Here is a 144,179-nt window from a genome sequence, read left to right as displayed (position 1 = left end):
CTTTTGTTTATCAACCCCAATTCCTATAAATTTTTCATTAATTATCTTAATTGGGTATTTTAACTGTTTATTCCAATTAATAAACCTTTGTTTGTTTATTAGTGACGCCGTTGAACATGTGTCCAAACCACCTCTTATGTTTTGTCCCAACACAAAAGCATCCACCAATGCTGCAGTCAAAGTTCCACAGGAATTGGCATTTTCTTTTTCTATTTTATTTTTATTATCACTAACTTTAGTTTCAGAATACGCAAATCTTCTTTCCCCTATCTCTCGTTGTTGCGAATCATGACAAAATCTATTTTCATTTCTTTTAAATAGGTGATTTTTACTTTTATAGCTGTTCCCTCCATAACCGCCACTGAAACCAAAGTCTCTGCGCTGTTGGTCACGCGTATTACTATCTGTCACTTTCGCATTAACTGATATTGCTTTTGGGACCACTTCGTGTTGTTCTAATTGTACTCCCTTACGTCCATGACTTCTACCTCCCCCATGGGATCGAATCCCGGACCCCTTCATAAGAGTCAACACTTCATCATTACTTTCACTTTTTTGTTTCTCGGACCACCCCAACCTTGACCGATTACCTGCAAAGCGTCTTTCATTATTATTTAAATTAAAGGGTAATTGTTTATTGGGGGCACTAACACCACTATGAATGCTCCGGATTTGATCTTCCGACCCCGACATCTGAGTAGTTCCCTCTAACCGGTCACTAAGATCTGCAAAGCGTCCGTCCGAGTTTAAGTTCATATTCACTTTCACTAACTGCTTATTCACTAGATATTGTTTATGAGCCCTACAGTTAGCAACACGATGCTGTCCGCCACAAAAATAGCACTCAATTTTGTTTTTCTGGGTTTTACTTGTATCGGAGTTTCTCACCAGTGCATTATACGATTCTAAGTTCCGCTGATGTTTCTCATACTCAATAATGTCTCCCATAAGATCTTCCATAGACACTGGGTATCGGTACTTATAAATATCAAACCTAATTTGTGGCTGCATCCCATCCATTATTAAACTAATTAATTCACTAGAGTTATTCTCATTCACAGTACCATAACATATTTCATATGCATCGCATATATTGTTTACAAAATCTAGTAAATTTTCTCTAGGCTTCTGTATTACTCTTACATACCGATTTAAGAGTTCTCGCTTTCCTAAAGGTGTAACTAATTTAATAAACAAATAATTAGAAATAAACCTCCAGTCATGTGACCTTTCATACAAAGCAAGCAACTCTTGATTCAACCTCCCTTGCGCTTTACTTAACGCAGCAACTAAAACTGACTCTACTGGAAAAATTTTTTGTTTCATAATTTTATGTACTGCTAATAGAAATTGAAATAAATTAAGATCATTTGTTCCATCGGTACTAGGTATTGATTGAATTTTCTCATTAAATAAGTTACCTGTAATATTACTATTTAATTTATCTGCCCTAATATTGAAAGGCATAAAACTATTTATTAAGGGATTTCTTCCAGTATTTAAATTTGTAGCTTCATATGAATTACCAACTACAAAAGGATTCTTACTTTCATTTTCTTCGTATTCATTGCTCTCATCGGTAACCACAAGGTCAATAAACGAGTTGGTAACAAGACTTCCACCACTCTCACTTTCTACATACAAAAGCTGTTGTGAGCTATCACGCGACATACCAATTGCAGCTAGCTTGCTTGTTTTGTCACTAGCGTTTGAACATAAATCACGTGTTTCACTGTTTTCATCAACAGACAACGAATGCCTTGACCTTGACTCACTTTCAGTTTCTAAATACGAAAGATCCCATCGCCGCTTAGCATTAGGAGGAATGACTACCCCTGCATTTCCATTTTCAAAGCCATTTAATACCAACTGCGACTGATTTCTTTCCCCCATATTTTCCGAGAAAATTACAAGGCTAAAGAAAATTATTATTCTTAAACCAAAATAATGTCTGTATGAACTATCTTTCTTTAGGATAAGCGAATGACTCTTTACATTCATTGACCTTAAATTTCAGATTTGCTATTTCCTCAATAAATATATACAGGGTGTTCACAAAAGTTTTACAAAAATGACACAACCTACTAATATTCTTTCCACCTAATTCAGCATTTGAAAATACTAACCCCTCTATTTTAACTCCCAATTTTCTTCCTATAGAAGAATTTAGCATTCGGAACGAAATGTTTGTAACGTGCCTCGATGGACGCCGTTCTGGGCCGCTGGATATTAAATCCAGGACAACTATATAAAGTATTTGAGGGGTTAGAGTTGTTAGACCTATTTTCTCTATCATAAGAAATTAACTGGTGTATATTCAAATATATGGCTAAAGATTATGAATCTGAATAACTTTAACATTAATTTCAAATACATTAATAATACACTTGCGAACTGCACTAGAAATATACCGTTTTATAGGTAATTCAATATCAGGTTCTTTTGAACGGAAAATCAGTAAATTATCTTTTCTTATTTTATTTAAAAAAAAAACAAATAAATGAACTATCAAAAATGTATCGAAAATACAGATTAAGTATTGAAACAATTGAAGAAAATATAAACAGTTATGAAATATCTATAAGTACTTTCTCCGTTCATACAAGCTAACACGTGTTCAAGTATGTCAATTGGTTACATTAACTGACAATACTTGATTATAGAGATGATGAACTGATGACTTTGAAATGGAATCCAGGAATTTAATGATGTATATGGGCAATAAATAAATGCAAGAGCAAATTCAACACAGCGCAGAATAAAAGATTAAAAAGTGTTTAATATTTCTTAGTACAATAATTAATTTAACCTTTGATAAAAGTATGTATTATTTCCAATAAAATAATGAATTGTGTCTTTTAAGAGATTTCTACTTTGGAATGCATAATATATATATTTTGATTGGTCAGGTTTGCAACGCATATTATTAATGTTCTTGTTCCGTCTGTCCACTCTATTACGTCAATATTTATAAGATAGTATAATGAATTATTTGGTTTTATACAAAAGTAAAAAGAAAAGTGGTGGTACTTATTATTTGTGTATAGATAATAAATGTATTCAAAAGTATGTTATTCAATTCTGTAGTAAAGTTGAATACTTAGCTCAATATACATGCATAATACAATATTTTAGAAGTGTATAATAAAGTAATATTGAGTAAGTTGAATGAATTTCGTAATCAAATTGGAAGAACAGTCAAAATATGCTGAACAAAGTCGGTGCTTAACTATTACAACTATTCAACAGGTAATAAATGAACTATTAAAATGTGTAATTAAAATATTTCTTATTCCATAGAAGTAATTAAAATAATGTAAAAAATAGTTTATTCTTAAAAGTTACGTTACGTTTTTCTGGGTTTGCGTTTAAGCAAATTTGAAAACGGGAATGCTATTAATGTAGTCATGATGTTGAAGTGAGTGACAATATATCTCAGCGGCTGTGGATAAGAACTGAAGTTTAGTACTTAAATTAGAATATACTATAACAAACCAGTATAATATTTCAAATTAAGTGTAATATAACAATCATTTATGGAAAGCTGTATCAGATTGATTTTAACAAAATCAAAGATTTTGATAAATCTCACTATATATTAATATTAAACAGCAGGAAATATAAAATAAAAATTAAACAATATTCAAAAAATACTTCGACAAAGATAATTTTTAATGAAGCAAATAATGTTAGAAGATATATTTTTAGAAAAGTTAAACGTTATATTCTTGCAGCCTATACATTTACACTGATTCCGTGAAGCATATGTGCACTCAAAGTATTATCATTGATGTTTTACATCACTGCTATCTTCATACACCTTACTCGATATATTGCTTGGGAAATTACCCTTTTTTTATCCTCTCAGCTTAAATTAGTTAAGTTTCATTGTTATAATTCTTTGTCTCAGTAGGAGAATGAGAATCGCATAACAGAATGTTGTCTATGTGTACAAAATTTGAAATTGTAAATATGGATTTAACAGGTATGTGAATACTTATGTTACTTTTGTGATTAGGTTTTCTGAAAAAGAAGGTTATATGATACTATTGTGCCATATATATATAAATATGACTTCGACTGACTTCTGTTTGGAGTACCATTGCTTGGAAATATTAGAACTGGGCACATCGAAATTATACTGGTTCAATAACATATATATTTAAATTTAATCGGAATACGATAATTCTTCAAAAGTTCAAGTGTATTAATATCCGAGTTGGTGAAAAGTGTTAAAGTTCTATTGAAGTTAATCAAGTGTTATATAATATTATAATTTATATAAATCTGTAATTGGAGTCTAATTGTGTGATTATTTGGTGGAATTCAGAGGCAATATTGTGAAATACTCCTCCTGGCTGGTATTTAACAAGGCATAATAGTGAAATTGTCTAATGGTGAGTGTTATACTTTTTTCAATTTAAATACAAGTAATTTATTCAATTTATCACATTGTGAGATATATTTAATTATTCTAAATACTTATTGAATTTAAGGAGGAATTTAAAATCTATTAGTTATTCACGATTTAATGTGTATTATAGTATTAATCAAGTATTGTCAGTTAATGTATCCAATTGACATACTTGAACACGTGTTGGCTTGTATGAACGGAGAATGTACTTATAGATATTTCATAACTGTTAATATTTTCTTCAAATGTTTCGATATTTAATCTGTATTTTCGATACATTTTTGATAGTTCATTTATTTGTTTTTTTTTAAATAAAATAAGAAAAGATAATTTACTGATTTTCCGTTCAAAAGAACCTGATATTGAATTACCTATAAAACGGTATATTTCTAGTGCAGTTCGCAAGTGTATTATTAATGTATTTGAATTTAATGTTAAAGTTATTCAGATTCATAATCTTTAGCCATATATTTGAATATACACCAGTTAATTTCTTTTGATAGAGAAAATAGGTCTAACAACTCTAACCCCTCAAATAATTTATATAGTTGTCCTGGATCTAATATCCAGCGGCCCAGAACGGCGTCCATCGAGGCACGTTACAAACATAGACTAATAGATTTTAAATTCCTCCTTAAATTCAATAAGTATTTAGAATAATTAAATATATCTCACAATGTGATAAATTGAATAAATTACTTGTATTTAAATTGAAAAAAGTATAACACTCACCATTAGACAATTTCACTATTATGCCTTGTTAAATACCAGCCAGGAGGAGTATTTCACAATATTGCCTCTGAATTCCACCAAATAATCACACAATTAGACTCCAATTACAGATTTATATAAATTATAATATTATATAACACTTGATTAACTTCAATAGAACTTTAACACTTTTCACCAACTCGGATATTAATACACTTGAACTTTTGAAGAATTATCGTATTCCGATTAAATTTAAATATATATGTTATTGAACCAGTATAATTTCGATGTGCCCAGTTCTACATTTCGTTCCGAATGGCCGCTTAGGTAATCCGCAGCTCATTCGAAACGCAGTAGTTCTATAGTTTTCCTCTAGAGGCGCTGCATATACCGAGTGTTCGGAAGTTTAACATAACCTCTAGGATAACATGATTTCTATCTCTTTCTTTCTTTTTTTTTTCAGAATTTAGTGTGATAAAACTTATCACACGCAACATTGTGGAGGCGTTAAAATATTAAATAATACTTTTGATAAAGTGGATACTTTCAAATATTTAGGATCAATATTAACAGACTAAAATCATATTCACGAAGAAATTAAATGTCGACTAAAAGCAGGGAATTCGTGTTACTATTCGGTTCAAAATCTCTTGTCTTCGCGAATTCTGTCGAGGAATTTGAAGCTTAAAATATATAAAACGATAATCATGCCTGTTGTTCTGTATGGTTGCGAAACATGGTCGCTTACTCTGAAGGAAGAACATAGACTGAAAGTATTTGAGAACAGGATCCTGAGAAGAATATTCGGACCCAAGAGGAACGAGAATGGGGAATGGCGGAAGCTTCATAACGAGGAACTACATAGTTTATACGGTTTACCCAACATTGTTAGGGTCGTCAAGTCTAGGAGGCTTAGGTGGGCAGGTCATGTAGCTAGAATGGAAGAAAGCAGAAACGCTTTTAAAGTCTTGACTGGTAGACCCATAGGAAAACGACCATTAGGAAGACCTAGGCGCAGATGGGAGGATAATATTAAGATGGATCTCGCAGAGATAGGAATACAAAGTAGAAACTGGATGCAATTGGCTAAGGATAGAAGTCAGTGGAGAGCTTTTGTGAACGCGGTACTGAACCTCCGGGTTCCATAGGCCATAGAGTTAGTTAGTTAGTTCTATTTAATATGTAGTTTTCTTATCAAAGCGTATTCTTCCAAATCGTTAAAATAAAAAGTAAAAAAGAACACAATACAAGAAAAATTATGATACAGCAGGAGCGTCATTTCGGGAGGATAGGGGGCAGTCGTCGTTCCGTCCTGAGTTTGAGAAACATACGTTTCGTAAGAAATTGTATATTAAATTTTTATTTATATAAAAATGAATGTGTGTGTATGTTTCATCATAACTCTGTAACACCTGGAGAAATTTTAACCAAACTTGGTGCACATATATTATTTGCAGTCTGGAAAAGAGTATTCTCGTTGTAAACTCCTCAGTATACGTAGGGGAGACATAAAAATGATCGAAAACGGCCGTTACTAGTATCAAATCGATGGTTTTCGGGGTCCGTGAGCTGATTGGTGACAATTTACATGCCACTAAACTCCAAGTTCAGCCACCAGTGAAGATAGTAAGCTCTAGTAGGGGAAGTAGGAGAAGTGACGTATAAAAAGAGAGGGAGGGAAACAAAAATGATATTGAAGGCATTTATAAAGAGGGAACAAACTTGTTAGGACACTGTTTCAGAATAAATTGTATTTTAAGGGACGTGACTGAAGATATAGCGGCAGGAAAGTGAGAGAAGGGAAAGAAAATATTAGGATAATTAGAAAGAGAAAATGAAATGGTAAATTTATCTTTTAAGAGAAAATTACAGTCTGAGGGACGTGATAGAAGATATAGTGGAAGACAAGTTTGGAAGGAAGCGTGAAATGTTGCAGATATTTAAAAAAAAGTAAAGAAAAATGGTGAGAACATTGTTTGAGAAAATATTGTATACGCGATAGAAGGAATGAAGCAAGGAAAAGGGGGGATAAGGAATTATTCAATTGATAAATAGTATTAAGGTGGTCAACTCAATATACAAACAGTTTTATGAAGATCACAAATTCTACAGGGTGTTTCAAAACAACACCGACAACGTTTGGGAGTTAATTCCTGACACGAAGATATAACAAAAAGTATAGATCAACCTGGGTGCATAATGCTTCCTTTCGGAGCTATAGGCTGCCGAAAACATGAAAAAATGTTCCAAAAGCATGCCATCTACAGTAGTCGCGTAAAGACTTCAAGTAGGAACTAGTATACCAAATATCAATGTTTCAAAATCCTGCGGTACGGTACTTCCGCAACAATTTTTATAAAGGTAATTGGTGAGTACTTCAAATTATATGCCCGTAGCCAAACTTCCTCAACAAAAAATGTTTTCTGAGTACCTTAGGATTCTGAAACGTATTTTTGGATAATGTACATACTAATTCCTAAGTGAAGTTTTGACCCGATTACGGTAGGTCCCATAGTTTTGGAACTATGGACCTTTGAAGTTCATTTCTTCATGTTTTCGGCAGCCTATAGCTCCGAAAGGAAGCATTTGTACACCAAGGTTCGTCTATAGTTTTGTATCATCTTGGTGTCAGGAATCATTTCCCAAACGTGGTCGGTATTGTTTTCAAACACCCTGTATATTAGCAGTAAGTGAGCCACAACTGACAGTAAACATTTAAATGACAACCATTACGAAGACCCTCACGCTGAAGGTTTTTATTTTTCTAGAAAATTTTACTTGTAACATTCATAATGAGTAATATTATCCAGTATTGACTTTTAAGCTTCTTTGTCATACAGACATAAATATAAAATTAATATACACTTAATTTTTAGGATGTGATTTCAACATGGATTTAAAAGTTTGGATTAGTGTGATAAAATCTGTGTAGCTCGAAAACTTGTGAGAATTCTTGGCTCAGAAGGACCTGAACAAGAAGAATTTCATCATATAATTTGGGAAGTGTATCCTGAAAATGTATGTAAGAAGTTTAAAAACGAAAAGTTATCGGGGTACTGAAATCTGCATTCGTTCGAAAACGGAATGATAATAAATTTAAAGTTATACATTTTGGGAAATTCAAGAAAGAATTCTAACAATATGGAACATTATTATACTTGTGTTGAAAGTTTGAATCAAATACTAATTGCATACAACGACAACTATCACACATATGTAAAAATAGTTCTTTTAATATTTGGTTCAGTGTCAAATATTATTAATATCATTGTACTTACACAAAGAAACATGCGAAATTCCGCAAGTGTCATCCTCACTGCCTTAGCGATTGTTGACCTTCTATTACTAACAGTTATGATATCCTATGAGGCACATTTTGAATCATATTATTACATAGAGGATAAGGCATTTGCTTGGATTGTTTATGCGATTGTTTCGCTGAATTCACTGTGGTTATTTAACACAATTGTAGCTTGGTTGACTGTTTTTATTGGTATCTGGCACAATCTTGTGGTCTTCTATCATTTACATAGCCACGTGTGGTGTATAATGAAAACAGCCTCTATCGGTGTAATAACTATATATATATATACATGTCATGTATCGTAATGACTATACTTTGTATGATGTTGTTAGCTGTGGGTAGGGAATCAGAAAAGCATACATTTTATGACCCCGATTATCTTTATTATTTCTTAAGCAAAAGAGAATTCGATTACAATGAACAACTCACATTTACGTGTGATATTATAGTAACATTTAATAAAATAGTCCCTGTTGTACTTGTGACTATTCTTTGTTTTTTGCTCATTATTGCCTTCAGAAAAGCCAAACAAAGACGTCAAAATCTAATTCAGCAAACAATGAGGAAAAGTTCAGCCATGAACGATGATGAAAAATCTTCTTAACTTCAATCTTGACGTTGATTGTTATGGTATATTTTGTGACGCATTTAGGTATTGGTATCATATTTCTTGCGTTTTTGAGGGAATCTCAAGCTCTGAACTGTTTTCAGATCGGCTTTGTTGTAAATTTGCTTATGTATCTACACAGTGCTTCGAATGTTATTCTCTATAACTTTACTAGTCAAGAATATAGAAGAACACTAAGTAATAACTTTCGCCTAAACAAAATGACTGAATTTGTGACAAATGTATTAGAAAGTGCGACAGATTCTATGAGAAAATCAATTTACCTTTGACCATCTATGATGATTCAATTTCCAGATAAGCTAAATGAAGTAACCTGAGATGAAATTGCGGAAGGGAAATTATCTTTCTTCTGAACATTTTATTTTTTAGCTTCTACTTTAGAACTTAGATTCTTCTAAGAAAAACACTATTTCGTTTAGTTATGATTATCTCTTAAAAGCCCAAGATGACTAATGTACACTGAATGCTCACTGAATTGCGATCATCCCTGCACACGAGAAGGCATGTTGAAATGATCATCCCGACTGGTAGTTTTGACGAGAAAGAACACACCCTACAATGCAACACTTCTGCGCAGACGAAGACGGCATTTTCCACGACAACAATGCACGGTGTCACCAAACCAGTACTCTACTTGCTTCGCTTAAGGAACATTACATGGAGTTGCAGCGTATTAACCCTGCTGTAGTCGCGCCCATTTTATGACATGAGTAGTCGCTGCGGACTGACATTCCGCAGGCATATTAAAGTTTTTAATTGCATACTAAATAAACGATATTACAAAAATCGCAAAGAATATTAACTATTTTATTGAAAAAATATTCACTTTCACGAAAACACTTTTTATAAAACTATTATTATTTCATCACTTCATTTAGTGATTGTATTTATTGCTAGCGTATTTCTGTTTATTTAATTTTCTTGTAGTAAATCGTTGCTTTAGAATGAGTTACAAAACATGTTTTAAGTGATAAAATTTAATTAAAATCACAATTGTTTAGCATTATTGTAACTCAGAGCTTATACAATATAAAAGAGATAGTATGCATATTGTTGTATTATAGTGTCATTCGCAAAAATAAAAAAAAAATCATTTTGCGTCAACACTGATTTTTTTTATGAAGGCCTTTCAATACAAACTACGCATGATCTAGATACAATTACATTCTGTAATATTTTCCCAATCACTTAGTTTTCCCACGAGGAGAAATCGAAATCTGGATAGAGACATAGTGAGTCTGAAAATTTCTACGCCCGTACCATCCGTTCGCCACAGGTCATCAGCGTTAAGCCTACTACATTTCAAAACGCCTGCTAAATATATCAGGCCAATGAGGGCCTGAATTTCAGCAACATCTGTTTCTTTTGCATCTCGGTCACTCGTATAGTTTTGTCTTACAAGTGCAACTCTTTTGTTTGTATTTTCTACAATAGCGTTCATTATTTCTTCCGGAAAAAATATTTCCAAATTTGGAGTGATTCTTTCAAATCCTTCGTGGCTTGTTTTACACCAGGTAAATGCGTCACTATCTTCACTGATCTTGTTCCTACGTTTCTCGGGCGTACGTGCACACTCCACTTTGTCTTCTGATCTTTCCTCAGATAAAATGGACTAACTTGCTTGTTATGTGGCACTCCTCTTCATCAGATATTTCCTGTTCAGTGTCCGTGTCCATGATTTCAGTAGTCAAATTGTCGTCTTCTCTCTCATCTTCATCATCTTTATACACGGTATCATTTCCATCGACTGAGCACTCATCCAACAAACGCTGGATAGGCTTTTTCTCCTCGTCATATTCATATTTATTTCTCACTGAGCTTTCCCACATCTTTCTGGTCACCACTATATTTAGCTAACATTAATGGTCGCTGCGGACTCACGCTCCGCATTAGCTAATATCTCCAACACTAGTGCACGCTTCGAAGTGCAACTCTGTACTGATAAGCAGAAGCCGATTGTTAGGAGGTATGAAAAACAGGAAGGGGGAGGGGTGATTTGCGCGGGAGAAAAATTCAACCATTGTTGACTGCGGACTGAGAGTCCGCAAGCGACCACTGCAGGGTTAATTGCCCCCTCCCCCTCACTCACCACATCTTAATCCTATAGAACATTTATGGGATGTTGTGGAACGAGCTCTTTGCACCATGACTCCTGCATCTGTGAATTCATTGTGAGATGCCCTCAGGAATATATGGTGTGGAAACATGTCAGCAACTACTATAATTCATGTCTAGGCCGTCCCCTGAGCAAACGGTGGACCAACAAAATATTAGGTATGTCGTCACAATTCAGTGAGTACTCAGTGTACTTCGATAGATCGAAACGTTGAGTAAAACTCAAAAACTCAATACGTATTAAATATAAGTCAATGAAATTTGATGCAGGAATAGATTACCATCTTCTCTTTGAACTGAAGTGAACATTTTATTAGAAAGCTTTTAACAAACTGTATAGGAACCAGTTGAATGTTAGTTGAGATTACATGGTTATGCAACATTCCATTTTTTTGATCTCAAAGAAGGTTTTTGAACTCTTAGGGTAGTGTTAGAGTAGGAATGAAATTTTTCTCTTCAGCAAAAGAAAATATATATGTATCTCCCAAAAGTTTTTTTTTTAATTTAAAAAACTATTAGATAAAGAATAGTTTAAATTTGTAGTTGCCTTACTGCTACATTACATCCAATATTATTGAACATATGACAGGGATTTCATCTTTTCTTATTGTCGACAAGTGGTTCTAGGCGCTTGATAATTACCACCAGTCTACTTTCATAACAGTTAATGAATTTCTCCATTTAGCAGTGCTTAACTCAACATTTCTATCCCTTATGGGCAAGTGACGGAGTAGTAGAAAGAAAGAAGAGAATGAATGGTTGATGAAACTCAAACAAATGTTTCAGAAAAATAATCAAGTATGAGAGTGACGGTGGTGGATTACAATTGGATTTCTGTTTCTAAATGGCAAAATAGAAGTTGCTTAAAATGTACAGTGTCTGCTTTTACGTCTTTGTATAATATGTTGAGTAATATATATTGTTATATTATTTTATTGTAAGTGCGCCTGAAGAATGTGGTAATGTTTTTTGCTTTTAATTCCATAAATGGATCTTTACATACATACAAAACTAAACCTAACCTATGTACGATTGTAAAATATATTTGTCTGTAATGTAACACATAGAAGAAAAGCTGAATGTAGATTTATCTTTAATCCTTTCCCCTCGAATTTGTTTTGACACAGCAAGCTGTACTGCTCGGATTTATTTTGAGATAATTTCAGTGATTTCTGCTTACTACCATTTCAATACAAATAAACAACCACATTATAGACAACACATTTGTTTTATTTAAAAATACATCAGAAATTAAGCATAAACTGTCCTTTTACATATGTTACCTATATTTGCGCTGTGTGTGATATTTTTCGAAACATTCACTTGGATGCAATCCAGGTTTTTTTTTTACTTTGTGGTGGACAAACACCGTGTGCGTGGGTTTTCTCGGGGTTCTCCCGTTTCCTCCCACTTTCTTCATTCCACCATTTCATTCATTACTCATCATCACCGTCTCCTTTAGCCTAACCGGCATAACCGTGGGACGTAAAACTTAAAGATTTCATTTCATTTCATTTCATTTCAATCCAGGTTTTCTGGAGCACGTATTACAAAAATACACAGTCTCTCTCCTCCTACCTTTTACTTTTCTATCACTGAACACTGCACAGTCTTTGGAATTGCTCTATGGATTGGAATATATAAAATGTGGTGCACCATTCAGTCTTTCTTCCGTATCTGTAGACGACGGCCTCCCTCGCTTGCGTTGTGTATTTCGGACATAGCCTACCAGCTGAGTGATCAACTTTTTTCTGTAGTCAATATCGGTAACTCTTGGATGTTGATTCATTTGTCTCTGCGTGTTGAATAATAAGAAACTATTCACAATTGCTACCTCTAATAGCCAGAAAAATAACTTTCTCCACCATTTCACCGATTTACGCATAAAACTGGCAGCAGTTGTCGACTAAGGAAAGAAGTTGAATAGACGGCCAAAAGATGGCAGAAGTTGTAGACTAAATCATACAAGCGGAGCTCTGTCGACATGCGAGTAATTAAAGTGTCAAAATTAGTGCGGGGTAGTTCCGACATACGAGCGGAAAGGAAAATTTCGAATGTCGGGGCTCTCGCCGCATTCGAGGGGAAAGGGTTAAACTTCCACAAGAAGAACATAGTATAGATATCATGTTACTACGACTCTCATCTGATACTAACAGCAAGGACAGTTTGTACTCAAAGAGAATATTTTGCAATGAAAGATCATATTCAGTTTTAGGGATATAATGTGTACAGCATATATCATAAGAATTCCATTCATTGCTTCCTTTCAGCGAGCTAACTAGTTACTGAACTTAACGTAATATATTGAGAACATGTGTAGTGAACTATGGCATCTGGTTTTATATACAACTTATGAAGTGTGTAAGCATAGTGTTTGAAGTTAATTGCAAATTATATTGTTTTTACTCAAGTCGGTTTCTTTGATAATAATTTAATTATGTAAGTTTTATAATTTATAATTTATAATTTTATAATTTATAATTATAAGTGATAATTTATAATTTTCAAAATCAATCGAACAAAACTGCAATACACACATAAAACTTAATCTTTTGGACTGTTAGATTTATGTAAATGTTGGATTAAATCAGATATTATTATTATTATTATTATTATTATTATTATTATTATTATTATTATTATTATTATTATTATTATTATTATTATTATTATTATTACTAGAAATGACCCCTGATATACGCATATGAATTATACAAATACACATGTGAGGTATGCTCAGAAAACACCGAACTTTCTAAATAGCGGGCCAACTGCCGTAATTTTTCGTGTACAGGCACCCCATTTGGATAATTATAAAATATATATTATTATTTGGAAGTAATCCATATGTTAGTGCTTGGATAGAATTTTCTGAATTTTCCAACAACCCGAAATCCGGTAGGACACTCAGAGCAACCTTCGTCCCGATGAGATACCCATATCCTGCAAAAATCCGGTATTATCCAGTTGTTTTTCCAATTTTTTATTCGTTTTGTAATTCCGCCGCACGAAATTTCTGCGTATTGATTGGAAACTAGATGCAACCCCAAAAGTTTGGCGCGTTTCTACAATGTATTTGTTCGAGAGCAGTAATGCAGTCAACATCACGCTTCACCGCTGTATAAAATTTCACCAATTTTGCCGGAAAAGCTACCATACCAAGGTAATATTAGTTTAAATTATGATATAAACAACATAGAAACTTATGGAGTCCTGAACTATTGGAATTTTACCTGAGAAACGGACAGGAAGATATAAAATATGGAATCTCGTACCGTGATCGCCATCTTTGAAATCAAAGGCACCCCAGAACAAGTTTGAAGTGCCAGTGGATTGGTTTTTACGGTTTTGTGAGCTTTCGAAACTAGAATTAGGAAATTCGAAAATGTTCAAAATTTTCCCATTTTTCTGTTCACTGCAAAGTTAGATCCGATAATCTGTTCTTGACAGTTTTTCGTGTGTGTGTAGTATATTCATAAATTAGGTAAAACATGGAGGTATACGTGGTTCATGCTTTAGTTAAGTCAATTTCTAAAATGTCCGAGTAAATTTCAGTAGGGACTCCTATCTACTCTTATTTGATATATCTTCCTAAAAACTCAATATGGGTTGAACAACGACGTGAAGATTCCTTTCAGAGGGAAATCTTCCTTAACTTTTCTCTCCCTTTTGATCAAATTCAGTATATTATAATTTAGAAATGGATTAGTTTCAGGTACAAGGACCATCTAGTCCTAGCTACCGCCCCCTTTTCACGTTAGAGCTGATCAAAGATGTGTTAATTTTTGAAAGTATATCCATGTTTATTGTAGATGTGTAGATTTTCACTTTGTGTAATAATAATATATATTTATATGCGTAGTTATAGATTGTGAGTAGATGTAATGTATGTATGTGTGAATGCTTGGTAGTTTATCTAATGACAATGTATTGCTGAATTTTCAGTTATTCATCTCTTCTGGAATTAACCTAATGAGCAATCCGTATATAAATTAGATCCGTCGTGATTCTGTATATTTATTTTGTAATGTAGAATGTATAGTTCATCTTCAAAAGTATACAGCGCATTTTTCAGGAGTGCAAATATTATTTCTCACTTGACAGCACCATCTAGCGTGAGGAAGCAATTGCATGTTGCGAGTCATTTGTCAATGGCAATAATTTAGTGAATTGAGGAAGTTGAAATTGGTAGTTTTTTTATTTTTTAAATATTTCTAAAATCCCCATGATTTCGGTAACTAACTAAATTTTAAAAAAAATCTTTATCAAGTGTACACACCAGAAGTGTCATCCGGTCCTGATGTCAAACAACTGAATGCAAATAATAATAAAAACTTTACGTATCGCCTTAACTATAATCGGTTATTAAGAACACTACTCCCGGAATCGGAGGCCAGGAATTGTTGATATTTCCAAGGATCTTATAAAATAGAGGATCTGCCCTTACAACAAAATCTTGAAGCCATACGTCACAGTTTCGCCACCCCTACTCTGCCCATTGCGCCCAATAGGATCGCAATGTTTTGAGCCAACAATCATGGCGGAAACGAAAGTAACCAATCAGATGATGGTAGAAACGAGAGTAGCCAATCAGACATGCCAATGCTCGGTTGCTTTTTGGCTTCACCGATTTAATAGGATGAAGATATATATTGGCAGATCCTCTATTTATAACATCCTTGGATATTTCATAGCTTTAAACCATTTTTTCCTTTTCTTCTGCGAATACTCTACTGATTGATTTTCGGAATAAATACATTTGTAAATGAGTACAGTATTGAAATATGAATCGTTTCGTCCAGCAATGTGCATATCAGAATAGAAATTAGTATAATTGTAGATGTGGGTGATTGTAAACGAACAAGTAAGCTACTCGTGTATATGTACCGCGTTAAAAGTAGGTAATTTTAGTTCGCGAAGCTGATAAAGGAGTATCGTTCACAGAATAATATTTAGGTACAAGTGTAAATCAGTAAATAACACTAAATTTTAGTTTGAGTATACATTTTAACAAGTTGCAAAGTGTAAACATACAGTGTCGTTTGTATTGGGAGAAGTAAATTTTGGATCGAATGAATCTTTTCGTGTAGTGCTCAGTGCTTGGGAAATTTTTATTTAAGTTTATAACACCTACTCCAATATCCTTATTGGATATACGAATATGGGTTATAACAAGTAGCTTTTAGTACATGAGTACTTGTTTATAGTGTTATATATTGTTATATAGTGTTTATAGTGTTATGTGTTATAGATTTGAATGTATAGAATATAGCTGCTATAGGCTGTTTTGGGCATTTTAAGAATTGGGTATCTTGAGGATATACCTCTATGAAATGAAATATAAATAAATGAATATAAATAAGTAATTATAGATGAGGGTACAGTAAGCGTCGTCGAATGATAGGACACCTCAAAGTATATGTTAGCCCGGTTGTTTCCCTTTTTGCCACTGGTTACGGTCGTGATTTAAACATAGTTGTATGAATGTTGATGCATGATAGTTATTGCGTCAAGTAGTAACCCCGGCATCGAGAGTTCGTACGGAAGCGAATGTTGCATACCTAGTTGGCTATATTTACAGCTTGTAACTAGTCAATGCAATCGTAATTATTTAAACTGAGATGAAAGCATCGAGAGTAGAATAAATTGTTCGAATAGTGAAAGGAATACTGTTGCTGGGAACGATTAGTATTTCATATCCTTTTATAATTTTTCTCAATTTACGCATATTAATGAGTTAAGTAATCTTGATATGCGAATGTTTGTATGCACTGAGAATTGGACTGACGTTGTGGGAAATGTTTGCTTATTAAATATTTCCGTATATCTTAAGAGAAATTACATAATATTATATCTATTGAATCGTTGTGTAGTTAAAGTAGATGTGTGACCTTAACATTTGACTCGCACTCGCACTCGTTCGTTGTTTTACTTTTTGAACAATATTGTTTGTATATAGTTACGTTAGTCACTGTTTGCTTAGGTGACAGGACAGATGAAGGCGAATAATATATTATGTTTACTACGGTAAATTTTTTATTTTCTTTTCCGTACCAGGATGCCGATGTCCCTTGTCCAAAATTCTTCATTTTCCTTCATTTTTATTTTCCTTCCTTACTCCATCCATAAGTTTTTTAGATTTCACAGAACAACTTTCTGAGTGTAATGTACGAGTGAAGTGGTGTGTTTAGGGGTGTACGAGTGTGTATACAATTAAATTTAGCGAATTCAACATAATTCTAGGTATTAGGATTATTTTCTATAACTGGAGTGTGGAGTGATTCTAAGTATTGTGTTTTAATGTGTTCCAAGAAAGTGAAAACAACAACTAATGACAATGAACATGTTTCGGGAAGCTGCAAAAGCAAGTATTTCTTTAAATGTTGTAACATATGCTTGTATTTATTGTCTTTCATTTTCTAAGAGGAATAACATGCCTTTAATAGCATGTGTGGAATTAAAAAATATAAGTTGTTCATTAATCCACAGTTTCAACATAACTTCTACAAAACAAGCCTCATCGTTCATTACTATGGTTAATATTATCCTTTCTATTTATCCGTTTTGCAAATTTATTATTAAATAATCTGATCACACAATTTTTCAGAGAGAATTTTAAGATGTTCATGAGCATAGAATCAAATCTCTTTTTACACTTTCGTTATTTAAGAGTGCAAAGAGCTAGTACATACTTGCGCTGCTCTTGTCAATTTTCTTAATAAAATATGAAATACGATATACGGTATTTTAACTGAAAAAGATAGTATCCTATTAGTTATACAACATTTCGTCAAACAAAGTGTTAGAAACAACCAAGGAAACTAAGATTGATATACAAATATTCAGATCATATCTTGTTCCCCACTTTTAACGTCCAATCGCAACCACTGGGTAAACATGTGTCTTGCAATAAACAGTTCAAACTCAATTCTCAAGTAATAGAACGGGAATATAAAGACCTTTTGGACCTGTTTAAGTTTCTGTACTATATTTCGATGATTATCCCATATTTCTTCGTCTCTACCTCTTCTTTCCTCCCTCGTTTATCTTCTGTTTTCACCATAGACCATTCGATGAACCTTGCCTGTAACATTTTCTTCTTGTCCTTTACTATCTCCGACATAACATATTTCCATCAGAAGACCTTCCTAATGCTCTTTCTTCCTTCTATTCTTCTTTTTCCTCTACTTCGTCTGCTTCCTTCATCTTCCCCTTGAATTCTCTATCTCTCACTCTCTCAGTCTTTCTGTATTTCAATAAAACTGAAGGGAAGTCGTGACTGCAAGTTGTCGTATGCGCGATTAATAAGTTCAGTTCGTTTTCACCTTCAGAAGTCCGATATTGAATAATCATTAAAGAAATACGTATAAATATTAAATTTAGCAATTAACTTATTTCGTTTTATATAATTAACCTACCCAGAGATTGAGTATGCTTTCAGTTTTAAATTGGCGACTCCTTCTTCTTGTCAGTCACTTTCGTCTTTCAAACACCCAACTCTGTTAATTCATCCTAACCTAAACAAAAGCCGTGAGAGTAAAATAAAAATGTTAATTTATAACCTATTCTCAAACAAACATATTATAGGAGAGAGGGCACGAAGGGGATTTGGTACTCTCAATAAGTAAGGATATTAGCATATTTAAGATATTTGTTGGGTGCGTGCTAGGCTCTTACGATTTCAGTTTGGAAGTAATTTGTATCTCATTATCTTTTGCATCTAAATATTAAATACACCGTTTTGTTGCCAACCTTGATTTCCCTCTCACTGGGGAAAATTGATCGCTACACTCGCATAAACACGCCATTCTATGAACGATGGAGGATGATTCGAGATAGAAAAATTGAAATGGGAAAGATGAAACAGAAAAATTTCGCTATAACCGTATCCTCACAAGTAAACCTTACGTTTGGGTGAATCGAGTTGCTGACTGAGACACATATGAAAAAGTAGTACTAATTGTGGTCAGTATTTCAGTGAAGTTATAGGTGCGAAGCTCCAGGGGTTTAGAAGATACAGCTACCAGAACATCACATGGAAGTACAGAATAGTCTTCATACAGTTGGAGATAAGAGCTCTATAAGACCTCTTGTAGCGACAAAAGGTGAATAACAAATATATGGGTACATATTAGGACTAGGGGGAAGTCATATAGTAAGGGTATACCTGACGGCGGAAATCTTGAAATCCGCCATTTTGAATTAAGGTTAAGTTTTTAAAATAGGAATAGGGTCATGTGATACATGATTTAAGGCGCAAATTTAATCAGTAGAACAATGGTGACGTCAATTTTGATTTACGCGCAATTGGTAAAAAGTTACAGGGAAATTAAATATTGTTGCAGCATATATATTAGTCCTTTACCCCACCTTGTAAATTTTGTGTTAATGATAATAATTAAATAAAAAGCAGGTGGATAAATATTAGGTCTATGTTAAGAGTTGCCTTGCTGGCGGCCATGTTCAAATCCGCCATTTTGAATCAGACAAAGGTTTTAAACAAAACGCAGAACAGTGACACCTTATTAATAGCAAATTTTACCATGACTCCAACGGTATAACCATTTTTGCTTTATCATTAACCAGCACAAAATTAAATGGATCGCTCCTTACGACTATTGCTTTGACGGAATTGTTAACGACAAATGTGTCAAGTGTAACTCGATTGCCTTTGTCAGGTGTGCTCACTGTGAGCAGAGCATTTGCACAAGTCATGCACTCTTTTCTGAACTACATATTGATTGTACTAATTGAGGACTTTTCTGGAAGAAAGACCCAAGTTCAATTATGACTCAATTCCACTTTGGTCATTTTTCCTTCAATTGGCAACTTGTTTATGCGATAACAAATGCTGGTTAATGATAAAGCAAAAATGGTTACACCGTTAGATTTTCGGTAAAATTTGCTATTAATAAGGTGTCAATGGTATGCGTTTTGTTTAAAACTTTTGTCTAATTCAAAATGGCGGATTTGAACATGGCCACCAGCAAGGCAACTCTTAACATAGACCTAATATTTATCCACCTGCTTTTTATTTAATTATTATCATTAACACAAAATTTACAAGGTGGGGTAAAGGACTAATATATATGCTGCAACAATATTTAATTTCCCTGTAACTTTTCACCAATTGCGCGTAAATCAAAATTAACGTCACCATTGTTCTTCTGATTAAATTTGCGCCTTAAATCATGTATCACATGACCCTATTCCTATTTTAAAAACTTAACCTTAATTCAAAATGGCGGATTTCAAGATGGCCGCCGTCAGGTATACCCTCACTATATGACTTCCCCCTAGTCCTAATATGTACCCATATATTTGTTATTCACCTTTTGTCGTTACCAGAGGTTTTACAGAGCTTTTACCTCCAACTGTATGACAACTATTCTGTACTTCCATGTGGTGTTCTGGTAGCTGTATCTTCTAAACCCGTGGAGCTTCGCACCTATAACTTCACTGAAATACTGACCACAATTAGTACTACTTTTTCATATGTGTCTCAGTCAGCAACTCGATTCACCCAAACGTAAGGTTTACTTGTCAGTTCACAAGGAACAACACATTGAGTGATGCCGTCGTCGGGTTAGTGAAAAAGCAAGCATGAAGGAGTTCGAGGAACAGTGAAATTTTGTGTAAAACGGGAAAACTTTCACGAACACATTCCAAATGCTTAACCAAACTTTTTTTTGAAAGTATTCTTTATTACTGACTATTATCACACATGTAAATAAAAGTTCGCAAGGTATTTAGTTTTTAAGGAGACAGAAATATATATTAAATTAGAAACATACCAATCTCTAATTAAACAATTGAAAATTCTGTTCCTTGTCAGCAGAAGAAAAGTCATTCTGCCTCCTAAAAAGTTTTAAACGGTCGCAGTTACTTAAACTTCTGAAATTTAAGGTTTTCAACTTCAGAAGACGTCCAAAGCCTGGCTTATTTCATTGTAGAACATAAGAAACCAATAAACCAATATAATGAAAAGCTCACCTATTTGAAGCATGCGTGACCTTTACAACAAACTTTGTGCGGTTGATCCATATATTGATATATTCAAAATGTCCTTCACTGATTTTTTTTAAAAAGAAGTAGTAAATTCTTTAGGTGCCAGAATCAATGATTAACAAAACATGAAAATTATTACTTGTATGTATATCTTCCTCTTACAGTTTACCTGTTTTCGTGAATACTGTAAATGGGTATTTTTACCTGTAGTATTCATCTCTCTATAAATAATAAATAAGTATGTTTAGTCTCATTGTATGTTAAGCACAGTATATATGTAAGAATTGAGCCAGAGTTCAATTATTGATTATCCTTCCTGAATCCGTCTATCAATTATTATCTCTATGATTTATTTCCTCCAAGAAACAATGATATGCTACTATACACTCATGTTAGAAGCAACTACTCTTCCCGAATAGACAGATTTTATGTAGCTGAATCTCTTAAATCTAAACTTTTTGCATTTTATGTTACTGTTGGTTCGAGTGATCATGTGTATTATTAAGGAAACTAAGGTTCAATATTTAAAAAAAAAAATGTTCTCGGCGGTAGAGATTATTATATGAATGAACAATTATTAACAGATCAAAAATTTATTTTGTTTCAAGCAAATAAGACCATATTAGAAACAGTAAGAAAAACAATATGTAAATATTCTAACCATATATTGTAAAATGAAACTGACTCGATTTCGTAAATGGTTTTCTAGCAAACATTATGAAGACCATCTCAAGTTGTATAAATGTCATTATGGATGTTTATTAGAGGCTAAAAGGAACGCAATTTCTGAAAGAAACCTGGTGCCTCTCTTAAAAAAAAAAAAAAAAAAAAAAAAAAAAAAACTATGAAAGTAAACTATTAGAATTTCATCTCGTTGAAGTCCAATGTATTAAAAATTGAAGTAAATCTCCCATGCTTGGTGTTAACGAACTCGCGTTTTGCCAGAAAAATGATTTATCGGCTCCAGTTATTAAAATAAATTTACTCCAACTGGTGTCTTCAGTGACAATACTTACGAATTCAAAAGTATTTCATGACCGTTGTCATATCTTTTTGGCACAACAAGAGAACACAATATCGGTAGCCTGTTCTTTGTTGTTTCTTTTTCGTAGTTGAAAGTGATTAGTTGTTTTATCGAAGTTTGTTAACAATGTTTGTAATCTTGATGAATTTATTTGTGATTCGTCGTCACGTACTGACTTTATCATTGACTCATTACAATTTACCGAATTTTGTTTGTTGTAATCATACTGGATTTGTTACTCATATGAGTTATTACTATTTTTCTTAATACTTCGGTGATTCAATCTTGCTAATTTGTCAGTCGTTCACGCAGTGAACTTGTCAGTGGTTCGTTTTAGCCATACTGAATTTATCACTAATTCAATGTATCCTTACCGAAATTTTCAGTGATTTTTATGTAATTTTGTTTAGTTTAATAGTGATGTTTTTAACGATACTCAGTTTTGTCTCTGATCATCGCAACATTACTGATTTTGTCACTAGTCCATCGACTGTTTTTATCGAATTTCTCAGCGATTTGTTGTAATTTTGCTGAATTTGTCAGTGATTCATTGTATCGTTGCTGTATTTGTCATTAATCGAAGTAGTTTTGCTGAAAATGATATGATGTTTTCACGGCATGCCTTGTAGCAGCTTTCTTTGTTCAAAAACGAAAAAATAAGGAACTAAATATAATTCTTTCCTCTTGAATTTGAATAGCAATCTTAAAATACACTTTGTATTGGCTAGAAAATAATACCTCTATAAGAAAAGACAGATAAAATAAAAAAGCTTGAAATTTCATTATTTAATTTTTAAATTGTTAGTTACAATAATTCAATCATATTCAAAATTTAATATTAGACTTATAGAAAAGAAAACGTTATATAACATTAAAATAATGTGGAAAACATTACATTAATTAAGTAATGCATATATTTATATACACAAACATACTATTAAAATTTATCAAACAAAATCATCTGTTAGTTTATTTTATGCTCTTAGGTGATGTCTTCACAGAGCTAACTTGCAAATTATAAACTTCACAAACAGAAGAAAATTTAAAATGTTAAGCATTATTAACAACATAAATAAAATAAAAGATGCAAAGACGCAAATCCTACCTTGTACATCTTATCTTAAATTTAACTGTTTACATACATGTAAGGCGCATATGCAGATGTTTGAGGTTGTTCCCCGGCTCCATCTGGGTAGGCAGTAGGGTAATAGTACTGATCTGCATTGAAGGCTGTGTTTGTATACATAGCATCACAGATTTTACATCCACGGTAAAAACCAGCTACCTTAGACGCCAGAATCACACTCAAAATCTGGAATTAATTTCATCAAGTTGATATTATAATAGTACGTAACTAAACCTTTAACAAGGAATACACTATTTATAACAATTACAAGACGCATACCAAAATTATGGACTTTTGCTATAATTATAAAGTTACTATGGGTATCTCAGTATAATTACATCTGAATTAACTTTAGACTTTAAAGCTTAAGTGTGCAAAATGTAAAGCTTCTAATTTCGTTTTAAATATATTCACCTGTGAAAAAGCTATTTTAGATACTGACATTAATTGACGAATTTCATCGTAGAGGTGCCTAGAATAGATAAATTTTGTCTACACATTGTGAAAAAGTTAGCTATATATATCGCCAGTTGATGGATGTTTATGGATACACTACCCTTGCTTACTATACCTAGGTACTATCCGGAAGTACATGCGTGGATTTAAGAAGAAAATTACTTAACTGGAAATCCGCCAATGTCCGGTAGTTCAAGTTTTGTAATCTATTATATAAAAGAGAACGCACAAATCCTTTGTTAGCTCATCACGCTAATACGGCTGAACCAATTTCTTTCATTTTTGGGGGGTTATTAGGATTTGGACCCTAGATGGTTTTTATCATATCACTTTAATTTTTAATTACCAGTGTCTTGAGATAATTGACCATTCAAGTGTCCATAACGTACAAATCCTTTGTTAGTTCATCATAGGTATAAAAATAAACGTATTTATATGCAACCCGCATGACCGTGTCACTCGGCGGGTTAACATAAATGACAGGCGCTATAATGTTAACATTTACTGCAATTTGAAAGCGAAAAAGTAAAAATTATCTAAGTAACAAAGTTTATTGCGTTCCGGGGTGACCGCAGCGAAGCGGGGCGGGTTAACATAAATGACAGGCGATATAATGTTAACATTTACTGCAATCTTCTATGGTTTTTATCATATCACTTGAAAGCGAAAAAGTAAAAATTATCTAAGTAACAAAGTTTATTGCGTTCCGGGGTGACCGCAGCGAAGCGGGGTGAACGCTGCTAGTCTTATATATAAAAGAGAACGTACAAATCCTTTGTTAGCTCATCACGCTAATACGGCTGAACCAATTACTTTCATTTTTGGGGGGTTATTAAGATTTGGACCCTAGATGGTTTTTATCATATCACTTTAATTTTCAATTACCAGTGTCTTGAGATAATTGACCATTCAAGTGTCCATAACGTACAAATCCTTTGTTAGCTCATCATAGCTAAATCTAACCGTATTTATATGCAACCCACATGACCGTGTCACTCGGCGGGTTAACATAAATGACAGGCGATATAATGTTAACATTTACTCCAATCTTCTATGGTTTTTATCATATCACTTGAAAGCGAAAAAGTAAAAATTATCTAAGTAACAAAGTTTATTGCGTTCCGGGGTGACCCCAGCGAAGCGGGGTGAACGCTGCTAGTTATTTCATAAAGCATTGCTTCTGTTGAGGCTCTAGTCACGGAGAAGAGAAGGTTAATCGTTGAGAGTATATGTAACCTTACAGGATTCTCTAACTGCGTCGTGGAAGAATTTTGACGAACTACTTGCTGGATGAAGAGAGGATGGTTTTCCGGATAAGAAAAAAGCTTTATATACGATAAAAACATTGAAATTGCTTCTCATGCATTCTGTTCTTAAAACCTACCACCAATAATCTCTGTATGCTTTGAAAACCGAAGAATTCATTGCGAGGCCAGAAACAGTCATTTTTCAGTGTCTAAGGCATACACTTCTCAGGTGTTTTTGATAGTACGATATGAACATTGCAATGGTATGTAGAAATGAACGGAACTTGTGTTGAAAACTGACAGAAATATATAACTTGAGAATTGAAAACTGAGGGAGTTATGAGAAAACGGCACATAATTTTAGCATCGAATTCGTATATGCAGTTATTACACATAACCAGTTTGAACTAGTTTCCATGAAACTAGGCTAGACTTGAGAACTGCCAATAGCAGTATGGATAGATTATTTTGTATGAATCATAGAGCCAAACTCTTCTAGAGCCGAGTGACATGGTTGATTGTTCCAATTCATTAGACAAACATGTATGTCGTGGTTTCGAATACAGCTTAGAGCATTATTGACCTGAATTTTCTTTTCACCATTAATTTCATTATCATTCATTTCTAAGCCTTTAAGCTTGGATGACAGAACAGCAATCCGTAAAACTCGAAGCTAATATAAATTAATAAATTCAGATAAGAATACGATGCCTCCCACAGAGCATAATGTAGCTAATGGTTTGGATCCCACTTAGGCAGTAATTCTTTTCTTTTGTAATCTTGGTGTTGCATAGCACTAAACGTCGCAAAATCTAGTCATTGTTTAGAATAAAATAGACTGGGCTAAGCAGTGGTGCTATACAGCCGGTTCGCACTGGTTCACTAGAACCGGTTGTTAAAATATTTCGAGTTCGTAGAACCATTTGTTATACCCAGACATAACAGTACATTTTACCCAGTTATACCCAGGAACAGTAAATTTTAGTTTAACTACTTTTGTTTTTAGAAACTCTTACAGTTACAGGGTGAAACATATAATCTCTTAAATCCGTTTATTTATTAATCTCAAATCGTCAGATGTGAAGATTGAGAACTGGGTTCACATGAGTGTAGAGGTAAGGCCAATTAATATTTGAAACGCATACATACCATTATCAACAATTGTTGATCCATTACTGGATTAAGGTCTTTCCAATACTTTTTGACAATCATTTGTCTCCGATAATTTGTTTCGCAGTGCTACCTAATTTCGTCACACCACTTTGATCCTGTGTAGGTTCCAGATTAGGATCCTGTGTAGGTCTTTATTTGTCAGTTGTAGCAAAACAATGATTTTGTCTATCTTGTATGGTTTGTTTCCTACGAGAGTTATATTTATCTACCTATCTATCTGCTATCTCTCTCTTATATACAGTATATTAGGATGATCCTTAAATAAGTTAAAAAAATTGTTTCCCCAATATTCTTTGGGGCATACTACCATTTCGAACTATTATATAAAAAAAGAGTTATTGTAACTTTTTTGATTTTAAAACTGATTTGTAGAGGTCGCTACCAACTTGTAAAGTTTTCATTTAAAAACTTGGAACGAATTAATAATAAAATTTAGTTACATTGCTACTATATAATAAGAATTTTAAAAAACTGTTAATAAAACACTTTGTCAGTTTTTACTTCATCTTAAGACTTCAAAGTTGATTTCTTCGAGTCCGGATACTTGCTTCTAAACTGTTTAACTAACAAAGATAAATATTGTTTTTGTTCTTTATCGTTTGTATGAAGTTTGCTGTATTCTTCTATCAGAGCAATCTCACGTTCAGTTAAGTCATTAATTACTTTAAGTGAACTAGCTATTGACTTGCCTTTCTTGTAGGACTCGTTGTCTTTCCAGGCAGTTACATCTGTGGTAGATCAAGAATTTTGAAAAAAACCTCTTGGTGTGACTGGATACAAACTTTTGCAAGTACTTTGTAAGAATGAACATCAGGATCAATTTGGGCACGTTTCAATGGTTTGCCATTGTCTTCATTTTTAAAAGCATCCAACATTTTCCTTTTAGTTTCCTCAGGAACATTGTCATCAAAAAAAAGCAAGCTCAAGAAGCTCTTCTTATAGGTACCACAAGTGTCGGAGAAACTATTTCCTCATGGACACCCTCATATTCCTTTAAATTTCTCAAAAGTTGGAAGTCATTTCTGCTGGCAGTACAAGCACATGGCGCTTGAAACCAGCTGTTAACGTAAACTTTCACAACAAATGAGCAAGTGTTACGAATTCCTGTTTCTTCTTGTTTGGAAAGTTTGAACTGATCTTTAAATAAGTACATATATCTTTAGCGAGTAAATTGCCTTTGCCATTCATCGGGCTCGATGCACTACTCCTGAAGCTCTAAAATGTATACCTCTTTCTGGAACTTCTCCAAGGGGTGAGCTCTAAACATTCTTTGTAATCTTGTGCTTGACACTCCAGGTTTCTTTTCTATAGAAAACTCAATTATATTTGATGCACTGTTGATAACATTTTTATGAAGTAAACCGTCAGATTTGGAATTACTGTAATCAATCGAGTTCCACAAACGCTTAAACAGCAAGATGTCAGGCCCTGTTGAAGCTCCAATTGACTTACTAACAACTTCCCCAAGCATAAATTTAATTTCAAGGATAAGATATCGGCAAGCCAAATAAAGTATTTCTTTTTTCATATTTTGCTCCAGAAGGACACATGCTCCACTACGTAATCCAGCATTTGCTGATGTTCTATCAAAACATACATTTCGCTTGATCTGTAACTCTCCAGGACTCCAATATTTCATTAACAGCATAAGCTATTGCTTCCCCTGTTCCAGATTGAAGTTTTGGAACAGCTAGTAACTGCTCAATGCCGTTTTCTGAAACAATAATTGCTAATCTATCAACTGTTTCACTACCTGAAATATCTTCTAAGAGTTTTCCGTCCTAGTGAATGATCAAACGCACACCAGCTGAAAATTCACTCTTTAAGTCTTGAGCTCTCTTTTCTCTGCTTTTGATTCTAAGGCGGCGAATACAAGATTTGTTCACATTATATTCGGAAGGGTAGCATCCCACACTTTTTAGTGTACTAATCAAAACAATAGCTGCTTTTCTGTCACTTAACTTTGTTGCATCAAGGCTTGCAGCTACGTTACTGTCTAAAATATTATTTCTACCTCTTCTCTTTGGACGTGGATCACAAGATGAAACCACTTCTTTATGTATCGAACTACTTTCACTTCCGGTTGAACTGTTTTGTTCACATGCATCCGGAGGAATTGATGTCCATTCAAAAAGTTATCTTTTATTTCTTTCTTCACGCTCTTTCATACCAACATTTCCCATTTTACCGGGTCGTCCTTCTTGTCTCTGAGCGATCAGAAAATCTTTATCTTCTTCTATTTACATCATATTAAGAGCAGAATTACAGAGCAAAAGTATACTGAAACACAGTATTAACGGTTACGTTCAAATTATTGCAGGCTGTAAAGTATTACAAAACTGAACGGACCCGCACGTATTTTGCATCTGTGCGTACTTACGTTTTTGCGCCCTGGAATTATTGAAATAACAAAATATTCGGTAATAGGTGCGGTTTTGATGTTTAGACCATTCCTTTTCAGCCCACCCCGGTAGGCATGAGACCTGTGCGGTCCATGGGTGACTACTGATTGGTTGAGAATAAAGTAATGGGCAATGTACTGTCCTATTTTAGTAATTTCATTGATTATCATTCATTAAAAAAAAAAAAAAAAAAAAACTCGACTATGTTGAAATTTCAAAACATGGTAGTGACCGCTTAAACATTTCTTTTTAAATCTGTAAATTTTATGTAAGTCTTTTTCTAAATACTAGATCAAAATAAGAAGGTGCCCAGGTAAATTTTAAAAGTTAGTTTTTAAGAACCGCCCAGTTGTTAAAATTTTAGAATACCACTACTGGAATTATGTTGACGAAACGCACACACGCAGCGTGACATGCGTATAATAGTAGGTCGAGTAGGATACAATTTATGCCTCATTCTTAGTCATGAAATGCTATATGAAAATAAAAAAGCTTCTAACACGAAGAAACATGAAAGTCTGAGGATCCCTCGTGGCTAAGAGGTTAGTATACGCGCTTTTGGCGTGGAAGATTCGGGTTTGATTCCCGGCGCGATCTCGTGTGATTCCGTGTTAAGCTGTAGATAAGTGTCTCATATAGTCCCGCTCCTGAAAGAGACTCTAAAATCAAATTAAATCAATCAATTAATGAATAAAAGTTTGAAGCGGAAAGAGTCTGATATAATTTCAGAAATCATGTACGAGATGAAATGAAGTTCCAAGTTTAACATCCCACGATTATGCCCCAAAAAAATGAAAAAATGGAATCTTTAAGTTTTACTTCCCACGGTTATGCCGGTTAGGCTAAAGGAGACGGTGATGATGAGAGATGAGTGAAATGGTGGAATGAAGAAAGTGGGAGGAAACGGGAGAACCCCGAGAAAACCCACGAGCGCGGTGTTTGTCCACCACAAAGTTCACTTGGTGGGAGCTGGGATCGAACCCGGGACCTCAAGCACCAGAGGTGAACGCTCTACCACTGAGCCACCGCGCCCCCCCGATTATGCACTGAGACGGAGATGGTGATGATGATAATGAATGGAATGGTGGAAGGAAGAAAGTGGGAGAAAACGAAAGAAACCCAGAGAAAATCCACGCACATGATGTTTATCTACCTCATTGCACGAGAGCTGGGATCCGACCGGGTACCCCATAAACCAAAACAACTTTTTTTTTTTTTTTTTTTTTTTTTTTTTTTTTTTTTTTTAGAAGAACAATCATTGGAAACCAACAGCAGGCTACTAGTCAAAAGTCAAATTGTTAGTCACTATCTGTCTCTTGGAGCATTCATCGAAGGAAGGAAAGAACGTATAAAGGAAACAACAACGGAAGTAATAAGTTTATGGCAAAAGAGATTAAATTTCTGATAATTCATCAATTGAAGTCTTTAAGTGAAACAAAATAAAGCGCTGAACGCTTACGGTAAATGAGTAAAATGAATAAAATATGATCCATTAAATGAAAGTTTTGACACCACGAATAAGAATAGTGAAGGCAATGCAGTGAGGACAGAAGGTGATATCATGTTCAGATCAAAAGCAAAGGATTGGTTGGGTATAGCACTGAAAAAGCTGCGATTTGCAATCCATCCAAAAGAAGAAATGTCGCTTTAAAGCGTACTGCAACCATAGCAACGTTAACAAGAACGTCAATACCCGAACCATTAGAGACTGAACGTCTAAAAGTTCAAAAATTCAGAAAACTCACAAGGACGGCAACCAGATTCGTAACATGTTTAAAGTTATCAAGCAGCAAAACAGAAACCATTTGTCGACAGTTGTCTCAAAACGTTGTGACCCCTTCACAATATACTATTTAAAGCTCTACTATTGAAGAAGCTGTTAAAGAGGAAATGAAGCAGGCCCGTATCCAGGGGGGTCTAGGGGGCTGGCCCCCTCGAAATTTTTGCGAGCCCCCCTAAAATGTTCACGGTAGGCTTGCAAATGAACTATAATATGGTGATGAACTATAATATTTTTGGATCGGGCCCCCCTACCTTCAGCCGGGCCCCCCTACATTTTTGGGCTAACTACCGGCCTGAAATGAAGTGAGTTTGTTTCACGTTGTAAAATTACGTTAAAATTCCAAACTATGAGCAGTCAGTCTTAAAGATGGTTTAGTAGATCTGTAACTTTCAGTTGTTATACAGGAACAACTTTAGAGACAGATTTTTGTTCCTGATACGCTGAAGCATTACGCTGTTTTTTGCAATTACCGTTTTTGCTATATTAAGATTATTATTGAAACCGGAAATAATAGTAGATTTCTACAACTTCCGGTTTCAATAGAAAAGTGCAGTCAGAGATGGAATATACTAAAATATTTTTCGGTAGAGTCAATAAATAGTCCAGGATAAGCCCTGTAACTATTTATTATTAAAAAAAATTTACAAAGTTTCTTTGTAATATTAATAAAAGCGTTACCAAATTCATTTAAATCCTTAGCACTCAGCAGTGGTTTTGAAACTTTAACATTTAGTTAGGTTTATATGAGAACCCTTCACTCATGGCAGCCTCCAGGGTGTGTTTGTTAATAACCTTCAGATGGGCACGTGGGGTCTTTTGAGATCCCACACGTTTTTTTTAAAAATAAATATCTCGTGTTTGATACGCTGCTCGTTTATGGGTCTTTGGGACATCTGATTTTAGACTATTTTGTAACTTATTATCGTGGTTGGTCTAAATTTTCATTTTTTTGTTTATTTTTGTTTGAAAGGAAATATTAACATGGATGGGCACCTGGGGTCTTTTGGGACCCCTTGAATTAAACACTATTTCCGTGTCCAACTTAACTATTGCTACCGTTTACTTTATAGCAGCAATATTGTTTTACATTTAACACGTTAGCTGCCATGTGGAGTGATCTAAGAAAATGTTATTGTAGGTCCGATCGGACCCATAATTTTAAATTCGTCGAATTGACGTTAGAGTACTTGTATTGTAAAATCCTGTCTCTACTGTTAATGTACTGTAGTGTTTCTATTACACATAATATATGAGAAATTTACACTGTAGGTTTTGGACTTTGATATTGATTATTGATGTCTCACTCGCTGTTGGTTGAACGTTGGTTGATGTCTCACTCGCTGTCCAGGACGCGGCTTCACCGAGGGGCGTCCTTAATTACAACTTTTTTGTTTCTGTTTCTGTTTCTTCATCTTCCAACAAGAGGCTGCGACAGTTGCGTCTCATTTTGAACAGCATATCTTTCTGTCTTCCATATGACAGAGAAATACATAGGAGGCAAGGACTTCAAGGAAACTTGTCAAGATCACGCTTGGTTGCGGTTGGTCTTGGTCTCTCAAGCTTTACTCTGAAGACGAGAACAATGTTGTCAGTTCTCGAAACTTTGGACGACATAGAATTCACCTGGCTGATTACCCGAGATATTCACCAGGAAACCTTCAGTTTTTATCTTCTTTCTTTTCAAAACGTTATCCACCTTTTAAAAGCTGATATTTCGCGGCGAACTTCTTCTAGAATGCTAATTATTTTTGACACGATGATGCCTCATAACTCATGATTCGATTACGTTTTCACGATATTAGTTTTCTCAATAGGATACCCCAGAGGAAGAGAACGTCTCCTATCAACGTCATTCCGATGCTAACAAATGACGTAAAAACTTAACGACCATGGATTCTTCTTCATTGTAACTTTGGAAACATTCCACAGTATTAATAGAAAAAAGCTGACAAAAGCACCAAATATAGGTAACCGGTAATACTTAGGTAACCGTTTCGGAAAATGAAATATTACCTTCATCTCCAAGATAATGTGTCCGATGAAGGCGACGTTATATTGCCGAAATTGTTACACTTACTGATATACAGGGTGGTCCATAATTATGTATATTTGTAATTCTGGGCAAAAAGGAAACACTGTGTAGCCTGAGAGTGAAGGTAATTGGTCACTGGACTCAGAACCGTCAGTATATGTCAGACAAAATGGCAGAACGGTTGCCTCTGGCACAACGGGTGGGTTTGTATTCTGTGGAGTAGCCAGTTCGATCTCCCGATTTAAAACAACAGGATTTTTTTTTCTTATAGGGTGTTCTCAAAGACAAAGTGTATCAGCATCACATACGCAATTTGCCCGAACTACGGGAAACTATGACAGAAGAATTACACAGGATACCAGTACGTTTCTGTCACGCTGCTTGTAACAACGTTACTCATCGTTTCCATTTGGGTGCTGTATTAGTGGACCATGCCATGGAGAACAGATATTTAAATTCTTGTGAGGAAAAGTATGAGAGTAATTTGTGTATGTTCAATTTTATATTTAAGTTCTGTTGCTAGTTTCTTTACCGCAGTCTTTGAAATGTCACGTGCATAATTATGAACCACCCTGTATATTTGATGTTTTGGTCAGTTTTCTTTTATTACAAAAATGGGTTCATTTTGTTTATTTGAATTGCATAGCAACCAGTCTTCCTTTTTATATATATAAAAAACAACGAAACTGCATCAACAACGAAAATTTTATCAACGGAAATTCTAAAATTAAAATACGCACCTCCTTTGCGGCCGTATAGGATAGTGGGGAAAAGCGTTAAAAATTTTTCTCTAAACCTGTTATTTCCATGCGGAATATGGGCATGGCAGCTTGTACGAGTAATGGTAAAATCGAATTCTCGTTTCGAGAAGTTACTTTTACCAAAAACTATTTTTTCATTTTTTTTAAATATTAATCGATTTATATACTGAAATAAGAGTTTATAAAATATATATTTTTTAGTCTAATGTTCCAAGATTATGTACCGAGGGTAAAGAAACGGTAGTGATGAGAAATGAATGAAATGTTGGAATAATGAAAGTCGGAGGAAAAGGGAGAACCCCGAGAAAACCCACAAACAATGTTTGTCCTCGACAAAGTTCATTTGGCACGAGCTACGATCGAACCAGGGTCACCACAACCCAGATGAGAGCATTCTACCATTGAACTGGTTTACAAAATAGTCACAATCTTAACTGCAGACATTGCAAACGATGTGCTGTTCAGATTCCTTTGAGGGGCGTACAGCCTCTTAGTGGTAGAGCGATTACCTCTTGTGCGTAGGGCCACAGGTTCGATCTCCGGCCAAGTAAATTTGTGGTGGATAGCATCGTGTTCGTGGGTTTTCTCGAGGTACTCCCATTTCCTCCTATATTCTCATTCCACCAAGTTTTCCATCATCATTCACTTGCCTTAATCATCCTTCTCCCTTAGCCTAAAAGGCAGATACTCTAATCATGGGACGTTAAACTGAGAGATTTCATTTCAGATTCCTTTAATTTTGAAAGCATTTTTTTTATTGAATATGGTATTCTTTATTGAGTGGTTGTCCACATTGCATGCAACTCAGGCACGTAGCCAATAAGGGGGGTCCGAACCCTCCCCCCTTCGAGACCAGAAATGAAAAAATTAAAGAAGGAGGAAACAAAACGAAATAAGAAAAAGAAGGATCAGCGTTAAAAATAATTTAAAGAAAAAACTACAGGAAGGTTTTGATTTCTCTTTCTTATGAGAAAATTTGTATTAGTTACAATACATGGTGGCGAGGTGAGCGAGATATCCTAGAAGAGTCAGGGAATTTGAAATTTCTAGAAAAGTTGCAGAATTCTCAGAATTTCTGCTACTAGTCATGGAGATTTCAAGCTTCCGAAAGCATAGTACCGTTGTGTAACAGCGTGGACATTTTGTATCATAATTTTTCGTCATCGCATCCTTGCAGTGTCAAACATGTTATTTCAAAAATAATTTTCTACTGCTCCTTTAACCTGTCATTTGGAACAGACAGTAGTTGATGGAATAAAAAAAAAAAAAAAAATGGAAAGAAAGTTCTGTTAGCATTTGGTTCAACAGAGAAAGGAATACAGTTATTGTAAAATATTTTACAAGACATTATTGAGTATATACTAGTGAATATGTACTTTTTATAATAGTTGAGGTCAAAATGAAAGGAAAATTGTTATATTTGAATAAAAAGAGAAAGGATGTGAACATTGTAATATCTTCTTCAATACTTTTTTTTTTTTTTTTAATTTTACTCGAGATTTCTTCATAGTTTGTTATTAAAATACTTGCTAACATATCCTCATTTTATTGTCCTAACAAACTAATATATGTTGATAGTAAAGTAGTTTAGCTTGATCAAGCTCCTGAGTCTTCAGAATTTCATATCACTTCCCCCCTCCCGTTACGAAATCCTGGCTAAACGAACCAATACATGTTCCAGTAAAATAGTTTAGAGTGATCGAGGCCCTGGTATGATGAGCACAGTGTTTCATGTCACGGACCCACCCCTTCACGAAATTCTGATTACGTGCCTGATGCAACTTGACATGAAAAATTACACAGTGTAAACGAAAATACTTCATAATTACTCGAAAAATAATATGGAGTTTTCTTACATTGCTGATTCACGTTGATTTTTAGTACTGTATTTATTTTCTCATACCAGATTAGAGTTGTTAAAAAAAAAAAAAATACCAAGTGACTCGGCAACCATGAATATGATTACATCACGAAGTAATCAGAGAATTTTCAGGATGTCATCTTACTTTTCGAAAAATGACAGCAAGTCTACAAGAAAAAGACAGATAAAAAACGTACGGAATTAGATAAGAGAAACAAAAATGTGATACCTTGTATCCTACTTTCATCACAAACTAAATACGCATCAGGACTCTGTAGATTTTTTCTAATATACACAAACACATACACATATATTTATATATACATAGATCAGAAAGGGTTGGTTGTGGAAGTTAATGCTTAAACTCACAAACATACAAGCCAACACAAATAGAGAAAACAGTATCTTGAACACATCTATAGAATCCTTCTTTCGACGTCAAGAAAATGATATGGCTGTGGCATTTGTTCCTCGGAAGAAAATCTTGAATTTCTTGCTGTTGCTGTTATTTGGGATGGTGTTGACGTTAAAAAAAAAGTAAAACAGAATAAAAACTAAAGAAAAAGGCAAGGAAAGAAGATATTTGCTGAAGCGATCTTCTTGTATAAGTTGATCTGTAGTCGAAATTTTTCAGAAAAAGAGAAGAGATGATACGTTGGGTTATGTAGGTCGACCTCGTCTGACAAGATTCTCGTTTCTTTTTCGTTCACTATTTTTCATGGCCCAAAAGCTCAGAAGCGCTTTTACGTAACAGAAGCAAATACTACACAAACACAATACACAAATCCTTGGGTCTTATCGGATCCAAACGTAACAGTGTGGTGGAAACTTCATTGCATACTTAAGATAGAATACACACAGTCGTAACCTTACAGCGAGAAACATATGACTTTCTTTCTGTTTTGGACTGCACGAGGAAAGCTCGGATCGTTTCACTTTGTGTGCATTGCTTTCCATTTGTAACTAAAAAGTGGCTGTATTCAAAATCACCTATTTTGTACAATAATAGTGACTATCTATGACTTGCCTTTAGGGAAAACATATCAGTAGGGCAACCCAAAAGGATGAAAAGCATAAAACGCATAACAGCAATTTACACATATAGTTGGTAACTTCAACATGGTTGTGGTTGTCTAAGGGTTCAGAAGAAACTAATTTTAAAAGCATAATAAACCACAATTTCGGAAAATAAAGCATAAACCATAATTTAAAATTTATAGCACAATTCTTGGAAAATTCTGTTTAACTGCAAGTTTAACGTACTGTATTAATAATTTTTAAAACCAACATTTACAGTGCAAAACCTTTGAGAACATAATGCAACAATGAAAAGCTTATTTGTATTTCTATAAACTTTTCGGTGTAATCCTTTAAAGTGGGGAAAAGAAAAAAAAGGAAAAGAAGAAGAAAACTTTCTGGCAACAATGAATAAACAATAGTTTTATTCTAAGTGTAACTGTGCGGTTATGTATGATGATTCGAAATGTACAAAAAGTGCACAAGAACTCCACATGTGTACCTCTTGAGCAGTTTTGGTGACAACTTTTACTTTCCCTTTCTGCATATATGCACCTCTAAGGCGCACACAAGTGATAAAAAAAAAACTGACTTGGGTAAAGCACATCTCTTTACAAGTGCATTAAGTAGAAAGTTCATTAAATATGAAAGAAAATGGTTGCATAAAATATTAATAAATAGATGAAGGTATTTGGAATATTTAATATATAGTAAATATTATACATTATACATGACTTATGTTAAAAATCGTGAACAAAATAACAATAAAGCATTGAAATTAATAATAAAGCAGAGCAAACAAAATTGAAATTAACAATAAAGCATAATAAGGCATAATTTGGAAAAATATAAAGCATAATTAAGCAAAAAATAAAGCATAATGTGGGTTGCTCTAGATTTCAGTGATCGGTAATGATGTTCTGATAGTTCTTAGCCTACCACAAACTAGATTATTTTTATTATTGTCGCTTTGAATAAAATATATATTCTAAGATGAAAGTGGATTCAAAATGTATGCCGAAAATCTCAACGGCTTCTCAAGTTACAGGGATGAAACTTTGTATGTAAACTCCTCAAGCTCAGTGGTAGAGAGTTCATCTATGGTGTGTGTGGTCCTTGGTTCCATCCCAGCTCGCACCAAGTGGATTTTGTTGTGTACGTGGGTTTCTTCAGGTTTCTCTGGTTTCCTCCCACTTTATTAATTCTACATTGCATTCATTTCTGAACATCACCGTCTCCTTTAGCGTATCCGGCATAACCGTGGAACGTAAAAACTTAAAAGACTCTAATTTTTAACTCCTCAATAAAAACTAACGTAAACGTATTAACCTTTTCAGAAGATTTCACTTTTAAGGGGATTGTCAGGAGTAACTTCTACACTTATTTTTGGGGGCCGCGGTGGCTCAGTGGTAGAGCGTTCGCCTCTGGTGCTTGGGGTCCCGGGTTTGATCCCAGCCCCCACCAAGTGAACTTTCTGGTGGACAAACACCGTGTGCGTGGGTTTGTTCTTGGTTCTCCCGTTTCCTCCCACTTTCTTCTTTCATTACTCATCATCATCGTCTTCTTTAGCCTAACCGGCATATTCGTGGGACGTAAAACTCAAAGATTTCATTTCAATACACTTATTTTTCTGCACATCCAAATAGTCGTTATCTGTCTTATCATCACGGGAAAAACGGTTGAACCGTTTAAAATTTATTTTGTACATAGCGTTTTCTTCGAGCCCGGATTTAAAATGCCAGTTTCATTAAAATTTTCTCCTAAAGGGGTAAATGTGATTAGAAAAAGCAAGCCAAAAATACAGTATTTCACGAGAATCTTATGTTAAGGAGATGGTATTTGGTATTTGAACTCCTTACTAAAAGTATGTGGTCACGTGTGCCAACGTATTCGAAAATTCCGCTTCCAAGGCAGAAGAATTTGTTTATATTTTTCCTATACATACTCAAATATAGAATACATTAGTTGTCTGATAATCACGGGAAAACTACTGAAACGCTTGAAGTGTGTTTTAGAGAATGGTTAACACCGTCCCCGAGCTGGGTTTTGTTCGTGTCGCTATTATGTAAATGGGGAGGGGAAGGAGCAGTTTCTAAAATAAAAAAGTCCTATAGCACGGCCAACAAAAGATGGTCTCTGACGTTTCTTACCACATGCGGTGGGACATTGCAGCACCTGCTTTGACACCAGTGTTACCAACCACGATCACTCTGTCTTATACCATTAATTAAATTGCCATTACAGTTGCACCGAAAAAAACGTTGACACGAGAGTAGAGGCAATGTCACTGCGAGCTGTCAGAGACGTTCTCTTACTGGACGCACTATAGTTTTTATTCATGAAATTGGCAAAAGAAAAAAGATCAACCGTTAAAAAGTAATTTATGAACATAGTTAGGACTTGCATCGACCTGGAGATTCTCAACATCATTTTGAAATTCATATCCAAAGAGGTGGGGGTAAATATATTTAAATTTTCCGCAAAAGAAATCAACAGCTGCAGTTTTAAATGCATTTTTTTAATACAGTTATATTTTTTGGAACTTGGGTCGAGTTGAATTTTATTCATTTTACTTTGGTCCAAATATGTATCGTAAGTGTAGGAAAGAGGTTCAAATATAAGTATTTTCCGTAATATTATTCTTCCCATACGAAGAACGGGCATTTCAGCTAGTTCGTAGAATGTATTCGGGAGTTCTTTTCTACCGTACTATTCTAATATTATAAACATTTACTATTACAATAATAATAATAATAATAATAATAATAATAATAATAATAATAATAATAATAATAATAATAATAATAATAATAATAACTAAAAAGTTGGTATCAGAGTATTTTAACAAAATTTTTCCCAACAATTTAATTTGGTTGGAAACTCTGAAAATCACGACAAAAGGGAATGAAATTTGAGAAAATCACTATAAAAGATGATAAAAATCCGCGAAAAAACAGTATAACATTAGCATAAAACAATATAAAATCACCATAAAAGGGTATAAAATGCGCGAAAAATAGAGTATAATGCTATGAAATATCCGAAAAAATAGGATAAAATTGAAATGAAATCTGTAAGTTTTACCTCTCATGGCTATGGCAAACGAGACGGTGATGATGAGAAATGAATGAAATGGTGGAATGAAGAAAGTGGGAAAAAACGGGATAACCCCGAATAAAAGCACGAGCACGGTATTTGTCCACCACAAAGTCCACACGACGCGAGCTGGAATAGAACCAGGGACCCCAAGCACCGGAGGTGAACGCTCTACCACTGAGCCACCGCGCTCCCAGGATAAAATTGAATAATAGACGTAAAAATCCTTATCAAAGATATAAAATGGGAAAATTAATACACACTGTGTTAGTGTATTCCCTTCTCTACACGAATGCCTTCTACCCAGTGCTCGCAGTTTCATGGAAATTTCCCTAATCTAGGGAAATTTTGTAGGTACATTTAGCAGAAAGGGAAAAAAGTAATTTTTCGATAAACCGTGAAAATCGAGGGAAATTCTCACGCTGAGGCTACTGATTGACGAATATAAATGCTTAAATTTTTGTTTGTTCTTCAGAAAATAAACCAATACAATACCAATAGCTTCTGTGTGTATGTTCAAAGTATCATAATATCCATCCATTATTGACTGAGTAGTTTTGTGTGTATTTTTTGTAAAAAAAAAATGATAAAAGAACAAACAGTTGAACCAAAAGGCAAATGAATAAAACAAATGTGCTTGGCATTTCCTTTAACATATCTAAAATATCTTTTCCCGTGTGTGAAATGAACTTTGTGGTGGACAAACACCGTGTGCGTGGGTTTCCTCGGGGTTCTCCCGTTTCTTCCCACTTTCTTCATTCCACCATTTCATTAATTACTCATCATCACCGTCTCCTGTAGCCTAACCGGCATAACTGTGGGACGTAAAACCTTAAATATTTCATTTCATTTCTTTTATTTTCACATAACTTCTGTCAAGAATTGGATACTCAACAAACTAGGGAAAATTTGGTATGAAAAGGGAACATTTTGGATCAGTCGAGGGAAATTTTCTTAAGGAAAACTACGAACTCTGCTTACAGAATGACAAATTAATTAATAAATTAGAAGTAAGAAAATAATATTTCAAAGCCAATTGCCAATATCATATATTTTGTTAACAATATTTAAAGATGAATTTTCTAAATTTACAGGTTTCCAATTCAGAAATTTTCCTTTTTGAAAATAGTTATGTGATATACTTTATTATTTTTTTTTTTTTAAATAAAACTTCCGAAGAAAATCTTACGTTCCCATAAATATAATAATTCGAAATGAAAGAAGCCAATTTCTTTATGGTTTCCTTTTGCACGTGACCTCAAAAAGAATTTCGTCGTAATGAAGTCTTATAAATATGAAAAGAAAGTAAAGAAAAGATTCAACTTCTTGTAGCAAAGAAACGTAATCTTCTTTGCAACCCAACAATCAATAAATACAAGAATTTTTATTTTATATGAAACAATTAATTAAAACTCATAATATTCTCAGAAGTTAACATTAGCAAATTAATATTTTTTTATATAAATAAAGAGTATTTCTGTGAATCCTATAGAAGTTCTCCTTGTGTTAATTAAAAAGTAAAAATAACACTAAATTTTGATCAGATTGAGTAATGAAATGAAATGAAATCTTTAAGTTTTACGTCCCACGATTATGCCGGTTAGGCTAAAGGAGACGGTGATGATGAGAGATGATGAAATGATGGAATGAAGAAAGTGGGGGAAACGGGAGAACCTTGAGAAAACCCACGAGCACGGTGTTTGTCCACCACAAAGTCAGCACGGCGCTTGCTGGGATCGAACTAGAGACCCCAAGCACCGGAAGTGAAAGCTCTATCACTGAGCCACCGCGCCCCTGATTAGATTGAGTAGCAATAACTTTTGCTTAGAAAGTAAAAATGGAAGTCAATATTTTAATTTTATCGAAATCTTTACGTTTATTTCATGCACGTGGATTTCTTATTTTGTTTTTTCCCCTATCCAGTTGTTAAATTATCCAGATAAGTCACAAAAGAATAATGTCAACACACACAAATTATGTTGTTTCCTCCATTATAGCCTACATATAAGCATTAAAATTTCAGCAAAAGAAAAATTGGGACACGCGGAGATACGTAGGAACAAAACATGTTTCGCGTAGCAATGCACCAAACTAGCAGTGAAAACAGACAAAAATGCGCTGGCTACAAAATCCGAACGAAATAACTATACAAAATTTCGTAAACATCAGGCGGAAAACTTCCAAAACTTTTAGAACAAAGAAACGCAATTTTTTGAAAGCTAAAACTAAGGAACCTGAAGATAACAATAAACACAAAAACATTCGGGACATGTATAAGGGGATCAACGAATTTAAGAAAGGCTATCAACGTGGCGCTCATATATTAAAGAAAGCCGACGAAACTGTTCTTACTGATACAGATAGCATCCTAAATAGATAGAAAGATTTCTTTAACGATTTGCTTAACACGCAACCATAATCTATTGTTCATGGAGAATGGGAAATGTACACAAGAGAACCGTATATTCCAGACCTAACCGAATACAAGTAGAAAACACTACAAAGAAATTAAAGAAACACAAATCTCCGGGTGTAGACGAAATTCCGGATGAACTAATTTTAAGATTGTAGAACAAGTCACACAAACTCATTCTTCCTATCTGGAACAAAGAGGAATAGCCACAAAAGTACAAAGAATCAATCATTGTTCCAATTCACAAGAAAGGTGACCAAAAGGATTGTAATAATTATCGAGACATTTCTCTTATGTCAAGATCCTATAAAATCCTCTCAAACATCCTATTAGCAAGATTAATTCCACAAGTAGATGAAATTATTGGAGATTGTCAGTGTGAATTTAGACGAAATCGATCAACTATCGACCAGATATTTACCATTCGAGAAATACTAGAAAAGAAGTGGGAATACAATACCCCGGTACATGAACTATTTATTGACTTTAGAAAGGCTTTCGATTCAGTTAGGAGAGAAATATTGTACAACATTTTTACAGAATTTGGAATACCAAAAAAGTGGTTAAATTGATTAAGATATGTTTAAATGAGTCCCAAAGTAAATTCCGAATAGGAAAATTCTTCTGCACGAGCTTTCACGTCAAGAATGGCCTGAAACAAGGAGATGCGTTGTCGCCATTAATATTTAACTTTGTCCTGAAGTACGCTATAAGGAAAATCAAATATTGGAACCAGGGTTTAGAGCTGAATGGTGTTTACCTGGTTATGGCGTATGCTGATGATGTAAATTTAATAGAAGATGGTTGGTAACTTGTAGAGTTTTGGCAGTTATTGATCGGGGGAATCGAATATACCAAGCGAAGGAATTTCATTTGTATGGCATGATGTCGTATTTTCCGAATTAACATTGACACCGAAATTGGTAGTATTTATAGATTCTTATCGTCTCTTGTTTAATACATGGATTAGAATGGAGATGGAATGTATTCATGGGACTCTTAATTAATTACAGAAAACAGTTTATTACCTTCTATTACCGTTTTTATTCTATAGCAATAAATTAGTGATTGATTTCTGTTATTCCCGATTTGAATAAAGAATTAACAGAGCAGATGGTAGCTATTCTTAGAACTGTAAATCGATTCCTAGAGAAAAAACACCCTTTTCGCTATCTCTTATCAGTTTTGGCTCAATATAGTTCAACATTGAAATCGGAAGTAGTAGTTGACTTCCATCACTTCCGGCTTTAGTGAAAAATTAAGGATGCAAATGTATTCTTGGGGCAAACGGTTGAACCTATTGGTATGAAGTTTTAAACATAGCTAGTATCTAGCACAATATTATTACTTTCATTAGAATACGTACAGTAAGGAGGATTGTAAGGTTCAAAATTTATGTCAAAAACGACACTTCGCTCATTTTTCATACACGTCATAAAATATTTTTCCGTTGTTTGTTGTTTCCAAAGAACATGAGTTCAGAATGCTAGCGAAACAGTAAAAAAAAAAAAAAAAAAAAAAAAAAAAAAAAAAAAAAAAACAGAAAGGAAACTCAGGCACGCTATGTCCAACGACAGACTTAGAACATAAAAGCATAAGAGGTACTCACACGGAATCAGTTAGACAACGAGAAAACGAGTGAAACATATTCAGTACTTGGGTCGAGTTGTGTCAAACGATAGACATAGAACAGCATAGAAACAGGAAATTACTTGTAAGTGTTTAGACAATGAGCGAATATTGGGTCGAACTGTGTTACCACTATTCCATTAGGATTTAAATACGCGTATATATCTTTCAAATATTCCATATTGAACTATTTCTGCTGTGCGAAGATTGGATGATCAGTTAGTCTTAAATAATTCCTTACTCTGTTGACGCTAAACACGATCATTTTGTCCCGGGTCCCTTCCGAAGTTTGAGCCCAAAATACCTACCTAGATTGCAGGTGGCCAAAACCAGTTTTTATGAAAACCAAGAAACCGATGTTTCTGTTTTTGACCAAAATCAGTTTCGATTTTCATAAAAAAAAAAAAAAAAAATGAAAAAGGTTCATTTTTTCACTCAAAACTGTTTTCTCGAAGAGATTCGGATTTTGACTGAAACTAGTCGTTTGCTGTAGCCACTATCTCTTCTTGTAGTGCACATTTCCAAACAATTAACGAAAAGTAGAAAGCTTTTGATAGGAAATCGAACCGACTTTAAAACAAAATCGGTTTTCATACGAAACACAAACCGGTTTTTGTATAAAAAGGAAACAGAAAACACCTTTTGATAGAAAACAGAAACCGGTTTTAGATAGAAAATATGTAGAAACATGAGTTTAAGTAGAGAAAGAAATCAGATTTTAGATAGAAACAGAAACCATGTTCTGGATAGGAAACAAAAACCGGATTTTGAATATAAAACAGAAACGAGGTTTGGATAGGAAACAGAAACTAGTTTTGGATAGGAAAGAGAAACTGGTTTTCGAAGGATCTCAGAACTGGTTTACGAAAATTAGTTTTTTTTTTAATTTGATAGTTTTTGTAAAAATCGAAAACCGAAAAACTGATATTCGTTCCCACCAGTAGCCACAAGTTCCCCAGTGTAGGTACCTCGCACAAGTATTTGTGAGGCTGATGTTAGAACTCACACCGATCTTTTCTCTGTTTCTCACATTTACTGTAAGCTAGGTAGTTCAGTAGTTTATCCCTCTCTTACAGCAACTAAATATATTTATTCTGTACTTCGTAAACACTTTACTCAGGTGGGAATGTGTTGCATTTCGAATATTCGCACGCAACTGCACCTAAGAGAATTAGCACATCATTAGATTAGTGTAATAATAAACAACATAGTGACGCTAGATAATAAGATATTCCTCTTTCGAAGCAGAGAATCTTGGGAAATTATTCTAATCCATTAACTGAAAATTTAAGCAAAAACAATAATTAGAACCCATTTCTAATTAGATTATAACTTCAAAGTGCATGGAATTCTCCCTGTTTTTTCCCCTGTGTTCCCTTGTCATACGTCATACGCAGTAGATGAGGAAAGGTTACCTCCCACATGATTTGTAACCACGAACTATATGTATGTAAACAGATGCATTAATCTATTGTTCTGACGTCATACTTACGTTGTTACTAGGTTGAAGCAGTCTTTTCTTTGGTATTAGAAAGTATTAGAATGTCTATTAATAGTAACACAATATACAAAGTAAATATAGAGTACAGTGGAAGAAACAAGGTTAAGATAACACGAATTTATTATCCTAGCTGCTTTATGCTACTTGTTATTGCTGCGTTCAGAAAGAAGTAAAATTTTTCAGTATGCAAGATACGATAGAGTGTGCTATGAAAACTTACTACCAGCTGTATTTCTGATATATACGAGCAGGCAAGTAGCCAAGGGGGAGGGGGGGTCCGGACCCCCTCTTCGAGATCAGAAATGAAAAAAAAACAACAGGAAAGGATGAAACAAAATGAAATGAGAAAAAGAAGGCTCAGCGTTAAAAAATAAACCACAGGAAGCTTTTGGTTACTCTTTCTTATGAGGAAATTTGTATTACTTGCAATACATGGTTGCGAGGTGAGCGATATATCCTGAAAGAGTCAGGGAATTTGAAATTTCTAGAAAAGTTGCGGAATTCTCAGAGTTTCTGCTACTAGTCAGGGAGATTTCAAGCTTCCGAAAGCATAGTGCCGTTGTGTAACAGCGTGAACATTTTTTATCATAATTTTTCGTCATCGCAGCCTTGCAATATCAAACATGTTATTTCAAAAACAATTTTCTACTACTTCTTTAACCTGTCATTTGAAACACAGTAGTTGACGAAATAATAAAAACAAAAATTTAAGTGGAAAGAAAGTTCTGTTAGCATCTGATTCAACAGAGAAAGAAACACAGATATTGTAAAAAACATATTTTACAAGACATTATTGAGTATATACTTTTTATAATAGTGAATATGTATGTCATAATGAAAGGAAAATTGTTATATTTGAATAAACAGAGGAAGGATGTAAATATTGTATAATCCTTTTCAATACTTTTTTTTTAAATTTTATTCGAGATTTCTTCATAGTTTATTAAAATACTTACCAAGATATCTTCACAAACCAATATAGGTTATTAGTAAAGTAGTTTAGATTGATCGAGCTCCTGGGCCTTCAGAATTTCATGTCACGCCCCTCCCTGTTACGAAATCCTGGCTAAAGGAACCAATATATGTTCCAGTAAAATTGTTTAGAATGATCGAGCCCCTGGTGTAATGACCACAGTATTTAATGTCACTGATCCCCCCCCCCTTCACGAAATCCTGGCTACGTGCCTGTATACGAGGTGTGTTCATAAAGACATCTATATGTGTTCAGCTATAACATTTTTATTGCTCATTGTACAAAATTTTAAACACTGTTCTCCTCAAGGTAGTCTTCTCTACTAGCAATATACCGCTTTCAACGTTCCATCCATTTTTGGAAAGCCTTCTGTAACACACTTTTTGGGGTGGTACGAAAATCTCTTGTCACATTGTCAGGAATTTCCTCTATAATTTGGAAACAACATCCTTTCAAAGTGATTTTAAGTTTGAGAAACAGAAAATGTCTGCTAGGGCTAGGTCCGGAGATTAGGGTGAATGGGACACAACGGCTTTACCAAATAATTGCGCATGAGGAGTGAAGCGTGAATAAGGGAACTGGTACGGTGACACCATCTAAACGGTTTTCCCACAATTCAGGCCTTTTCCTGCTCACAGCACTCTTCAACCGAGCTAAAATGTCCTGATACAACTGTTTGTAATTATCTGATTTCGGGATATAAATTCATGATGGTCAATGACTTTCCCATTAAAAAAAAAAAACACAACGAATATCACCTTGATCTTTGACCGACTAATGCGTGCTGTTTATGGACGATACCCGGAATGAATGGAAAAGCAATTGAATGTTTCTGTAAATGTTTCACCAAGCTTGTAACAACATATCAGACACGCACGTTATTCTTCAAGCTCCTCCACTGTCACTTTATTATTAATCCAACCAACTGGTTGTGCAAGTGCTAACTTCAGCGGCTGTAGCTCACCAACTAGTGGTCATAGCGAAACGCAGCAAATAACAATTTGTTATCTAAATCTGCCGCTCCCTCTACCAGTTGGCGTGCTATTTCAGAAGTTCGGTTTCTTTTTGAACACACCTCGTATTGATTTTCTTCTTCTTTTTTCTTAGAGTTTAACGTCCCAAGGTTATGCACCTAGGTTAAGAGAGATGGTGATGATAAAATGGACGATAATGATGAAATGATGTAATTGGGGTGAGACGGGAGAACTTCGAGAAATACAACGCTTACGGTGTTTGTCCATCACATAATTAATTTGGCGAGAGTTGGGATGGAACTAGAAACCCCATTCACCAGAGGTAAAACACTCTACCGTTGAGCATCAACAGTCAACTGAATATTGATGTGATATTGTTAGTCTACTTCGCTACTGGCGATATATTGTACTACCATGAGCAAAATAAATGACGCGTCTCTTTATTTTGAAGTTTTTTGAAAATATCTCCGTTTTCTTTATATGTTCGAAATTTCGGAAAGTTTCCCCAGCAGGAAACGTTAATAAAAAGCCCGTTTTAAATATTTGTGTTAGATATTAGTTTAAAATAAATAAATTAGAAGCGAAAAACATTAAATCGACTGAAATTACGGGAATTACCAACTCTGCTAAAGTGGGAAATTTTCAAGAACGCGAGGGAATTCTGTAGTTCAACACGAAGCAGCGACATCTATGTCATTGAGAGAAATGTGGATTAATTCTACAAACGAAAGTTTTAACGAAACATTTCTAATATGTCTTATTACGTGCATTATCTGCAAACTCCAAATATATGAATCTATACTAAGTATTAACGTATAGATAGAGCATATAGTGGAAATTGCCTATGGAAAACGACGAATTGGTAGCACGATCGTAATGAAAAATCATCTTTACCGTATAACATGTTCAATTTGCGTAAGAAAACAAATAGCTCAGTTAGTTAAAGCAACGAGTCTGTATGCCGAAGGTAGCTGGTTCGAATCCCCACAGAGGTGCAACTGTCATTTTTATTACTGTGGTTATTTTATTTATTTTTTATGTGGGAAAGAATCAAATTGTAACATATGTGTAAAACTCATGACGATACCAAAAAAAAAAAAAAAAGAAAAAATGTGCATTAGTGTCCCTAAGTTTTGTTTGTAAACAGTTACGTAATTATTTTCCCTGTGCTCACTGCTCACAATATGCTCGCTGGTGCATAATGAATGTTTCCCAGTAAAAGCTAATTCTAATTTGGAGATTTTTATAAAGTTTCACAACGTTTATCATTAAATAGTCTTCTATCTACTTGTTTGGACACTTTGATACCAGATTTCCCTATTAAATGTTTAATTTTCAGTAGATGTTTCATTACGGAAAAGTTTTACAGTGTATTTGTCTTGAATTGAAATTGTTTTGAATTTACCCCACGAGGTAAGTAGCCCGGAGGAGGAGAACTGAAGTAGCTGATATTCTACGTAAAAGCAACCAATTTTAGATTGATGACGCTTCTTACCTTCAGCACATAATCTTTACGTTAGAGAGTCAGAGAGAAAAATCCTTTTTTTTCCCCTCCCCTTTGACCACTCATCTTAAAGCTCTACATGTAATGATTCGTGTCACATAATTTCGTCTCTCCAAAGATATTCATATAATAATAATAATAATAATAATAATAATAATAATAATAATAATAATAATAATAATAATAATAATAATTATTATTATTATTATTATTATTATTATTATTATTATTATTATTATTATTATTATTATTATTATTATTATTATTATTATTATTGGCGTAAATGGCGCCCCCACAACCCTGTGGCGTGGGGACCGCACAAGCTGCAAAGTCAAAAAATATATAGAAAGTACGCAGGGACGGACCAGGCCAAATTGTCACCTGGGCAAAGTGACTTTATGGCGCCCTCCCCCCTAGTATTAGCTTATATTTTACATTTATCCTAGCGTTTTTAATAGTTTAAACCCATTTTTTCAGAAAGACATTCATTACCTAGGAAAACTTCACAAAAAATATGGCCTGCTATAAACAATACGAACAACGCCCCCCCCCTCCAGCTTGGTCTAGTGGCTAGCATGCCTGCCTTCTGTGGTCCCGGGTCCAATTCCCGGTGGGTTACTGTTGAACGATAAACGTGGTTCGGATTTCACTATAATCAGTATCCACATCTCCTTTGGCCATTAAGGCATAACTGTGGAACGCTAAACTCAAGCAAAGAAACAAACAATACTTACTTCCCCTCCACTCTTTATTCTACATGCCATCTCTCAATTTGTCGATACAGTCCCCTTAGTGCTATGAAACTCTTCTTCCATGGTGAAATGGAAAAAGATTATGTAATTGCCGCTACTTTACAAGAATATAAACCAAAAAAGTCAGTAGGAAACACATTATAAAATTTACTTTTTGAGGCTCGTTTTGGCGTCCCTCTGACTCTTGCCCCGCCCAAGGTCCGGCCATGAAAGTATGGACGCATAACTAAGGGCTGCGGACGTGAGGTTAACCTTCATGTTATGCGACTGGTGTTTGAAATGTTCCGTAACTGATGGGTTAGTAAAATAATTTCGACAGTTAAAGTTTAGCTAAGACAAAGTTACCTAACCAAATACATTTGATATCGCGATGTTACAATTTGATTTTTCCTCACATAAAAAAAGAGAAAAACAATAGTAAAAAAAACTCTTACTCGTATTAGGCTCCAACTAACAACCTAATTCGTACAGACTAGTTGCTCTGACCAACTGAGTTTCGATTTCTTACGCGAAAGAAGTCTGTTATATTACGAGGCATGCTTTTCATTATGATCGTGCTGTTAATTTATTCTTTCGATAGGTAATTTCCACTCTTTGCTTTACCTATATAAATAAATGTATGGATTCATATATTAAGTGTCTTTGGATAATGTGTGAAATAATTTCGCGACATATATACTTGCTTAAATGTATTGTATGCTATGATTTGCCCTGATTGTCTGTTGATATGGTGGTTGGAAAACACACGTCAAAACTATTCGAAGTAATACCAACACAGCTTAAGAACAGGGACTGAACTGAATCATCACTCGATTGACCTTGAGGGCAAAAAACACCAAAGGGTAGCTATAACGAAAGTTCAGCATGCATTTCTGTGGAGCTCTGTTCAGTATCACGGTTCTCTGGCAAACACGTTTGTTCTTAGGAGTATATATTACAAACCTAACCTTTCGATACAGCGCAATTGCAGAGAACCAAAGTAAAGGAATTCTTGCCCTTGTTAAGTTGGGGTACCACCATGTGCAATAAAAAATATCGCGTCTCCTTGAAGTGATACTTTATCGAAAATAACTCGTTTTCCTTTATATATTCGAAGTTTCTGAGGGTTTCAAAATGAGGAAACATTACTGAAAAACAAGGACGCATTTAGGGGTGGGTTTAGGGGGTCCAGACCCCCTCTGAAATCCCAACTTTTCTGTAAATTTAACCTAATTTTGGGGGTTATTTTTTTAAAAAAATATTATAATTTATCCTAATATTGAAGTCGGACCCCCAGATAACTTTGGACCCCTCCCGAAATAAATTCCTGCATACGTGCTTGCTGACAAAGATATTTTCAATATATTCGTTAAATAATAAAGTAAAATAACTAAATTAGGAGCAAAAAGCTTCAACACGGTCCAACTTTTGTCCACTGCCAATATTGTTAGAAGGTATATTAATAGCAAAAACTTATAGTCAATGCTTAACCTTGGAACTTCATCCCGAACACAAGCATATTTTCGAAACACACTAAGGCCTAGCCAGAAAGCATTGTAAGCGAGTTACGTTTGGCAACATCGCACGGAAACAAATGAATGCTGAATTGCATTGTAACCCGTTTCTACTACTACTATTTTTATTACTAACTTCGCTATGGATCTGTGGAACTGTATAGTACAACTTATTTTAACGAAAATAAAAAAAAATAATTGTTAAATCACTTTTTGAATATTATTTTAAATCTTTTTTTTAAACGAAAGAAGTGTTATAAACTTTTTTTAAAAATAATAAAAATAATCGTCCCTAGTCAGGATTTGAACCCACGCCAAAACCAATCTTCCTTACTAGCATGCTGCGCTAGCTCACTCAGCTACGAGAGCCGACAGCGTTTATCGTTTATTTTGTGCTATATTCACGTCATGACTCGTGATGTCACCAACAGGATCACGATATAGACGTCATTATTTTTCCTACATTGCAGAGTCCCCCGAGAATTGATCATTGTCTACTCGGACTGGAATTGTCATTTGGAACAAACACTTGAATATGAAGCCAAAAGTTCCTTTAAAATAGACGAAAACTTCGAAAGTTTTAAGAATTTTAATATTTTTGCCTTTTCCCATAAGGGGGTCATAGCCTCTACACCGAAAAGCCCCCCAAGATTTGATCATTGACCACTCGGACTGAAATTCTCATTTGAAACCAAAACTTTAATATGAAGTAAAAAATTAAACTTTTACATCAATTTGAAGTGACTGGATTCCGGTTAACCGCACCATTATGTTCAGTTTAGTTAAGTGGTAATTTGTGACAGCTTCATATCAACAAAAGAATCCTTCACTTCACCGCTTCCCCCCCACTCAGGAATCCGTGCTGGATCAGCCACTAGAATCAATAGACACTTTTCCTATTCTTTTTGTCACCCTTGGTTGTGTAGGAGCTCCCTCGAACAAATAAAGAAGCGGTAATATTACAATCAAGGGGAGCTATGTATTAGGTATCTCTTTAGTTACTTACCCCTAACCGCACAGGGTTATCTTCAGTAGAATTAAAAATGCTACGTGATATTCCAATCATGAACGGGGAGAGGGTGATATAAATATATTTTCTTATTCATTTTGTCTGCCCTGCTTATCAGAAATTACGTAACGTTGTCCCTGTTTGTCAGTAACGTTGTCCTTGTCTGTTGGGAGGAAATGAGAGGGGCAAAAAACCGTCGTGCCGCCTCCCACATGGTTGCTCAAATTATTACAAAAGAAAGCATTTTAAACTAAGATGTCTAAGGTTACTACATTAGGTAAGTATGGTATCATGGGCGGCATTAGGGGGGGCAAAGGGGGCATTTGTCCCCCCACTTTTTTGAAGTAACCCATTAATGTATATAGTTTCATTTGGAAATGTAATGTTTTTGTATGTATTACGGTCTCATAGAAAAAATGGTGCCATATAATATTTGTCATTGCGTGAGTATATATTGGTTGTTTTCCCGTGAAGTTAAGAAAGCAACAGGAATTGCGTTTTAATTGCCACGGAAAACATCCCCAAAATTAACCTATTGAAGCACAATAATTCCAGCATACTTTCAATTCAGTGGTATAGAAGCAAAACCTGATAAATCCATTATTCAATTTTGTCAGGAAACGAAGAAGTGACGCCCTTATGCTTCAGAATTGTTGAACATTTTTTTGTTTAGTGATCAATAATACAAATGAGTGAAATCAACAACTAAACAAAAAAGTTGTTAAGAAATTCTGAAAACATGAGGGTGTAACTTTTTCTTCGTTCCCAGCCAAAATTCAAAAACGAATTTAGAAGATTTGCTTCTATACAACCTTCTAACAACGGCTCGATATGTTAGTCAGCCGCTTTGAAACTAATTGAGAGAACATTTGCAAAAAAAAAAAAAAAAAAAAAAAAAAAAAAAAAAAAAAGTATTTCACAAGGAATTCTTTAATTGCACAAAAATTGACAGTTCCTAAAATGTCTTTTCTTCTTTCTAAAGTAAGGAATATTGATTAAAAAGAGCGTAATAAGAAACAACTTCTACCTTTTCCAATGTTTTGTAGTGTAATATACGAGTGAAGTGGTGTGTTTAGGGGTGTACGAGTTTATACAGAATTAGATTTAGTAAATTCAACATAATTCTAGGTTTTAGAATTATTTTGTATAACTGGAGTGTGAAATGATTCTAAGTGTGGTTGTGTTTTGATGAGTTAAAACTGCACCTAATAGCAACAAACATGTTTCGAGAAGCTGCACAAGCAAATACATGTATTGCTTTAAATGTCGTAGCAAATGTTTGTTGTATTTACTGGCTTTCATTTTCCAAGAGTAATAACATTCATTTAAAAGCATATGTGGAATTAAAAATTAAGTTGTTCATTAATCCCCAGTTTCAATATTACTTCTACATAGCATACCTCATTATTCATTACTATGATTAATATTATCCTTTCTATTCATTTGTTTTGTAAATTTGTTATTAAATAATCTGATTACACAATTTTCTAGACAGAATGTTAAGAGAAAGAAATGAAATGAAAGTTTTGAGTTTTATGTCCCACGCTTATGCCGGCTAGGCTAAAGGAGACGGTGAAGATGATAAATACTGTAAATGAAATGGTGGAATGAAGAAAGTGGGAGGAAACGGGAGAACCCGAGAAAACCTACGCACAAGGTGTTTGTCCGCCACAAGATCCACTTGGCGGGAGCAGGGTTTGGACCAGGAACCCCATGCACCAGAGGTGAACGATCTACCACTGAGCCACCGCGACCCCCAGAATTTTAAGATGTTCATGAGCAAGTAATCAAATCTCTTCTTACACCTTTGTTGTTTAAGAATACAAAGGGCTAGTGCCTACTTCTGTTGCTCTTGTCAATTTATTTAATAAAATATAAAAATACGATATACGGTATTTTAACTGAAAAAGATAGTATCCTATTAGTTATACAACCTTTCGTCAAACAAAGTGTTGGAAACAACCAGGGAAACTAACAGTGATATACAAATATTCAGATCATGTCTTGCCCCCCCCCACTTTTAACGTCCAATCGCCGCCACTGTATGGCATATTCAGGATTATTATTATTATTATTATTATTATTATTATTATTATTATTATTATTATTATTATTATTATTATTATTATTATTATTATTATTATTATTATTATTATTATATGAATGTCTTTGGAGCACCGAAATTGTGTAAGACGAACCATGGTATGTAGAGGTGGTTTAAGATGGGTGGTCATAGGAGAGGAAAAAACAGGATTTTTCTCTCTGACTCTCTAATGTAAAGAGTATGTGCTGAAGGTAAGAAGCGTCATCATTCTATAATAGGTTGCTTTTACGTAGAATATCAGCTACTTCAGTTCTCCTCCTTCGGGCTACTTACCTCATGGGGTAAATTCAAAACAATTTCAATTTAAAACAAATACATTGTAAAACTTTTCCGTAATGAAACATCTAGGGAAAATTAAACATTTAATAGGGAAATCTGTTATCAAAATGTCCAAACAAGTAGATAGAAGATTATTTAATGATAAACATTGTGAAACTTTATAAAAATCTCCAAATTAGAATTAACGTTTACTGGAAAGCATTCGTTATACACCAGCGAGCATATTGTGAGCAGTGAGCACAGGGAAAATAATTACGAAACTGTTTGCAAACAAAAATTAGAGACACTAATGCAAGTGCGACAACATTTTTTCTTTTTTGGTATTGTCATGAGTTTTACACATATGTTACAATTTGATTCTTTCCAACATAAAAAATAAATAAAATAACCACAGTAATAGAAATGACAGTTGCACCTCTGTGGGGGTTCGAACCAGCTACCTTCGGCATACAGACTCGTTGCTTTAACTAACTGAGCTATTTGTTTTCTTACGCAAACTGAACATGTTATACGGTAAAGATGATTTTTCATTACGATCGTGCTACCAATTCGTCCTTTTCCATAGGTAATTTCAACTATTTGCTCTATCTAAACGCTAATACTTGGCATAGATTCATATATTTGAAGTTTGCAGATAATGCATGTAATAAGACATATTAGAAATGTTTCGTTGAAAGTTTCGTTTGTAGATTTAATCCACATTTCTCTCAATGACATAGATGTCGTTGCTTCGTGTTGAACTGTAGAATTCCCTCGAGTTCTTGAAAATTTCCCACTTTAGCAGAGTTGGTAATTCTCGTAATTTCCGTCGATTTAATGTTTTTTGCTTCTAATTTATTTATTTTAAGCTAATATCTAACACAAATATTTAAAACGGGCTTGTTATTAACGTTTCCTGCTGGGGAAACCTTCCGAAATTTCGAACATATAAAGAAAACGGAGATATTTTCAAAAAACTTCAAAATAAAGAGACGCGTCATTTATTTTGCTCATGGTAGTACGTACATGGTAGAGCTCGGTTTCTTAACCTCGTGGTCGCGAGAGGAATATATGAGGCTCACAACAGAAAGTGTAACAGAGAAATGTAATTCAACGGTTATTTTCGATTTCTTATAATGATAAGGAAAGTTTTTATTTCCACACTTACTGTCAAATACAACAAAAAATATTAAACAAATAAGGACATGTTTAAAAAAACAATTGGAGTAAAAAAAAAAGGAAGGAAACTGGACTGGCAAAAAGCTGGAGATTGAATTACAAGAGAAATAGAAAGACAACAAAATCTCCATATTCGACTGTCCCCATCGCGTGATAACCAACTTTATGTGCTCGATATAAACAACAACAGAAGTAGACGACACCTCGTTACTATGGCATCAACACGTGACTCTAAGAGAAGCAGCAGTGACATCATCTATAAAGAAGAAAAAAAGACGTTGCAGCACCTTCGACGGCATCAGTTGGCATTTGACTAGCGAAACTCACCTTCTTTATTCCAGCTGCTACGGGAAAGATATTTTCCTTTATTCTCTTCTCCAGTTACTACGGGCAGGGATATTCCTTTATTCTCTTCTTCAGATGCTACGGGCAGAAGATATTCCTTTATCCTCTTCTCCAGCTGCTACGGGCAGGAGATATTCCTTTATCCTCTTCTGAAGCTGCTATGGGCAGGAGATATTCTTTTATCTTCTCCACCTGCTATAGGCAGGAGATATTCTTTTATCCTCTTCTCCAGCTGCTATGGGCATGAGATATTCCTTTATGCTCTTCTTCAGCTGCTACGGGCAGGAGATATTCCTTTATCCTCTTCTGCAGCTGATATGGGCATTAGATATTCCTTTATCCTCTTCTGAAGCTGCTATGGGCACGATATGTTTCTTTATCCTCTTCTTCAGCTGCTACGGGCAGGATATATTCTTTTATCATCTTCCCCAGCTGCTATGGGCATGAGATATTCCTTTATACCCTTCTGCAGCTGCTATGGGCAGGAGATGTACCTTTATCCTCTTCTCATCTGCTACGGGCAGGAGAAAATCCTTACCTTTGTATCCAAACTGAGTCCATTTCTAGCCTGCTGTAGGCTTGAATATCCTACACAGTCTACCTCTTCTCCAGCTGCTACGGGCAGCAGAACTTTTCTACCCTCTCTCAGCTGCTATGGGCAGGAGAGATCTCAAGCACCGTATTAAAGAACATGAGATCATCTTATATACCATATGTTTAAGAGAGCGTTATGTTTTCTCAATTAATGTTGAAACCAAAAACGGCAGAAAATTTCTACCATTTCCAGTTTTCATAGGAAGCTTAAGGTTGAAGATGATATATATATTTGGGACTTTACAGGAAATCGTTCCTCGCTATCTATTATCGCTTTTGCTTTATATTAATCAACGTTAAAACCAGAAATGGATTACTTTTTTAGAACATCCGGTAGATGCATGACATCCATTCCTAAATTTTGACCTTCAAATCTTGTCCGAAATTGATGGTGATCCATCAGGTGGTTCTTGAGATGTTTTGTCACCCGGACGGATAGACGGACACAGAGACAAAATAAATATATAAAGGAGTTTTTGCTAACTTCATAATAAATTGTTCCGATTTCTATACACAATAGCGTGTGATTTGTTTGAGTTAGGATGAAACTGTTGTTTTGGGTTTAAATAAGTCGAAGATAAGGGGAGAAATTCACCCCATATTGAAATATTTAAGTGCATCCAAATAGCACTGTAAACTTATAATAGCATTATTCAAACCTTTAAAGGCGAAGTCTGTAGGCTTGCACAAGTTTGCATTTACACAGCTGCAGACCTCACCAAGACAAGAGCAAACTTGCTAGTTTTTCGATTGCAAACTTCCCGAAGACTTGCTATAAATTCGTAATTTAAGGCTAACCTTAAAATGTGTTCAAATTGACATACCTGTCCAGAATGACTTAAGATTTGCCATTTCCACAAAGACAATCTCTAAGATTAAGTCTGCCGTGTCGTGACAAAACGCTGTAACTTTGGCGGAGCAGTTTTGCGAAAAAGAGCCGTAAAGTTTTCATCTGAAAATGTGATCTGTATCGTGTAGAACCAATGTATCTTGACTTTGGAAACACGTGGTTACATGTAATGTTACGTAAATGCATGTTGTGTGATTAAATTTGGTGCAAATCGATTAGTTGACCATTATTGCCTAGTTACACTGGTTCTACACGATACAGATCACATTTTCGGATGAAAACTTTACTGCTCATTTTCGCAAAACTGCTCCGCCAAAGTTACAGCGTTCTGTCACGACACGGCAGAAGTATAACATGCACGTGTTTAGGCGCAGCTTTCACTTTTACATCAGTTCTAACTAGGAATATGCAGGTTTATACGTCGAGGCTATCTGGACATGAAGCATGACCTAAAATTTATACTTGGCAAAGCTAGACACATAGGGAAATCTTTAAGGTTAAGTCTATCAACGGAAATTAATGGTAAACTGACACTTAGTATAGAGGTGTTTGTTTACTGGGTATTATTTCCTAAACATTACATAAAGCATAAGAGTAATAATATTACCTGAAGAAAAATACTGGGAATGAAAACCAGTCCACAAATATACAAGTAGCAGTCCAAAAATTCCATTAAAGACGGATAACAGCCACGTTGAACCAAAGTTCTGCTAAAACTGAAATTTGTCTCGCAAAGATTATCCATCGTTTTGCAACAGGATTTCGGTACAGTTACGCCACTGCTTCCGATATCAATCCAATCCTTTGGTCCGTCGATTCCACAGCATTTCCTCTGCAATAGAATAACAAAGTTCACTTAACGTCTGAAAGTACACCTGTCATCATTGTCATTCCTAGTTAACTCGATGGGGCGTGCCGCAGTGTGAAACGGAAATGCTTCTTTAAGAGTCTTCATCCCGGCGAAATTAAAATACCGCTAATTTTACAGTAATTATGTCATATCTTCAAATAGATAAAAGATAATCGAAATGTGGAACAAGAGCGCCCTAGACAATATCATTTTACACGAGAAACCGCTATCACGACTCACTTATCTGCTTTCGATTTCGAGCCATTTTGAAAATCGGCATTTATTTTCGCGTTTCTAAACAGCTGAAAATATAAAGCCACTAGGTGACTTATGATAACAGTACCTCACGCAAAATAATATTGTCTAGGGCGCTCTTGTTTCACATTTCAATTATCTTTTATCTATTTGAAGATATCACATAAATACTGTAAAATTAGCGGTATTTTAATTTCGCCGGGATGAAGAGACTTAACAAATTACCACGTAACGATGAGCCTATATATAAATACATTTTTAAGATACCAAGATAAATGTACAGATAAACTTGCGAGGGCGCTGCTGTTGCAACACGGGGACAGGTCATAATATTCATAAAACCTAAACTACATATATAAGCAAGTGATTTTCGTTCCACATTTTAAAGCTACTGAAGATTTTCAAACTATGTAACTTCACTAATGAAAAGGAAATAATAAATTTATAACTTCTACTTGTAATAGAGATATAAAGTAAGAGGCCAAGTTATTCCTGGGACGCTAAAATAGAACTATCACAAAGTTATTTTCGTTATTTCTTACCGTTGTCGCTGGAAATGGTAAATTTATACTACTTTCGGTCAGAATAAAGCATTAAAGTTGAAGATGGAACGTAATAGAGAAATGAAGTCGGAGGTGGAACGTAATAGAGAAATAAAGTTGGAGGTGGAACGTAATAGAGAAATAAAGTTGGAGGTGGAACGTGATAGAGAAATGAAGTCGGAGGTGGAACGTGATAGAGGAATAAAGTTGGAGGTGGAACGTAATAGAGAAATGAAGCCGGAGGTGGAACGTAATAGAGGAATAAAGCTGGAGGTGGAACGTAATAAAGAAATAAAGTTGGAGGTGGAACGTAATAGAGAAATGAAGTCGGAGGTGGAACGTAATAGAGAAATAAAGTTGGAGGTGGAACGTAATAGAGAAATGAAGTCGGAGGTGGAACGTAATAGAGAAATAAAGTTGGAGGTGGAACGTAATAGAGAAATGAAGTCGGAGGTGGAACGTAATAGAGAAATAAAGTTGGAGGTGGAACGTAAGAGAAATGAAGTCGGAGGTGGAACGTGATAGAGGAATAAAGTTGGAGGTGGAACGTAATAGGGAAATGAAGCCGGAGGTGGAACGTAATAGAGGAATAAAGCTGGAGGTGGAACGTAATAAAGAAATAAGGTTGGAGGTGGAACGTAATAGAGAAATGAAGTCGGAGGTGGAACGTAATAGAGAAATAAAGTTGGAGGTGGAACGTAATAGAGAAATGAAGTCGGAGATGGAACGTAATAGAGAAATAAAGTTGGAGGTGGAACGTAAGAGAAATGAAGCCGGAGGTGGAACGTAATAGAGAAATAAAGTTGGAGGTGGAACGTAATAGGGAAATAAAGTAGAAGGTGGAATGTAATAGAGAATATAGTCGGAAGTGGAACATAATGGAGAAATAAAGTTGTGGTGGAACGTAATAGAGCAGCGTTTCCCAACCGGTGTGCCGCGGCACACTGGTGTGCCGTGAATGGGCCGCTGGTGTGCCGCGACGAAATCGAAACAAAATTATTAATTCTATAGCAATCAAACTGCAAAACGCAGGGGAAATGTATAGGCCTATTTGTATTGCACATTACTATGACCCTCTACTATAAATCTACAATTTTAAGTTTCATGTACTTTTCTGTACATTTCTAATGTTGAAAAAAGTATTTGTTATTGTTATGACCATTATTGCTTCTTTATTGTTGCAGACTATTTCGTAACTTGAAAATTTAAAATATCATTCAATCCTTTCGACAAATTACCTACATTTGTGTTTTAAAAGTAAAAGAGATTTGTTTGTTCGTACGATATTTAGTGATATTCATTCTTAGTAAAAGGTTGGATACAGTTTTCGAAAAAGAAAGCGTAATTTTAAAAACCTGAGTCCAATATTTCATTGCAATTGTTTTCTATTTTAAAATTAGAATGAAAAATAAGCATAGTCATTTACCACAGGAAAAAAAAAAAACAGTGGTCGAGCTTTCTTCTCTGTGAGGGGATCAGTAATCACAGAAAAAATACCACGGTATTTTATATTTACAAATAATAATATCTATAAGTGTGCCGCGAGAATCCAAGTTACACCCGTAGTGTGCCGCAAGTCGAAAAAGGTTGGGAAACGCTGTAATAGAGAAATGAAGTCGGAGGTGGAACGTAATAGAGAAATAAAGTTGGAGGTGGAACGTAATAGGGAAATAAAGTAGAAGGTGGAATGTAATAGAGAATATAGTCGGAAGTGGAACATAATGGAGAAATAAAGTTGTGGTGGAACGTAATAGAGAAATGAAGTCGGAGGTGGAACGTAATAGAGAAATAAAGTTGGAGGTGGAACGTAATAGGGAAATAAAGTAGAAGGTGGAATGTAATAGGGAATATCGTCGGAAGTGGAACATAATGGAGAAATAAAGTCGGAAGTGGGACGTAATAGAAAAACTAAAGTTGTGGTGGAACGTAATAGAGAAATAGAGTGGGATCGGAGATGGAACGTAGTAGATAAGGGAAGTCGGAGCTGAAACGTAATAGAGAAGCAGGAAGTGAAACGTAATAGAGGAATATACTCGGAGGTGAAACGTAATAGAAAAACAAAGTTCGAGGTGGAACATAATAGAAAAACAAAGTTCGAGGTGGAACATAATAGAGAAATATAGTCGAAGGTGGAATGTAGTAGATGATTAAATCGGAAAATTAACTTGTTCTTCCGGATACTGAATTTATATAAAAGAAGCTTCCTCCTCCTATTTAGTTCGCCTCTGATGCATGGGGTTCCTGGTTCAATCCCAGCTTGTACCAAGTGAAGTTTGTGGTGGACAAAACCTTACGTATGGGTTTTCTCGGGATTCTCCCATTTCCTCCCACTTTCTTCATTCCACCGTTTCATTAATTCCTCATCATTACCGTCTCTTTTAGCCTAGCCGGTATAACCATGGGACGTAAAAGTGAGATTTCATTTCATTTTTTTTCTGTTTGAGGCAAGCAGTGAGTGAGAGTGTGTAAACTTGCAATTCAAAATCCCGCATTAAATTTTCAACAACCTAATAATATATCTATCAATGCCAACCACTCCATCTTTGGTTCTACGAACAAACGGAACTGTTTGCTTTATCTTTAATACTGAGTTATGAGGTTTCTGTTACTCATGATGAATGGGGACTGACTTCGGATAACGCCTTCCTCTGTATGGGAAATCTCGTTCTTTTATGTGATTAATTGCTAGTCGCTAAATATTCAAAAACACCAAACACGACAGGAAGGATATCATTAATAAAAATCTTTAAAAAAGTTAATCCACGGTTGTTTTATCCATACAATTGCTGGTTTCAGCCAGTATTATCTTATGATTAGTTTCCACGCCTTTGATTAACATATTTCTTTTTCTCTTGCCTTGGAAATGATAGACGAAGTTTCTTAACGTAACCCCTTTTTAACAATTTTTTATGACAATTGTTACATTTACCAAAATATTCTTGACATTTCAAGGTCTCCGTTATCTATATCTATAGCTATACTTGAATATATATAAGGTAACGTATGTGTGTGTGTGTCATAAGATTTACGCATACTAAGAAAGCAGTCACCTCAATTCACCAAATTTTCTACACTTTTAGAAGATATAAACGCGTACGAATCCTTTTCTTTCGATTTTTTGATTCGAGAGGGGATAACAGGGGGTCCCTCGTTCCGGAGATTCAAAAAGTATAAGTATCTTAGAATATCCTTGAAGTTAGACGACCCAAACTAATCCACTGCATCCGTTAGAAGAACGAATATTTCTGCTACTTTATGATAAGACGTTATTTCTTTAATGCACTAGAACAATGGTTCTCAACCTAATTCCTACAACGATCTCCATTTTATCACACCCTCTTGCCAGTGACCCCCCAAATAGTTTCTGGTTTGTAATAAGCCCAAGCCATTTTTAATACACCTATTGCGGAGATCTCACGATATCCATTATTTCTATAATAGTAGAATCCATTTCTTGTATATACTGGATACAGTAACTTCCATAAAAACGAATGGATTAAAACTAAATTTGGTCAGTTCATTCATATCACAAATATCGAATCTGACCCGTCATACTGTTTCAAAATGAATATCGTTGGCCGGAGTGGTTTTTCTTCAATGGTAACAATGAATAAAAGACAAAAAATTGCTTATTAGTTGAAAATGACTTGATAATGTGCGTCACGAAGATTGAACCAAGACGCATAATGAAATCACACCATGCTCAGGTACCTCATTAGCTTTCAATTTTAATTGTATTTCAATATGCAGGATTTTTTTTTCATTTGAATTTTTCTGGTATTTCAATATACAGTTCTCATTAGTTTCGTATCGTACCTCTTTCATTTAAATTGACTTTTACACAACTCTGCACATGTTGGAAATGTTTAGTTGATCTATTTTTGTTGTTCTTAGTAGTATGTATAAAAGAAAAAATATGCCTATCAGAACAAAATTCAAAATAATATATAAAAATATTTTCTGCTATTAGATTCTAATTATATTTATCTCTTCCGCTTATCTTCGCGACCCCCAGGCTGAGAAACCCTGCACTAGAAGCTTGTATTATTTGAGGATATTTTTAAAAAGGAAGTTTCTTTAAGGCAGTGTCAAACGAAAATCTTAAAAATACGCTAAAAGCTTAAAACGGTGCAAAATTCCATGAGTGATAGTCATGTGTCGAAAAGTGACGGTACGTGGCAGCACAATATGGTTTGTTTCACTAGTACGGAGCAGTACCGTAATCTATAAGTGGCGGCCCCACCCAAAATCAGAAAAATTGTAGTTGTCAATGATTTTACTCTTGTAAGGGCACCACCCTCATCATTATATTTTGGTACATGATGGTGTGTACGAATGAGAGTGAGGGCATCAATATTATTTGAGGGCGGAGTGTGAAAGTTAAGTATTATTTGAGGGTGACTGAGAAAGAAATAGTGATTTGAGTGTGAGAATGAGGGAGAGGCATTTGCGCAATACAGCAACACGTTACGGAAGGGGTTCAATACAGCAACACATTACGTCTATTATTATTGAACCGGTGTTATTTTGCACCCATAAAGACAAACAGTAATTGTTAAGTATTACCACCCATATTCACAGAAAAAAATTATAGAACTATTTTGCATCCCTGTCATCGTCTGAATAACCACATAGCATTAACGTCTAAAGCAACAGAAGTGCCATTATTTTATAGTTGTTACACTAATGACTTCATGTCCTTGAAACTATTCGCCTATTGCTACATCTACGCTACAAAAAAAATACAGAAACTACTTCTAGACACAGTAGGACACTGTACGCATTACAGAAACTCTTTGAACACCTGCAGATGACACATATTCACCCCTTGTTGACTTTGTTGTCCAAGTCTTCCTGGGACTTTGTTGTCCAAGTATGTCCCAGATGTATGTACAAAATGTGCAAAATGTATGCCATCACTTTGTGTTCGAACTGTTTGCCGACAAGAAGTGCTTTAAATATGTCATACTAGATCCTGTTTTTGGAGATTGAACGCTTTTGGACACATGACTTTATAAACACTTTATAAACACACACTTTATATAGACCCTATTTTCCCCTTAATTTCTGTACTAAAAGTGTTTGAATGGTGTTTTATTATTTACAGTGAAGTGAACAAAACACGCACAATATTTTCCCTAGTGTTAATTGTCTGAGGAATTTCAGGGATATACGCTAAACTATAACAGAGTATTAACTCCAGGTGCTTCCAAGCCAGCGTGGATAAACAAATGGGTGGGACCAGAGCCGTAACTAAAGATTCCAGCACTTGGGGCGAAGTAGAATTCGGCACCCCCCTACACTCACCACACCAAGCTTTTCTTTCCTTTTTCTTACATATAACAGAAGCTTTTGTTGTTATACTATGTTGATTTTTTTTTTATCAAACTGCTTGGACTAATCATTGCAACAAAAGCGATTATTATGTATTCCTTTATAAATAAAAGCTGTTTTCAAGAAGCGTATTTGGACTTTTTTGTTAAACTTGACAAAACTACCTTCGGTTGATAACAGATCCATTTGGAGATCAGTTATGGAAATTTACAATACAACTATTTGTAATGTTTCATACTATCAATAAGAAATGAAATTTCAATACATTAGAAACTACGTGCTTTTAAAATGTTCGAAATATGTGACAGCATTAATTTCCGGTAATGATTGTAAACTTTTGTAATTTTATTCTATATGTGACCACACAAATAGCATTTTAATTACAATTCTTTTAATATCAACAATTAAACGAGTTGAATTTGGTAATGAAAGACTTTCTTTTATTACTGTTAAGAGTCGGTGGTTTAATATTATTGTTTAAAATCTACATGCCCCGACAGTAAAAAGAAGTATCATGGGTATTCGACCAAGTTCCGCGATACCATATGAAAATTCTATTGGAGGATTTCAATGTGAAGGTAGGGCGATAGCATATTTTCAAACCGGTTATAAGGAAAGAAAGTCTGCATAAGGAATGTAATGGCATCGATGTTTCGTGAACTTTGAAACATCCAAAAAATTTTATCGTGAAGAGTACAAAGTTCCCACATCGGGACGTTCATAAATACACCTGAACTCGAAAGATGCGAAAACACACAATCAAATTGATCACGTTTTACTAGACAGAAGATAGTTTAGCATAATTGATTTTCGCTCGTTCAGAGAACCCGACTGTGACATTCATCACTATCTAGTAGCAGCTATAACAAGAGGGAGAGATTATCGTTGAGTAAAGAGAATACTTAACATCTGAAAACGGAGAAGTTTAGTTTAAAGAAATTTGAGAAGAACCAGGGGAGAGGGGAATACCAGATTGAAGTGTAATAGATTCTCGTTTTTAGAGGATTTTGAGAGCACTAACGTTGAGGATACTTGGGTTCAAATTAGAAATAACATTAAAATTTCAGCAAGAGAAAAATTGGTGCAAGCGGAAATACGTAGGAACAAATCATGGTTCGACCAGGAATACACCAAACTAATGAAGGGAAAATATGCGAAACTGCGTTGGCTACAAAACCTATGCAATATAACTACATTAAATTTCGTTGATATCAGACGGGAAAGTTCCAAAATGTTCACGAGAGAGAAACGCGATTTTCTGAAAGCTTAAATTAATGAACTTGAAGATACTGTAATAGTAAAAGAAAACAATTCGAGATATTGTAAAGGAAGACAAGGGTATCAACGAATTTAAGAAAGGGTATCAACCTTGCGCGTATATATTAAAGAGAGACGAAGGAACAATTCTTACTGTTACAGATAGCATCATGAAGAGATGGAAAGATATCTTTGACGATTTGCTTAACACCAGCCAAAAACTAATGTTCGTGGGGAAAGGGAAATGCACCGCAGAACCATAAATTTTAGTGCCTAGCCGAACAGAAGTAAAAATTGCTATATAGAAATTAAAGAAACACAAATCTTCGGGTGTAGACGAAATTAAGGCTTAATTAATTTTAGCTAAAGGAGAAAATTGTGGAGCAAGATACACAAATTCATTCTCCTTATCTGGAAAAAGAATGAATCATTACAAGAGTGGAAAGAATGAATCATTGTTCCAATTCACAAGAAAGGCGCCAAAGCAGATTGTAGTAATTATAGAGGCATTTCTCTCGTGTCAACATCCTATAAAATCCTCTCAAATATTTTATTAGCAAGATTGATTCAATACGTGGATGACATTGTTGGACATTACTCAGTGTGGATTTAGACGAAATCGATCAATAATCGACCAAAATATTTACTATTCCACAAATACTCGAAAAGAAGTGGGAATACAATACCCCGGATTTTAGAAAGACTTAAGATTCTGTTAGAAAATAAATATTATACAACATTCTTACATAATTTGGAATACTGATAAAGCTACGTAGGTAGTTAGATTAACCAAGATATGTTTAAAAGAATTCCAAAGTAAAGTCCGGGTAGAAACATTTTTCTCCGCGAGCTTCTTTGTCGAGAATGACCAAACAAGGAGATTGTTATTCAACTTTATTCTGGAATACGCTATAAGGAAAATCAAAGATAGCAACCAGGGCCTAGAGCTGAATGGTATTCACAAACTTATGACGTATGTTGATTATGTAAATCTGAAAATAATATAATATAGGAAAACTATAGAAAGAAATTCAGAGACATTATTAAATGCTTGCAGATTTAGAAGTAAATGCAGAAAAAATCTACATACATGGAAATTCACTGGGATCGTTAAAAAAAAAAGGAAGTAGGAATTGGGAAGAAGTGTGGAGACCCTCCAAGTCGTCGCCATCTTGAAATTCTTGAATACTTATCCATCAGATATGTCAGTTTTATGAACGAAGTAAATTAATTGATAAATTTCATTTATATGTAGTCCTTTAGTAATTATGCAAGATAACGAACTAGATTTAGTGACCGGTGGCGACAACGTCCAGTCACGACTTCCTTTCAGTTTTATTAAAATACAGAAAGACTGAGAAATATATAGGGAAGTCATGGGGAAGGTAAAAGAAAGCAGAAGCAGAAGAAGAAAGGGGGTTATAAAATCTTTTGATAGGATTATATTATCTTGGAGATAGGTATATTTAATTATCTATGGTGAAGACAGAAGAAGATAAAAGAAGAAGAAATAAAAATAAGAAAATACGGTTTATCATCGAAATATAGCAAAGGGAACTAATAAAGTACAGAAGATCCATTATGTTCCCGTTCTATTCCTTGAGACTCAAGTTTGAACTACCTATTGTCAAACACATGTCCACTCATATAACCCCGACGTGGATCCAGGTCAATACACCAGTCGCAGTCACCTAAACTCAGCTCAGTTGATTAGAAATGTTAACTTAGTTGTTCTATTTGTGATTTCCAATTATAAAACGTTCTGCATTCACTTACTGAATCTTATCATGCGAACCGCAGATGTATTTCAGTTAACCAGGGAAAAAAATTTCAGTGATAAGATTATCACCAGTGATAAGATTCTAACCAGTGATGAGATTATCTTCCATGGATTGGAGTTTTTAGAGTTTTGGACAATTATTCATGGTTACATTCCATTGTTTCGGCTTGCCTTTTGGAGCCGCTTCAAGTTCTTTTGATATTAATAAATTTCATGACCTGGGTCATGAATTATATATAAACAATTTTTCAATCAAAATATACACATAACAATAGTTTTTGCTAAATTATAAGGTTCTCGACTTAAAACTAAAATTACAATTCATTCGATCACGCATTCATACCTTATTCGACAATGTATTAGTATAAGTGACTGGGTTAAGTAGTATTGTATAAAGGGAACTATTACCTAACTAAAGTTTTATAACATTTTATAACAACTAATAATAATAAACACAGGAAAATTACTTACATATAATTACATATATATTAATATACATAAAACATGATGATTTAATCATCAATATTTAAATTATGAAATTTTGCATAGATCACTATGCATTGAGCATTAGTGACAAGAGATTGAATCTCCTTTTCAATACACACACACACACACACACACACATATATATATATATATATATATATATATATATATATATATATATATATATATATATATATATATATATATATATATATATATATCACGACTATTATGAATCTCAAACTAAAACATATCTCGTATGCATGGTCACTAAATAATCTTATATTAGTTTGAGATTTAATTAATCCACTGTTCAGTTTTGAACAAACTAAATCCATTTTCCCACTTATTTAAAGTATAATCAAAATTGAGATGTCTTGAAGATTTCAATGACCGAAATTACGCTAATATAGTTTACGGTAAGTTATGGAGAGTGTTCACTATAACACTGCCTAAAGTGTACCTATCACGAAACTCTAACTATATCGAAATTTTTATTGTAAAAATTGCTGAGCACTGTTGCAAATTGATCACAGTAATTTCACTTAGATGTGTGACACTATTCGATTTCGGAGATTGATACGCCGTAGAGGAGGAATATATATGTAATTATATAGAATTCTGGTTTCACAACGTTTATGGATACATTTGATATTAGTCATGAGTCACACTCACGATAACTTGCCTCTTTAGTACATACACCATGCAGTTAGCAAGGTGATAAATAGATGTTAGAAACATATTAGATCAAATTACAATACAAGAAAAGGAAAATATTTATGTGCAAGGCGGTATACTCTATACGTTGAAGTTCTATATTTGTTGAAATTACGAAATCATAGCAACAAATCGTATTCGTCTTGTCGCAACCGATCGGGGAAAGTAACAAACCCTTAATTTACATTGAAACGACGTATTTCAACATTATACTACACTCTTCGTAAATAATAGACATTCTAACATATATTTATATTTCGAGACACATATATTTAGTTATGTTATGCAACTGACAGTTAGTCACCTTGGTAGTAATAAATTTCAGGCTGCTTAAACATATCACATACAACAACAACAAAAAACTCGACAGACCAAATAAGTAACCGCACAAACAACATATATATATATATATATATATATATATATATATATATATATATATATATATACATCTTAGTGAATTCTTAATGATTCGAAAATCATATTTATCAAGAGTAGCAGGCAGGCATAACCGCGAAATATTATACACTATGTAGCGTAATATTGAATGGATATCGCAAATTAGCTTATAATACTGTAACTTTTATAGTTCAGAATATATAATGGCAAAGATTTAACAGAGTTTTGTAATAAATTAGTGAGCCCACTAAACATGATTATGGAAGATTCATCTCTAGAGCGGTATTGAAACCAAACTGGACGTAATGACCATAACGCTTGGACGGGCCCGAAACGTTACATTCTGATGTCCTCAAGGAATTTTTAAGATGTAAAATATTTCAAAATTGTTTCGTTATGGAGGAAGTGGAAAATAAAAATTAATCATGACCGAACCGTCGTTCATGACTACGGGAGATCAAAACCGGCGATGATGAAATTTTCATCGGCATGCATGTATCTCTACGCCTTATCACCCACAACATCTCATTCAAATCAAAACCAATGCCCGGATGATACCCTGTGGTTCGAAACAATTAGAGAAGCAATTATATGGAATGTCGAAATAAATAGGGGTGGTTGCTAAAACAAAAAAAAATAAATCTTAGAGAAGAAAACAGGAGAATAGGTAGAAAGGAAAACGACAGAAGTATACAGAAGAAAGTAAGATAGAAAACGTAGTCGGATTTCAAAAAAGTTATGACAATCATCGACTTCAAAGTCAAATATATATCTTAATATGCCGAAACAGGTGGCCTACTAAAAATACACGGCCAACTGGGGAAACACTTGTTGCCAAGAAGCAAGTCTGTGTCTTATAAGTAAATACCTCACAAGGGGAACGCCTTGTGATATTTTACTTAGTAACTGTCTTTGGATCAGATCAACAAGGAGACAAGTTACAAGGTGTAAATATAGCCAACCATGTATACAGCATTCCCTTCTGTACGAACCTTCGACGCCGGGGCCACTGCTCTAACATCCACTACTACACTAACATTCACACAACTATATTTAATATGATCTTAACCAGTGGCAAAAAAGAGAATAAGCCGGGCTAATATGTACTATGAGATGTCCTAATCAACTACACTCACTATATTATCATCTATAAATACTCATTTATTTTCATTTATTAATATTTCACTTAATAGAGGTACCTCCTCAGGACACCCAATTCTTAAAAACGCCCAAACCATATGTGCCGCTACAAATAAGTACTTGCGTACTAAAGGAGACTTGTTATAACTCATATTTATATATTCGGTAAGAATAATAGAATAGGGGTTTTAAACTTCAATAGAAGTATCAAACACGGGCCACTGCAATGGAAGTTTGAACGGTTCCAAATTCACTTTTACATATACAGACGACACCATATATTTACAATTTTAAACCTGTTATCCGGGCAAAATATAGTATATACGGGCAAAACTTAAAGCTATTTATTGATTTACATTTCTAACTAGATATTATTCTGCTTTGCGGGTGAAATTACATACTCTTAAAGCAGTACATGGGCACGAGTAGCTTGCTTGTTTGTTTATATTACCTCACATTTACAATCCTACTAATTTCTATGTTGATATATGCATTGCTGTACTAAACGATTCATATTTCAATGCTGTACTCATTCACAGATGTGTAGCTTCTGATAATCAATCAATGGGGTATTCGCAACAAAAGGAAAAAGAAAAGTTTAAAGCTGGAACTATCAACAATTCTGGTCTCCAACGACGGGAGTAGCGTTCTGAATAACAGATTATAGTTAAGATTATACTCAAAGTTCAATTTTATTTGCCATTTGTTTATTTGACGACAGAGAGTATAACAATTTCTAGCAAAGATCATTAATAGTGCACTCTAAATTGTAGCCGTCGAATAATTCAGAATATACGTAAAAAAAACAATTGTTTTTAAGATTGCCTAGCTTCTTAACTATTTCAGTCAACCAAAGACTCGCGTTAGATGGCGCTGTGAGGTGAAAATAAAATTTGCACTATGAATTACACTGTGTACTATACGAACGGCACGTCTTATGTTACAAGATAAATATACTAAGAATCACGACGGATATAATTTATATATATACATGGTTCATTAATTTAATTCCGAAAGAGATGAATGCATACATTGTTGTTAGATAAACAATCTGACATTCACACACACATACTTTATCTACTCACTTCATACTAGAACAAAAAATATAATACATATTATTATTACATAAAATGGAAAATCTACACAGCTATACTAAACATGGATATACTTTTTGATTAAACCCATCTTTGATCGGCTCTAAGGTGCGAAAATGAGGTTAACTAGGACTAGGTGGTCCTTTCTAGTTAAAACTAAAATATCTTACATTTCGAAATATAAAATTCGGTCAATACAAAGGGGTTAAGGAAGATTCTCTTCTGAATGAAGAGGACCTTCCTATCGTTATTCAACCCACCTTACAAATTTAGAAGCTATGCTAATTAAGAATAAATAGGAGTTCCGCTTTGGATTTACTCGGACATATTAGAAATTAATTTGACTAATACATGAACTACATATGCCGCCATGTTTTCCCTAATTTACACATATGGTACACATATACGAAAACTATGTTAAGGACAGGCTATCAGATCTGATTGAATTGTAATGAACGGAAAGAGGAAATTTCGAAACAGGTCTTCAATCTCCAGCTCAGTTTAGAAATCTCTCACAACCGGAAACCAATTCACTAACATCATTAACGAATCCTGTCCAAAGCTATTTATCCTCAAACATGGCGTCTATTATGTAGGACTTTATATATAGCCGGCGCCTCCACCTTGTAAAACTTTGTCCCATATAGGTTATAGGAAGAGCGTTAATATAGAGAGCGTCCGGAATAGACTCCCACTACCGGCTTTTATTATAAAAGCTTCACTATAAAAGTATTTTTACAAAATATTATAAAAGTAATATCTCGAAGTTTGCAAGATTAATTACAGTAGTTTGACCGTATGGTCGCAGACAGGATCTCTACAGAGCCCCGAAGCAGGCAAAGCAGAGTGGAGTTAGGGACCGTATTAGTAGCGTCTTCTCTGGGTGTGCAAGTCGTGTGTTAACGTCCAACGAAAAATGAAGAAAAGAGTATTTTAATTTAATTAAACGGATCGACAGAACTTGGGATTTTTTTTTTAAATTTTCAACGAGACAGAATCAACTGTTGAAGTGGAAAAGAACAGAGGAGTGCTATGCGGTCTCCGTCATGTTTTGAGGAGGCAACTCTGCGAGTAAGTCGTTGGCAACGCTTTGGCTGAATTTTCACTGCTTTAGAAGACTCCAATTGTGCATGCGCTTCGTGTTCCTCACCTCGTGCTTGTGTGATCCAAGGCGTTGGTTAGGAAATCAACGTCTTGAGTTTTCTGCTTCTCTCAAATTTTGCCAAGTCTGTAGATTTGTTTGTGGATGTTCAGATAGTTTATAGCAATACGGAAAACATTTTTTGGGAAGAGAGGGGGTATGATCTATGCACTTTTTTATTGCTAAATATATCATTCAATTCAAAGTTAATGGTGCAATCGACTTCTTCCTAAAATACGTGTACGGAGTACGGTGAAAAGAAACTTCTTTTCTCGATTCAAATTGTGTTGGAAGTGTCAGTTGATACGAAAAAAGCCTGAACGTTAAGCTACAGAACGGTTTTCCATTCTGCCTTTTTATTTCGCTAATTTTCGTTTACTTTGTCGTTAGTGAGTTATCCTCAAGACTTACGGTTTCGGGCCCCTATTAGTGTTTCTAAAGCAGAAATCCAGAGGTTTCTACGCAAAGAAAGACGACTTGACCTGAAATTCACGTAATTGTAAGTAAATAATTCATTGTTTTTGGTTTTCTGTTTCATATTTTGAGGGTATATTTACTTACACTATAATTATTATAAGTAAATGTATTCCTTACGTAATAACATCCTCCTGGATTACTCTTTATAATTTCCGGATTAAATCGTTAGAAGTAAATTGCTATTTATAGGTTGGCGTAAATAGGACATTTTGCAGTGACGATCATGGTTCCTTACTTTCGAAAATTGCGAAAACTTCCAGGTACAGACTATATTCAGGAAATCGATGCGTGGGCAAAGATAGTCACTATTAAATACTCGTATGCTGAATGCGAATGCCACTAAAATAGTTATGCGTAAATTGAGGTAAATTTATCACAATATTTTTGATCAGTAAAAAATGTGGGTGGGCCCATCTTTGCTCCTGGGAAGAGGGGAGTTCCCCCTCTAGTATCGCCTATAGTTCTGAGGGTTAATATATTTTTCCTTTCTTGCCAACGCCCAAACATCCACGTCAGGAGACGCTACTGGACCCTATGCTCCGTAGCAAGTAGAGAGAAGATTATGTGGCCAACACAGCCCCGAAGCAGCTAAGCAGCTGAGGTTGGGATTCCCAGACAGAGCCCCGAAGCAGGCTAAGCTAGGAGATAGGATAGGCGTAGTCCCGAAGCAGAGTAGAGGCCCTGGGGTTAGGTTACTCCTAATCTTCCATGGCAAGCAGTAGGAGGGTCACCAGAAAACTGGTACCGAATTGCCGCTAACCAGCCAATTTATAGAGGTCCTTGGGTGGCGGTGGCGATATTGTCTGCTCCGAAGGAGGGGACAGAAGCCCGTCGTCTGCAGGTGATAGTAGATCCATCTGGTGTGAAATCCTCTTGCTAAACCATGTGGTGGTGTTGTGGTGGTGTTGGTAAACACTGGCGTGTAGAATTGAAATGAAATGAAATTTTGAGTTTTACGTCCCACGGTTATGCCGGTTAGGCTAAAGGAGACGGTGATAATGAGTAATGAATGAAATGGTGGAATGAAGAAAGTGGGAGGAAACGGGAGTACCCCGAGAAAACCCACGCACACGGTGTTTGTCCACCACAAAGTTCACTTGGCGGGAGCAGGGTTTGAACCCGAGACCCCTAGCACCAGAGGTGAACGCTCTACCACTGAGCCCCCGCGGCCCCCGCGTGTAGAATTGTTTATACACAACACCATGTGGGACATTACAATATATATATATATATATATATATATATATATATATATCTTCCTTTTTATTTTTCACGTAAAATCCAATTGTTCAGAACTCCACTCAGCTTCCGAATTGTTTATTTAACTATTTACCTGGTATAGTCTAGCTTCTCTGCGAAATTTGTCAATATTTGTACAGTTGGTAATACAAAGGTGTTGACTCCACGACTCCTGAGGGACAAGACAGTGTAGAGACGCGCCAATTTGCTAAGGTTTGTGAACGTCACATGAACTGTGTTGTAAGATGATTTACATATTTAATTTTTGCGTGAGATTATGAATATTATTTCAAGTTAATTAGGGATTTGCATATAAAGTTTATTGATATTTACATACTTATCAGCGGTAGCATATAACTTTTATTAGTATTTTTATGTATATATATGGTTTATTTTGTCATGTAACTGAATATTAATGAACAACAGGACAGGACTTCAGAGTGAAGCAATGATATTTTGATATTAATGAATATTAACTTCGAAGAAGATGGCAAATTCTATAATTTAGATACGCTAGTTTGCCTGCACAGAGGCAGAGAAAGCCTCACAGAAAAAAAAACTTAAAGAAAGCATGTGTGCTTAAAGGAGCGTTGGACTCCCACGTCGTGGAAGATTTTTGGAATCAATGTAACCATCTTCATAAGGATAGAAAACCTAATAGCTTCAGGTTTTGCTTAGATGGACAGCTAGTCTCATTTCTTAGTGTTATTGTAGGTAGTAGCATACACTATCACTACCGAGACACAGATCCTACCAAGACAATACTTTAAAAATCATAAAATTTTTAGCGTATCGACGTGAGAATGCAGGATACAAAGAGGTGCTAGTTTTTTTAGACACGCCCCTTTCTAGCGGGTTAGACTCTTGAAGCGTCCTTTTGCCAACGGATCACTCTCAGAGAAAGAGAAGTTGACAATTTCAAAATTATTGACGAGTCCACTTGAACTAGAGGGGAAGCTGTCTAGAACGTTGTTTGTAATGGTTCCATGACATCCGCTAGATGTCTCTGTCAAAATATAGTTATCGTCTGCTCCGCCGATATGATTTGAGTAGTAATATGTGTTATGTTATGTAAATAAACTTTCTGGGTGTTCCCGTAGTATTAGACTTATGTAGCTCGATATATATATTTTGTTTTGTAAAATTGGCTTGTACTAATACCAGTTTTAGGCCTAGTTAATGATTATGGAAGGTATTCGGAGAGACTAACACATACCTTAGTTTTTTTTTAATCTAGCCGAGAATGCAATACTGTTGCAAAAGAGAAGCGAACTTCCAATCAGTTATATTATGTTTATTATCATGTGTCAGGCTACTTTAGCCTTGTTTAGGGTCATTTTAATTTGTTTATAATTTGGATAGCTTATTTAATTTGTTTAATTAACTTCATTAATCAACTCAGAAAACACAATCCTTCAATGCATCCGTTTCTGTAATTTACCATATTCAATGTCACGTGTTCAAACAGTTCCTGGTGTCGCCGATAGGTGGCTTCACCTGTCAAGGTGTCTAAGTAAACATGTCAAGTGACGAAGTTTGAACTATGTTGGTGTTTATGTTAATATTGCGTGTAAATACAGCACCGTGTGTGTGTGTGACAGATACTAAACGGAAGCTTGATTATTAAGCTATATAACACACATAGTGACATTCAACGATGCAATTGAAGTGAACTACAAAGTGGAAAAGAACATGAAAAAGTGTAGTATTTTGAGTTTTCTAGGTCACTGGAAGCTCACAGGTGAGGGATGCACCTGCACCCCTATTCGAGTGGAACGGGCTATAGTGGATTGGCCCGACCCAGAAGTTGAAAGAAACAATGAACCGCAGGAGGATATAACATTACTCGGGACAACGAGAGTGGCAGTTCTTCCTACATTTAGCTATGTGTTAGCAATAATAGTGCGTTAAGTACAAAGATATACTTAGTGCGTGTGTGCTTTGAAATGGGCAGCAATAGTGAATTTACCTACGGTATTTCCTCGTTTACTCTGAACTAACATTCTCGTGGTGGAATGGGAGAGTAGGAGATACCACTAATATTTACAGAAGTGTGTTCTTACAAAAAGTCTATAAAAGTGATATAAGACAAAGTGCTACATGTATCACAACTTACTAGTGGGAAGAGACAATGCTTTACCCTATATTTCGTAAAGTGCTTCGCACCAGTAGTAAATTTTGCCATTTTTACGTCACACGCCGGATCACTTGTTTACGCTACTTATAGTACAAACTAAAGCTAGTAGTAGCAATAGTGAAGAAAAACTCAATGCCGGATTCTGTGGGCAATCTTCAATGCTATCTTATAGCATAGTTTATTTAATCATCATTGAATACAAGAACTGAGCCATTTGCTTGTACTAAGTAGGCGGGTTTTTGTGCAAGAGAACGTCAGTGCGTCCGATGATAAGAGTCTAGTGAGAACTTTCGTCAAATAACAAATATATTCTCTAGTTTTATCGCACCAAGGGCTACCCTTTTGAACCGCCACTGATGTTACTGAAATCCAATGGCAGAAGAAGGATGACGGTTGACCGAGCCTAGCAGCACCATAGGAGGGAAAGGAGCATGGTCCCCAACATTGGAAGAAACTCGACCCGGAAGTGCATCCAATAGTGAAACCAGAGACACTTCAAGCAAGAAGAGCGCGGCGCCTTAACTTCAAAAGTGCACGAACGATAACAAATTCAGAGCTCAAAGTGTGATAAAGAAATATTAAAAAGAAATATTTTTTTTTCTTTTTCTTCAGGTCTCATAGCGAGACCGCGCGCGCGAGTGCTCTTGTAATAATATTTTTGTGCATCTGGAATTACGGAAGTGGTGCATTAAAACAGGATTACCACTGGAATGTTGACTTCTTTATTGTTTGCAGTTTGGCCGCAAGGTAATGTGTTACCCTTTTGTCTATCTTGTTTGCTTTTCAGGCCAGAAGCTGGGTCTATCCATGGATCGTAATTACGATGAGCGTATTTTGGGTGTCTTTCGCATACAGGATGGGTGTTAAAACCATAGTAACCTGTAAATCAGAGTTTCATGCATAACAGGAATCTTGTTTATCTTTTTCAAAATTTTAAATTTATTCAATCTAAGACTCTACCGACTGACTAATTTTAGTAAATTAACTTTGTGACAGGAGGTTGCAGTAATTTAACGTAATTATCAGATTAAATATTAAGATTCCTCCCACATTTGCATTTTTGAGTATTAATGATTTTCGTAATTTATTCATAGTATGCAAACACACCTTCCTCCCACTCACAAAGAAATTGGCTGCCGTGCGCGTGGGGCACGACACACACACCATCCTGGATGTATGTTTTGTTTTTAGAAATGTCCCGTGCTAAATTTTGCTTTTAATATTAAATGTGTGGCAAGAGAATTAAAGTAAAGTCTTGTTTTCTCATTCATTTTTCGGTTCAGTAAAGAATGTTGCCACAAGAAATGAAAGATACCCAACGTTTTTACGATATTTAGTGCAAGCCAGACGCGGGTAGCAGTAGATGTGTTTTTTCTTTCAGGTTGTCGCGCTGCCATCCAGAAAGTTTATTATTTATATGTTTATTATTGTTGTGGCATAAGCATTTATTTTATTGAAGTGTGTTACAAAATTTTAAACCTTTTTGGAGGGGAATAACATTTAGCGAATTCAGTTTAGGCATATTAGCGAACCTAGTTGTTTATTTAGAGTTCATAATCACTTAATGGTATTAACGCGGAGACAAGCTAGAGCGATGGAAGGCTTTGTAGGCGACAACATCATTGACGATCAGTTTGCGCAAGTAATAGAATTTCCATCGGAGTCTCAGGACACCGGAAGCGATGCGGTTGGAAATGTAAACACCACTCTCCAGGAAGTAGTTCCACCTGGAGAAGGTACCGGTAGTAATGAGAGGGCTAATGAATCGGAGCAGGTTAGGGAACCGGTTCCTAGCACCTCAGCGCAAGTCACAGCTGTTACTGACCCGTGTCTCGCGTCACTTTTTAGCATGTTGAAAGTAATCTCTGGCAAGTTAGAAAACCAAGAAAAGAAGCAAGAGAGAACATTATTAGAAATTTCAGAAATTTCAGGGAAACAAGAGAAATCACTTTTAGAAATTGCAAACAAGTTAGAGAACCAGGAAAAGAATCACGAAAAGTCACTTTTGGAAATTTCGCACAAATTAGAAAACCAAGAAAAGACGCATGAGAGAGCGTTATCGGAATTAGCAAGTAGGCAGGAGAACGCTAGCAGAACCATGCTAGATAGGTTAGAGGCTGTTCAAGAGCAGATCACTGCCAGTTTCCGGCATGAGATGCTCCAAAATGTGACAGAGCTAGAGGCAAGGATCGATTCCTCAGCGGAAGCTCTGGAATCCAAGATAGCAGCATCCTGCCAAGAATTAAAGTCGTCAGTTGAGGCAACCGAGAATAAAATTAGTGAACTAGAGGCTCACACTGAAAACAGGATAGGCGAGATATCTGAGGTCCTTGGTTCGGATCTCGCGCAAGTCTCTCGGGATGTCAACCATTTACGTGGTGACATGGAGAGAGTGGGGGAAAATGTAGCCGCCGTTTCTACTGAAATAGATAGAGTAAAAGCAACAGTAGATAGTTCAGTGGGCCATTTACAATCCAAGTTGCGTAGAGCAGAACTGAGATGGGAGGAACAGCTGGAACTGTTAAAGGAGTCGGTGCGAGAAAATGGTTCCAGCTGTCAAAACACAGCCTCTGTCTCACATGAGAGAATCGAAACGCCGGTCGCTGGACCGAGCCATGCGGGACAGTTCCCTGAGCTTCCCAGGCGTGAGAACTCAGACGAGCAGGCTGCCCCTCCCCCTCAAAACATCAATAACGTCAGCAGTAGCAATAGTAGTGTGGCGAATTGCCAAGTAGCGTCGGCCTTAGGGCTATTACATCGAGATCTGTCCCTTCCTGTTTTTACAGGAGGCGAATCAGAAATACAGGCCCATAATTTTCTAGTAGAGCTAGATAATTACTTCGACTTAACGGGTGTACCAGAAGAGAGACGGCTGGCATTCTCCTCCCACTGCTTCCGTGGCATCTCACGTCAGTGGATGCAGGTGACGTTAAAGAAATGCTCTAATTACCAAGATCTCGTTAGACATTTCAAGAACGCCTATCTCAGCGAGGAAAAACTTGCTAATCTCCGCGCCTCCATTTTGACGTCACGTTTTGAGACACGGGGAAATAAGAAACCGACGGAATACTTGTTGGAGTTACTGCATACCAACAGTATTCTCGACCCCCCATTACCTCCCCAGGTACTTTTGCGTGTTCTTCCAAGTCAATTGCCATTCTCCATCTATAGATGTATTGTGTCATCTAAACCTCGATCTATAGATGAATTGTTGAACATTGTTGGTGAGCTTCAGTCCACTTACCAGCCACCAAGTAACAACAACAATAGGAGGGGAATAAACACACTGACAGTAGAGGAAGAAGAAGAAGAAACTGGACGATCTTCCCCTCCCCCACGAAACAGTAGGCCGAGTAACCCCACCAGAGACAGGAGGTTCCACAGGGACAATGGGCCTTATTACAATAGGGGTTCACGTAGAGGCAACGGAAATAGAAATAGCAATAATAATGGCAATTGGCGTTCGAGAAATTCCAGTGGTCAGGAGCGTGACACTGGAGATTCTCGAACGAGAAATCAGGGCAATCGAGGACAACGGCGTGGAAGGAACAGGGGTCGTGGCCACGCACAAACTCGCAATAACAATAGCAATAGTGACTATGCGGCGGAGGTTAATGAGCTCCGAGTTCATAACGAAAGGACTGAACAGTCCTCGAGACAAGTCTCGTCTCGTGGGAATTCACGTGCGAACAGCCCTGGAACTAGTCAACGCCACTGAGAACTGTCCGCATGTTCTCAGAGCGGTGACTTGAATACTGGCGTACTGAATATTCAGGATCAACCGGCGAAATTTATTTCTGAGGATATGCGTAATTGTGTTAATGAATGTAATAATGTTTTAGAAGAAGAAAAAGAAGAAAATTGTGAGACACTTGTAAAGACTTTAGACACACTTGAGAATGGGGATTGTGAAACTTGTAGACGTATAATTAGCACGACACATTTCGATCGTGAAGGAAATAACGACATTCGTCATCCCGAAATTATGCTATTACAGAGAAATGGGGACAAAATTAAAATAAACAAAAAGTTGTTTGACGAGACGAATGCGATGTTTAGAGACCTTTTAGACAGTTCGACCGAAAAGCTACCCAATAACAATTTGGTAACACTTCCTGAGGTAGAAGTAGGTCTATTTAATAGCAAAATTCTGGCATTATTGGACAGTGGCGCGAGCATCTCGGCTATCTCATTGCAATGTTGGGAAGAAATACGTATGCGAGACCCCCCACCAGCGTTCATTAAATCAGCGAACATTAGAGTCAGTTCAGCGTTCGGTCGCGCCGTGGCGTCGATCATCGGCCAAGTATTGTTAGAACTCGTGATTGCAGAAAAGGAGTACTATACTTCAGCAATAGTAGTGAAAGGGCTGAACCGTGAACTCATTTTGGGTTCACAGTTCTTTGTAGAAAGTAGAGCGATCCTAGATTATGAGAGAAACGTCCTTTTGCTTAACCACCCCCACCATATAGAAGTTTCTTTTCGAGACATCGAAATAGAGGAAGAAGACCTTTTCATAAGAAAATTATCCTGGGAATTCGAAGAGGATGTGGTTGATTGTGAGAATCCCACACTTAGTAGTATGTGCGCGTCGAGGAGAGGACCGCTGACTACACCGCAGTTCGAGCGAGCGTCAGCAGGTGGAGGCCACCAGCAAGAGTTGGCTACCCTGCGCAGCCAGTTGGACGATGGGAAGTTCCCAACTGCAGCCGAACTTGCAAATGTTGTTTACTCGCCACAGGAATGGGCGAAGGTTCGAACCCAGGCTACACCCGACGATATCAAAGATCATGTCGAAAAGTATACGGATTTGAGTGGGGAGGAAAAGCAAAAGTTGTACGACGTGCTCTACAAACATCGACGCATATTTGACGAGAAGCCCGGTACCATTAGGGATTACCAGCATTCCATTGAGGTGACCGATGATCGACCCATAAAGACAAGGATGTATCTTTACGCTCCTCGAGCCAGAGCTGCTTTGGAGAATACCTTTAGTCGATGGATGACGTGGGGATTCGTACAGAAGAATACCACTTCGTTTAAGAGTCCGCTTGTTGAGTGCAAGAGAAGCACGGATCATTGCGCAAACTTATTAGAAACAATTAGCCAGTAATAATTAAGTTTCCTACACGATAGTATAACGTAGAAAAGATGAAGAAATCATTTAAAAGCTCGAAGCCGTGGTGTGCTTCGCTAGTGTGGGTGCCTCTCAACCACTAGGGTTGATGAGTAAAGAAAGTGTCAAGAAAGTATAGTGGGAAATTAAATCATTGTAGACTCTCACGAATGAATATCAAGAACGCATTTTCGTCGGTTATGAGCAAAGTTCAGTACGCAGTATTCGAAATAGCATTGCCGTAAAACAAAGAATGATCCTGAGACTAGAGAAGTATTGATGAAGAGAAACGTGTTTCACCTGAAGAAATACGTGCAGCGTGAAGACACGCCTCCTCAGGACCCAGCTGACCTGATGACGTAGGAGAGGCAGGAGGTAAACACGGCACGTCATACAGGATGGAGAGCTGAAGAAAAAAGATACACTCCCAGACGCACCTCCCTACGTCTGGCTTTCAAGAGAGTTGTTGCGCGGAGTGTAATACTACAGATGAATAAAGATATAACATAGAGAGATGAATTTTGTATAGAATAATGAATATAAAGTGATTATGAGATGTTAGGGATTAATTTTATTTGTTATTAGTATGTAGTTCACTATCTTATTATTGTTAGGATATATTAATGTATTTAGGGAAATCTTGTGTAAAGTTTAGGATATACGGAATATGTATGTGATTTACGTAAAGTATATTGGTACCTCTTCTGAGAAAATGCAACGATTAAGCGATTAACGGTTGCATTTCCTTAGGAGGGGAATAATGTGAACGTCACATGAACTGTGTTGTAAGATGATTTACATATTTAATTTTTGCGTGAGATTATGAATATTATTTCAAGTTAATTAGGGATTTGCATATAAAGTTTATTGATATTTACATACTTATCAGCGGTAGCATATAACTTTTATTAGTATTTTTATGTATATATATGGTTTATTTTGTCATGTAACTGAATATTAATGAACAACAGGACAGGACTTCAGAGTGAAGCAATGATATTTTGATATTAATGAATATTAACTTCGAAGAAGATGGCAAATTCTATAATTTAGATACGCTAGTTTGCCTGCACAGAGGCAGAGAAAGCCTCACAGAAAAAAAAACTTAAAGAAAGCATGTGTGCTTAAAGGAGCGTTGGACTCCCACGTCGTGGAAGATTTTTGGAATCAATGTAACCATCTTCATAAGGATAGAAAACCTAATAGCTTCAGGTTTTGCTTAGATGGACAGCTAGTCTCATTTCTTAGTGTTATTGTAGGTAGTAGCATACACTATCACTACCGAGACACAGATCCTACCAAGACAATACTTTAAAAATCATAAAATTTTTAGCGTATCGACGTGAGAATGCAGGATACAAAGAGGTGCTAGTTTTTTTAGACACGCCCCTTTCTAGCGGGTTAGACTCTTGAAGCGTCCTTTTGCCAACGGATCACTCTCAGAGAAAGAGAAGTTGACAATTTCAAAATTATTGACGAGTCCACTTGAACTAGAGGGGAAGCTGTCTAGAACGTTGTTTGTAATGGTTCCATGACATCCGCTAGATGTCTCTGTCAAAATATAGTTATCGTCTGCTCCGCCGATATGATTTGAGTAGTAATATGTGTTATGTTATGTAAATAAACTTTCTGGGTGTTCCCGTAGTATTAGACTTATGTAGCTCGATATATATATTTTGTTTTGTAAAATTGGCTTGTACTAATACCAGTTTTAGGCCTAGTTAATGATTATGGAAGGTATTCGGAGAGACTAACACATACCTTAGTTTTTTTTTTAATCTAGCCGAGAATGCAATACTGTTGCAAAAGAGAAGCGAACTTCCAATCAGTTATATTATGTTTATTATCATGTGTCAGGCTACTTTAGCCTTGTTTAGGGTCATTTTAATTTGTTTATAATTTGGATAGCTTATTTAATTTGTTTAATTAACTTCATTAATCAACTCAGAAAACACAATCCTTCAATGCATCCGTTTCTGTAATTTACCATATTCAATGTCACGTGTTCAAACAGTTCCTGGTGTCGCCGATAGGTGGCTTCACCTGTCAAGGTGTCTAAGTAAACATGTCAAGTGACGAAGTTTGAACTATGTTGGTGTTTATGTTAATATTGCGTGTAAATACAGCACCGTGTGTGTGTGTGACAGATACTAAACGGAAGCTTGATTATTAAGCTATATAACACACATAGTGACATTCAACGATGCAATTGAAGTGAACTACAAAGTGGAAAAGAACATGAAAAAGTGTAGTATTTTGAGTTTTCTAGGTCACTGGAAGCTCACAGGTGAGGGATGCACCTGCACCCCTATTCGAGTGGAACGGGCTATAGTGGATTGGCCCGACCCAGAAGTTGAAAGAAACAATGAACCGCAGGAGGATATAACATTACTCGGGACAACGAGAGTGGCAGTTCTTCCTACATTTAGCTATGTGTTAGCAATAATAGTGCGTTAAGTACAAAGATATACTTAGTGCGTGTGTGCTTTGAAATGGGCAGCAATAGTGAATTTACCTACGGTATTTCCTCGTTTACTCTGAACTAACATTCTCGTGGTGGAATGGGAGAGTAGGAGATACCACTAATATTTACAGAAGTGTGTTCTTACAAAAAGTCTATAAAAGTGATATAAGACAAAGTGCTACATGTATCACAACTTACTAGTGGGAAGAGACAATGCTTTACCCTATATTTCGTAAAGTGCTTCGCACCAGTAGTAAATTTTGCCATTTTTACGTCACACGCCGGATCACTTGTTTACGCTACTTATAGTACAAACTAAAGCTAGTAGTAGCAATAGTGAAGAAAAACTCAATGCCGGATTCTGTGGGCAATCTTCAATGCTATCTTATAGCATAGTTTATTTAATCATCATTGAATACAAGAACTGAGCCATTTGCTTGTACTAAGTAGGCGGGTTTTTGTGCAAGAGAACGTCAGTGCGTCCGATGATAAGAGTCTAGTGAGAACTTTCGTCAAATAACAAATATATTCTCTAGTTTTATCGCACCAAGGGCTACCCTTTTGAACCGCCACTGATGTTACTGAAATCCAATGGCAGAAGAAGGATGACGGTTGACCGAGCCTAGCAGCACCATAGGAGGGAAAGGAGCATGGTCCCCAACATTGGAAGAAACTCGACCCGGAAGTGCATCCAATAGTGAAACCAGAGACACTTCAAGCAAGAAGAGCGCGGCGCCTTAACTTCAAAAGTGCACGAACGATAACAAATTCAGAGCTCAAAGTGTGATAAAGAAATATTAAAAAGAAATATTTTTTTCTTTTTCTTCAGGTCTCATAGCGAGACCGCGCGCGCGAGTGCTCTTGTAATAATATTTTTGTGCATCTGGAATTACGGAAGTGGTGCATTAAAACAGGATTACCACTGGAATGTTGACTTCTTTATTGTTTGCAGTTTGGCCGCAAGGTAATGTGTTACCCTTTTGTCTATCTTGTTTGCTTTTCAGGCCAGAAGCTGGGTCTATCCATGGATCGTAATTACGATGAGCGTATTTTGGGTGTCTTTCGCATACAGGATGGGTGTTAAAACCATAGTAACCTGTAAATCAGAGTTTCATGCATAACAGGAATCTTGTTTATCTTTTTCAAAATTTTAAATTTATTCAATCTAAGACTCTACCGACTGACTAATTTTAGTAAATTAACTTTGTGACAGGAGGTTGCAGTAATTTAACGTAATTATCAGATTAAATATTAAGATTCCTCCCACATTTGCATTTTTGAGTATTAATGATTTTCGTAATTTATTCATAGTATGCAAACACACCTTCCTCCCACTCACAGGTTGCATCTAGTTCCCAGTCACAACACGGGAATTTCGCACGGCGGGATTATAAATGAATAAAAAATTGTAAAAACAGGATAAAAACAGATTTTTGGCAGGATATGGGCATCTCATCGGGACGAAGGGGTCGTAAATGTCCTACCAGATTTCGGATTGGTGGAAAATTCAGAAAATTATATCCAAATACTGACATATAAATTACATTGGAATAATAATGCATATTTTATAATTATCCAAATAAGATGCCCATACACGAAAAATTACGGGGGGAAAATGATATATAAACATAAGAAACTATTTCCCGGAACCTACATGCTTAGTTATTCTGAAACTTCTAAATTAATTCTACTCGGACGAAAACAAAACGGATTTACCATGTAAACTGAAAAAGTTATACAGTAAAACACGATCATACCTACTATTGTTATATATTGTGGTTCAAAATTATTCGGACCAGAATAAAAGAACTGATCTACCTATGTTGTAACTGAAGGTACTGCAAATTATGGATGCGTCAAATTATCAAATCATTTTTTCGATAAAGCGGATACTTTCAAATATCTAGGATCCATATTAACAGACCAAAATCAAATCCACGAACAAATTAAATGTTGACTGTATTCGTGTTATTACTCACTAGGGATGATTCCATACCGGGAGCAACTACCTGGGTAAAACTTATATATCATCTGAAAGCTCTTTTCATGAGAAGTACGAAACCGTTTTCAAATCACGGGCAAACCCGCAACCTGACCTTATAAAGGGCCAATTTGTTGGTGTTTGCCCTATATTGTATTGCAAGTTCGACAAAAGTAAAAATAAATGTTACGATGCATCACGCGTAATTGACTGAGCCGCTTATGCTCCTGTTTTGGCATTGCTAGAATGTGACTCGGGCAAGGGTTTGATAATATCACTTTGCACCCAGACGTACTCATTTTGGTCAGTGTTGCCAACGAATTGCAAATACAATGTGGCAGATGGTTTCTCTACCATTGGATGTATATCCATGTAACGTGGCATAAGCATCATTCGTCACTAGAGAAAATATACTGTGGACGTATTCCTCTCTCAAGGACCCCTGTTTGTCAGTGTTGCGAACCAATTGTAAAAATGAGAAGGTGTAAAACAGGTTCCATACGCTAAGACGTTTATACACCAAGCTTGGCAGAAGTATCCCACAACACCATAGCAAAAAGTGTGACCATCTCCCAACCATTCTAGGTTGTCAGTGTCATCAACCAAGTGTAAACGTCACAATATTGCAAATGGCGTGCGTGCCACTGAACGAATATAAAACAAATGTGATATAAGCAGCATTGGACAATGGAAAACGTAGTATGAGTGTCCCCGTCTCACAAGTAGCCCCAGTAAGCACTATTGCTAACCAATGCGAGCATTCAAGACTTTTGCATGAAGTCTGCTGCATTGGTGGACATAATTACACTGTGACCCATGCGTGGTTACCAAAGTGATGTTATCAAACCCTTGCCCGAGTCACATTCTAGCAATGAACCAAAACGGGATATAATAGGCTCAGTCGCTTACGCGTGAATGCACCGTAAGATTCAGTTTTAATTCTGTCAAATATGTCATTCATAGGGCCACAAACATCAACAAACTGGCCCCTTATAGGGTCAGTTCCCGGGTTTGCCCGTGATTTGAAAACGGTTTTGTATTTCTCATGGCAAGAGCTTTCAGACTATATATAGATTTTATCCAGGTACTTGGGCCCGGTATGGAATCATCCCTAGTCAGTTCAAAATCTCTTATAGTCGCGAATTCTGTCGACGAATTTGAAGCTCAAAATATATAGAACGTTAATCTTGCCTGTTGTTCTGTATTGTTGCGAAACATAGTCACTTACTTTAAGGGAAGAACGCAAACTGAAAATATTTGAGACTACAATCCTAAGACGAATATTCGGACAGAAGAGCAACGACAGTCGAAAATGGCGGAAACTTCATAACGAGGAACTGCATAATTTACACCCTTTACCAAACATTGGTAGAGTCATCAAATCTAGGAGGCTCAGGTGGGCAGGTCATGTAGCCTACTTTCTTTCATTCACAAAGAAAGTAGGGACGCTTTCAAAGTTTTGACTGGAAATCCAACGGGAAACGTCCATTAGGAAGACATACATGCAGATGGAAGAACAATATTAAGACGAATCTCACAGAAATAGGAATACAAAATAGAAACTGAATTCAGTTGGGTAAGGACAGAAGTCATTGGAGAGGTTCTATGAACGCGGCATTGAATCTCCGGGTTCTATAGGCCATACAGTTAGTTCTTCTACGGTAAAAAAAAAAGTGAAATATAACGGAAATTTAGAAGGTTTATATTTTGTCTGTATGTAGATAAATAAAACAGAGCACAACTGATACGTATGCACTGATGGCATATCCTGGCGATACAACTACTTGATGGAGAAATCATCCCAATAAATTCCTTTGGAAGCATTTCATGTGCCAATGGAATAAAATAATCACTGGTAGTGAGTCTTTGAAAATAACGAAATTCGTTGGGTTAAGTTCTGACTCTTTTAGCCACTACTCTACTATTTCTAACATGTTATTATCACCCTCGTTTACCTTCATTTTTGATATTTCCGCGCAAACAGCAGCTTGTGTGTGTCTCTTAACTCTTCTCATTTTCATACCTTCATTCTGACCACCGTGATTAATCCGGTTGGGTAGAAAACCGTGATTATCTAAACAAACTAAGCAAACTTATCACCATCAAACGCTGAACATGTATTTCAAACTTTGACCGTTTCCAATTTTGAAAACGCTCATGCGTACACTATAAGTCATTACTCGATACCTGTATATACATCGTCATTAGCAAATAGTGTATAATAATTTTCTTTAAGTAATAAGTAAAAACTTGTAACTCTCATTGAAAATATTGGATTGCGAGCTGAGCGAGCACGAAAATTTTTAACAAATATATTTCTTTGCAATATGACAATAATATTGATTTAATAGGGCGCCAATTCTTTTAGGGCGCCGCATTGTTTACTCTTTTCTGGTATCATTTCTTTCTTCTCGCTCGTTCGGCGCCCCCTTGCTATCAGCGTCCGGGGCGACCTCCCCGCTCGTTCCCCCTTAGCTATGGCTCTCGGTGGGATCAAGTCGGGGGTAAGAGCGCCGGGATTTACATTATTTTTAAAAGAGTAAGATCACATCAGTCATTTCTTTGGTAAACAAGTACATACAGTTTTTATGAAGAAAGTATACAAATATTATTTCGAGTTACATTTTTTAAAATGTTTATAGGAAGGAGCGAATATGAACTTTCTGGTGTGATATATATATGTGTAAGAGGAAAACGAAATAAAATATTTCAGTTTAACGTCCCACGATTATGCCTTTTAGGCTAAGGGATAGAGATGATTACAGTGGCGGATCCAAGGGGGAGGGGCGATGTGGGTGATACCCCCCAAGAAGAGGAAACTTTCTTATTTTATATATATATAACCCATCCAAGAGTTCGGACCTTTTAAAGGTTGCCCTAATTAGCAGTATTCCAACCAACCGCCCCCCCCCCAGAAGTCCGTCCTGGATCCTCCTCTGGATGATTAACGCAAGTGAATGATGATAGAAGAATTGATGGAATCACATTGTGGGAGGAAACGGGACTACTCAGAGAAAACCCACGGACACGATGTTCTCCACCTGAAATTTCTTGGCCGGGAATCGAACCAAGGGCCCTACGCACCAGACCCTACGCACCTAAGCACTCTACCACTGACTCATCGTGCTTCTCGGCTGCGTGTATAAGTGGAGTGAATAAGTGCGAGGGATAAATGCTGGTGGAATTTCATGCATTAAACCAAGACTAGAAACAATTACGTTTCATTGCAAACCAATCCAATGATAAATGATGCAAAACGGACAGACTTTGCAGTAGTGAGATTGACTAATGACTTACATTCATTAATATTGTGCATATTTGAGTCTAAATATATATCAAGTCAACGAAAATCCATTTATAAAGGTACAGTTATATGTTAATCATATTCAGAGCAAGTCCGTATACACGAATTTGCAATTTTACGAAATCGGATCCTCCATGCAGGCTATTTTTTTTTTTTTTTTAATCTGTCAATTGAAATCCTCTTGCCATAGCTAGCTGCTTTTAAACCCGAAGGTCAACGTGAACTTTTCCCTCCCTTCACTCATGTTCGAGCTAAAATTAATGTAAAAAATATTCCCGCTTCATGCATATGAAAACAGTCTTGTGAGGCTTTTGGATCAAGTTAGATAAAGGCTTTCCTGCCAATATGAAAAGAACAAGGATAAAAAAATCTGTGAAAGTTTGTGAAAAAAGTTGCCAAATCAATTTCGAATACACGATCTCATCCCTAAAGCCAAATAGTGTTAATTACATATTCTCATTCTCTCCCAACTTTTCTTCCCTCTAACAAGCATATATATTTTAAATGTAAAAGCCATATTTCTATCCAACTTTGATATAGTGTACAACCATCAATGAAAGAAAATACCTTACATTATATATAAACTACAGGGTGGTACAAAAGTTTATAAACAACTAACTTCTGTCACAACGTTACAAAGGATGTATTAAAATGTGTAATACACGACTGAAAGAGTATCCATAATGGATATTTTGTTGGCAGGAAATGTGAAAGAAAAGCCAAGCAATCCTGTGACATACACATGTAAAGCACATGTTACAAAAACCTCGTCTCATTATAATAAATTCTCAAAATACGTAATGGCAACTCAGTAATTTAATTTTTAACCATACGCAAATGTGAACGAAAAAGACTGCAGACTGCAGAAGTAAGAATGAAGACAACCAATTTCTTTTCAAGATAATCGAAATGGATGAATTTTGGACAAGATCATAAGAATCTGTGTTGAAAACGCAGCCCTCAGAGTGGATACACCCAGGAACACCGCATAGGCAGAAGTTTTTAAGCAGAATCCTTCTCCCAGACGATTGATGGTGAGTGTGGCATACAACACAAGGGGAGTACTTGTTTGTCACTTCATTCCTCATGACAGCACAGTCACATCAAACGTTTACAAAGACTTCCTGAAGCATCTACGACATCTACGTGACGTTAGGGAGAAGCGTCCACATCTACTGCATAAGCAATCATTCTGCACGATAATGCAAACAAAAGAAAAATAAAAAAGAAAAGAAAGAAAACTTAAGGCAGTTTGTATACGGAACCTACTGCGCCAATGAGGATGTGAAGAGTTGTAGCCTCCAGTGTATTCACTGGATTTGTCAACCATATGATTTTGACCTCATCCCCAAGGTGAAGAAACCACTGTGGTAGACGATATGCGACACACCGGGACAATGAAAATGCTGTGTGCCAACAGATCAACAGCTTCAGGAATGGTGCAGCGGATAGTGCTGCCGATGGTATTCGACGACTTCCACATGGTGGACAACGTGGGAGATTACGTTGAGGGTTTATCATAATCAGACAAGATTTTGTGACATGTAAGTTAATACATGTGTTATATCACAGAGCTATCTGATTTTTCTGTTACGTTTCCTATCACCAAAATATCCATTATGGATACTCTTTCAGTTGTATATAAACACATTTCTAATACATCCTTCGATTGTCAAAATATTACAGGTTTCCGTGACTTACTCCGCAACCGCAAATCATCAGACTTTTCATTATGACACTGAAAAACCAACTCTACACATTATACTTTATGTGATGTTGCCCAAAATTACGATTAACTTAAAATCTTTATTTTATTTTATTTTATTTATTTATTTTTGTTTAATACTGTCCAAAGATGATACATATTTCAATCGGCATCACCAGCTATGTAGACAAACGCTCAACATGGCAATTTTGCACTGTAACAAACTACGTTGGAGCAGAGACATAGAATTCCAAACCATTCCTCACTTCATAGTTTTCACAGTCCAATCAGGGTACTCGTTTGTGATATTTTAGACTTCGTTTTAACCCTTTGACTACCAACGGAACACATGTGTCCCATGCGAATAATTCAAACATAGTTAGGATTTAAAAAAAAATTCTTAAAAAAATACATGTTGTTCTCCCATCGGTTTAGATGTAACTAGGAGACTGTTTAGTTTCCAAAACTGTGTACAGATGTCAGGAATATCCCACATTAAAGGAGTCGTACATGTACATATAAAAGAATATTCATATTTAAAAGATTGGTAGTTGAAGGGTTAATAGCCAAAATGCCAAAACATCCATTGGGCTGGCATCAAGGCTTTCTACAGAAATCTCGTGAGAAAGAATAACAGGATTTCCTGTTTGTGTTCTATCTCATGGCCGATATGGCTGGCTTCCCACATGATTCACATTGATTCCTTACTAACAGGGGTGTTTTTTCCAGTAGATCGAGATCATAATGTCTTGCTGGAAGTAGGTAGCATCTACTGTCATATATTTGGCCAATTTCAGGTTCCTAATTTCCCTTCTTAACGGTACCTGCCGACAATCACGATTCCCTGTAGGAAACTTTCTTGGAACTGAAGGCAACATCGATACATTGCTTTCCAGAGGTGCCCAGTGGCGGATCTAGAAGGTAAAAACTGGGGGGGGGGGGCAGCCAGAACCCAGACTATGATAGATATACAATAGGTTTACTATAAACTTTTAAAAATATATAAATAATAGCATAAATTATTTTTGTCAGTCAAAAAACTGAGGGAGTCTAGATCCTGGCCCTGGCCTAGATCTACCACTGGAGGTGCCATGACATGTAATTGTCACTGACCTTTAAAATGTTTGTCATCCGTGTTGATTTTGTAACTCGTAGCCAAGAAATGCATAACTAATAAGTATTTTAATTCCTGTTTATCATCTTTACCTTTGTAAAGTATAACAATTTGTAGCTTCTACCGATAAAGTAAGACATTGTTTATAACTATTTTGGTTTCTCATTTTTGAATAATAATAATAATAATAATAATAATAATAATAATAATAATAATAATAATAATAATAATAATAATAATAATAATAATAATAATTATTATTATTATTATTATTATTATTATTATTATTATTATTATTATTATTATTATTATTATTATTATTATTATTTTAGAGATCACCATTTTTGCAAGTTCATCAACTTGTAACTTCTAGAAAGCAAGAAAGACTTTTCAAACAATATTTCTGCAAATAATAATTGTTATTTTTATGATATTCTTGCACATTCCACAAATTGTAGCTTGCACATATCAAGGAACACATATCTAATAACAATTTGTCAGATTCCAGATTTCAATCACCACCTTTGTACATTCTATACAATTTCTACCTTTCACAAAACCGAGAAATACGTACAAAACAAAAGAAACCCCAATAAATTCTAACAATTTTCAGCTTCTGACATATTCAGGAAAAACAACAAATAACGGTTTTAAATCATACTTACAGACAACTGAATGCGATCCCATACTTCTCTGTATTGTAGATCTTCAACTGTTATGTCTTTAGCAACTGAGAACATTAACTTCTTTACGCTTATTTTGTATGATTCCAGGTTACGAACAATAATGAAGCTAAGCAAAATTTGCGCCAATAGTGTGATAGCCACTGTATACGAGAACTGCGGAAAAGTACAAGAAATTATATTATTACGTTATTTCGTTATTTACAGTAGAATTTATAAAATATTATGAGTATATAATAGTTGTTAAATTTCTAGAACAAGCAATAAACATGACTTTGGTTGCTAATTTTTTCAATTTCATTCCAACGAAAATGTACTGTACAAAGTCAATTCAATAAATAACCGGAAAAGTTGTATACAAAATACAAAACTTCGACAAAGTTTGTGCTTCTTTGTTATTTTTTGCTAGTGTCCTAGAACTATTATCAGATGGGTGTCGTACGTCTGACTCGCGAACGGTATACTGGGAATCATCGAAATAAGATGGCGGCACCCTTACAGGTTTGCACCAATTTGGAGCAGCGTAGTGTCCCTAACCCCCCTCCCCAGACGCACACACATTTCTTAACATCAGTACGTCATGAACAATATGGTGGGCTGATCCGATACCAATGTTCATCTTTGCTGCAATATCACTCACCGTAATACGTCTGTTTTCCCGTATTAACTTATCAACTCTCGCAGTGTTGTTCTCCGTGACTGCGTAGACAGAGCGTGCTGCGTGTGGCGAATCTTCAACACTTGTTACACCTAGTTTCAACTTATTTGTCCACCCGTACACTTGCGTTCGACTGAAATAACTTTCACCATATTGCACTGCCACCTGACGGTGAATTTTGATTGGTTTCAACTTTTCAGCTAACTGAAATCTAATAATTACTCCGTTGCTCCACGTTGTTGCAAACCTGAAAGAGTGCAGGCATCTTGTTTCACTGATTCCCAGCATCCCGTTTGCGAGGCAGGCGTGCCAGATCCATCTGATAATAGTTGTAGGATACCACTAAAAATAATAAACAAGTACATCTTTTTCGAAGTTTGGAATTTTTAGACAACTTTCTCCGCTTATTTATTGAGTGGATTTTGTAATTTTGATAGACGAATAACAAACTTGACTTGGGAATCAAACTCAGGCTACTGTGCTCGAACATTGAAATGTGCAACTAGGACTAAATTTAAAAGGATTATTTAGAAAATGAAATGAAATGAAATCTTTGAGTTTTACATCCCACGGTTATGCCGGTTAGGCTAAAGGAGACAGTGAAGATGAATGAATTGGTGGAATGTAGTAAGTGGAAGGAAACGGGAGAACCCCGAGAAAACCTACGAATACGGTGTTTGTCCATCACAAAGTCCACACGGCGAGAGCTGGGATCGAACCAGGAGCACCGAAGATGAACGCTCTACCACTGAGCCACCGCGCCCCTAAGGATTATTTAGATAGTTAAGTAATTTTGTTGCGTGAACTATAGAAATGAACGACTGACATGGTAAGTAACAGGTTCTTACGTTATCCTTTTTTTTAGTTCCTTTAATCTAACTTCTTTCTAGTGTTTTCCACGAGACGTGAATTTTTTTTTGTGTCGCCTCGAAAATCAGAAGCCGAGGCTCGCATTAAATTTTAAATTCGAGACAACAGGAGAAGTTTCATGAGCCTCAGAGGCAACGTTAGTTCATGTTCCCAAGTCTTATATCTCAAAGCACACGGTTTTAGTATTTCATGATTCATTGTGTAAAACTATAAATAGATAAAGTGATTGTACAAACACAATAAGGACCGCTTAATTAATGTTAAAAGATATGTTTGACGGTACACAATATACTCCAATAAAGAATATGCCTTAAATTGTGACAGCGCAGAGCGGTGAGAACAGCAGGTAATTGCCCACCCTGGATTTTTCGAAAAAAAAAAATAAAAATAAATCTTTCCCACGGTTATGCCGGTTAACCTAAAGGAGACAATGATGATGAAAAATTAATGAAATGGTAGAATGAGGAAAATAGGAAGAATGAAGCACGATGTTTGTCCACCAAAAAGTTCACATGACGCGAGCTGAGATCCAACCCAGGGTCACAGGTTAACGCTCTACCACTCAGTGAATTTTTAGAACAAAATTACGTTATTCAAAACACATGTCAAAACGTACTAGATTTTTGCTCACTCCCCTGATAGGACGTTAACTCCCTCTCTAAGACGCCTGGTCATTCATAGGAGCTTAACCCCCTCTCTAATACGCCTGGTCATTGATAGGACCTCAACCCCTATCTAAGATGCTCGGTCATAGAGAGGCACCTGTCCTAGATTCTCTAATACGCCTGGTCATTGATAGGACCTTACCTCCCTTTCTAAGACGTCTGGTCATTGATAGAACCTTAACCCCCTCTTTAAGACGCCTGGTTATTGATAGGACCTTAACCCCCTATCTAAGATGCCCGGTCATAGAAAGACAACTGTCCTATACTCTCTAATACGCCTGGTCATTGATAGGATCTTACCTCCCTCTCTAAGACGCCTGGTCATCGATAGGACTTTAACCCCCTCTTTAAGACGCCTGGTTATTGATAGGACCTTAACCCCCTATCTAAGATGCCCGGTCATAGAGAGGCAACTGTACTATACTCTCTAATCCGCCTGGTCATTGATAGTACAATACCTCCCTCTCTAAGACGCCTGGTCATTGATAGGCCATTAACACCATATCTAAGATGCCCGGTCATAGAGAGGCACCTGTCCTATATTCACTAATACGCTTGATCATTGATAGGACCTTAACCCCCCTCTCGAAGACGCCTGGTCATTGATAGGACTTTAACCCTCTATCTAATATGGCTGGTCATTGATAGGACGTTAACTTCCTCTTTAAAACATCTTCTCATTGATAGGACCTTAACCCCCTATCTAAGATGCCCGGTAATAGAGAGGCACCTGTCCTAGATTCTCTAATACGCCTGGTCATTGATAGGCCGTTAACTCCCTCTTTAAGACGCCTGGTCATTGATAGGACCTTACCTCCCTCTCTAAGACGCTTGGTCATTGATAGGAATTTAACACCATATCTAAGATGCCCGGTCATAGAGAGACAACTGTCCTAAACTCTCTAATACGCCTGGTCATTGATAGGACCTTACCTCCCTCTCTAAGGCGCCTGGTTATTGATAGGACCTTAACCCCCTATCTAAGATGCCCGGTCATAGAGAGACAACTGTCCTATACTCTCTAATACGCCTGGCCATTGATAGGACCTTACCTCCCTCTCTAAGACGACTGGTCATTGATAGGAACTTAACCCCTTATCTAAAATGCCCGGTCATAGAGAGACAACTGTCCTATACTCTCTATAGTCCAGTAAAGATAGGATTGAGAAAGGAACAAATTAGTAACAAGCTGAAAATTGGTATGGAAGTAGAGGGATGTGTCAGGAATAACATACTAAAAGTCCCCTAAAATCCCACTGTAGCTTTTCCCGCAATTTTGAAAAATGTCCGCTATCTTTAGATGACGACAAGCAATATATGGAATTCGTCACCCTTTATGTTTATTCTTCTAGCCACCGTTCTAATTATCACAAAGCCATGAATCATATATGGTTGGAAACCTTGAAAGACAGAAAATCTAAGTAAATAACATATATGCCCATAGCTCTAAATTTCTAGAAGAAGAGGAAGAAGAAAACAGCTTTTTATTTAAAAAAGATACATTTTCCAAAATTATGAGAAGTTTGCAACACTGACAGTTATTGAACACCAACGAAACATCACCAACAGATGTCCTTGATATTTATCTCAATCATAGCCAAGAATGACACAAATCAGTGCAATACAAACCGAGAAAAAAATATAACATATGTTACTTTCTGACCTCTTTGTACAAAAGTGCATAAGGTGACATACACTTTCACGGTTCTAGTCACCTTCTTTTATCACATAGGACCAAGAGTTATATATCATTGGAAATCTTAAGAAACGTAAATTCGAACGAGGTAGCACTTATACTAATCAAGCCCAATTTGTGGAAGAAGCTCAAAACCCAAAATTTCGGGAAAAATTTCGTGATTTTCGCATAAATTCTTTAAAACTTGCAACACTGACAATTATCGTATGTTAATAAAACTCAGCCACCGTTTTCACTATCATCATTATTAATTTATCCTTAAAATGGCCAACGTTTTCCCCAATGGAGTCAGCTTTTATGATACATAGTTTTACATCACTTAAATGTAGCACAAGAATCATTTATTGACAGCATTAGAAAGTAACAGAAATTAGTAGTCTCCTATTCATAGGAAAATCGTAATTCACACACTTAAAATCACTCTCAACTACAATAGTCATTTGAATGAATTTTTTTAAAAAATGTCTTGTTTATAACTAAAATGCAATTTTCCCCCTAGTAATCTTCAAATCAACTTAATATTTACATTACATGTTGGTATGCACTTAAAGAACATTTTTGTAATTAGTCCATTCGGACTTATTTTAATAGAAATCAATGAGGTTATCATTGTCTCATTCATCTCTATGGTCTTCATCATTTGGTTTTGCCTTCATACATCCAATTCCTCGACACTGACATAAATTAGAGCACACAATTCCTGCTTTCCGACAACCGTACATACTTGCACAGCCCTTTTTACAGTTACAGGATATTACACGGAGCGGGTTCCTTGGTCATTCTTGCTGGTGCGAGAATACCTTCTAATATTGTCCATCCAATTCAGTCGTTCGCAAATCATTTCCACGGTACAATTGAACCTGATGATATGGTGTTTCTCAGCTTCACTGGTGAGTGGAAATTTTGCCAATTGTATTTCGTTCTGAATGGGGAGCGACTTACTGCAAGGATGTATGAATGATACTGGAATTCATCCAATAAGGTTACTATTGCTGGAGAATTGTAATGTGTTAGTAGAAATGATGTGCCAGCTTCATAGATTGTACACTAGCATTATCATGGTTCAAAACGTCAAGTGATCGGCATAAATCTTCCCGTTTTTGAAGTAATCACAATTGCTTTTTCTTTCCTTGTCGATACAAACCACATGATGTGTCGCATCTAGTTAAAGCATGGTAGCTGAGCAAAACAGTTAGTATATTTGTCTGTGTATCTTACAACTTTTTAGTACTAAATTCTTTACTCACGTCTTGTCTACGTCCAAGCTTTCGAAATATGATGTCGTACTGATTATTACCTTGTTCAAGCAAAATGATTAAAATGTCGTCATCCTCGCCTATTATCACGACGTGCCTAAAGGATTTAAAGACTTGGCTACAACAGTTTTAGCTATAAGTGCGTCAGCATCACTTCTTGCTTGCTGGGTTTGAATTCCAGCTTGTGTCAAATGAACCATCAACTTACGGGCGAAACAATTCTTATTTTTGAAATTACCTAAGAATTTATCTTTTTTGTTAATAATGTGGTTTCATTTGTGAATAACACCAAAGCTGATTGAACCTTTGACTCACGTTGCTCCTGCTCAGCGCCTTTTGTACAGTTTTCAGTGCAATACCCATAAAAAATAGTTGTTCCTTTCGTTCCTGAGTTTGGGAGTACACATAGGACACATACGAGTTGTGCACGTTAAGGTATTTTCCATGTTGTGGCCAAACAACATGATGTAGCCAGCCAGCCTCCTTCTATAACGTACACAGTGTTTTCAATTTGAGTTTTAAAATTTGTCCGATATTCAAACATGTCGTACAAAGCCTACTTTTTCGTTTTTCTCATGGACATTTCTGTGAAGAGAGAAAGTGAATAGGGTGCAAGCTCTTAAGCAAAACACTACTGGAGTTCTTTTTCGGACTTCTACTCATATGATTCAGTTGAAGTATGGTGTTTACAGCCAGTAGCTCATCACAGATACGCACTACATTGTGAATTACGGATAGTGGGATGTCTTTATCTTTTTGTTTAAGTTTCACATTTACAAAAGTTCGTCCAAACATTCCTTCCATAGCAGCCAATCCTATTTCCTTAGATTTATCAGTTGACCATTTCATTACCTACCATGCCAGTGTTTAGGGACACGAGCTCCGGATATGAAGGGAATGGAGAATGCTGGCAAAACCAACGCAAGGATTTCTTTAGATGTAATATATCAGGCGATTGGCTGCTTTGGTACAGGTCCACATGCCGACCAGTGTGAAGTTCTTGCCTATCTTTGTTTAATAATTTTTCAAGAGATTCTCGTAAGTGGCACGCTGCTGGCATACTTGACACACACCTAGATATTATCTTTTCAGTCATGCCTCTCCTATGGATCAGTCCAGCGCTGCTCTTCATTGCTCTCGCTAAAACCTGCTCAATCGTCATGTCAGACCATGTACTACTCCAAAATATATCTTTTCTACGAATAGCGAAGTAAACGTCTCCTGTAAATAGCTGGAACTCATGAAGATCCATTTCATCCTCCAACCGCAACATTTCTTGTAAGTACAGATGTGCGTATTTGGCATACAAAAGATACTCAGCTGCATAGGAGTATGGTAACATTTCTCACATGCAGTGAATATATAGATTCAAGTCACCAGTTCTTTCGAATTAAAAGACGCATAATTTCTACAAGCTGAAAGTACAAATAGAATAACTTAGAGGTACTGCTTGTTTCTGCAGCAGCGTCAATGAATAACTTCAGGTCATTTGCAATCTTGATTGACTATGTTTGAATGTTGAACAACTACATAAGTATCGGTATCTTCTTCAGTCATCAGAGGAATACAAACATCTCGTAATTGACGCACAAACTCCACAGTGGCGTCTGATTTATTAATTAAACAGTATATATTGCAATTGCTAACTGTGTTTTAGAAAATGAGCTCCCAAAGCACGAGCAATAAGAATGGCCTGACTTTATCTGTGGCATGGAGTTACTAGCAGACATACAAGACCAAAGTTCTTCAATGCTACTACCTTTCATTATATATGTAACTGTTTCCATAAATGACATTATGGTGTGGAAAACCCCCAAGTCTAACAACCACTGACGGTAATTCACCAGAATTTCTACATGCTGCTATAATGTCACATGCTTTAGAGTAGAAAGGTTGATCCAACGTGACTAAGCACGCTTTTTTGCTTATTTCCTGCACATTCTTTGCTGGTAAACATAAGCGCAGAGTATACAGCATCCATGTTTATTGGTTGAAGATTGATAAAAGGTTGTATTATTATTTAATATGCTTGGTACTTATGGTTGTTGCTTGTCACCAGCTCCATAAATCCATTCCTATTCGGGCAACCACTTGAGAATCATCCATGTTACATCGTACAGAAGGTGGATTTCAGTTTGGATATTCAGAACACGAAGGTATCTTATATCTTCAATGATTAAATCCGAAAGGCGTGTGTACGTTAAAAGTTGTATATTCCATTCATTCTTTGACAGTGTACGTTTTTTGATCCCCAGGTATTGCTTAATGATATGCGAGTGACTGAATATGAATGGACAACATTAGGAGGTATTCTCGCACCAGCAAGAATGACCAAGGAACCCGCTCCGTGTAATATCCTGTAACTGTAAAAAGGGCTGTGCAAGTATGTACGGTTGTCGGAAAGCAGGAATTGTGTGCTCTAATTTATGTCAGTGTCGAGGAATTGGATGTATGAAGGCAAAACCAAATGATGAAGACCATAGAGATGAATGAGACAATGATAACCTCATTGATTTCTATTAAAATAAGTCCGAATGGACTAATTACAAAAATGTTCTTTAAGTGCATACCAACATGTAATGTAAATATTAAGTTGATTTGAAGATTACTAGGGGGAAAATTGCATTTTAGTTATAAACAAGACATTTTTTAAAAAAATTCATTCAAATGACTATTGTAGTTGAGAGTGATTTTAAGTGTGTGAATTACGATTTTCCTATGAATAGGAGACTACTAATTTCTGTTACTTTCTAATGCTGTCAATAAATGATTCTTGTGCTACATTTAAGTGATGTAAAACTATGTATCATAAAAGCTGACTCCATTGGGGAAAACGTTGGCCATTTTAAGGATAAATTAATAATGATGATAGTGAAAACGGTGGCTGAGTTTTATTAACATACGATAATTGTCAGTGTTGCAAGTTTTAAAGAATTTATGCGAAAATCACGAAATTTTTCCCGAAATTTTGGGTTTTGAGCTTCTTCCACAAATTGGGCTTGATTAGTATAAGTGCTACCTCGTTCGAATTTACGTTTCTTAAGATTTCCAATGATATATAACTCTTGGTCCTATGTGATAAAAGAAGGTGACTAGAACCGTGAAAGTGTATGTCACCTTATGCACTTTTGTACAAAGAGGTCAGAAAGTAACATATGTTATATTTTTTTCTCGGTTTGTATTGCACTGATTTGTGTCATTCTTGGCTATGATTGAGATAAATATCAAGGACATCTGTTGGTGATGTTTCGTTGGTGTTCAATAACTGTCAGTGTTGCAAACTTCTCATGATTTCTGAAAATATATCTTTTCTTAAATAAAAAAGCTGTTTTCTTCTTCCTCTTCTTCTAGAAATTTAGAGCTATGGGCATATATGTTATTTACTTAGATTTTCTGTCTTTCAAGGTTTCCAACCATATATGATTCATGGCTTTGTGATAATTAGAACGGTGGCTAGAAGAATAAACATAAAGGGTGACGATTTCCATATATTGCTTGTCGTCATCTAAAGATGGCGGACATTTTTCAAAATTGCGGGAAAAGCTACAGTGGGATTTTAGAGGACTTTTAGTATGTTATTCCTGACACATCCCCCTACTTCCATACCAATTTTCAGCTTGTTACTAATTTGTTCCTTTCTTGGCAGAAAAATGGGCTATCTTTACTGGACTACTAGTACGCCTGGTCATTGATAGGACCTTACCTCCCTCTCTAAGAGCCTGGTCATTGATAGGACCTTACCTCCCTCTCTAATACGCCTGGTCATTGATAGGACCTTACCTCCCTCTCTAAGACGACTGGTCATTGATAGGAACTTAACACCATATCTAGGATGCCCCGTCATAGGGAGAGAACTGTCCTATACTCTCTAATACGCCTGGTCATTGATAAAACCTTACCTCCCTCTCTAAGGCGCCTGGTTATTGATAGGATCTTAACCCCCTATCTGAGATGCCCGGTCATAGAGACAACTGTCCTATACTCTCTAATACGCCTGGTCATTGGTAGGACCTTACCTTCCTCTCTAAGACGACTGGTCATTGATATTAACTTAACCGTCTATCTAAGATGCCCGGTCATAGAGAGACAACTGTCCTATACTCTCTAATACGCCTGGTCATTGATAAGACCTTACCTCCCTCTCTAAGACGCCTGGTCATTGGTAGGACCTTACCTCCCTCTCTAAGACGCCTGGTTATTGATAGGACCTTACCTCGCTCTCTAAGACGCCTGGTCATTGATAGGAACTTAACACCATATCTAAAATGCCCGGTCATAGAGAGACAACTGTCATATACTCTCTAATACGCCTGGTCATTGATAGGACCTTACCTCCCTTTCTAAGACGCCTGGTCATTGATAGGACCTTACGTCCCTCTCTAAGACGCCTGGTCATTGAGAGGCTCCTACATGCTTGGTCATTGAGAGTTCTTTAACTCTCTCTCTCTAAGGCGCATGATCATTGAAAGGCACCTAATCACCAACTCTCTAAGATGCTCGGTGATTGAGCGTTCCTTATTCTTCTCTCAGAGACGTATGGTCATTACAGGAACCCATGCAACAAACCCTAATACATAAGATCATTGATTTCCTATAATTTGACCAACAAACCTTCAAATAATTAGAACTTTTAGTTATTTGTAATATTTATTGTATACAAGAGGAAACTTTATAATGAAAGGCGATTCAAACCTCCCTTACTATCTCTTAGCTCTACCCAAAAAGACTAATTCTTTACAATATTATCCTTCGTTTTACGCAAGCTGAAAGACAATCGGAACAAACTTTCCTACTCTTTCTTCTTTGCAACTACAATGAGAACAACAAGTTGCTGATCATATTAGGGAGGGAAGCTTTCTAAATGAAGCGCTGGAGGGCAAAGTATCGTAACTCATTTTTAAAAAGAATAAGATTAAATCATTTCCGTGAACTTGAAACCATAACGTGTTGAATGGCAAACTTGCGTATCTCTTGAGTTGAAAGACCAGGCAATAGGCCAAAAGATGGCTGCACAAAGAACCGATTTTGTACCGCTTTTTCTATATCGATTCTAAAGAAGTCTTAACATCTCACAATGTCTCAAAACTAAGTTTCGCCACTCTACCATCCAACGCCTCAAATGTACAGAAACGGATCAAAATAAATTCTTCCTCCCGTCATTGCTCTTCCTTTGAACCACTATCAAAAACTGTTACCAACACCGATTGAATATTGAACTTAAATCTTTGATAGAATATTGATTATTATTTCTGTTTAAGATTTCAATTTCACGATTCGTATTTTTTTAAATCAAATTACGTAAAGTAAGAACTCAATTACCATAATGATCGTTTCATCTGACATATTTCAGTTTAACGTCCCACTAGTATGCTTTTTAGGCTAAGGGAGACGATGATTAAGGCAAGTGAATGATGATCGAAGAATTGGTGGAATGAGAAAGTGGGAGGAAACGGAAGTACCTCGAGGAAACCCACAGATAGGATGTTCTCCACCAAAGACTTACGTGACCGGGAATCGAACCAGGGACCCCACACACAAGAGGTAAGCCACTGGACTCCTCTTGAATGAATGTTTTGTGTAAGAGTCTTGCAGGTTATTAGGCAAACCAATCATTTAGTGTCTAGCTTTGCTTCAAATTTCAGGCAGAATTGCCTAATCGAATATATACAGTGTTGACAAATACAAAATATGGTATGAATTTAGTGCATATTAAGATGGAATTAGCATGTCAATACACAAAATACACTTCAATTCTTAACTCTGTCATAGTTTGCATATCCAATATTATTTCGCGACCCTCAAATGCCAAATAAACAACAAATGCTTAATTCAATTTAGAATTATATTAAAAGAAGATTGCTTTATTATATGTCCAATTATGATTTCAAATTTCCCCAGGGAAAGGCTGGATTAAGGGGAGTGAGAAAAAGTATTACCCCCAAGACATGATAGCCCAGGTTGAGTGCAATAGAAAAGTGTCCTGGGGAATTTTGTATCTGTGAGGGGTTGGGGCTACCACTAGAAACTGTCACTGCTTATCTCACTAATACAGATTAATGTAATAAAGTGTTTTAAAATATGTGTTGCTATCATGAAAATTATAATTAATTTTTTAAACATACTTAAATAAATACGAGGGTCATTTAACTCGAAGTTGCAACATGGTTGTGAAATGGAATGTAGTGAATCACTCACCTCAAGAAGCTTACAGTCCTTCGATGTAATCTCCGCCAGTTTGTTGAACATTTCGCCAAATGTCTAGCAACCGTTGAATACCTGTCAAAGCCCCACTTGTGAGAGGGTGTAGACAGTGCGCCCTAAGGCACGAACAATGCTGGGAATGTCTCTGAAACGTTTGCCCTTGAGAGGTTCTTTCGTTTTTGGGAAAATATCAAAATCGCAGGGGCTCATATCTGGAGTGTATGGCGGGTGCTCCAGTACCTCCCAACCCCATCTACGTAAGAGAGTATCTACTGGATTGGCTGTATGGCATCTGGCATTGTCGTGTAGGAGAATTGGTCCAGACTCCAGGAGGTGGACGTTTGCGCCGCAATGCTGGTCGCAAATGGCGACTGAGGTATGAAGCATGGTATACAGCATTGACGGTAACGCCCGGTGGAGCTTGATGTGACAGGTTAATACCTTTGTGGTCGTATGACATTATCATCGCCTTCACGTTTGCTGGCTCTTACCTAAGCTTTTTCGTTCGTGGAGATTGTGGGTGGCGCAATTCACTCGACCTGACGTTTCAGTTCAGGCTCGTAGGATTTTCCCCACGTTTCGTCACTTGCAATAATGTGGTGCAAGAAGTCATCACCTTCATCATTGTAACGTTCAAGATGTAGGCGCGCACATTCCCACCTATGCCACTATTGAATCTCGGTCAGAGCACGGGGTACCAATCTGGCTTCATTTTTCCGCATGCCAAGATCTTGTGTTAGCATGTGGAACACTGATCCGGAAGAAATGTTCAGCTCCTGCGTCAATTCACTACAAACCCAGCACCGATTATCATCAAGCAGTGTCCGTAGTCTTACCAGATGAATTTCGTCCGTAGTCGTTCGCATATGACATCCACCGTACATTTTGTCTGAAGACTGTCGTCCGGCCTGAAATGCTGCAACCCTTCTTGCCATTGTCCGATACGGTAGAGCAGCTTCACCACAGGCCTCTACCAATCCTCTATGACTCGTCCTTGCATTTCGCCCTCGTGCAACATGGAATTTCATAAACATACGCTATTCTTCACGTGTGAACAGTGCGTTAGAGCAGCATTTCACACAACAATCACTTTAACAATGTCTACTCGCCACACACACCAAAATATGGGACCGCAGCAGCGTTGAACTGACTCGTAAAAATCCACGGAACACACTACGTTCGTCATTTGTCTCCTGCCCACACGACACTCCAATCGTAGCAGTGTTGCCAGTTCAAGTTAAATGACCCTCGTATATACCTCCAAGTGCGAGGTTTGATGGTGAAATGAGAAACACCGTATTTCACGTTTATCAGACCAAATGCATAAGCGTTGTGGGGAAACATATTTTGAACTATTTATCACTTTATCTGCAATGAAGAATAAATCTTAAGTTTGCTTTATTTGTATTCTGTCAAGATTTGCTCATTAGAATAAAGGTTTTATTGCTATTGCTACCCATATAAGATACTAGGATTTTGTCTTACCAGAGTCAATGTACAGTACGACTTAGAATTCTTGGTTAGGCATCCCAACAAAGAGACAAGGAAGGTGATGAGGCCAACGTAAACAATGAGCATTGGAGGTTCCAACAATGCTTTTAATACACTCCAATATTGAGTGAATTGATAGAGATGAGTTTCAATAAGACCTCCCAGACCACACAACGCTAAACCAAGAGCCTGCAATAAGTAAATAAATAATTAAATAAAAAAGTCAGAAATTAAACTCGAAGATTTATTATATATATTCAGTGAAAGCAGTGCGAATACCCTGTAATCTGGGAGCGCCCTACGTTAATCTTAGCGGGGACCGTAGAATCCACCGTGCAGTGAGTCTTCTGAAGGACACATACATGCCCACGCCTATAGGGAACAGATTGACATCTAGAGATTATAGGTTCTGCACGACGTAAGTACTTCAGGACGGTAATTATAAAGAAATCAAAATTGATTGTGGGAGCTGAAGTTCAACCAGCTATCTGAAGCGCGATAGTTTCGCGCTCTTCCATGAAGCTGCCGTGCATCGCAATAAGAGAAGAAAAGGTGAAGAGAAGAATAGTTAGAGGTTAACATTGTATACGAAGAGATAGACTAACAAGGGACCATTCCAATTTGGTGAATTCAATTGCCGAAAATGATTGCTAGCACTGGATTTAGCACCAAAAGAAACCGTGAAAAAGAGGGTGTTTAGTGGCAGACTGTATACAGGGTGGGAGATAAGTTAGGGCAAAGTGCGAAGATAGAACGTAGAAAATGTCTAGAAATGCCATGTTAACTTTAAAACGAGTAGAGGGATTCAGGTCAAATGTTAGATATGATGAATGCATGTGGTTTATAACATTTATTTATCTATTAACATTTATTTATGTTAATTTATCTATTAACATTTATTAACATAACATTTATCTCAGACCTGTGTACGTTAAATAGTCACTGGACAACAGGCAAACACCAAATGATGACCTGTGTGTCAAGGATACTCTCACAATATAGCTGAGAGAAGAGTCTGTTCTATTCTGTGCTGGCAACAGCAAGAAGAAAAAAATGAAATGAAATCTTTGAGTTTTACGTCCCACGATTATGCCGGTGAGGATAAAGGAGACGGTGATGATGAACAATGAATAAAATGGTGGAATGAAGAAAGTGGGAGGAAACCGGAGAACCCCGAGGAAACCCACGCACACGGTGTTTGTCCACTACAAAGTTAACTTGGTAGGAGCTGGGATCGAATCCGGGACCCCAAGCGCCAGAGGTGAATGCTCTACCACTGAGCCACCGCGGCCCACCAAGAAGAAGTGAAGGCAGAGACAACTGTCTATAGGTTACTGACGTCCAGGACATTCGCCTTCCACCAGAGGTGAGTTACGTCCAGTATTAATGTCATCTAAGTTTTTCCTGGACAATCTCGCTTTCGTGCGCCTTGTTACTCTACCTTGTGGTTTCAAGTTTTGTATCGTCAAGACATTTTCCGTACAAACTTCCTGTTCATACGTCCAACCTCAGTACTAACTGCATTCTGGTAAAAACGGCACTGACACTCCTTAATTGGTGTTCAGAACGGACAATGAATGACTCATCGCAGTTTAAGTAGAAATACTATGTTGTCTGGGTAGACCTGTTCTCTCTCTCCAGCCAGTTAGGATTCCTTAAAATAAAAAGTGAAATAAGAAAATAACAGAAGGCGCATCAAACAGAGCAAGCTCTGCTTGCTTGCACTACAGGGCCTATTATCATGGAAACATCCAAATTTTTGAATAATAAAATACATTCAAAATCACACGTAACTACTCTGTCTCGAGCTGAAATTTTGTGTTTTAGATTCTTATATAATGCCGAGGTTATAAAGGCCCGAATCTAATGTTCACCAGGGCCAAATCTATCCCTACGCCGAAGAGTGTTTTCCGCCTCTCAATTTGGCGTACATTATTTTAGCATAGTAGAAAATTAAGAAATAAAGTTATCTTAAGCATACTTTTGTTTCAACGTTTTTAAAATAAATTTTAATGAATTTTCTTGTTGAAACTGCTGTAAAGAAAAATTTCAATTGTTGCAAATTTACGTTCTGAAAGCTAATGTACAGAAAATGATTGGTTTTACTTTTACAATATGCACTAGTACAATAGTAAATTCAAAAATAGTTTTGAATTTTCGTCCCTAATAGTGTGAATATTAAAACACTAAAATATCACTAAGACGAATACACTGTTTCGGTTGGTGGAATTTTTGTTTCTACTCTTAGTCGAGTCAAAATGCGGTTTGACCTGGGCAAAATTGCAACCTTTAGTTTTACACCTGTATTTTGTTTAGGTACCTCACCTGATGAAAATATCCAAAATCCGACAAAATCGGACCACGGGAACACCCCCTAAAACGGTTTCAAAATGGCCGACCATGTTTTTTTGAAGAAATCGTAGACCTTTACGTTGGCGGCTCTAGTAGCCCTGTTAATTGACACAGAGACATGAATGATACCTCGTTGGAACGCTCATAGACCACAAATTCCAACGAAGTGACTTTTGTACTCATCATGCCCAACCCGTAGAAGAAAAAGAAGAAGAAAGTTGATTTTTGTTTTTTAATTGATATTTTTTGGACCCTGGCAACACTGTACGTTCTCATACGCCGGCAGAAAAATTCCCACGCGTAGACCAGACATCGGTAACAATAATATAAAAAAATGAAGGACGTAGGTTCAACAGTAAGCGAGATAAAAATTCGGAACCGCGGACAAAGAAGAGTCACTGTGTATATTTTTTACTGTGGTCTAACTTCTGTTCCTTAGATCTAGCATCCTCCCTAATTGTCACAGAGACATGAAGCATACCGCGTTGGAAAGCTTATGGAACCCCCTTGCCAGTGACGTATCGTTTGTGCTCCCTGTGACCAATCTGTAGAAAAAGAAGAAAAAGAAATCTTTAAAAATTGGGAAAATCTACACTTTTACCTTTCTTGGGCTCTGACAACCCTGATAATCGTTCTACGCATGAAAAAATCTTGTTTCTTTCTTTAAATCAAAGGTCGCTTTCATATAAGTACTATACATAAAACAAAAATATTCTTAAGCAAAAGAATGGGAATAACGAGAGACTTTAGGAGGCAAATTACACATCGACAAATTACACATTGCCTACGCTAACACTGTCCTCACCATTTTCATTTAAACAGTTAAGACATTCAGTTTTTTGGCATACGCCACAAGCAATAGCAAATAGAAGGTCATACCATAATACAGTGTACAAGACAATTCGTTTTATAGAAACATAACGCCTATATATAAAGCAAAAATATTCTAAGGCAAAAGAATGGGAAGACGAAATACTTTGGGAGGCAAATTACACATCTACATCGTCATCGCCTACGCTAACACTGTCCTCACCATATTCATTTAAAGAGTTAGAACATTCAGTTTCTTTGCACACACCACTAGCAATAGTACATGGAAGGGCATACTTTCTGCAAGTATAATACGTTCTTGCACACCCGGAATTACAGTTGCAATGAACAATGGTGAGCAAATTCCATACCCATCAAACAGGATGGTTGATGTGCCATATTTACGAACCGTATACTCAGCAAATGATGCAGCGATATTGTCGTACGAACTGCCTTTACACCATGGTAGTCTATGTAACAGAGATCCTCCGTCTAAGACATACAGAATATTGTCTGGCTCCGTTCACTCAAACTGTGCTCTCTGCTGCTTGCTGAACTCTCGTATCGCATAGGCCAGTGGGGCTTTGTCTGCCTTACGCATCATGCTGGGTGACTCAAATAAAGCCGGTGGGTAGGCACATAATTCATGCGCTGAGGTCTCCTCTAAAGATGTGCTGCCTGCATTAGCGACAACTAACAGTCTTTGAAACAAAAGATTCGAATCGACGGAGATATCGCTGCCGATTTTAACACTACTCGCGGATGCTAGAGTTTTGACTTTATCTGCACGTTTTCCCTTCACAGTGAACAGGTCTTTACCAGATAGTTTCTTCGCATGGTCTGCCCCAACTGAAAATAAATTATGAACGTTGACCGAGGAATCCGGTGTGACGCCAGTGGCAATGTTTCTCAACGATTTGTCTCCGTCAAATGGTGAAATGGGCTGCAGTCGTGCAAGCATGCGACGTGTGTCACTGATATCACGTGACATTCTTGACGTTTCGGCTCCTTTGTGTTGTTCGCTAGTGACATATGCTGTGTGAGTAAGAGTTTGCATCGCCAGATTGTACTCGGAGCATGCTGGCATTGAGAGCACCCACAAAGATGGTTGCATCTCCGACATTCCACTCCCATGAGTTAGACAGACCTCCAGTGGATTTTAGCGATCTCATCAGAACCTGCTCTCTGACTAGATCAGAGGACAACCCAGCCCAATAACGGTTGCTTCTTCTACTAACTCCGAACCCGTTTTGAAAGCTTTCGTGAACGTTGGATTAACCGATGGCAGCGTTAACATTGTTTGCAGGTACAAGCAAGTCGAATTCAAATAATTGAAGTGTCCTGCTGCAGCGAAAATGGGAATGCACTCTGCTATAGCATCAAGGTGATCCTCCCAGCTTCCTATTAGGTCTGCTGCCACAAGTTTCCTTGCTGTAGTCAACATGCGCTGGTATGCAAGAAACAACTGACTTTTTTTTTTGATGTGTTAATAAGTTCTGACTTTCGTGCTTCTATTTTTTCTCGGGCTTCTTGAAGAAGATGTGAAGAACTAGCTCCAGTTACAGTAATCTCACCCGACATCAGACTCTGATAGAGAGAGTAAGCATCGTTGATAGTTCTGTGTGTTCCATTATCGGTCTCCAGAAAAACATTCTCCACAAGCAATGCACTTAATGCGAGGTCAACCATCATGTGTACACGGAAGGCTCTTGCTACGGACTTGCCACTTAACATATGTACAACCGAATTTTCTCCATAAAACCTCATGCAAGATTTCACGTACGCCTGAACCATCTATCAGGGAACCAATTGCTCCTAGAAGGTTCATGAGAGTATGAAATAAGCCCAACAGGACAACCGTGCCCTTAATACTGGTGTTATGTGCTCTGTCATGCAGGATACGTGAAGCTTTCCTAAACAGTGGTTGGTCTAAGGTGATGATTCGTGTGACTTCATATTTTCTCGCAAGATTATTCAGGTACACTAAAGTGGAATAGATGCATGGCATATAAGATGGATGGAGGTCAATAATCGGTAAGCAGAGAACAGTGGATTTCCCTGGATGATGAAGAGATGGATCTGCGTGAATGGCCTGCATCATTCCTGACCAGTTTGGTGTGCGTGACGGAAAGTGCCAGGAAAGTTTCCTCAAAATATCCAGGGAGCTTTCGTTCGGTGATGGTGCTGTTACCAGTTCACAGTTGACCTTTTCAAGAATAGCCCTGGAGTAGTAGAAAATGGATCGATCTGGGCCACCATCACTCAACATCGCTCAACTCACGAGCCCCTGGGAAATTGAGCACCGTACACCGTGAACCCACGGTCTTTTACGACCTCCATTTTAGGGGTGAATTTGTTCCCTTTTATGAGCACTTTTTAGGGGGTGTACTCGTTCTCTTTTATGACCACTTTTTAAGGGGTGAACTCGTTCCCTTTTATGAGCATATTTTCCAACCCCTACGAACACATAGAAGAGCAGATAACACATAAGAGTACGTAACATAACAGAAGATCAGATAACAGATAAGAATATGGGGTGTATTCATTCTCTTTTATGAGCATATTTTCCAACCCCTACGAACACATAGAAGAGCAGATAACACATAAGAGTACGTAACATAATAAGGGTGTATTCATTTTAAGGGGTGAACTCGTTTCCAACCCCTATTTGAACATGAGACTATTAACACATAGCAGAGCAGAGAATACATGGAGACTACGTAACACACAACAACCTTCATTTTAGGGGTGTATTCGTTCTCTTTTATGACCACTTTTTAAGGGGTGAACTCGTTCCCTTTTATGAGCATATTTTTCAACCCTTATTTTAACATAGTAGAACTAGTAAAAGAGTATGACTTATTTTTCAACCTTAATTGAAGATAGCAGAGAATAAATAATATTCAACCCCTATTGGAACTCGTTCCCTTTTCCAACCCCTATTTGAACTTAGCAGAGAATACATAAAACTACTCCAACCTTATTTTAACATAGCACTGATTTCGTTTAGCGCATCAGACAGAGACTACGTAACATAACAAGGGTGAACTCGTTTTCCAACCCCTATTTGAACATAGCAGAAATTACATAAGACTACGGGGGGTGTATTCCACCCCTATTTGAACATAGCAGAGAATAGAAGTGTACTCGTTCCCTTTTATGAGCATATTTTTCAACCCCTATTTTAATGTAACATAGCAGTTGGCCTATTTTTTCACCCCTATTTGAACATAGCAGAGAATACATAGGGTGAACTCGTTCTCTTTTATGACCTCCATTTTAGGGGTGAACTCGTTTCCTTTTATGAACATGTTTTTCAACCCCTATTTTAACATAACAGAAATGACATAAGAATACGTAACAAGACTATGTAACATAGCAGGGGTGTACTCATTCCAACATTTATTTTAACATAACAGAAATAGCAGATAATAAGCAAAGATAGTCATTTTAGAGGGTGTATTCATTCATTCTCTTTGATGACCATTTTTTCCACCCCTAATTGAAATTACATAGCAGAGCAGGTAACACATAAGATTCGTTTCCTTTTATGAGCACTTTTAGGGATGTATTCATTCCCTTTTATGATTACTTTTTCCACCCCTATTTGAACATTTTACCGAAGCAAAAATTTATGAACACATTCTCCACCCCTATTTTAACGTAGCACTGATTTCGTTCCCAACCCCTAATTTAACATAACAGAAATGGCATAAGCATGTCTCCAAACTACTGACCATCGTGAACAAAGGTCAAACTCAAAAACGAAACAACATATCGAGGTGCTGTTTCCACATTTAGTAATTGGTCATCAACTACTGACCATCGAACTTAAAAATCAAAACTCGAAAATGGATCCACATACTGAGATGGTGTTTCCACATTTAGTAACTGGTCATCAACTACTACAAGTTCCAAAAATAATGATCATCGAGGTCAAAGGTCAACATACTTAAAACCTAATAACTCGTAAACGGAGCCACATATTGAGGTCGTGTTTCCAAATCTAGTAGTTGGTCATCAACTACTGCAAGTTCCAAAATAATGATAATCGAGGTCAAAGGTCAACATACTTAAAACCTAATAACTCGATGATCATTATTTTTGGAACTTGTAGTAGTTGATGACCGGTTACTAAATGTGGAAACACCATCTCAGTATGTGGATCCATTTCCGAGTTTTGATCTTTAACCTCGATGGTCAGTAGTTGATGACCAATTACTAAATGTGGAAACAGCACCTCGATATGTTGTTTCGTTTTTGAGTTTGACCTCTATTCACGATGGTCAGTAATTTGGAGACATGCTTATGTCATTTCTGTTATGTTAAATTAGGGGTTGGGAACGAAATCAGTTCTACGTTAAAATAGGGGTGGAGAATGTGTTCATAAATTTTTGCTTTGGTAAAATGTTCAAATAGGGGTTCATTAACCTCGATGATCAGTATTTTGAAACTTGTAGTAGTTGGTGGCCGATTACTAAATGTGGAAACAGCACCTCAATATGTGGCTCAGTTTTCGTGTTATTAGGTTTTAAGTATGTTGACCTTTGACCTCGATGATCATTATTTTTGGAACTTGTAGTAGTTGATGACCAGTTACTAAATGTGGAGACACCATCTCAGTCCCTGGCTTCAGTGTATGCGTGAATGGGAATACTGGCAAGGGACTTCACATCAGCATCAGAGACGGGCTTCCGAAGAATGGTTAGACTGGTAGTAGTGGATGGAGTAATGACCGCCAACATTTCTATACCATGGAATGTGCCTAAACCACTCAGCGTTTGGAGATTATGGTCTACATTATCCGCTGCAAAGAGGAGAGTCTGGTCTGCTGGCATTTCGATCACACGATTACCAAATGTACTTGCAGCACAGCGTTCAAACCGCTGCACTTCCGCATATGAAGAGCAAAATCCCAGATGATGCAGCCTGTCAATCAGGTGTTTCGATCGATAGTGGTGGTGCAGCTGCACAGCAACACCTAACTGCAGAGGAGCTAACATATCTCTTGGTCTGGCTGCTTGCATCAAACACTGGCCAATCGATGTTATTTTGGTTTCATTGCCCTTTCCGGCAAAAAGTATGGCATAGAATAGTTTAAGGCTAGGTGGAATGTACTGAAGAAATTCCTGAATGCTCAAGTCGCTGGGTGAACGATATGTAGTTTGGATTTTATGTCGCTTTTGATCAGTCGAGCTACCGTTTCTATTATTCTATTTTTTCCTTTTCTTCATCATACTCTCGTGGTAAATCACGATATTCCCGTAGAATGTGATTGGCAGTTTCTCGAAGTGTAATGAAGTCGTTTTTTCCACTGTCAATAGAAATTATATTTTTTTCACCGAAGTACTCCATTAGTTGACGCTTCATGTGTCGTCCGTCATATGCAATGTGATCAGTCCCTACAAGAAATGTGTCCATTTCTGTAACAAGTTCTCCCACAGTTAGTTTCTCATCATCGTGCTCTTCCAAATAACTACAAATGCTCTGAAATGCTCGGATTCTCTCATCATTTGTAGGTCGGCCAGCCCGGAATTTTTTTGATGCTGACTGATTGTCGGTGCAGTATTGTTGAGGAATTGATTTACTTGTTCGAAAGTTGATACTACATGATCTGTGATAGACACAATCTCCAGCATGAAGATCAGATGAGAATTCGACCTCGGACAGTTTATGACCCGGTATCGTTTCGTTCATTGCAACACTTTAAAATGTTGTGTGGCAATGCTTGTGTTTTCACTCGCACATTTTCTGATTTCAACACGTGACGGTCATCAAATAAGACAGGCGTTCCGCAAAACAGGCAGTCACTGTTGCTGTTGAAAGACCCATCCGACGAGCGAGTAACTCGTTTTTGCATCGGCGATGACGTTTTTCTTTTTAGGGCAATCGCAATATCTTTTTCATCAATGTAACGTTTGCGACAAGAGACATGAACCACCATACTTGTAGCGGCGAGAATGTTACTATCGCGAGCCTTACTGGCATTGTTCACTCCTTCAGCTCCCTTTTCTTGAAGTGTGATGAGGTTATCGTCAGGATCTAGGCTTCTGCAGATGATACACAAACGTGTAAGGGAATCAGCCATGGCTCTACAGTGCCTAGGTTCATACAAGACTATGATATGTAGAAAAGCTTATGGAACCCCATTACCAACGACGTATCGTTTGTGCGACCTATACGCAACGATTATCAGGGTTGTCAGAGCCCAAGAAAGGTAAAAGTGTAGATTTTCCCAATTTTTTCAAGGTTTCTTCTTCTTCTTTTTCTACAGGTTGGGCACAGGGAGCACAAACGATACGTCACTGGCAAGGGGGTTCCATAAGCTTTCCAACGCGGTATGCTTCATGTCTCTGTGACAATTAGGGAGGATGCTAGATCTAAGGAACAGAAGTTAGACCACAGTAAAAAATATACACAGTGACCCTTCTTTGTCCGCGGTTCCGAATTTTTATCTCCCTTACTGTTGAACCTACGTCCTTCATTTTTTTATATTATTGTTACCGATGTCTGGTCTACGCGTGGGAATTTTTCTGCCGGCGTATGAGAACGTACAGTGTTGCCAGGGTCCAAAAAATATCAATTAAAAACAAAAATCAATTTTCTTCTTCTTTTACTTCTACGGGTTGGCCATGATGAGTACAAAAGTCACTTCGTTGGAATTTGTGGTCTATGAGCGTTCCAACGAGGTATCATTCATGTCTCTGTGTCAATTAAGAGGGCTACTAGAGCCGCCAACGTAAAGGTCTACGATTTTTTCAAAAAAACATGGTCGGCCATTTTGAAACCGTTTTAGAGGGTGTTCCCGTGGTCCGATTTTGTCGGATTTTGGATATTTTCATCACGCGAGTCACCTAAACAAAATACAGGTGTAAAACTAAAGGTTGCAATTTTGCCCAGGTTGAGGGTAAAATTGCTCTAGATTTCCTGGACTATCTCTATTGTAATGCAAAATGATTATGTATATTGATTATAATAAATAAAACCACTTTTTGTTTTGAATATTATCTATTTCTTATTCACACAAAAATCATAAAAGTAGATGAAAAAGGAGAAAAGGGTATTATGAAATAATATAAGCAAATTTATTGCCATTCTTCAAAAACAGATTTGTGTAAGTATTTACGTTTAAAATAAATTAAGGCTAATTTTTAATTTGTCGCTCAACTGTGCTCCTAGGCCAAGCCCTAGTGTCCCTCTTGATTCCCTATTCAACTGTGCTCCTAGGCCAAGACCTAGTGTCCCTCTTAACTCCCTATTCAACTGTGCTCCTAGGTCAAGCCCTAGTGTCCCTCTTAACTCCCTATTCAACTGTGCTCCTAGGCCAAGACCTAGTGTCCCTCTTAACTCCCTATTCAACTGTGCTCCTAGGACAAGCCCTAGTGTCCCTCTTAACTCCCTATTCAACTGTGCTCCTAGGCCAAGCCCTAGTGTCCCTCTTAACTCCCTATTCAACTGTGCTCCTAGGCCAAGCCCTAGTGTCCCTCTTAACTCCCTATTCAACTGTGCTCCTAGGACAAGCCCTAGTGTCCCTCTTAACTCCCTATTCAACTGTGCTCCTAGGCCAAGCCCTAGTGTCCCTCTTAACTCCCTATTCAATTGTGCTCCTAGGCCAAGCCCTAGTGTCCCTCTTAACTCCCTATTCAACTGTGCTCCTAGGCCAAGCCCTAGTGTCCCTCTTAACTCCCTATTCAACTGTGCTCCTAGGCCAAGCCCTAGTGTCCCTCTTAACTCCCTATTCAACTGTGCTCCTAGGCCAAGCCCTAGTGTCCCTCTTAACTCCCTATTCAAACTGGGTTCGATTCCCGGCGGGAGCTCATGTGGTTCGGATTCCACGTTAATCAGTAGGCCCACGTCTCATATAGCCTCGCTGCTGAACGGGACGTTAAACTCAAAATCAACTCAACTCAACCTATTCAAACTGGAGGTGGTTGAAATCAATCACTTTCAGTTTGAACGTCGGTTGCTATAGAATAAAACTTGTAATAAAGAGCATCCTATAAAGAACAAAACTTTTGAAATGCCCGCCATTTTTGTTCTAGCAAGTTGGTAGCACTGAACGTTACACGATTTTCATCTCTTGTCTTTATTTATTTATTTATTTCAGAAAACAACAGGCGGATGCCTAATTACAGTTTTCCATCATGATAATATAATTTAAAATACACATATGATAACAAAATAATACGATAGCAAAATACTTTAAAATACATATAACATGATCTACACCTTATTTATTTAGAGTAAAATTCTGACTATAGCTAAAAATGTCTATCTCTGGGTGCTTTTCTGACACCTTATTATACAATAAACACATTTTTCTGACAGGCGATACATCCAATGCATTAGTCCTTTGCGCTGAGAGATGGAATATGCTTTGTGGTTAGTATTCACGGACTGCCGAATAGAGCACGATCGTCATCTGTTATCTGTACGGGTAAGAATTCACAATATTCACCACATTTCTAACAAGTTTTCACTATGACAACACGCTGTTTCGTCGTGAAAGGCTCCGTTGCTACCCGTACAGTAAACAGATGACGATCATGCTCTATTCGGCGCTCCGTGACTATGTAACGTTAACTATAACAATACGCTGTTTCGTCGAGAAAGGCTCCATTGCTAAACGTACAGCAAACATGACGATCATGCTCTATTCGGCGCTCCGTGGCTATGTAACGTTAACTATAACAATACGCTGTTTCGTCGAGAAAGGCTCCATTGCTAAACGTACAGCAAACATGACGATCATGCTCTATTCGGCGCTCCGTGGCTATGTAACGTTCACTATGACAACACGCTGTTTCGTCGTGAAAGGCTCCGTTGCTACCCGTACAGTAAACAGATGACGATCATGCTCTATTCGGCGCTCCGTGACTATGTAACGTTAACTATAACAATACGCTGTTTCGTCGAGAAAGGCTCCATTGCTAAACGTACAGCAAACATGACGATCATGCTCTATTCGGCGCTCCGTGGCTATGTAACGTTAACTATAACAATACGCTGTTTCGTCGAGAAAGGCTCCATTGCTAAACGTACAGCAAACATGACGATCATGCTCTATTCGGCGCTCCGTGGCTATGTAACGTTCACTATGACAACACGCTGTTTCGTCGTGAAAGGCTCCGTTGCTACCCGTACAGTAAACAGATGACGATCATGCTCTATTCGGCGCTCCGTGACTATGTAACGTTAACTATAACAATACGCTGTTTCGTCGAGAAAGGTTCCATTGCTAAACGTACAGCAAACATGACAATCATGCTCTCTTCGGCGCTCCGTGGCTATGTAACGTTCACTGCTGCTAACGTACTAGAAGAGAAATGATCGGTATTTCTTTTCTATGGAGCACCTTTTACCTAGCGAAAAGCGGTTTTTTGAAATCTGTCTTAGAATGTGCACTTTCTTGACTCTAAACTCTGCACTAAAACCTAAGGTGTTAAAAATCCATTAGAAAATATCACCTCTGTTTTCAATAGTAATTAAGAAAATATGAGGCCGTAAATACCAAACGCTTTCACGTGATATACGTACACGTGACACTCTTACTTGATTTATTTCATTCTCCTCCATGTCCCATCCCCTCCACTGTTCAGCACGTTCTCTCTGTTTTATTTCTGTTCTTTAAATGACAATCTTACGTCACACATCGGCCAGATAGTAAAAGACTGTTGAAGACAGTGGTGTAAACTCCAACATCCCTTCAGAAATCTGACTTGATAATGTCGAATGGAGGACGTACGAAAAATCAAGAAATGGAATAGAATAACAATAAGAAGAAAGATAAAATAATAGGAGCGTCCAAGTTTAACTTGCAGAACGACCAGGTTCTTCAATGTCTTTAGCTTCTGAAGAAATCCACCGCATTGTTCTTGAATCTTTTTCACTTTACGAACATGACTTTTTTTTTTTTTTTTTTTTTAGATAAAATCCTCAATCATTGATTTTCCATAGATCAAATACTCTTTTCTATTCCCTCTTTCACTTGGTCTGTTATTGACTTCCTTCAACTTCATTTCTTATTCTGTTTCTTTTGTTCTCGGTTCTTCCAGGCCAGGATTTTTTTTCTCTACATTTGTGTGTCTTAATAAAGATTTTTATTGAAACATATGGAACATTGGTATTCTTTTCTTTATTTTCTTTCACTTATTTTTATGAATGAACTAGCTGAATATACCCATTCTTCGCATCGGTCAAATAACATTCCTATGTAAACAAACTGAAAAACGAAAAACATATGGTCATTTTCTACTACTACTTTTAGATATCACGGTAAAAGCTCTCTGAGACCCCTTGGTTCGAATTTTAAAAAAGCCCCAACCGATGTGGGCTGTATTTGGAAGTCAACGCCTATTGGAGTATCACCATTCATCTCAGCGACCGCGAAACCTATGGATTTGACACTAATATCGGTCATTTTGGATTATTTTTACGTCTCGGTAACTCCCCCCCCTCCGCGCGCAGGTGACCCCCGGCCCGCATACAATGGTAACTGAATTTTGAAGTCATCGCTAATGGAAGTGTCACCACTGATTTCAGCGATCACGAAAACTATGGATTTGATACTAATATCAGTCATTTTGGATAACTTTTACATGACTTGGTATCCCCCCAAAGTGATCCCCGTCCGCAACCGAATGGGGTGAATTTGAAAGTTAATGCGATCAGAGTTTCAGCATTGATCTCAGCAACTGCGAAAACTATAAATTCGACAGTAATATCGGTTATTTTCTACTATTTTCCCCTTAAGCTTCTCCCCTGAGACCCCCTTGTTAGAATTTTGAAAAAAAAATCGCTTCGTTTTGGTCTGGGGCCTGGACCAACGTACCCCTGACCAAAATTTGATAACTTTTAATCCACTCGTCTGGTCCCCAGGTCCACACAGACAGACGGACAAACACACAAACACTTTATTTTATTTATAGGGTACCGTATATTGGGTGAAGGATTTTCCTTTTTCGGAAATACATTTTGTGCAATTTCGATGGTTATTATAGTGATATGGATATTACTGTAGTTAAATGTTATGTTTTGAAAAGTATTTTGTGATGGCACGGTGGTTGAGTGACAGAGCTCTTACTCTGGTGCCTGGAGTCTCTGGTTCTATCTCCGATTAAGTAAGTTTGTGGTGGACAACACTCAGTGGCAGATCTAGGGGCAGGGAGGGCCTAGGACCCCCAGTTTTTGAGTAACAAAAATAATTTGAGCTATTATTTATATACTTGTTAAAGTGTATAGTAAACTCATGATATACTTGTCATAGTTTGGGGTCTGACTGGCCGACCCAGTGGCCGATCTTCTCTGTCTCTGACAACACCGTGTTTGTGGGTTTTCTCCGGCTACCCAAATTTCCTCCCACTTACTAATTCCACCAATTCTTTCATTGTTTTTCAGTTGCTTTAATCATCGTCTTAATCTAAAGGGACGTTAAACTAAAAGATTTCATTTCATTTCAAAAGTATTTTCTGTTAAATTTATTTTATATTTTCTTTGAAGAACTGTACACTGGTCTAGCGGACAATGCACGCGTCTTTGATGAATAGGTCCCGTGTTCGATTCCCGATTGGGGAGCCTTGAAATTTGAATGTGTCATAGTGTTTCGGATTGAACCACTGTAGGCGCATGTCTCATATAACATACGTACTGAAAAATCACTCTAACTCCAACCAACTATTTCCCTTTTAATGAAATGTTTACTTTAACGTCTCTTAATTACGCCCTCTAGGCTATAGGAGACTTACGCTTAACAAAAGTAAGCAGCTGTAAAAGACTTGGTGGTATGATAATGTGCGAGAAAAAGGAATAACATTTAAAAAAAACCCTAGGAAACGATGTTGTCCACCACAGATTCACATGGCGTGGAATCAAAGCTGAAACCCTAGCTCCAAGGAAGAGAACCCATCACTGAGGCACCGCCGCCCCTATTTGAGATATCATTCCATAATTTCCCTTAAAGAGCAGAAGAAACATTTGTCAGAGTGATGGGCGCAATATTCCAACTCGGGATCTCATGATAGCAAAGCAAAATTACTAATTTTATTGAACAAACAACACTCACACGATAGATTCACATAACTACAGGGTGGCGCGTATTGTATCTACCAACTTCAAATGAAAATACAAAGGTGTGTTATGCAAGTTTTAATGCAAAACTGTTATGGAATATAAGTATATGGACTGGCAATTTGTACACTGTACAACACTTGTCGAAGGAGCTCACTAAACTTTAAAAATAACGTCCTGTAAATGTCCGCCTTTTTCCTGGATGCACTGCTGCAGGCGACGTGGGAAGGCATTCATCACACGCATTAACGTATCCTGTGGAATGGAACTTATCACATGACGAATGGCAGTCTTCAGTTCGTCAATTGTCTTCACGCGATTGGCAAAGACCCTTTCCTTAACATATCCCCAGAGGAAGTAATCAGGAGCTGTTAAATCTGGGGAACGGGATGGCCATGAGACATCGCCAAATCGGGATATCACGCGGTTTGGAAATGTTTCTCTGAGTATAGACATACTTTGGCGTGCCGTGTGTGCCGTAGCACCGTCTTGCTGGAAATAAACGTTATTGATCACACCCCTTTCCTGCAATTCCGGAATGAGAAACGTCTGTAACATATGGCAGTAGCGGTCGGAATTTACAGTTGTTGCATGTCCGGCGTCATCCTCAAAAAAATAGGGACCAATAATGCCACACATTCCAACTGCACACCATACCACAACTTTTGGGCTACCTTGAGGCTTTTCATGTAATGAACGAGGATTCTCCTGAGACCAATACCGGAAGTTTTGCTTATTAACATACCCAGTCAGGTGGAAGATTGCTTCATCGGACATCAAAAGTTGTTGGAGGAACAGTGGATCTCGGTTAATCAACTCAAGAATGTTCTGGCAGTTATTGAGTCTGTTTTCCTTATCAATGGCTCTCAACTCTTGTACCACCTGCAGTTTATACGGATGGAACTTCAAATCACCCAGCAAACGACCCAATGAACGTCGTGTCAAATGTAATGTTCGTGCATGTCGCCGTGCTGAACGTTTGGGACTGCGTTCCATCGCTACGCGCACTCGTTCCAAGTTTACATTTGTTCGAACACTTCGTCCACGACCTGGTGATTTCCGGTTCACAACACTACCTGTGGCCCGCCACTGTCTCACCCATCTCAGAATACTGTGTCTCTCGGGTATAGCAACATGGCGATCATCACTGTTTCGTCGCAGTGCCCGCTGAGCCTCACTGACAGAACCGGTTCGGATAAAGGCTTCCACCGCCGCAATTCGCGTCTGCACAGACCACCGCTCCATGGTAAACTAATTGCCAGAGGCCCTGCTATTCAGTGCCGTAAGCATGCGCAGCATTCGTACGCGCATTTGATCAGGGTTGCCAACTGCAACTGGTAGATACAATACGCGCCACCTTGTACATGTCAATGCCCCGTCTAACGCAGTAGTTCCCGATTTCGGGAGAACATGACGAGCAAGCAAACAGGCGCAAACTACTGACAAAAATAAAGCGTGAACTAATGAATATACCACCTTACAATTTAATTTCTCTTCAATAGAATAAAAACAAAATTGATGAAAAATAATATTGCAGACTAATGATATGCAAAAGTCTTACTGGAAATAAACTGATGACATTAATAATAATAATAATAATAATAATAATAATAATAATAATAATAATAATAATAATAATAATAATAATAATAAATTAACAGTCGACTGAAAGTAGGGAATTCGTGCTTTTATTTAGTGAAAATCTTTTGTCGTCGCGAATTCTGTAGAGGAATTGGAAAGCACAAAATATATAAAACGATAAGTCATGCCTGTTGTGCTGTATGGTTGAGAAACATGGTCGCTTACTCTGAGGGAAGAACTGAATCAGACTGAAAGTATTTGAGAACAAGATCCTGAGACGAATATTCAGACCCAAGAGGAACGTGAATGGGGAATGGCGGAAACTTCATAACGACGAATTATATACTGTAATTCATACTGTTTACCAAACATTGTTAGGGTCATAAAATCTAGGAGGTCAGGTGGGCAGGTCATATAACCAGAATGGAAGAAAGTAGAAACGCTTTCAAAGTCTTGACTAGAAGACCAATCGGAAAACGACCATTAGGAAGACCTAGGCGCAGATGGGAGGACAATATTAAGAGGGATCTCGCAGAGGTTGGAATAAAAATAGAAACTGGTTCCAGTTGGCTAAGAATAGAAGTCAATGGAGAGCTTTTGTGCACGCGGCATAGAATCTTCGGACCCCATATGCCTATTAGTTAGTTAGTTGGTTTAATTAATTTATTATTATTATTATTATTATTATTATTATTATTATTATTATTATTATTAGCCTTATGAATCAGTGTATTTTACTTGATGTGTTAAATTTAGAAATATTTATTTTCAATCTGTAATAGCAGCTATATAGTGTCATTCTGAACTTTTTTCTTTCAATATTTTGTAAAATGTTTCAACTACACGGTAAATAATATATTTTTGTATTTTATACTATATACTTATTCTATATGGCATATCTTCTCTATATGCATTTTAATTATGCTTACTTTTTTTACTATTATAATTTTTGTATTTCCCAGTTTAAAACAGATACTGCATTTTTAATGTTATTTTTTCTGAATTAATTTTTTTTATCCATTTCACCTATTTTTGTATGATCAGTTGTATGTTGCTAGTACTATTTGCATGTGCCGTATGCTTGTTAAAACACTTTTTTTTTTCCTTTGGGGCACTTGTGGCTGTAATGCTGTTTGCTTCCAATAAATATATTTCAAATACTACTACTACTACTACTACTACTACTACTACTACTACTAATAATAATAATAATAATAATAATAATAATAATAATAATAATAATAATAATAATAATAATAATAGTAATAATAATAATAATGAACTGAAAATTCTATGCTTGGAAATCGCAGGTGTCTGCCAAAAAGGGTGTATTGGGCAGACAAGCGTGAAGGAAAGGGAGGCTTGAAGTAGGCTACGTAGAGTTTAGGAACGGGGACACCAAGTAAATAAGATTGGAGGCAACCTTTCCCTATCGAATTTCTTTGCACATAGTCCGGGATTCGACCCTCGTATGGGTCATATTGCTTCGATATTTTAAAATTGCAACAATTATTACAGAATCAATCAAGCAAACTGATTCATGTTAAATAATGTATCCCCTTGCTTTAACACAGATAAATGGGCCACCGCTGTCAAAAAGCGTGACGCATAACTATATTTACATTGCAAAAATTATCGGATCGCTTTTCCTCGTTTTTACCCTGTTAAAATTCTTTCATGTTCTGTATACAACGGAGGAGAATGCAACTTTTATGCGGCGCCGAATACAAGTCAAGTGGAAAAAAGAAAGAAAGAAAAAAAAACATATTCCATCATCACGGGTTCTCATATTGCTACCAGAAACACATCCTGTTTAACCGCCAGTTCTAGAGATCATAAATCATACACTGTGTTGAAGGAATAAACTTTTGCTATGGTTTATTTTTGAACGTAATCAAGTCACAAGACTGCAGTATTTTAATAGCGAATGGATTTACAAATACTTGTTTCTAAGAATATTTCTTAACATAACTCTAAGTAGTATAGTTTGTTTTGTAAAGATACGAAATACTGATTGATTTCCGAAGTTCCTTATGTAGTCATGTTGATATCACTGACCGCCTATTTGTCCTTCAGAAGCGTTTATCACACGTATAAGAAACATTCAAACACATAAAGAGACTGTATATATTTTTTCTAACAAGTACTGGTAAGACCACAAGTACGCCACTGTTTACAGTAAGGCCTGATAAAGGTATGCTTTTTAATGTATTTTATCCTTATAGCATTTCTACTAATCCTAAAAAATTGTTAGACTCCTTACATCTTATTTTATAAATCCTAAGGTTTAATATAATATTTATTGAAGTTCCTAAGTTCCAAGATTTTGTATTATAATTCTTATTGCATATTGTTAAGTTCCAATGTTATACCTGTAATCCTTAAAATCCCTAAAATTACTATTACTATTTTAAAATCTCTAAATTTGCTATTACTATTTTAAAATAGCTAAAATTACTATTATTATTTTAAAATCCCTAAAATTACTATTATTATTTTAAAGTATCTAAAATTACTATTACTATTTTAAAATCCCTAAAATTACTATTAGTATTTAAAATCCCTAAAATTACTATTACTATTTTAAAATCCCTAAAATTAAATTATAAACTTTCCTTTACACTGTTAAAAATATAATAAGTAAGGAACCCATAGTTGATTGAAGTGTATTTTTAATGTCTGCGAAATGAATGATGAGTATTAAGGAAATATAAAGTTCAAAAGGAATAAAAATAATTTATTGAAATAATTATCGTGGTAAGTTTTGGCGGTTATTAAAGTAATTTTTAACGAACTGGGACCGAAATACGTGTGTTACATATTTTATAAGTCCTAAAATTTTATTGAAGTCTGTAAACTTGAATATTGTTTACAATAACCCTTATAGGATTTTGTAACCCCTGATTTCTTTTTATCATCCTTATCATTTTGAAAGCCCTAATTTTTTAAATTGTAATCTTTATTGTATTTTGTAAATTCTATTTTTTCTTATAATGCTTACTGGATTTCGTACGCTCTAAATGTTTTACTATAATATTTGTTGCATTTTCAAAGCTCTTTTTTTTTAAAAAAAATATATATAATCGTTATTTTATTTTGTAGACTCTTTTTTAAAAATATCATTATTTGTATTCTATTTATGTATGTAAAGGTGACGAAAATCGAGTGGAAGCCTTCGAAATGTGGGTGTGGAGAAGAATGGAAAGAATTAGTTGGGTGGAGCGGAAAACGAATGAGAGAGTGTTAGAAATGGTGGGTGAGAAAAGAACACTTTTAGATATTATTAGGAAGAGGAAGAGAAACTGCTTGGGACATTGGCTAAGAAGAGATTGTATCATGAGGGACGTCCTAGAGGGTATGGTGGCGGGAAAGAGAGGGAGGGGGCGAAGGAGACTACAATTAATGGATGATATAAAAACAGAAAGATCATACGCGAATATGAAAAGGTCAGCGGAGGACTGTGAAGCATGGAAGCTTCTCAGCTGCGGCAAGTGACCTGCCAATAAAGGCAGAATACCTATGATGATGATGATGATGTATTCTATTTCGTAGCCCTAAACTAATAATTATTGGATTTTGTAAGCTCTTTTTTTCTAAATTATAATTATTATTGCATTAAGCCCTATATTTTTTATTAGGAGTAAGTGTAATGTTATCGAGTAGCTTTGAAAACTGCACCAAACGGATGACTGAGAATTGTTACATTTTATAATATTCCATATTACATTAACTATTAATACCTATGTCTACGTACGAATAAATTATTACTAGAAAAATATATAGTTAAACTTTAAAATGTTTAATATTTACCTTACAGATCGTGGGTTCCAATATGCGGGTGTAGAGAGTTCCTAAATTGCGGGTTTGGAATGACTATGGAAATTGAGAAAAAGATAGGCTGATCTTTGTGTGTTGTATGCGTTTCATTTCTTTTAGTAGCGAGTTTCTTATGCCCGATTTACTTTCTCTTGATAGGTTTGATACCAAATGATGAGGCAACTTTAAACCTCGTAACACAGACAATCAATAAGCATTAAAACTATTTAAAGACAAGGAGTTCATTTGTGGCTAAACGGTTAGTTTATGTGCATTTGGCATGTGAGACGCCGGTTCGATTTCCGGCCGGAGCTCATGAGGTCGGATTCAACCTTAATCAGTAGCTCCACATCTCATACAGTCTCGCTGCTGAAAGGAGCGCTACACTCAAGATCAAGTCAACTCAACTCTTACAATAACTATGTTTCGTCGTCATATAAAAATACGTACTTGTTATGACCTACAGTATATTTTTAAACATCAATTACACAATCCCAATAGTTTACCTTCTTCTCCGTGAAATTAGAGAAAGTCCAAAATTCGAGTACATTTAACCCTTTCACAGAGGAAGTCGACTTTTGTCGACAGCACCAAATTTCCTTAACATGCGAATGTCGACGATAGTCGACGTGTTAAACTTTGTTTGTCCGTATCTTGGCTTTGTCGAGAATAGTCGCCAAAGTTGTACCGTTCATTTTTGTTTGTGTTCTATTGTTTTCGATAAACAATAGAAATCACACAGAAAACCTTTCGCGACTACAATCGACAAACCCAAGATACAGACAAATTTTAACACGTCGACTATAATCGACATTCGCAGGTTAGGGATTTTTTTTTCCGTCGCCTTCCACAGTGAAAGGGTTAAAAGTGATTTTATTCTTTCTGCATTTATACGGGTATTAAATAAAATATATATACATTTTTTTAATTTTATCACTGTAGTAGAATATGTTATCACTGTAGTATCACTGTATTAGAAAAGTTTCATATTTACTTTAAGAAGTTTCGGCTTCTGAACATTCCTCTGTTCCAAATCCAATATACCTCCTCGGATTGTATTATTGAGCAGAATAAGGAGTCTATTTTAGCAAAATTAGGAGTTGCTATTTCATAATCGGGATATACAGTTCGCAATATCGATATATAGAGCACCTAGCTTTGGTGCCTGGGGTTTCTGGTTTGATCTCCGGCCTTTCAAAAGTTGAATTTTTTTGACACCTTTTAGTAGTTAGGTATCTCTCAACAGAAACATATGGAGGAATTTATTTTAGAGCAGGTCAAAATCTTTTCGGGGGTTCAAATTCAATATGGAGGACAAAATTATATTAAAATTTGTATACCCCTAAAATTACACTAAATTTACAGAAAAGTCGTATTTCGGTGGGGGTTCCAAATCCTAAAATCTCACTCTCCCGGGCGTCTTCGTCTCAGTGATGTAGTTCTTACGGTAGTGTTTCCGAACTTCGCTCCAACTGAACCGATACACGCTATAACAAAAGAGAATGAAAGGAGATGGTGTCAGCTGTAATGTAAGTTTGGTTTATTATAACATAATATTTAGCTTTCCGTTGTTTTGCTCTTGTTAGTTTCATCTTTTGTTTTTGTTAGTTTAAGCTTTGTTTTTGTTCCTTCAACTATTTATTTTCTTTTGGGTTTAGTATTTGTTTTGTTTTACTTCTTATTTTGCCTTGTTTCAGTTCAATACCAGAGGGCAATATAAGGTCAGGCAACACACGTGTTTCATGCTAACTTTCACGTCATTCCTCTTATCAACGTCATTATAACTAAGAGAAAATCCTAGCGGGAGATAGAGGGATTCAATGGAATTTAGTATTTCCTTTCAATATGGAGGCTATACAGGGCAAGCCAAAATGATAGACCCGATTTCAGAAATTTACTAAGTACAAGACCGAAATGGCACAAAACCTAAAACTCATTTGGCAGCAAAAGACCTAAATGGCACAAGACCTAAAAATCATTTGGTGGTATAGGACTTAAAACTCATTGGGCAGTACAAGATCTAATCGGCACAAGACCTAAAAATCATTTGGCAGCACAAGATCTAAACAGCACAAGACCTAAAAAATCATTTGGCAGCATAAGACCTAAAACTCATTTGGCAGCACAAGATCTAAACGGCACAAGACCTAAAAATCATTTGGTAGCACAAGACCTAAACGGCACAAGACCTAAAAATCATTTGGCAGCACAAGATCTAAACGGCACAAGACCTAAAAATCGTTTGGCAGCACAAGACATAAAAACCATTTGGCAGCATAAGACCTAAAACTCATTTGGCAGCACAAGATCTAAACGGCATAAGACCTAAAAATTATTTGGCAGCAAAAGACCTAAAAATCATTTGGCAGCACAAGACCTAAAAATCATTTGGCAGCATAAGACCTAAAACTCATTTGGCAGCACAAGATCTAAACGGCACAAGACCTAAAAATCATTTGGCAGCACAAGATCTAAACAGCACAAGACCTAAAAATCATTTGGCAGCATAAGATCTAAAACTCATTTGGCAGCACAAGAGCTAAACGGCACAAGACCTAAAAATCATTTGGCAGCACAAGATCTGAACGGCACAAGACCTAAAAATTACTTGCCGGCACAAGATCTAAAAATTATTTGCCGGCACATAAACGGCATAAGACCTAAAATTTAGGGCTAGTGCCCATATTTTTGGGTCTTATGAACGTTATCCCTAAGAGTCAGCAGCGATCATAAAATGAATTGATGATGTTAATCGCAACATACTACAAAAAGGTTTGGCACGTGATAGAGATGTAAAACTTATGCCATACTACCCAAGGTGTTCACATAAAACACTATTGTGTTATGTTTGAAGAAAACTTCGATAGTTTACATGTCTCAGAACATGTGTCCCAATAACGTATGTTTATTAAGGTACAAAGAATACATTTCTGAAATCGGGTCCTTTGTTTTGACCTACCCTGTATAATTCGGAACTTTCTGTTTAAAATAGGATTAGAACTACTATTCGAATTTATGTCCCAAGTAAGTGCGATTTTCACCAGACGAGATGAGACAATATTTTCCTGTCGATATGCGAGACGAGACTGAGGTCTTACGGTAGGAACAGATACACTTTCCAAGACGACATAGCCTAGAATCTCGAATCGTAGCGATTCTAGAAGCAAGCACTCCTAACGAAAATTGAGTCCAATGTTGATAGGAAGTCGGATGTGGTGCTGTACAGGGTCTCTGAGAAATCCCTGTATCTCTAGATTTGAGAACCACACAGAGCAGTACTTCTGTAATTTTAATTATGGTATTGGTAACAGTGCTTTCATGGTCATAGGCAATACTATCTGGTATGGAAGGTTGCCAACTCCGGAAAATAAAAAAATCTCGGCTCCTAATGAAAATTCCCAGTGATATAGGTCTAACGAGGGAACCTCTTCAAGTGTAACTCTGACTTCGAGTCGAGACTATGGCCGTTCGATACCTTGTCCCAAAAGAACATAACACGAGAAGGGATACATTCTCGATCGCAACCGTTGCGAAGATATAAGTGTGAAAAGTTAGAAATTGAGCTCCATACTATATATTACAAAGTCAGATTTTTTCGGAAACGGTCGGGTAAGGAAACTCAGCGAATATACACCAAATTTGTGTGGAGAGCCCAGCACCTTTTGAATGAAAAATTTGTGTCTCTGGGGCAATCGCAGGGTGCCAGGTAGAGTCCAACTCAAAATTTGCAAATGGAACCGGGTGTCAAGTAGCATATTTTATGAAAGCTACTGTTAAATAAAAGAAGATAGAACAAATCTCAACTCTCTGCGATAACCCTGTGCAAACGGGCAACTGGTCAAAATGTCAATACAAATAATGAAATTAAATGAAATAGAGTTTTACGTCCTACGATTATGCCGGTTAGGTTAAAGGAAACAGTGATGATGAGCAATGAATGAAATGGTGGAATGAAGAAAGTGGGAGGAAACGGGAGAACCTCGAGGAAATCCACGCACATAGTGTTTGTCCACCACAAAATTCACTTGGCGGCGGCTGGGATCGAACCCAGGACCCCAAGCACCAGAGGTGAACGCTCTACCACTGAGCTACCGCGGCCCCCAAGTTGTCAATCAGAAAATATATAGCCACGCTTCTAAATCCGTTAAGTTGCTACAATAACAAAACAGAAAAGAACGTTTAAAAGTGTACGGTATTGAAGTGAAGCAAATTCCTGCAGAGTTTCTCTATCAAAAGCACCCTCCGGTATATTTTATTTCTGCACCATTATTCCAGTTTTCTCCAACCGCACTCCTCTCCAAGTTGCCTCACAGTTTCAAGGTCACTCCTTTTCGTCTTTACCATCATGTTTCTCGTTCATCAAATCTCCCGATAAAAGTTTCACAGCAATCTATGAATTTGGGGTCCATATGCGCCAATCACATACCGTTGCCTTTTGACCTTCTCACCCTCCATGACTTTTGCGATTGACAATGTATCCTTTCTCTTCTAGGACACGAAATCCAATGGTCATGGTTATTCTATGGTCCATTGGTCACTCGAAGTCACCCTTATACTTGGATAAGGTCTTATGCGACTCTGTGAGAGACTGCAGCAGTTTGCTTTACTTCAAACCCTTGCACTTTTAAACGTGTTTTTCTGTTTTGTTATTGTCGCAACTTAACGGATTTAGAAGCGGGCCTAGATTTTCCGAGGTAGGTTGTATTGACATTTTGAGCAGTTGCCCGTTTGCACAGGGTCGGCCATAGTCTCGACTCGAAGTCAGAGTTACACTTGGATAGGTTTCCTCGTAAGTGTGAAGTATCTCTGTTCGGACCCACTCATGGAAAATCATCGAAACAGATGAAAAAAAAAAAAAAAAGGATATTAATTTTTACGTGACAATTATGGATTTAGAAAATGAAATTTATTCTTTAAACTCATACTTTAACTACAGAAAATTCCTTTAAGAAGTCCTTTTTCACTCTCAAAAGTTTATAAAATTCCTTGCAAGTAAATTTCAAATTTTCATTGATACAGTTCCTGTCATCTCTTTAAAATTATCTAAACTGATGGACACAATATATTAATCGTTGATAGACATTGAAAGGTGATAGTTTTGCATTTACAGAATGAAAGTTACTTTTTAAATCTAAACTTCGAACTAGATGAAATTGCTTCGAACTAGATACAAATTTGAAAAACGGGTCATAAAGGGACTGGTACGAAGTTTGTACCGATCACCGGCTTTAATCAAAATAACAGCAATATATCCGACATTCTTCTTGTTCACCTCAACCATAGGTTGGTGGGCATCATGGAAATGTTAAAACTTTTCTCTCGCTTGGGAGAGCTGTTTTATACTTTGATAAGACCTCTTCTTCGTAACTGCATCTACATATTCTATCTTTGGTCTTCCTCTTCCTGGTTTTCCTTCTGCCTTTCCTTCTATTAGCACGGTGATCCAATCGGAGTGCCGAATAAGATGGCCAAGCATGCTGTTTCTTCTTTTTCCTATTATCTTCACGATCTCTCGTTCTTCGTTAGCTTCCCTTAGTACGTCTTCATTCCTTTTAATTTCGGTCCATGATATGCGTAGCATTCTGCACCAACACCATATTTCAAATGCTTCCAGCTTGGATATTTCAGCTTTTCTCAATGTCCACATCTCTGATCCGTAAAGCGCCACGCTCCATACCTCAGGGTCTTAATAAATCGTTTACGAACGTCCAATAACACATTTCTTGATGTTAGTAGTCCTCTTTTCCTATTGAATGTTTGTTTAGCCTGCGCTGTTCTTACGTCTTGCCAGTGAAAACCCACGATCCTAGCAGTAAGGTATCCGTGGGTTAAAAGTTACATGGAACTTCTACCAGGCTGCTGGATAGGGCTTTTTTTTCAACATCTCTATCCCCATTGTAATTATCGCAATGAAGCCTGGGCTTCACCATTGAACACCACAACAGTCAACTCATTGTGGGGAATAATCAAGTCTTTCATAGCCGGAACGCGAAGTGTTTCTTCCAGACCTGTTTTTTTGGGGAGCACTGCCTATACGTCTATAATATAATAATAAATAGAATAGTATCAGCAGTGCCCCCCGGAATAATAAGTGGCCCCCCCGGAACGCTATTTCTGAAAGAAACACTAAACGCGACAGACGAAGACTGTTAAAGTAGAGGAAGAATTTCGAATGATAACTCCTTAGGTCCTCCACAGCACATGGAGACACATGAAGTGTGGCTTCTTAAAAAAGAAACATACTCATGCTAGTTTCACGTCTTGTCTGGAGAAGGCACCGTGGCTCACTAATAGGGCACTCACCTCTGGTGCGTGGAGTTGCGTTTTCGATCCCCGACCAAGTAAGTTTGCGGTGGATCAGAGCCGTGCCAGCGCCCGGGGCGAGAGTATACGACGGCGCCCCCATACATACATTCCAAGCAATTTTTCCTATCTTTTTTCATTTTCTCTCTTGAATTTTTCGCCCCCTTACTTCGGCGCCCGGAGGCGCCACCCCGCTCGCCCCCCCCACGACACGGCCATGCGGTGGATACTATCTTGTCCGGGTTTTCTGGCAGTACTCCTGTTTCCTCCAATATTCTCATTCCACTAATTCTTCCAACATCATTCGTCTTTGTTAGCCTTAAGGACATAAAACGTGGGACGTTAAACTGAAATATTTTATTTTTTATTCTCGTTCTCGAATTTGAAGATACGCTTCTCGTACGGACTCTCGTCTCATTTTCGAGACGAGACAAGAAGTTTCTTCCGCCTATTAAAACTTGTTGATTAATCAGTTCTCATTAGAATATTAGAAGACTAGTTTAGGTTTTGGAAGTCTATTGTTACTGGCGTATTTAGGGGGGACTTTCCGGGATTAAGCCTCCCCCCCCGAAATTTTATTTACTATATTAAAGTAAATGGAACATCTTGCAGAATTTTTACATTTCAAGGACTAAAGTTAGCAATGCCCCCCCCCCTCCCGATACAAAATCATAAATACGCCACTATCTATTGTAGTTACACTTTGCGAAACAAAACTCACTTGGTTTTAACCAAAAAAAAAGAAAAAAAAAGAAAAAAAAAGAAAAAAAAACGAAATTAAATCAACAAACACGAGACTTCAGGAAAGAAATCACCACTGAGAAAAGATAAAGAATGACATTAGTTTATCCACTTAAAGATTACATCACGTTTTTCTTACAGTCCATTTCAATTGTGGCTTCTCTTTTACAAGATCTTATGATGCTGTGTAAACATTTAGAAGTTGCCAAGACCGCGATCCAGCTATCAAAAACCTTTTTCTTTTTCTCGTAGTGTTTGGGAACGGGTCCAGTTGCAGGAGATCAAAGTTTTATGAGACATTGACCATTAGCTACCGGATTATTTTTGTTAAGAAAAAGGGCTTTCAAAAGAAAGATAAAATAAATTCTTCCGAAAGTTACTTTTCCCCAAAAACTTACGTCATTACCCATGGAACAACATGTACTACAATGAAATTGAAACTTTCTTCTAAATTGCATATTATAATGTTTGAATTATCATATCGAAACCTCACAAAATTTATTTCTTCTGAGCTTCTTCGTCGCTAAGTGGTTAGCGTACGTGCCTTTGGCGTGGGAGACCCGGTTTTGATTTCCGACTGGAGCTCATACGGTTCGGATTCCACGTTAATCAGTAGGTCCACGCCTCCAATAGCCTCGCTGCTGAAAAGGACGTTAAACTCAAAATTAACTCAACTTTATTTCTTGTGAAATATTTTGTACATCTAATAAAACAAGAAATAGTATTACTTTTGAATCACATTAAGAAATTCGCTTTGTGTAGCGTGATATTTTCATAATATTGAAACTGGAAGTGATAGTTGATATGTTTCAGTAGAGGGGTTACAATGGAGACGAAATATATATATTGTTGGGACCAGTGGCGTATTTAAGGGGGTTTCCGGGCTTAAGCCCCCCTCTGAAATCTTACTTACTACAGTAAAGTAAATGAAATATCTTGCAGAATTTTCACATTTCCAGGTAAAGCCACCCCCTCCGAAAGTTAGCAAAGCCTCCCCCGAAACAAAATCGTAAATACGCCACTGGTTGGGACCCTTAATTGATTGCAGAAGATCGCTTTTTCCCTATCTGTTACCGTTTCTGCTTCTCTGGCAGTCCACATTGAAAGCGGAAGAGGCTGATTTCTGTCACTTCAGGCCTGAACAGATTGTTATAACGAAAGATGTCAAGTATTCTTAGAACACTGAATCGATTTCAAACAATTGCTTCTAGCTGTCATATCACTTTTGATCTATGTAAACAGGTCGCAAAATTTCATAGTCAGACGCACTCGCTAATCCAAAAATGATGGTAGCAGTATATCTCTCACGTACAAATTATGGGAGATCTCCCACGTGTTTTCTCTTTATGTTTCGACTTTTCTGTCACTCAGTGACAATTATTTTCGTGCGAAACAGAAACTGCACAGCCCTGTGAGTTCAGGCAGAACAGAAACCATTCCTACTGAACACTAGTCGCCAGCTCTAAATTTCTAGTCATCAATAGCGACCGGAAATTCTGTACCCTGTATGTAGATAAATATAGACTGAAATAGTGTGACGTCACATCTTTTTCGTTGCCATGGTAATCGCCATTTTATTTTCTATACGAACACGAGCGAAGGCTGAGAAATAACGCATAAATGGTGATATGTTATGTATTTGATTGTAAGCATTAATGTAATTGAGCAGAAATGGAACAAGCAATATCCTAGAATTCTTTACTAAAGATTTTCGATATTAAGTAGGCAACATAAAATTCTTAATCGTAAACGTAAAATTACTAAGGCAAAATAACTGAGCAAATATGATTCGATCAGAACACACAATTTAATATTACATGATACAGACAAATCAACACGATCTTTACATAAGGTTTGTTCCCCTTCTGTGCAATACATCGAGGCATTTATATTAACAAATAATGGATACAAACTTACCTCAACTTCAGTTCTTCATGTCTGCCTCCACTCTGCCTTTTAAATATTTAAATTCACCATCATACATTACAGAAGACACGTTATTTGATTCAAGAGCATTTTCGCCTTTTTCCACCAACTTTACTTCGTTCTCAAAGTATTTAAAAATTCTAAATAATTTCACAGCCATTGTTTACTCAACACCTCATTTACACACTCACGTTTGTATAGAAAACAAAATGGCGATCACCATGGTAACGGAGAGGAAATGACGTCACCACTATTTCAGTCTATTGGAGGGGTAAGTTGTTTTGGATTTGTAATGCTTCCGGTTTTAGTACAAAGTTAAAGATGGAGAAGAAACGTATTTTTAGGGTGCTTAATCGGTTTCAGTAAATTCCTTCTTCGCTATCAATTACCGTTCTACTCGATAGTAGTTAATGTTAAAACCGGAAATTGTTTATTTGCACCGCTTCCAGTGAATTGATAACCCCATCAACAATTTCCGTTTGTGTTCGTGATAGATAACATTATGCTCTTGTGCTTTCTTGTGGCTCTCCCAGGTGTTCCTATAATTCCACCAATGTTTTAAATAATGTAAATAATAACGATCATTAATAATTCGAATGCTTTATCAGACAACGTTCATTTCAGTGATGTATGGTCAGAACAGCAACCCCATCGGCTATTTTTTCTCTCTAAATCAAAGCTCGCTACCTGTTAATTCAAGTACGTTATTAATTGCCCTATGATTCTAGTCAAGCACAGCTCCTTCGTGGCTAAGCGGTTAGCGTTTGGCGTGGGAGACCCGGGTTCGATTCCCGGCGATAACTTATGTCGTACAGATTCCACGTTAATCATTAGGTCCACGTCTCCTATAGCCTCGCTGCTGAAAGGGACATTAAACTCAACATTAACTCATTCTAATCAAGCTCCAAACCCATTGGGAATTGAACTCGGGATCATTTGCTAATTAGGGAGTGCAATTTGAAATGAATATGTTGCTACATACAGCTTTACAGGTTTGAAGTAAATTTATTGAATTTTTCAGTAAAACAATATATTTCGAAACATTAAAAATAAATGGAGAATAAAATGAGGAAGTTTTTTTCTGCCTTTTAAAAAATAGGTTCACATAAGTTTATGTCAAGAAGGGTTAATTAACCAGGAAACAATATTGCCTTTAAAATTCCAGCTCTAAACATTCTTTAAAGCTATTCAGTTCAAGTTAACTCACAAAACTTCGTCTACAGATTATTTTCTTTGGAACAAGAACAGAGAAAAAAAGGAAAAAGAAACATAAAGAAAAAATTACATGAAACTACATTATACGGGGATTTGGTTGTCTCGGCGTTAGCTCTATCGAATCCTCCAGTCTTGTAAAGTTCTTTCATTCTTTTTAGCCTGGAAATATATCTATAAAAGGAAAATCTATTTCTTCAGTAGTAGTTGAGCAAGGATTCGAAGAACTCCTACTCACACCGACACACAAAGAAACAAAACGAACTCCAGCTTGAACTCTGTTTTTTTACTTTGAACAACGTGGTGAGAGAACTCACACAAACTTCTTTCTCTGCATAAAACTTTTACTTTAAAAGTTCACTGATGAATTAATGTTTCCTCGAAAAGTGGTAACGCAGTCGAAAAAAATTACTTACTCAAGTATGCAAATACGATAGCACACATTTTTCATTCAAGTACAAAGAAAGTGGAAGTTGGTTGCAGATGGATAAGATGTAAAGTTTGTATGACCAAGTACATCTACAATGCGATGTAGCTATACACGCACCATTGGGTTTATTCATGCTGACGGGAAGTTGAATTGGGAAGAAAATGTGAATGATCAAGAGACGCATAAAAGTGGAAACATCGGTATTTTCCGGTGCATAAACTGTATTTGTGACCCCCTAAAATAGATATGGAAACTAGGATATGTCTTATGCAACTGTAGTTGCATATAATCGCTTCTCATTTCGGCCGTTCTTAGTGTATTTTCCAAATATTTTTTTCCTCAGCCTAATCACTGTAATGTCTGGGTTGTTACTTCACATATATACAGACTTAAAGAAGAAAGATAGTTTACCATTAACAATGTTACATGTGTAAAATGAAATGATCGGCTCCGGTGAACATAACGCTAAGCGCCACTTCCGATAAAATTGAATTGTTAGGTGGAATAGGCTGTGATCGAACTACAGAAGAGTATGTAGGTAGTTTTGTTTCATAACTTTACCTGCAGAAGGCGGGAGAAGCTGATTTGGTATGTGTCATTGCATTGCATTGCATAGGAATGGTCAACCCTCTTTCCCAGTTTGCTAGAAAATTAGAAAGTGTGACGTACCATTATGTTCGCCCATGTCGCTCAAACATCTGTCGCATTTTTTAACGAATTTTCGACGATGAGTGTACAATCATAAAAGATTCGTAGGAGATTTAGATTATATCCATACAAAATGTGTCTGAAGGTAGTTTTTGTGTGTGAGCTAAAGAGGTTTACAATAAACAAACGAAAAACAAAGGAAACGAATTTTTTTCAGTGTTACGTCTCAGGTTTATGTCCTGCAGACTAGAGAAACCTGATGATTAATAAAGACGAATGATTATGAAATAAATGCTGGAATGAAAATACGGGAGGAAATAAAAGAACCTTAAAAATACCCACGCGAATTTTGTGATTAAATAATTGCATATAATAGCATAACACGTAATCATTCACAGGGCATATCAGTTTGCATGGGTATTATTAATTCTTACGCAATTATTTGGGTAAATGCCCTACGGTAATAACAATTAAGAACGTCTTAGGGAATCATTTAAATTAAGAAAAACGAAGGACTATTCTTATGCTGTGCCCAACTATCATCGTCTAGGTAGTTCCCTCACCACATCAACTCGCCTCCTATAGACCATGTCACCGACTTCGGTAGGAGATATTAGAGCTGGTGCTAACGGACCTTCTTCGTGAACTAATAGACTCTACCTGTAACTTTCAAAAAATGACATTCGTATTATTAATCTGCAACTTATAATTATTACATAAGAAAACACTTTATAAAAGAACAATCATTTTTGTACCCATTATATTTTTGTCATATATTCTAAATCTATGTAGCAGTGGATATAAGTAATCGCTGTTAGATAACTGGGCTGTTATTTGTAATCAGGATCGATTTGTAATGAAGAAACTTCATTTTGGACATGTCATTAAACTGTTCGCGGTTACACAAAGAGTCGGTAACAATACACATATACATATATTTGCTCGTTTGTGTGCTTGATACATAATACGTAAGGAGAGCAGAAGTTGTGTTTATTTATTTGTAAGCAGTTATAAACATGGAACTATTTGGGAAGCGGAGGAAACTACTTGGCCCAAGATTACCACATAGTTGGGTTGTAGGAAAATAACAAACATTTGTGTTCTGAACATGGCTGCAGCTGTACAGAAACGTTCTCCTAACCTCACCTAGCTTAACCCTTTCCATATAACTTCACCCCGAGGCAACGAAAGGAAACAGAAAATCTGTGAATTTAAAGTAAAAATTGAATATTTGGAGTATGTTTAGTACAAGGGGTCCACAAAGAAAATTTACAGGAGAAATGAATGGTGTAAGTACTTAGACGTAACATAACGTAACCAAATCTAACCTAATCTAATATAAACTAACCTAAGCTAACCTGAACTAACCTAATATTAGTAGAAATAAGCGAAATTCTATCATTTTTGGGAAAATTATGCGGGACACCTACACTAATATAACATAAACTAAACTAAGCTAAACTAACCTAACCTAACCTAACCTACCCTAAACTAACCGAATGTTAACAGAAATTACCAAAATTGTAACATTTTTTAGAGGAAAGAGCTGGAACCCTTCTGCTAAACTTAGGCCGAATATTTTAAAATTTTCGTAGCTTTTATTACGTGTTTTTGTTGAAAACCAGGGCAACGATCAACTTCGGTATAAATGCCTTTTGGACATATATATTACAGAATGTATGTTATACTTTGGAGCATATCATAAATATTTCTCGGGATATAGTATACATGAAGCTGCATCAGTTCCCGAAGGAGTAGGACGCTCCTACTTTTAGGGATTATTCATTGAGCATGTACGAACTTACAAAGGGGGTAACAAAGCGACTTTTATTTACTTATCGACTGATACGGAAATAAAAAAAGAACGTACCTGTACTTTATATCTGCTTGTGTAGTGCCCTTGTACTTTATCTATGACTATGTGTGTGTGTGTGGGGGGGGGGGGGAATTTAACGCATACCGCATGCCTTGTGCACATGAAAACTTCTTACTATAGCACTATGTGGAAAATTTATGGTATTTCATGTAGAAGTGGTAATAGAACACAGAAGAAACGCAGATCAGAGGGTTCTCATGTATACTATTACCATTTCTCGAATTGTGATTAATGTTATACTATGGAGATGAAAACATTTCTCGTGTTGTGATTACTTACCCCATGTAGGATCGTAGAAAGGGATAGAAGACATTCTATGCACTCCCGTGACAAGATGAAACACATCATGTCCAAAGCTTTTCTAGCTAATTATTAACTATAGCCTCGTTATCTGAATTAATATGCAAGAATAGTACACGAGAGCCAGTGTACACTTCTTGGGTTTAATAGAAAACTAATTCACTAATAAAAACAACTAGGTTACTAATCTTCAACGCTGTCCCTAATAATGGAAAATAATAGAGTCCTTTCTTTCTTTCTTTTCCTATTGAAAATAGAATGTATGTGTTTTATTGGCATGATAATGAGGCCATCCGCCCAGAAAACCTGTTTTACTTATCTATGTGCGAAGTTTAACCTTCCTATAAAATGGATGGAATTTTTTTGGGGAAATGATGATATTCCGCATATGATTTCTTTATATATTAGAATATAATCTTCGATTACAGTTAAAAAACAAGTTCAGGTGCAGGTCAAGTTTACGCATCATGTTTTCCAAAATTTAAGATAAAACTCAATACTCTGCATGGAAAGATATGGTTTAAGGAACAATTCTATTAGCAGGCGGCAGAATTAAATACAGAGTAATACCTTTGTATTTTACGTTTACAAGTGTAGGGTAACTAGTGTAAAATTATCACAAGTGCTTTACGAGTGCTAAATAAGGTGTATATGGAAGGTAACGGTATTATATACTATTTTCCACCGATGAAGTACTTCTACTCACCGTACAAAAGCTGTATTTTATATTTACAAGTGAATCGTTATTAATGTGAAACCAGTACAATATATTGTTATTGAAACTCATATCATTGCGAAAACTTACTTGTGTTCACTACCCTCGCCTACGCTTATACTCTATACGGCTAACACCCTCGCGACTCACTTAGATAGCACGTTTTAGTGACCACCTAACACAGGTTGGTTTGTGTTTTTGCATTGTAGCTTTTATGCCATACACCCGGGAACTCTACTTACAAGCAAGTCGTAAAAGTTTTTAATTTTTCAACAATTATTTTTGGTGGCCATCTTGAATTTAATCTATGTTAATTAAGTAAAGTAACGCCATGTTGTCGAGCACAAATCTTTTAGAGGACAATAAAAAGATAATTAATGAAAAAAGAAATATGATTTTCCATTCGATTTAAACTATTCGCTGGGCAAAACAATACGTGTGTTGTCAAAATTGTTAACGGGTAAGTTTCGCCACTATCCACTTGGCTTCATCTACTGATAGTGTCTGATAAAGTGGATAGTGGCGAAACTGTTTACACGTTAACAATTTTGACAACAAACATACTGTTTTGTCCAGCGAATAGTTTAAATCAGATTTAAGTCTAGTAAAGCAAATGGAAAATAATGTTTCATTTTCAACAATTATTTCGAGTGCTGCGCCCAACTTGTCCTGTACGCAAGTTCAAATATATATATTTTACGTTTTAACAAGTGAAATGTGCTATATAATTGATTGAAAAAATATTCCCTAATCACTGTAATATATTATGCAATTATTCATGTTAAATTGTATGCAATGAGGACAAACATGCACTAACTAACTAACTAACTCTATGGCCTATGGAACCCGGAGGTTCAATGCCGCGTTCACAAAAGCTCTCCACTGATTTCTATTCTTAGCTAACTGCATCCAGTTAGCTAACTGTAAACATACACTACTAAATACAAAGAACTTGCATAAATAGCGAATTGATCCCTGAAAATACTTATGATATTGTCCGTTTTATATCCCTATATAGAAAAGAATCTGAAGCATGGCTATAGGCTACACCGTTGAAAAGTATTGGTACTTCTTTGGACAGCAACACTTTTCAAATTTGTGTCGCTTTACGTCTCGGTTTAAATATCTGTCACAGTTTCAAGAACAGTTCTATGAAAAAAGCTTTATATGTATTAAGCTGCTCTAGGAGTGGAGGTCGAATTTCTCGTAATGCAGAGCTAAATAATATAACAAGACGACCTCTTGCCAGTATTGATGTTCCAAGTATTTTAGAATCAACTGGAATGTCTCGAGATGATGGGAAACGACCAGATGGAGTGATATTAACCTTTTCAAAAAAAAAAAAAAAAAAAAAAAAAGGGGGGGGGAACGACTGGTATGAGACATTACATGTGTAGACACACTTGCACCTTTTCATTTACCTTCAACATACAAAGAGGTAGAAATGCTGCTGAGACAGTCTGTAAGCGAAAACACACGAAATATTCCAAACTAAAGGAAGATGATATTTTCATCGCTTATGCTACTGAAACCATGGGAGTTTTTAACCAGGACGCCAGAGAATTCATAAAGAAAATTGGGTCAAAATTAAGTCTCAAGAGATGCGAGCAGATCCGAGAAATGGACATGTTGATTATTATTATTATTATTATTATTATTATTATTATTATTATTATTATTATTATTATTATTATTATTATTATTATTATTTTAGTGCATTAGTTTGCAATACAGCGAGGTAGTGCGGTTAACGTTTTAAGGCTCCGTCATACAAGCGAGAAAACTTAAAACCGAGGAACAGGGGTAAAAAGGGCGTGATTTTTGAGATGTTATTTGCGTGGCTTTTACCACTGACGTAGCAGGTACGTCACGAGATTGACAGATTCTCTCAAGCCAAAATCCCTTGCACCGCCGCAATGGTCAGAATCCGAGTCAGGAAATAGTCCGTACATTCTACACGTTGAAGCCAACGGCTCAGCTGACGAGAAAGTCTTGGACTTGGGGGTGAAACAAACTATTCTGTGTGGGGCGAGTGCTGCGGAAATTGTGGTGTGGACGAGAATCCGTGAAATCCCGGCGAAGACCTCTTTTGTCCTGTTTGCTCGCATATATCTGCTTCGAAATGCAACGGGCAGGGGGAGGGAGAAGTTGACACTTGCTTGCAGGGGGTAATGCTGAAAACCTGTTTGGCTCGAACATAGAAGCATCAAGTGCCCATCAGCTAACAAATCCATCCATACGACACGATTGTCGTGGCGCATAGAAGAGCCAGTTCGAATTGTTCAAAGTATGCGAAGAGAAAAGAAGGGTGAGGGTAGCCCCTGCAAGATAATACCGAAGACTTTCTGACGACCCATAATCAACATTCTCCGTAGCAGAATGGTAGATAATTTAATTATAACTAGGGCAAGTATGTATACATATATATATATGTCGGGAACAAAACAAAATACATTAGCTGTCCATATAATGAGAAAAATAACGCTCTTGACTTTCATCGTAAAAATATTTTTGGCATTCTTGCTGTTTGCCTTTTTAGAACTTTTCTGCACATTTTTTCGCGCTTTTCAGTTTTATTATTATTATTATTATTATTATTATTATTATTATTATTATTATTATTATTATTATTATTATTATTATTTATTATTATTATTATTATTATTAAGAAGAAGAAGAAGAAGAAGAACGCGACTACAGTGTCCCTATTGTTTTTCCACAAGTCGATATAACATTCGCACTATATAAAAACTGCACTACAGTTCAACAATGACCTCTCGTGTGAACCTATAATTTTGTTTCGCTGTATCAAACATATCATAAAAGTATTGCGTAGGTATAATTTTACGTTGCAAGGAGACGTACTTTAATTCAAACTTATTTTGACGTACTTTAATTCAAATATTTGTAGTAAATCTCAGCTAAGGTACAGTGAAAATAGCATATTTTAGAATAATATTTGACGTCATAATATATTTTAAGGCTCTTTCAGTGCATTTTCCACGTTTATGACAAGCATTTTTTTACGCGTTTTTAGTTTATCGTATTTTTTAAAGAGCGAGTCGTAATTATAGCAAATATCTGAGCTCTAATTACAAAAAAAGACTGCTATATCTGTGAATAATGTGTAAATGCATACAATCACCAAAAATTCATGAAATGAAAACCACTGCGTTACACACTTTATTCAGTACGTGCAATGGTTGCGTTTCCGAAAACTTAGGATTCATCTCTTATAGGATTCATACACGGTCCACGGTTTGTGCAAACAGTTTAACCGTGTATGGAGCTGTATGAACTGTTTGCGCAAACGTTTGTGCAAATATTTTCCACATCGAACTCGTTCGAAAATTGTTTACACGAACATGATGTTTGCGCAATCACGTGGACTGTGTATGGGCATGTTTGTGCAAACACGAGGTTTATTTCTAAAGAGGCCCATAGATGATCCACGGTTTGTGCAAACATCATGTTTGTGCAAACACTGTGTTTGCGCAAACATTCGGCCATACACGGTTTAACTGTTTGAACAAATTTCAGTTCAATTTTGAGTTTGATCACGTAAACATGTCCACTGAAGCAGCTCGTTTAGCGATAGTAATTGCTTGTGCTTTGGAAGCGGAAAGACCTGCGAAACCAAAACAGAAGAAGAGGATGTGGATGAAAGAGTGGTTCAAGAAACGGTCTAAGTTTAATCATCAAAATTTACTTCGGTAATATCCGAACTTGAGATAAGTTCGACTGTGGACTATAAAAATTATTTACGAATGGATTCAACTACATGTGGTGAAATACTGGAAAATTGATTGTATTCCTCACTGACTATCTATCCGCTTTCTAATCCATTTTCTTCATTTTAGCCACCAGTTTCTCATACGCCGCATTTTTCAGATTCCTGTTTTTATAATCTTCACTCTTTACCTTCCACAGTTCAGGTAAATTTCGATAAAGTTCAATAAATTCTCTCCAGAATTGTTGATTCCTATTCATTGACGCTATAACGCAAGAAATAAGCGTCTGTACACTAGGCCTCTTACTCGGAAATAAAGCTCGTGTTTGCACAAACATGCCCATACACGGTCCACGTGTTTGCGCAAACATCATGTTTGTGTAAACAATTTTTGAACGAGTTCGATGTGGAAAAAGTTTGCGCAAACAGTTCATACAGCACCATACACGGTCAAATTGTTTGCACAAACCGTGGACCGTGTATGGGCCCTATAGGTAGGAGACCTTATGTAGAAACGATTATTTCTCGCGCTGTGGCGTTAATGAATAGGATTCAAGAATTCTGGCAAGAATTTATTGAACTGTATCGAAATTTACCTGAACTGTGGAAGGTAAAGAGTGAAGATTATAAAAACAGGAATCTGAAAAATGCGGCCTCACACGTTTCTATAATAATTTGTCCAAGCGTCTGGGGTGCAATGGCTGTTTCAAATTTAAGTCCTCGTACGTGTTTCCGCACGCAAGATAATGCAAAGTGTCAAAGAACCTCTGCTCGCGAGATACTGCATCTTTCATATTTGTATCCTTTTCTCGAATAAGAGGAGTACCCATTTCCAATATTTTACCAAATATAGTTAAATCCATTCGTAAATAAGACCACAGTCGA

General features: G+C 36.5%; 1 protein-coding gene across 1 annotated transcript; it reads right to left on the bottom strand.

The window, feature by feature from the left end:
* Window positions 1–22,971: 22,971 nt before the first annotated feature.
* LOC145676155 (23 kDa integral membrane protein-like) lies at window positions 22,972–139,080 on the bottom strand. Its single transcript, XM_081747058.1, has 5 exons — window positions 138,829–139,080; window positions 104,783–104,977; window positions 91,934–92,107; window positions 57,344–57,568; window positions 22,972–23,516 (listed from the first exon to the last, which is right to left on the bottom strand). The coding sequence occupies exons 1-5, from the start codon at window positions 138,895–138,897 to the stop codon at window positions 23,331–23,333; spliced, it is 849 nt and encodes a 282-aa protein (XP_081603184.1). The 5' UTR covers window positions 138,898–139,080; the 3' UTR covers window positions 22,972–23,330.
* Between the last annotated feature and the right edge of the window lie 5,099 nt (window positions 139,081–144,179).

Source organism: Thermobia domestica, chromosome 18 (genome assembly GCF_964235325.1).
Source record: "Thermobia domestica chromosome 18, izTheDome1.hap1.1, whole genome shotgun sequence".
Taxonomy (NCBI): Eukaryota; Metazoa; Arthropoda; class Insecta; order Zygentoma; family Lepismatidae; genus Thermobia; species Thermobia domestica.
Note: the sequence above shows the minus strand (reverse complement) of the source record. Positions and strands in the feature narration are given on the sequence as shown.

Excerpts from the sequence above, each read along its gene's own strand:
- LOC145676155 (XM_081747058.1), bottom strand. The coding sequence starts at position 138,897 with ATGATGTGTTTCATCTTGTCACGGGAGTGCATAGAATGTCTTCTATCC. Across the intron at positions 92,108-104,782 it reads CGTACTGTACATTGACTCTG|TTCTCGTATACAGTGGCTAT; the intron begins GTAAGACAAAAT and ends ACTTTTCCGCAG. Across the intron at positions 23,517-57,343 it reads TTCCCAGTATTTTTCTTCAG|ATTTTGAGTGTGATTCTGGC; the intron begins GTAATATTATTA and ends AATTAATTCCAG.